Raw genomic sequence first — 144,179 nt, forward strand, 5'->3', positions numbered from 1 at the left:
CTTTCCTCTAGTTCCTAAATGCTTCTTCCCCACCCACTCTCATGATCCCAATTCCACCTTACAAATCTGGCTAGACTAGAGGATGTAAACTGGTACAGACAGGAACTGGAAACACAGGGAATCTAGGACAGATGATCCCTTCAGGATCACTGGTGAGAGTGGCAATACCGGGAGGGTGGAGGGAAGGTGAGGGAGAAAGGGGGAACAGATTACAAGGATCTACATATAACCTTCTCCCTGCGGGATGAACAGCAGAGAAGTGGGTGAAGGGAGACATCGGATGGTGTAAGATATGACAAAATAATAATTTATAAATTATCAAGGGTTCATGAGTGAGGGGGGAGTGGAGAAGGAGGGGGAAAATGAGGAACTGATGCCAGGGATTTACATGGAGAGCAAATGTTTTGAGAATGATGAGGGCAATGAATGTACAAATGTACTTTATACACTTGATGTATGTAGGGATTGTGATAAGAGGTGTATGAGCCCCCAATAACATGATTTAAAAATGTTTTTTCTCATTTGAATATCACAGTATCTATAACCAAAAAAAGAGATTCCTTGCCACTGAGTCAATACTGACTCATAGTGATCCTAAAGGACAGGGTAGAACTGCCCCTATTTGTTTCTGAGGCTGTAACTCTTTATGGGAGTAGAAAGTCCATCTTTCTCCTGTGGCACAACTGGTGGTTTCAGACTGCTGACCCTGCGGTTAGCAGCTCAACTCCTAACCACGGTACCACCAGGACTCCCTGTATCTCTACAGAGTGAATATTTTTGTAGTTGGCATTTACAGATGAGGACAATGAGGCTAGGAGAATTGAGCCAAACACCAAACATTGCTGTCAAGTCAAATCCAATTGCTAAAGATCCTGTAGGGCAGAACAGGACTTCTCTGCAGGGTTTCTTAGGCTAGCTTTTACGGAATTCAACTTAAAAAAAAATCATTTTATTAGGGGCTCATACAACTGCATTGACGGAGTACTTGAGTGGAAGTCCAATGTCCTTCTGCTACCTGGAATTCAACATTTATGGAATCATCCTTCTCTTCTGGAGTGGCTGATGGGTTCAAAGCATCCACTTTTAGGTTTAGTAGCTTCATCCTTAACCAATCTGCTATGACTATGGCCTTATTTGAAAATAGAGGATTTTGGGGGGTGTAATCAAGATAAGAGGAGGCCATACTGGAGTCGGGTGGGCCCTAATTTAACATGGCTGGCGTCCTTATCCACTGCGACCCACTGTCATCAAGTGAATTGTTTCTAAGCCTGGAAATCATAAAGGGAGCAGACAGCCTCACTTTTCTTCCTTGGAAAGACTAGTGGCTTTGAACCGCTGACCTTGAGGTTAACAATCAGCCACTTACTCTACAGAGTCACCAGAGGGAATTTGAAAACACACACACACACACACACACACACACACACACACACACACACACACACACACACACCCCATAGACACCAGAAGCAGAGACTGAAGTAAAGTAGCTGCCAGCCAAGAAACACCCAGAACTGCCAGCAGCCCCCCAAAACTGGGTAAGGGTCATGGGTCATACTTCCCCTCAGAACCTTCTGAGGGAGCATGGCCCGCAGACGCCTGTGTATCAGGTTTCTAGACTCCAGAACTGTGAGAAAAATAAACCTTTGTTGCTTTAAGCCACCTCGTTTATGGCAATCTTGTAAAGCAGCCCGGGAAACCGGAGAGTAGAACTCAAAAGCTGACCTAGTTCTCAGCTCCATGGTCTCAGTTGCTGCCACCTTTCCCTTTTTACTCCCATTGCAATGGTCCCACTTTCCATGAAGGGCTATGTTTGGTTCCTGTGAGACTAACTCCTAAGGAGAACTAAGCCGATCAGTGTGGGGGTCAGAGTTGATTGGCAAGATGCATGTGACTCCAGCCAGTTGAGTCCAGATGGAAGGCAGGACTTTGGGATGAAGGTGCTCTCTTGTCTTTCATCCTTCACACTGAAGGTGAAATCAATCTCCAGGGAGCCCAAAAGAACATTACTGCAGAGCAATGGCAGGGGTGATGGAAGCGTGACCCTTTGTGGCAGACCAGCACTGAAGTCCACCACCCTGAGAACCAGCCAACACCTCCCTGTGTGTGTGGTCAGTCAGGTTGAGGTCAGTTCTCTGTAACTGATAGCCAACAACATTCTAAGGGATGTGTTGATACTGGTCCAAACTTTCTTAATATTCTGCCTGGACCTTCATATAACAAAGCTTCCCCGCGGGACTAGGATTTCCTTCGATAAGATAATAGGTTAAAAAATTATACACCAAGTTGCTGACATTCTCTTCCCAATGTAAAGAAGGGCCTGTGGGCCCCCAAAGGAAAGGATCTCTGGGGTTCTTTGGTTCTGCAGATTTTTCCTTTTCCCAGGGAAACATTTCAGAGAAATCTTTAAATTACTTTATGGTGTTGTGAAAACTCCAGAAATCTCTGTGGGTGAGAAAATGGGAAAAGAATTTAGGATTGCTGGGACATTGTTAGTATCCTCTTGTCACCCCCACCTCCACCCAGCACACCCACAAAAAAACTGGCCTTAGAAACTTGCTTTAGGGTTGCTTGCCCCTCTCCCTTTTAAATGCCCACCCCCTGGCTTCTGGGGCAACAGTTAAACATGGTCTCAGTTACCCTCTCTGCCAGAGGGTTGAATAATGATTTTGACTGTTCTCCAACTATGTCTGTTTGTATTTTAGTCTTGAATATTGAAGCACTTTCTCATTTTGCAAAAGTGAATCTGAGAGTGAAACTTCAGGGCACCAAGGATGTATTTAGGGGCAGAAACACATTCCATTTTCCTCTTAGATCATTTATCTCGTGGCATTATTGTGTACTCAGTCATGGCTAGGTTAATCTTAAATATGGAAATCTATGTTTAACCCAAACCTGTTACATCTGAAACGTTCTCTTGCTCTCTGTGTTTGTTCCCCCTCGCCCCCCCACACACATATTTGCCTATTTCATATACACATTTCAATCATGTTTAAGATAATGGCAGGGGAAAGTGGGGGTGGGGTGGCAGGAAACAAGTGAGCTGATTCCCTATCTTTTTACATGTCCTTGGATGGCAGTGACACCGATTCCAAGGTTATGTACATCACAAGTGGACATTGACTCGTGACCAACCTGATGTGTGTCAGAGTAGAACTGGGCTCCACGGGGCTTTAAATGGCTAGTTTTTTAGAAGTAGATCACCCAGCCTTTCGTCAGAGGCACCTGTGGGTAGATTTGAACATCCAACTGCTCTGTTAGTAGTCAAACATTAACCATTGGAACCAACCAAAGACGCACACAGAGTCTACCCAGGGTTTCAGCTGGCTGCGGAGATATTTATTGAAGAGGGAGGTCTCTGGTTCGAAGGACCAGTGTCTCCACCATCAGGAGGATGAATGGTTAGGCATTTGCTTTGCTGTCTTTGTGTGGGTAACACGATCTTCACCCCGTTGTGTTCTAAGGCATAGCCTAGATTGGCCTCAGCATGACCTTTCTGGCCAGTGTAAAGGAGAGTGTTCTCCGTGTGTCTCCCCATCATTCAGGAAAGCGCAGATCTGGATGGTCATTTTGCAGCCTGCTGTTTGGAGTGGTCAGTGAGTTTCTGGGTGGCACAAATGGTCAGATGCTTAAATGTTAACCAAACACTGCAGTTTGAGCTGCAGAGTCCCAGAGACACCTTGGAAGACAGGGTTAGCCATCTTCTGAGAGGCTACAGCCTTGAACACTCAAGGGGGTGGGTGGTCCACTCTGTGCACACGGGGTCACTATGAGCTGGAATGAACTTGATGGCAATGAGCTGGGTCTCCCCCCCCCCCTTTGTTTTTGTTTTCACAGTAATCAATAGCTGTTTGCATTTTTAAGCTGTTCGTTTTCCTCTTTTGACCTCAAAAGGGGAAATACAAAAGGCATATATAGAAGACCCACATACGTTAAGGTTAACCCAATCACCAGACTCCAGCCCCTTAGCAGGAATAAGAAGGCAGCCATTGGGTCCAGAGATGCTTGCAGGAGGGGTGGGAGGAGGGTACGGAGGTGGTGGGGGCTACAGTGCACACTGTGTGGTCCTGCAGAGTCTCGGAGACGAGTGACAGTGCAGGAGGTGGTAAGGCTTCAGGAATGGCTTTTGGCCGAAGGTCAGTCCCCTGCCAATTACTGAGGACCCTGAAGGTGATGCATCTCTAGGTGAATGAATGTGTCTATTGGTGGGGGTGTCATTTTATTTTAATCTTTCAGGAGATTATAAACTCCACGTAGGCAGGAGTTCTGGCTTGCACACAGTGCTTCCTAGGGTCTGAGCAAGTGCCTGCTGCATTAGTGTGCAGAAATCTTACAGCTAAAAATGAACGAATGAAGGTGAGTCGTTGCATGCTGAGGTCAGCTGTAGTCAGGGTGGGGTATTTGGTCTGAAGGTTTCAAGTGAGATTATGAAGTCCCTATTTGTGATAGTTGATACTATGGACCCATTTGGCTTAACTCTGTTGCCCAGTTATTTGGTCAGGCACTATACTAGATATTGCGGTGATGGTATTTTCTGATGGGATTGATATTTACAGCCATTTGCCTCTGAGTAAAGGAGATTACCCTCAACAATGTGGGCCTGATCCAATCAGTAGAAGGCCTGAAGGGGGAAAACCTGAAGTTCCAAGAGAAGGAATTCTGCTTCAAGAAGTAACATGGAAATTCTGGTGGCGTCTCAAGCTCTCTACCTGCCCTATAGTTTGCAGAAATGCCAGCCCTGCAATTGTATGTATCAGTTCCTAACGGTAAATCTCTTTCTAGACACACACACACACACACACACACACACACACACACACACACACCCTGACTACAATACTATTTGGGGGATTTCATCACATCTCAGTCCTGGTGGCCTGGGGAAGCAACGGGCCCCATTCCCAGACCCCCTCAATTTGCCCTGCTGTCATTGCAGGTCTGCTTGGGTGGTCCAGCAGCAGCCCTTGGTATCTGGAGTGGGGTACATTTGGAGCACAGTATTTTCCTGAGACTTTCAACAAACTCTAGCCAGCAGTGGCGGGCTAGCTTTCTTTATTCCTACCAACAGTGGAGCAGGACTCCTGAGGAGCTGAGAAGCAGGTGTGTGCTGTGAGGTGACCCATGAGAGAGGACCGACTGACACTTGCTACTGCTAGGGAGCAACATGAAATTGAAATCACACCGGTAATTTCCGGGGTTTAATTGTGTCCATAGAATCTGAGGAGGGAGGTTGCATTGGGAGATTTAGATGAGCCCGAGCTCTTTGGAGAATATTCTTTGTGCAGCTTCTTTTTGTCCTTCTCACACAGTTGGCTGAGTTTGAAGAACGTCCGGGTCCACGAGACGGAGTGATGCTGAGCTGTGAGGCGCCATCAGCAGCAAATGACAGTGGCATTGGCACATCCCACAGGAGAGCGGTTTTCATTATACATTTCCACCAAGACTTGGTATTCTCCCTGCCAAGATAGAGGGCGAGCATCAGGCATGTGTCCACTAGACAGTCAAGCATTGGAGACATTTATGGAGCACCTTCTCTGTACAGGAATCCCGGGGTGGCTCAAACAGGTAAGAGTTTGACTACTAACCATAAGGCTGGAGATGACTAAGAAGAAAGACCTGGCAATCTGTTCCCCAAAGGTCACAGTCTTGAAAGCCCTCTGGAGTACAGACGTACTCTGACATGTATGAGCTCTCAATGCATTGGAGACTACAGGCCATAGCCAATGGCTTTTGGCCCTGTGGAGCTCATAGTCTAGCTGGGAGAGACTGGCAACCACATATTACAATCAAGTATCATGGTAGGTAGACGGTGATCATCACTACAGAGGAAATCAAGTAGGAGAGGTGGGCATGGAGTGCCAGGTGCTGCAAGAATAGGGTAAGTTCAGTGCCGGTTGGCAATTTTAGGTACGGAGGTCAACACTGGGGCTACTGAAAGGGTGGTGTTTAGGCAAAGACCTCACAGAGGCTTAAGAGTGGAGGACAGGGCTCTAATACAGGGAACTATATGTCTGCCCCGCCTGAGAAGAGTGAGAAGAGATGAGGCCAGAAACGTGAAGGGCAGCCAAGCTTGTGGGCCACAGGAAAGGTTCTAGCTCACACTCAAGGGGTGTGGTCCTCTAAGAGTTTGGCAGAGGGGTGGCTTGGTTAATGGGTTGCTCTGGCTGCTGGGTTGAAGAGACACGTTCTGGAGACAGAGCAGCAAGACCATGGAGGAGGCTATGGCCACAATCCAGGTGGGGTGGGGGGTGGAGGGGTGACAGGTGGCAGGATTCCAGACTAATTTCAAAAGAGGAGGCAATATTACTGTTGAGGACATTCATGGGGTGGGGGGAGTAGAGTGGTGGCAGGGGTAATGGTATACGAGGACTTTGACCCAAGTTACTGGAAGGGTAGAGTGTCATTTGCTGAGATGGAGAAAGCCATTGGAGGAGCATGTTCTAATGGCGGAAAAGGCTGTATCAGAAACGACATCAGACCCTTTCGAGATGCATTTCTGGTAACGAGCACTTTATGGAGACGGTGCAGTATTGTCTAAGGAATCCCCATGTTTGCAGCTTAAAGTGACTCACAGAGAAGTATTATGACAACCATGAAGTATCAGGAACGGAAGGAAGACTCTAAGCACTGAGTTGAGTCTTTTGTGTCCACTGCGGAAGCCCCAGTGTAAAGCACCCCACAGGCCCATAGGTGTAGAGGTTTGCTGACTCTCCGATCTGGAAGGGAAATGATTCTGCTGGTGGTGGGAACGAGGAGACCTGGGGGCATAGCGGTTGTGCATTGGGTTGCTAAAAACAAGGTGACTAGTTGGAACCCACAAGCCATTCAATGACAAAAAGATGAAAAGACAGACTTTTCTGGTAAGGATCTTCAGCCTCCGATTCCCTATGAGAGCAGCTCTACTCCGCCCTAGAGGGTCAAGTTGGAATCCACTGAATGGCCGTTTGGTTTGGTAGTGGGAGTGGAGAGGTAAGAGGGCAAAAGAATGGAGAGATGGATGGTAGGCTTGGAAGCACAAAGAACTCCTGGCAAAACTTTGAATAACCTGTCACACAAAAGAAGAAAGAGGCTTATTTTGTATATGTGATAGTAAAGGGTTTTTTTGTGCCAACCTGGCCGATAAACACACATGGGATTAATTGAAGGGTGGAGAGCGAAATGGCTTGGTGAGCTTCGCCTTTCTGGTTCTCAGGTCTCTTGCTTTCTGATAGTCGGACTAGGGTGCAGCTTCCTTAGCCAGTTCCCTGCTTCAGCTGGCAAGACTCACTTCCTGTGAGACACCCCTGAGGAGAAGCCATGTGGACCTACCCCGATGCAGCCCTGGGTGCTGGTGAAGCTGTGTGGAGACCCCTGCCAGCGTTCAGATACTTACACATTCACTGATTTGACTCCCCCCCTGCAGTCGGCATCATTTTGTGTGTTTTGTGAGTTTGACGAGGACTTTGTAGATCGAAGTCAGGCATATGGGCTAATGTTGGACTTATGGGCTTGGACTGGACTGGGTTGGGATGCTTAATGTGCAATGACCCTTTATATAAAACTCTCTTATAAAATATGAGTGTTTATGAATTTTGTTTCTCTAATCTACTTGACGAGTGGTTCTCCACCTGTGGGTTGCAACCCTTTCGAATGACCCTTTCACAGGGGTCGCTCCACTCATGACAGTAGCAACACTAGTTATGAAGGAGCAACAAAAATAATTTTATGGTTGGGGGTCACCACAACAGGAGGAACTGTATTAAAGTATTGCGGCATTAAGGTTGAGAACCACTGGCATAGACTGAACAGTATAAAACCGGAGAGCAGGAATAAATTAGACCACTGGATAGAGGTGGCCCAAGAGAGTGCTTTTCTTAGGAAATCACACATTTCTAGCAATTAGCAGAGCTTTGGGACCGTGGATGCTTCAACACTACAAATTGTATTCCAGAGACTCAGGCTTCTCCATCTTGGGTGTGAGAATTGATCAGAACAACCCTAAGGCGCCATTCAATTGGAAGATGTTGTAAATCTATAGGCTCCCATGAGTCTTATTGCTGACATCGAGCAGCTATAATTTCATCAGAAGTGTTAGGGATTTAACCAAACCAATGTCAAAATCAGAGAATTAATTATGGATAGAAGTCAACTCAAAGTTGTATTGACTTCTGTTCAATGACGATCACAATAATACATTAACTTTCTTGTAGTTTTTCATGTGCATTTAAGTGAGTACCCTCTTCACTCATGGAAACCAAATGAATTGTTTTTCTCCTCTCTATCAGTTTAGGAAAAGGTGTAGCATTTGAAGGAAAGAGGACATGGGTCGTAGCTTGCAAATTAGGAAGCAAGCGAACATAGTATGGTTGAAAAGGTAAGAGTATTTAGGGAGCTGGACCCAGGACATGAAGGACGCAAGCAGATCAGTGACAGAGCGGCCGGCTTTCTTTCAGTGACAGTGGTTTGGCAGTTCCCTTCTGGGTAATTTCATTGCTCTATCTGTACTTAAAAGTTCTTATTATGTGTGTTGGGAGCTCAACTCACTCACTCACTCACTCATCCACTCACTCACTCACTCACTCACTCACACACTCACTGCCATTGAGTTGAGATTCCCACTCCGAGTGTGGTGACCCTTTAGGATAGAATAGAGCTGCCCCACTTTGGTTTCCACCAAGGCTGTAATCTTTACAGGAGCAGAAAGTCTCCTCTTTCTCCCACTGAGTGGCTGGTGGTTTCGAACTCCTATCTTAATTGTTAGCAGCCAAATGCATAACCCACCAGGACTCCTAAGGAACCTGAAGGATCTTTAAATTCTAATTCAGAAGACAGTCGGAAGGTAGAGGACTCCAGGCAGGACTTCCATTCTTGGTCAAGGGACTAGGTTTGTTGGAGAGAAGATGGTACCGAGAGACTGAAGACGGAGTGCTAAGTTTTCGGCCAATCTCAGCTCTGGGGGCTTAGTTGAAGAAAGGGATGTGGGAGAGAGCTTTTAAACCCAAAGACTTGGGAGTGTATCTATCTGTCCCATATTAAGGAAGCCAAGTCTCTGTGTGCTAACCAGATAGCAGCCAGGGAGGCCTGGGATGCTTTGGCAGGTATGCAAACAACATGGGCCCCTGTGCTGGGATTCAAAGGCCTCCAGCTGCCTAGGGGTCTGGGTGGTGTGTCCCAACTGGGCAGGCCCAGGGATCAGCAGGCTAGGAGGCAGGTCAGCCCTTGGCAAGGGCCTTCTTGGCTGAGGCCATGGGACAGAAGAGGAGGGAGAATTGGACATCCTACATCAGCCCAGACCCGGAGTCAGCTCATCCACTCTCTGCCCTCACTCTGGGTAATGTCTCCTGGAGCATTAACCCGGTGGTACTGCACTTCCCACAAATGTCGTAGGTGATCACAGTAAAGCTTTTTAGCATTCCTGCTTGTTTGTGTTTTTTTTTTTCAAAAGACATTAAGTTGCTTTCAACTCCTTGCAAATTTTAAATCCGTCTATAACAGGGTGTGGGCCCTACTCTTGTGTCTGTGGGTCATACTGAGGGGGCTTGCATGTTGCCGTGATGATGGTAGAGATGTCACCAGCATGTCAAAGACAGGCAAAGGTACCTGTGCTGCACAGGGTTCAGCAGAACTTCCATATTAAGACTAAGAAGAAAGGCCTGGCGATGTACTTCTGAAACTAGACAAAGAAAGCTTTATTGCCAGCAAAGTGCTTGAGTAGGAGTCCTGTGGATCGGAAGACAGGACGCGGTCAGCACAGCAACAGACTCACACATGGCAAAGATCATGGAAATGGCGCGGGGTGAGGCAACACACTGTGAGCCCCACAGACAGGATGGCATCACCACCACAGCAGGGTGTGCATGATAGCAGGGAAATAGGGGACGAGACATCATTCGAATCACAAAGTTTAAAGGAAACACCAAAAACAATTTGGGAGAACTTCGGCCCCCACACTATAATTTTAGACATGAACGGATCCTGAGTTCTTCCTTACTAAAACTTCCTAGGCTGAGATGCCCAAACGGGAAACTCTGGGGAAGGATGGAGGCGGGAATGCTTGAAGCTCGCAGCCTACTGGGAGTTTGCTGCAGCTGTGCAGGGGGGGAGGGGTGCGCTCCCAGGGCAGGAGCCCAGGGGTTGGGACAGAAAGGAAAGCTGCAGAGGCACTATGCCAAAGAGGTTCTTCATGGAGGACTCACCTTTCTAGAGGGATGCACAGCTTTGGGAGGACTGAAAGGGTGACTTTGGAAGCAAAATGAAACAAAAATTCTCCCTTTCATTTTTGTGATTCTTCTGATGTTGTCCCCGAAGATTCTCTCAGGAGCACCACACTGAAACATCCTTACTTTTGTCACGGCGACTTGGACTCAGCCATCTGATAAAATCACGCTCTTCGCCGTGGGCCTTGCCAACGATTGCTCAGGATGTGGGCATGGATAGTGTGGTCAGACACTTGTGGGGCATTTATGCCAGTGTGGCTTGTGTGTCTTCCTTCCTCAGCATGGCAGGCCTTTCCCAAAGCCCTGCTGATGTCCCAGGGGGCTTCTCTCACAGTTCCCAAGCAGCTTGACTCATGGATTTTCTGAGGACCCAGAATCCTGATGGACAAGGAGTTGGGCTTCCTCTCAGGGGGTTTCTACTCAGGGGACCCTGAAGATCTCCCCTACAGTCCAATGGAGCATCAAATGTTAAATGCCGACTGTCCAAACCAAGGGGTCAAGCGTTTTTAAGTGTCCATTATGTACTAGATACTTATGGGGGTAGCAGCTTCATTAGGAAAGGGTTTTCTTAGTGAAGACATTTAAAATTATTTGATTCTTTTCTTCTCATCTCCCTTCATCCGATTCTCTTCTCCTTCTTCAAGATCCCGTTAATGTAATAATTAAAGAATACAAAACAGACAGAACAACAAAGTCTTACCTCAGGGATGTCAAATCCAATATTATTGACAGGACCAGCATAGTAAAACTTTTCTGAAAAAATATAAAACATAGATAGATAACTCTATTCAATTGTTTAAAGCAAACAGTTGCTTTACTCAAATTACCCGTGGTTACTGGGCAGTGATTGCTCTTACTAGGTAATAGTTGTTATCCATGTAAGCAATTTCCTTTCCTGATTCCAACCACCATGCATTCCTTCATCCAACCAACATTTTCTGAGCATATACCATGGGAATCCCACGATGGAAAAACAGGGAATCCCGAGATGGAAAAACAGAGGGGCTACTTACAAGGGTAAATAAAAACTATAGAAACCTTGCTTCAAACTCATAGCAAAAACATCACATTGTGAAGCTGATTCACAGCACATCTTCCCTGCAGGTCTATAGACTTCTGCAGGCAGTGATTTCATCTCTTTAGCCTTTTCTTAAAAAAAAAAAAAACTTGTGCTTTTTATTTAGATCACATCAAAATAGCAGTTTTGCATCCTCGAGGGACTCAAGTTGTGTTCTTTTTCAATGATCTTTGAGTTTGGAGGACAAAAAGTAGTCTGAAAGGGCAAGATCACAGGAGTAAGATGGACGGATGGGTTATGGTTTCCGAGTGAGACTCTTAGAGGACATTTTTTGCTACCATGGAAGAATATGCAGGTTCTTTGTTGTGATAGAAAATACTCCATAGAGTGTTACAGCTCTTTTAGAATTTGTCTAGCAGGTTTTCTGTTTTTCCGTAACCCCTCCCACCCCGCCAAAAGAAAATACTCCTTAGCACAACTTTCTCATCAATGCCGCTTTAAAATGTATTTCCTAATAAGCCCTGATCATCTTGTGCCCATTGAGAACATCTATTAAGATGTTCCTTTTGGAATCCCCCCATATAGTCACTATAGCCTTCTGAGATGATCTCCATGCCCTTGAATTTAACTGGCCTAGCAGATTTCTTTGTAAATCACTGTTTTTGATGGACACTTTTTTTTTTTTAAAGAGGCGTCTATTATTGAGGGAACGTGTCTGCAGCCCTCCTCTGGTCATGGAGACACAGTTAAATCTGTTTTGTTCGCAATTAAACCCTTGAATGTATGGGCTTGAACATATTGAATGTAACAATACTTTCGAACTTACCGTGGCATTCTAATGGGAAAACTGACCATACTTAATTAAACAAGAAAATTGTAGATTTTAAGCAGTGCTAACAGGAGAGACACAGGCAATGTGAGAGAGGCAGGATCGTGTCATGGATTGGGATTAAATTGTGAAACCACTTCCTACAGACTTTTTTTAAGTAACTATCATTCTTCTTTGGCCTCAATTTCCTATTTTATAAGGTCAGTATGATAATGACATGTTGTCTATTTCATGGTCGTGTGAGGATTTTACAAAGCAAAGCAAAGTAGAGCAGAGACTAATAATCCTGGAAAGCACTCAATGAAGAACTGATAACTTTACCACTTTGAAGACAGGCTGCGTCTTCAGTCATCTCTCAAGAATGATGTAAGCATCAACCATTAAAAGGACCAAGAGTACTTCAGTGAAAGAGACTGAGGAAAGAAAGCTCCATGCTCGAAAAGTTTGGGGAATTTGAAGAAAAGAGGTAAACTGCTGTTCAGAAGCACAGTGAATAAGAGACTGTGTTAAGGTGAGATTGGAAGGATTGGGGGGAGATAGATATTTTGGGACCTTGAGTTTTCCAAAGCTAGTAGAAAAGGTGTTAAAATATCAAGTGAAAACACCTAATGCATCTTTCCAAGTACTCATTCCACCAAGCAGAGAAGGGAGCGTAGAGGACATGGGTAGAGGCATGGGCAGGAGCCGAGGTGAATAACAAATCCGGGAAGCATGGGGAGTGGAAATGAAGAATAACAAATGGAATCATGACGATTCAGGGACCCAGGATGGACTGAGGATTTGGATGTGGAGAATGAGGCAAGGAGAATGCTTTGGTTTGAGCAACTAAAGAGATGGGTGCTATTTCTTGGATTGGGGGCTCCTAGTGAGGAAGAAGTCTCTCCGTGTGGGGTTATGTCTTCAACACCCCTGTTTGGAGGGAGCCCTGGTGGCACTGTTAGATAAGCATTTGACTACTGACAGCAAGGTCAGTGATTCAAACCGGCCTGCCGTTCCGCAGAAGGGTGAGGAGACCACACTGGTAAAGGTTTACAGTCTTAGAACCTTCTGTGACTTAGAATCAACTCAATGTCTGTAGGGCGGTCTTTGGGAATAGGGGGTGCTTATTAAATGCCTTTTATTGTGGCTAGATGGTAACCTCTAGTGTTCTGAGGAAGAGATTAGGAAGCAGGCATGACTACTATGAAGCCATTACCATGTCAGTAGAGCTAAATCCCTGGGCTTGGATGGAGCTCACCTAGAAATAGAGTTCACAGTGAAGGGCACCACTTGCAAGCTCTCTGAGAATCCGGGGCTGGGTAGTGGAGGAGACACTAGCAAAGGACGGTAGGCAGGAATGGCCCATGGAATGAGGGGGGATCAGGGAGTAGAATCGCAGATGCCAGAGGAGATACAGTTTTTAAAAAGGAGGGGATGCTCAATTGTAGTGTATGCTGTTGAGAGTTGAAGGGCAGAAACATGCCGTGGATTTGTGACATGGAAGACATTTATTGATTTTAACGATAGAGAGGTGGGTCTGGTTACCTGAATGGACTAGTTTGAGGTGAAGAAGTCAAAAAGTTTTCTCTAGAGCAGTGGTTCTCAACTTTCCTAATGTCGTGATCCTTTTATACAGTTCCTCATGTTGGGGTGACCCCCCCAACCATACAATTATTTTCGTTGCTACTTCATAGCTGTAATTTTGCTACTATTATGAATTGGGTGGCCCATGTGAAAGGGTCATTCAACCCCTCAACGGGTCATGACCCACAGGTTGAGAAGCGCTGCTCCAGAGGGAAGCAGAACAAATGGAGACTAGCTGGCGGAGAATATGGAGTTGAAGGGTTTCTTTATGGTGGAAGATATTTGCCTTTTGAAGGGAATGATTTTATGTAAAGAAAGATTTTGAAGATGCGGGAGAGAGAAATCAGAAATAATGATTAAGGAGATGGGAGGGCAGGGCTCTGCCTCTGAGAGAGGCACAGTCACCGGTCCCAAGGGTATAGGAAAGAAAGCCGACAGACGGGTTCAGGTGGAGGTAGATAAGGTAGACTGGCTGAGGAGCCAATACCAAAGCTCCTATCTGATTGTTTCTGCTTCTTTAGTGAAGCAACGGCTAGAGGAAAGAAAGGCGGGGTTGTTGGTTAGTATTGGGTGTTATTTTTGCTTTCAGTGTAATGGTCATGAATTTAATGATCTTCTCTCTATCCTGAGGAGCCCTGGTGGCACTGCTGGGCAAGCACTGGACAGATAGCCCCGTGTGGCAGTCCAAACCCACCAGCCACGAGGCAGGTAAACGAAGAGGATAATTGCTCCCGTGAAGATTTATAGACTTGGGAACTTGATTAGGGTTTCTAAGAGTTGGAATTGACTCAATGGCGGTGGTCTCTATTCATCCTAGACTTAGAATTTCTCATCAAAATTCAATCACTCTGATACAGGAATAGAGCAGGCTCATGATGAGGCTGACGTTCTATGGGAGTAAAGCAATAACCAGAGAAAGACAAACCTCTGGGCTATAAGCAAGGGGAAGGTTGTAACAATAGACCGAGGAATCGAACGAGGGTAAGGAAGAAAATAAAGACAGAGGAAACTAAGGAGGGCGAGGAAGAAGGGGCGTTTTGTGGTTAAAACAGTGGTGGGGTCGTTGAACATAGTCTCCATGAACAATAGTGTGGCTGGTTGAAGGATTGAAGAATGGGTAGGAAGAGGTCTTAGGTGAGCAGGAAGGAATTATCAGCAATGACATTCCAGAAATTGTGCGGTTCCTAGTGATGACAATAGCTGGTTTGATATGGGAGGGGAATGGTGCAGGGAAATGGTTGTTGGAAGGAAGGATGTACAGGAGCTGAACAGAATGGGGTTCTTCCTCAGGGTAGACCAGTTGCTATTAGTTCAATTATTACTCACCAGGATGTGCAGCAGGGTGACACAGGGGACACTTGCTTGGTAGATGCTGAGTTACTCAAAGAGACTAGTTGGCAACCTTCTTGCCAAGGCAACGTGCACAATGCTAAGTTCTAGCAGTGTGTTTGTTTTGCGTTTTTAACTTCTGCTTCAAGAGATGGATGGGCGCAGCACTTTGAAGAACACCCTTTGGACAGCTAACATCTCATTATGCTCATTTGATGCTCTAAGATTTGCTAATTTTTTGCTCCTCACTATTAACAAGTTCTTTTCTGGGGTGAGAGATTTTCATTAAATAGGTCTCTTACACTTTACAGTTTCAACGAGAGCTTTTTGGGAGCCCATGAAGTTCCTGAGAATTGCTTCAAGTAACTCAGAAACTGGTGCCCCCCCTCCACCCCCGCACCCTGATGAAACAACACCTAAAATGAAATTCTCACTCCTTCTTTTCTCAGATCCTCTCTGGTTCTGAGATTCCTTTAATTAACATCCTCACACTCCGTGACTATAAAAAGAGGCCCACTACATTTGCACCCACTTCTTTTCTTTCATTTGAAATCTTTATCAGTGGGGTGTGTGTGTGTGTGTGTGTGTGTGTGTGTGTGTGTGTGTGTGTAGCGGGGGGGGGCAGCGATTAAAGACATTTACCTCCCTGGTTCTGAACACATGAAACTGGTCAGCTGACAGTTTGACCCAAACCTTTGTGGGGTTGGCCCGTCATGTCTTTTTAGAGAGGACATTGATTTTAGATGGCCAAAACCAAAGGTCTCGAAGGGTTTAGGATGAGACTGAAGTGAGACCAGCAGACCTGTCCATTTCTATATTGTTTTATTCTCCATGACCAGTGCAGATGCAGGCACGCGTGTCCTTGTTTAATGCATGCATTGTGCTAGTAGTGTGCCTACCGTTCTGTAGTCTTTGCATGTATCTTAGTGGAATTCTCTTTAGTTTCTCAAATTGATCACAAAAAATATAGTTACTACCCATGTGTGAGTTTATGGTACTTTTATGTCTTGTGAATTGTTGTGATGCAGAACAATAAGCCACTAATATTCCAAATACCACCAGGCTCACCCAGGTGGACAGGTTTCAGAGAGCTTCCAGACTATGACAGACTAGGAAGAACAGCTTGGCTATCTAATCCTCCATATTATCCAGTGAAAACTCCATGGATCACAACAGAATGTAGTCTTGTATTATGCTGACAGATGAGCCGTTTAGGTTAGGAAGCAGTACACAACAACTGCAAACAATGAACCCAAACCCAGCAAGATCATACAGATGGCAGAAGACGTGGCAATGCTTCCTTCCATTGTGCATGGGTTTGCCACATGTCAGAGCCAACTAAACCACAATTAACTACACAATTGGTTCTGGGTATTGTAAAACTCTCTGGAATTGGTGATTTGTCATACACAGGTACAAATAGTATATTCAGAAGAAACACTTTTTAAAAGATACTGTTGATGCATTCATCCTGCCTTTGCTGAGCCCTTTGCCTGTGACAGACCTGGGGAGTGGGCTGGGAGACACATTGAACAGGGAGGGTGTGCCCTGACAGTGCCCTCTAGTGAGGAAGTGGGTACTGAGTTAGGGCCAAGTGGAGAGAGGGAGCCTTCACTCATCCTGGGCAGGCAAGTGCCTGCAGCAGACAGGTGGGTGCTGATGCCTGAAGGACAGACTGGCTTTGAGAGCTGGAGATGGGAGAGTATGTCAGGCAGACCCAGAAGAGCAAGTCTCTGGAGTGACAGGGATGGAGTGCCTTCCTTCACTTTGTTGCTGCTGCTGTGCGCTTTTGCGTCTATTCTCACTCCCAAACATAAGCCAAACCCACTGCCATTGAGTTGATTCTGACCTCTTGAGATCCCACATGGTGTTTCTGACACTGTAACATTTCCACAGGGACAGCCAGACTCCAGTTCTAACTCACAGTGACCCTCTATGACAGGGTAGAGGTGCCCCATTGGCTCCCTAGGCTGTCATCTGTATGGAAATAGATCACCAGGTCTTTTCTTCTGGTGGGTTTGAAGCTCAAGTCTGTAGCTGAGCTCATAAACATTGCATCACTAGATCACCTTTCCTTCATTTTATTGAGTCCCTGCCCCTGAGTAATTCCTTAAAGGGATTCACATCTGGCCTATGGCAAAAGCCCCAGTAGCTCCCTCACCTCCACTCAGAGCCCTGGTGGTGCAGTGGCTAAAGCACTCAATTGCTTACTGAGGTTGGCAGTTCAAACCTACCCTGTGGGAGAAAGCTATGACAGTCTGCTCTGTAATGACGGCAGGCCTAGAAGCCCCACGGAACAGCTCTGCGAGGCCCCAGATGGTCAACTATGAGTAGAACTTGACTTCACAGCAACGGCGGGAGTTGGGCTGGCTGACATGAATAGTAATGAACCTTCCCGAAGTGTGTGGACTTAGAAGGTAGTTCTGGTTTGGGCAAGGATTTTGGCTAGAGTCTCCATGGGGCTCTCCTGTCTCAAGGTTTCCATGGATTCTGGACAATGTGGGTAAGGAGTCCCAGACTAGAGCAGGATTAAGTGATTTTATTTTCTATTTTTAGCGTATACCAATTTAGCAGCTCCTCCATTTCCTGGTGCAGTTTGCCTGGTGTGCTCAAGAACTTCTGTGGTCCTCAGCATCCTTCCTGAGGGAGAGTCTTCCTGAGGGGGACGTCGGGTGCAGAGTGTTTGGCTGTGTGTCTCCAAACCTCTGAATCCCTTCCAGTACAGAGGCAACACTGTGCTCACAAGAATGGGTGGAGGGGCAGCAAATTTGGGTTCTGCCCAAACCCTGTAACAGTAAAGTTACTTTATCTCTGACCCCATACATTGCCAAGGCTGGCATCCCTCCACACTCTCCTGCTCTAGAACTTGCTCCCAGCTAATGACCTCACTCATCCTCTGCAGGCACCCAGGAAGTGAGGGAAGTTGTCCCTGGAGGAAAAACCTTCAACTAGGAAGTGGATGGATGCCACAACCTCCTGGCCTTCAGCAAGACAATTCCCAGGCACAAACTACACTTCCCCAGGGTCCTAACATGATTGAGCGTTACTCTTGTCAGTAGTAACCAGCTTCTGGACACATCACTTACGGATTTTCCTCCTGTATGGCTCACCCATCCTCCCTTTTCCTGGCTCTCTATGTTCCTAGTTGCATCGAGTCTATGCTGACCCACGGCCATTCCATGTATCATATGTGGCACACTAAAAAATGCTTGACTTCAACGAGGGTGTTTTGGTTGAAATCATGGAAGAATTTCAGGACTGAATTTCCTTTGGGTGGTATTTCACTATTGACCTTGCCATACAGGTCAGGCAAGATGTGTGTGTGTGTGTGTGTGTGTGTGTGTGTGTCTTTTAACTGGGAATTGGAAGGACAAGTACCCCCCACCCCCTCCTCTCCATTGATACATAGAATCCTAATCATCAGGACCCGTGTCTTAATTTAAATAACAAAAGAGATTCTGTGAGCTGAGAGTTTTGAGGTGGGAAGGTTATTTTGAGTTACCCAGATGAGCTCATCTTATTAACAAAGATCCTTATAAAGGAGCTAGTAGGAAAGAAGGAAGAGAAGGGAATGTGAAGACTGAAGGAGAGATTGGAAGGGTGTAGCTGGGAGCTGAGAAACATGAGCCGGCTCTAGAAAATGAAAAATAGAAAGATTCTTCCATGAAGTCTCCAGAATATTCTCAGGCTTGCTGACACCTAATTTTAGCATAGCGAGGCAGATTTTGGATTTCTGACCTCCCAACTTGTAGAAGAACACAGTTCTGTGTGTTTTAAGCCACCAATTATATGGTGTTTTGCTACAGCAAATAGAGAATTTGGGTTTTAGAAGAGCGGCTCCAGGTGAGCTACCTGAGAAGAGACCAGGAGGGGTGGTTGTTTGGGTCTATGCACTTCACCATCGGCTCTTCAGAACCACGGCACAAGCATATTTAAGACTGAGCCGAAGAGAAGGGCCTACTGCTGGACGGGAGAGTGAAATTGCTCACATCAACTTATTCAAAACAAACTACTGAACATAGGGAAAGTTTTATATTAGCACCATTAAGTATAGTGGCTACTAGTTACACGAGACTACTAAGAGCTTGAAATGTAACTAGTGGGACCGAGGAATGAAAGTTTTAATTCAATTTGATTTAAATTTGAATTATATGAACATCTACATGTAACTAGTGACTACTACCATATTAGAGCAATTCTAGGTTAGCACTGTCCAATGAAATATAATGTGAGCCATATTGGTAATCTAACATTCCCTAATAGCCCAATGAAATGAACTAATTGATCAATAATCCATATTATTATTTTAACACTATACTAAAATATTACCATTTAAACCTGTGATCAAAATAACAGCTATTAATAAACTAATTTTAAATTCTTTTTAATATTTAAAAAATTTACATATACTCTGGCACAGTGGTTATGCTTTGAGCTATGATCTGTGGGGTGGTGGTTCGACACCCCCTGCAGTAGCTGCTCAGAAGATTGACTGGGCTTTCTACTCTCATGAACAGCTACATTCTCAGGAACCCAGAGGGGCGTCAATAGGAGTCAGCATTGACTGGGCAGCAGTGATTTTTTTTTTTGAGAATTTAACCGATGAAGAACTGAGACCTAGAAATTAAATGATTTATTTTAGACTTCTCTTCCCCCAGTGAGGCCCGTGTGTCTTTGCTGACCAGGTGTCCTCAGAAAGATGCATCACTTCTGGTGATAGGAAGGGAGTGTCATTTTAAGTTTTTCTCCACCGACCCGTTTCTGTGGACGAAATCTTAATATAACATGCAAAATGCAACTTGTGAATTGGTGGGCTGATTGAATTCCCAAAAATGGAAATGAAAAAAAAGTTGGTGTTGTGAGGGAAGAGCAGAGAAGAAATTTATTTGGTCTCCCGAAGCCTTGGGTGCAGCTTGGAGAAGGAGCAGGGTGATTGGAACTGTGGAAACACAGATTTTCTGACGTAGCACATCTCCTAGGCTGCTCATATCAGAATTCAAGGGATGTTTGTTAAAACACCAGAGTCTAGTTGGATCAGAGCTTTGAAGTGGGATGGGAGAGTCAAGATTAGATTTTAAATTTAGCCTTTTAGATTTAGATTTCTGCATTAGCTATTTCATGAAAATGTAGAACTCATTGAGCTAAATTTACGAAATCCCACAGCCAGCCGAGACTTTGTAAACAAACAAACAAAAACCCAAACTCACTGCATTGAGTTGATGCCAACTCATAGAAACTTATAGGACAGGGTAAAACTGCACCCATGAGTTTCTGAAACTAACTCTTTCTGGGAGTAGAAAGCCCTATCTTTCTCCTGAAGAAGGGCTGGTGGTTCTGGACTGCTAGCCTTATTGGCTATCAGTTCAACTCATAACCACTGCACCACCAGGCCTCCTACAATTTGTGTAGGAGCTTATAATGTGTCCAAGGTGGACTTTGGGGCCAGGGCTTGGTGCCCCAACAGACTGGACTGGAAAACACTCCTAAAGGTCAACAAACAATCTTTGAACTAACTACAAGTTTTCTTTCTTGTTGTATTTTGGGTTTTTTTGGTCATTGGTTTGTTGTTGTTTTGTTGTATATTGTTGCTTGTTTTTGTGCATGTTATTATTTCTGCAGGTCTGTCGAAATAAGATAGGCTGGATGAACAATCTGGAGGGGAAAACAATGGGACCGACAGTTCCAGGGGGGACATGGGAGAGTGGGAGGTAGAGGGAAAGGAAGTGGTGTTAACAAACCCAGGGCCAAGGGAATAACAAGTGATCCAAAATTGATGGCGAGGAGGGTGTTGGAGGCCTGGTAGGGCCTGATCAATGGTAATGTAACAAAGAGGAATTGCTGAAACCTTGGTGGGGACTGAGCATGATAGTGGGACAGGAGGAAAGTCCAGGGAAATAGAGGAAAGAACTAGGAGGCAAAGGACATTTATAGAGGTCTAAATAAAGACAAGTACATATGTAAATATATTTATATATGAGGATGGGGAAATACATTTATGGGCATATATTTATAGGTTTAGTTTTAAGGTAGCAGATGGACATTGGGCCTCCACTCAAGTACTCCCTCCATGCAAGAATGCTTTGTTCTATTAAATTGGCATTCTAAGATGCTCACCTTCCCAATACAACTGCTGAAGACAAAATGGGTGCATAAGCAAATGTGGTGATGAAAGCTGAAGGTGCCCGGCTATCAAAAGATATAGCATCTGGGGTCTTAAAGGCTTGAGGGTAAACAAGTGGCCATCTAGCTCAGAAGAAAGAAAGCCCACATGGAAGAAGCACACCAGCCTGAGTGATCACGAGGTGACGAAGGTATCAGTTATCAGGCATCAAAGAACAAAAAATCATATCATTGTGTGCTCACCTCCCTGATATGATCGCTGAAGACAAATAGGTGCATAAGCAAATGTGACGAAGAAAGCTGATGGTGTCCAGCTATCAAAAGATATAGCATCTGGGGTCTTAATGGCTTGAAGGTAAACAAACGGGTATCTAGCTCAGAAGCAACAAAGCCCACATGGATGAAGCACACCAGCCTGTGCAATCACGAAGTGTCGAAAGGATCAGATATCAGGCATTATCAGAACAAAAAATCATATCAATGAGGGAGGGAGTATGGAGTGGGGACCAATAGCCCATTTGTAGGCCACTGGACATCCCCTTATAGAAGAAGGATCTTGGAGAGGAGATGAGCCACTCAGGGTGCGATGTATCAATGATGAAACATACAACTTTCCTCTAGTTCTTAAATGCTTCCTCCCCACCCACTATAATGACCCCAATTCCACCTTACAAATCTGGCTAGACAAGAGGATGTACACTGGTACATATAGGAACTGGAAACACAGGGAATCCAGGACAGATGATCCCTTCAGGACCAGTGGTGTGAGTGGTGATACTGGGAGGGTGGAGGGAGGGTGGGTTGGAAAGGGGGAACTGATTACAAGGATCTCCTCCCTGGGGGTTGGACAACAGAAAAGTGGGTGAAGGGAGACGTCAGACGGTGCAAGATATGACAAAATAATAATTTATAAATTATCATGGGTGCATGAGGGAGGAGTGAGCAGGGAGGGAGGGGAAAAGTGAGGAGCTGATGCCAGGGGCTTGGATGGAGAGCAGATGTTTTGAGAATCATGAGGGCAATGAATGTACAAATGTGCTTTCACAATTGATGTATGTATGGATTGTGATAAGTGTTGTAGGAACCCATAATAAAACAATTTTTTAAAAAGAAAATGCAAAGACTTGTCATCTTGGGTCTTCATTAATGCTAAAATGCCAGCCTCCATGAACACTAAAGATGATCTGACTTCAAAGGGTAGGTTCAAAGCATTGTTTGCTCATTTGAAATGGGCTTGGATTTGGGGATGGAGTGAACCAAAGCAAATGAATCAGTCACTGTCAACTCATGGAGAGCCTCGCTATGCAGAGTAGGACTCGGTTCCCTCTAGTTTTGAAGGCTGCAATGTTTTGGGAGAAGACTTCCTGACATTTTTTCTGTGGTGCCTCTGGGTGAGTTCAAACCTCCAACCTTCCAGTTTGCAATAAAGTGCTTAGTTGTTTTACCATCCAATAGTCCTTCCCAGGGATAACATTCATAGGTTTTCTCAGGGCCTTGTAAATCTTTATGGGAGCAGAGAGTCTCATCTTCCTCCAGATGAGCAGCTGGTGGGTTTGAACTTCCCACCTTGCGGTTAGCAGCCACACACTTCCATCACAGCATCTCAGGGTCCCTTTCCCAGAATTATAGGAGCACTTAATGCCCAGCCAAATGTTCCCTTTCATTTGTTTCACAAGAAATTCCTCTCTTGCTTACTTATTACGGGTATTCCTGCTAGGGTGACCATTATTTCTCGTTGTGCTTTATTTTCCAATAATTAAGCCACCATTTCCCTCCCGACTCCCCCTGAATTTGTGGCAGCAGTAGCTCCCTAGCAATCATAAGCTGGAACTCTGCTGTGGCTTGGAGTATGCAGACAAGAATAAAACATGAGCAGAAGAACGGGCCGGGGCCTAGAAGATGGCGTTTCAAATTTCCACTTCCATGAGAAACGCTTGTCGGACTCTCTCCCAAGCGGTACCAGAGGGCCGAGAAGAACCACCGTGTTAGCCACCAGAGGGTCTGCAGCTCAGACCAAAGCCATCTTCCTGGTACCCTTGAGGAAATAAGTTTTCATCTTGGAAGCCTCAAAGGTTTTGCTGCCTCTGCAGGTGCCTTGTTAAAATGCAGACTTCTGCTCTGAGATTGATGACTTCCGGAGCTGAGAGCTCTGGCTTGAGGAATGCCTAATCAGCTGCATGAAGTAGCTACCATTTATCACTTATTGAGGGTTTAGTGTGAGCCAAATACTGTTCTAAAATATTATATATATATGATATAAATATCTTATATATATAAATATCATATATATATTATCTGATTGGACTCATAGCACTCCTGTGAGGATGCTCATTTCCCCCTATTGTACAGATAAGGAAACAGGCTCAAAGACATTAAGCCACATCACTGATAAGTGACAGCAAAGCTTTAGTTCTATACCAATCTGGCTTTGAACGTGATGCTTACCCATTGGGCCTCCAAGTGTGATCCCTGAAGCTGTATCAGTATCCTGGGAACATGGAGGGAATAAAATTCTCAGGCTGCACCTTGGATGTACTGGATCACACACTTGGTGTTAGCTCAGCCAGCTGTGTTTGACAAGTGATCCTGAGGTTCCTTAAGCTTGAGGCCCACTGGAACCTGCTGCTCTTTGTTGCATTGAGGAGGTGGGTAATAGTATTCTTCCAGAATAGTTCTGGATCTAATTGCATGCTGCCTGAAACCATAATTGGAGAATGAGGATGCGGATAGCAGGAGAAGTCCTGAAAACTTCCAGGCAACAGAGAACCATCAGTTCCCTGTGGACCTGCTGGTTCATATCTGGGAAGAGGAGCCAAGAAATGTTAAGTTCATATATCAGCCACTTGGTCATCCTGGCTATTGGATGAATAGCATGATGCATGATCAATGACAGACATAGAAGCTGTCATTGGGAAAGGCAATGAGGCTGATGTGAATGAACTTTGGGCACCAGGGGAGAAGGCATCATGAAAAGAAGAGTTTGCAGAATCGGAGGTCTAAAGTCACTCAGAAATCAGTGGTGAGCAGCGAGAGCCCAGAGGTGGGAGCCCAGAGCAGGTGATGTTTTTAAAACGAGGCCTGGGTATTGTTACCTGGCATCCGGTTGACTCTGCCGGGCACCACGGAAGGAAGTACTGCCCAGTCTGGTGCCATCCTTTCCCACGATCAGTTTTTAGATTGAACTGTTGTGGTCCACAGGGGTTTCACCGAATGACTTTCAGAACCAGATTTCCAGACCTTTTGTCCTAGGGCATCTTAGTTTGGAAGTTCTGTAGAACACGCCCAATGCCATAGCAACCGGTGTGGTGGCTTGTGTATGGGGGCGTTGGCAAGGAATAGAACCTCATGGAGGGGAACATCCACCACTGATTCAACACTGCCGATCCCTGTTCTGGTACAGCAGACTCTACTCTCTATTGAAAGTCATGTAATAAAGATAGAGTTCCCAACTTTGAACAAACAACGAAGTAAGGCATTTCAGAATTACCCAATAGATAAAGCAAGGAGCAATCATTCCTCTGCTAAAGGATTCTTCAGTTTGCAATCTTTCTTTTAATCGCAAGCTCTTTGGGTTCACTTAAAATAAGTCTACCTCTGATTTTTCAATAGCTGGCATAGTTCATTCACCAAGGTGCAACTATGTCTATTGTATGCATTTCATATCAGGTTTGTTTGCACTGGAGAGTGATGAGCCTGTACAGGTATGGATGTGCTGGGAGCCAGCAGTTCTGCCTCCCCATGAGCAGAATCTCCTGAACTTCTCTGGAGTCTTGATATGGCACCACCAAGTCCTCTCATGCTGTCGCAGGTCCATCATATGTTCTCAGAGAAGAGCACTTGGCCTACAGTTCTTAGAATTCACAGTACACCTACGCACACACTTACCTACCTACCTTTAGGAAGTACATTGTATCCCCCAAATATGCATTTGAATCCAAACCCCTATACCTGTGGATATATTTCATTTGGAAATAGAGTTTGAGTTTTCTTTGTTATGTGAATGAGGTCATATCTGTGTAAGGTGTGTCTTAAACCTAATCGCTTCTGAGGTATAAAAAGAGCTGGTGAGACACAGGAGCAAGCGCACACAAGGGAAGGCAGCCCATCTGATTACAACGGAGGCAGATGAATCCCCAAGCCCAGGAGCTCCTATAGGGTCCCTAGGAGTTATGATTGACTTTTCAACAGTCAGTGTTTATTTTTGTTTGTTTGTTTTCTTGAATATTTTCTTTTTTTATTAAATACTTTTATCAGGGACCCTTACATCTCTTATCACAATCCATACATTCATCCATTGTGTCAAGCACATCTGTATATATGTTGCCTTCATAATTTTTTTTCAGTGTTTTTTTTTTCCAGAAGCTGGAATAGACAAGAACCACTCCCTAGGGTCACAGCCTGAATTCAGGCTTCTCGCCTCCTGAACCGTGAGAAAATAAATTCACCCTCGTTGAGTATTTCCGTTACAGCAGTCCTGGGAAACCAAAGCACCTCCCACATCTTTCTGTTCCTGTCCATTGGCTCTGGCTGTAGGTTGAGGACAGTTGCTATCCATGAGTTGATCTATCAGACACCACCAAATCTGCAGTCCCACTGCGTGCTGCTTGCTGAGAAATCAGTGCCCCTTCTCCTGGTGAGTTTACCATGGTCAGAACCTGGTTTGACAGCTGAGGCACCTCATGTCCCCGTGGGTAAGCATCTCATGTCCCCACGGGTAAGCATCATGTGTTCATACTATTCCTTTTGGAGTGTCAGTCTGGGTCTTTGAAGATTCATTGCTGGCTGCAGCTCTTGTTTTCACACATTCTAAATAGTCGATCTCTGAATATTCTACATAGTCGATCTCTGAACCACCTTTGAGGATAGCTCCTTGTTTTTGTGTTTTTTAATCTCAGTGGGGCATGTTGCAGCGGGGCTTGTTTCTACCTCTCTGATTGGCACTACAATTTCAAGTTCAAAAGTGAGCACTACCATTGAGTCCAGCTTTACTTACCTTTTCTCTCTTACAACGCTGAGATGGAATATTCTGGGAAACTCATCTAGCAAAATGAGACCCAGGAGAATGGACATCAGGCCTAAGTGCCCGACTAGATTCCCCTTTCACTACAAATGCAGTTTTATTGGCACACAGCTATGTGTGTTCATTTATATATCGTGCATGACTGCTTTTTGCTCTTTTAACAGCCAAGTCATGTAGTTGTGACCAAAAGCACATGTTCCACAAGAAGAAAATATTTCCTTCCTGTCTCTTTATCTAAAAAGTCCACGTGTCTCTGCTCTGAACTTTTATGGGAGTTAAATTTGTTGTTGGCTTGTTTTTATTTCTTTTGTCAACGGGGTGAAGGTTGATGGGCAGATTGAAATCCACTACTCCATGCAGCCTGCCTCTCCCCTTGTCTCCACAGAACTGATTCCATGCAAGTATTGATGACGCTGTGGAGATGCCCTCTGACAACTCTTCTCACGGTCCTTTGCTTTGTGTATCAGCTCTGTATCCAAAAAGTGGCAAGGATTTTTCGGCCTCCTTCTGAAATGCTTTGATGGGTTATATTTCCTTCTCCAGCATAAAACTCCTTTTCTTTCTTTGAAAGTTTTTGCTAACTTTAAGACAAAGATAAACTTTTGATGTACTGTAATTTGGCTATATCTTTCACATCCTCTTTCCAGTCCTAGAGGAAAGCGGTAATGAGTTATTACATCTCTAACAGACTTTTCTTTATATTCACTGAGGCTGCGTAGTAGAGGGATTCAAGCAAGCCCCTGGGGCCAAACTGCTTGGTTAAAAATTCAATTGCCAGGCAGTGAGTTTTGTGACGTTATGAATAAGTTCATTAACGTCTCTGGGACTCGGTTTCCTTATCTGCGAAAATAAGGCTCATAAAAATAGTTTCTGTAAGAAGCCCTGACGGAGCAGGGCTGCGAACCCAAGAGCCTCTCTGAAGAAGAAAGATGAGGTTATGATTTACAGCCTTGGAAACCCAGGGGCTGATTTTCTTGCTTTCAGGGCCTCTCTGCAAGATGAATTGACAAGGCGGCTGCAACAGTGGGCTCAGGCACAGAAGCAATTGTGAGGATGGGGCAGGACCAGACAGTGTTTGGTTCTGTTGTGCAAAGGGCTGCTACGATTCAAAATTGACTTGATGGCACCTAACAACAACCTAACGTGGGGTCCTTGTGAGTTGGAATGGGTTCAGTAGCAGTGTGCATACTGTTCATATGGTGCCAGGAGTCATGAGAGCCAGCACACTTGGAATAATGCCATGCACACACAAGCACTGTGATCATCCTCCTTAAAAAACGAACTGTTTGCCTTGGATTTAGGGAGGGCGTGGTCCTCAAACCGGGCAGCCAATCACGATCACCCACTTGGAGCCACACCCACTCTGGGGTGTGGCTTGGGTGTTGAGATTTCAAAATGCTAAAAAGCCATTCCAATGCAGTGCTGTTTATTAGGAACATAAAAGCCACAAAAATACTCTAATTTTTTTTCTCATCATATTCTAATGGGTAAAACTAATTTTAAGAATATGTCAATAAAATACCTTATTTGTTATTTATATATAATCAACAAACCCATTGTGATTGAGTTCAATTCATAGTAACTGGATACGACCGAGCAGAAGTGCTTCTGAGCGTTTCCGGAGACCATAAATATTTATGAGAGCAGAAAGCGTCATTCTTCTCCCTCGGAGCAGCTGGGGGTTTTGAACTGCTCACCTGGCTAGCAGCAAGTATGCATAACCGATTTTGCCACCAGGATTCCAATGTAATTAGCATGTAAGTAAAATGATTTAGATCATTGAAACCATTATATTCAAATATTATCCTTTGAGCATAGACCCAATATAATTATAGTATAATTTATATATTTTAATATTTATAATATATTTTAATTTTTTCTTGCTAAGTTTTTGAGATCCAGTGTGTATTTTATGTTTATCAAACACAAAGCAGTAAAATTCACTGCCATCGGGTCCATTCTGATTCATGGCAACACTACAGAACAGGGTAGAACTGTCCCTGTGGGTTCCCGAGACTGTAACTGTGTATGGGAGTAGCAAGCATCATCTTTCTCTCAGATTTTACATTTGAGATATATCTCAGGTTAAAACAGCTGTATTTCAAGTGTTCAGCACCCACATGTGGCTTGCAACCTTCATAAGGACAGCTCAGGTAGAACTATGTGTATAAACCAAGACCTAGAATCACCAGGTTAAAGGCATGGCGATTATAAACCAGACTGAAGCTATGTAACCACCTGGGAGTCTTACTGACATTACCATTTGTATCTTAAATATGAACATTTCCTTCCAGTTACTCTTTAGGACTAGGGTTAATTAGTGGGTATGGTCATACAAGTTGTGCAATTTAATCCCCATTTACCTTGAAAATTAATATTGGGTGATGGAACCAGCTTCTAGGTCAAGTGAAACCGCTGAATCTGTGTGTCATGATTGTACCAGATGAAAAACCATCTCCCCAAATTGCCAACCACTACTTGTAATAAAACTAAGTAGCATCAACTGATCTTCTCATCTGAGAAGCCTTTGTCTTGGAGCTAGCTGCAGACAATGCAAAAGGAAAAGCAAATAATGTTTTATCCACACAGTCTCACTTAGCCGATTCCACGTGTTAGTTTTATCAGTGTAGAAGAGCAGCCGGTGAGGTCTGCATTGCAGAGAAACGCATATGAATGCCCTGAAAATCATACTCAATCAGACTGTAATTGATACTCTCATGTATGGCCCTCAGTGGAAGCCAAGTGTTCTCATTGCTCAGCACCAAGGCCTGTAGGCCCTAAAGGGGCTCACTCGGGGCCTTAAGCTGTAAACGGCAGCTTGTGCTTGCTTTGGATTCACTGTAGCTCATCCTAGTGGCAGTTTTTCCTTCTGGTTGTTCTACTAATCACATCCTTGGGAAAAAAAATTGTCCCTACAGCAGATTTGTGGGTCTTTTTTCTAATTCAAAAAAAGAATAACCCAAGAAACCCCTGAAGTTAAGGCTTTCCTTTTCCTGGGTTATAAAATTCCCACGATCATTTGTTCATGCAATATTTGCCTATCACTTTCCGGATCGTGCTACACTGTATGAAACTTCCTGGCACTTCCCCGGTGTCTGCTTCTCAGCGAGCCTGTGTAGCCACCATGCCCGCAGCAATCAGGCAAAGCATGGGTGCGAGGCTGCCCTGCATTTCCACACCAGTCTCTCAGGCTGCCAGACTGTGTTGGAGAGCTCTCGCAGTGTGGGAGCGATGGAGGTAGGGGGGCTCTCTCTTCTGTTTTATTATTTTTACTGAAACCATACCCAGAGGGAAACTAGGCTTTTGTAGACTTGGAGAAGCGAGAGAGTGATTTTGATGCCAGTGGAACCCTAGTGACACAGAGGTTAAAATGCCCCAAAGGTCACTGAAATGTCAGCAACTTGAACCCACCAACTGCCTGTGGGAATCAAGCGACCATCTGCCCATGTGAGGATTATGGTCCTACTCTGCCCGGGGGTTCTTGTGAGTTGGAATGGACTGACAGCATCAGGTGTTTTTGTTTTGTTCTATTTTGTTCTTGGTTTTCAATGATTTACTGGGATTTGATGTAGACTTTTGTTGTGCCCTGCATAACGGTCGTTCAAAATCGCAGCCCAACCCACAGCATTGACCATGAAGGACCAAATATATGTCTCGTGGGTTGATATCAAGGAGCTCCTATGTGAAGAAAGCTACAGGTCCCTGAAGAGACCGGAGAGAAGGAAAAATCCAAAGTGGACGTCGGAAAGGACTTGGGAGTTTGCTGGTGAGCAGCTAAGACGAATGGAAGAAGTGACAATGCTGAGAAACCGAGTAAGGATCCAGGACTGACGCATTGGCTGCAGCGACGGGCTCAAACATATGAACAATTGTGAGCATGGAGCAGGACTGGACCCTCCATTGGACACAGAGTTGCTTTGAGTCAGAACCGACGCGATCTTACCTGCCAACATTGCCATGGGAGCTGCACTGAGAACAAGTGGACTCTGGGTAAGTTTGCTGCCCAAGCACGCGGAGGTCTGAAGGGGCCCTGGGACTATGCATGCTGAAAGGAAAGTAGGACCTTTCCCCGGGGCTGAGAGAGAAAGGCGCCCCCTGGAGCCTACCCTCTGAATTTAAACTTCTAGTTTCCTAAATGGTTTGTGGAGTTCATGGACTTGTGGTATTTCTAATATTCCAGCACTGGATAGCTAAGAGGGCTGATATAAATGGAATTGGACTTCATAGAAGTGTTTTTACTTTGGGGGCGTTTTCAGCCGCCCCCTATACACGCAGCAGCTGAATCATGAATAAGAAATACCGAAGAATTGACGTGTGTAAATGACAATATTGGAGGAAAACGTTGGGTATGCTACAGACTGCAGAAGAATGAACACCATCGACTCCCAAGAAGCATGGAGGAATACTCCTCAGACACCAGGATGGTAAGCAGTTCACATTCTGTGGACACACTGTCTGGAAGCACCAGTCCTAGGAGAAGAACGTCATACTCGACAAAGTCGTGGTTCAGTGAAAAAGAAAAAAGTCCTCAACAAGCTGGATTGACACAGTGGACTGAAGGGTAAGACCACTTCTGAGGGCGGCATAGATCTGGGCAGTGCTTATCCTGTCGTACATGGGGTTCTCGTGAGCCAGCACTCACTCAGCAGCACGTAACAACCTAACGATTTGAACCCATCCTGTGGAACCAGAGAGGAAGCCCTGGTGATCGTCTTCCGTCAAGATTGGTCAAGAAAACCCTATGGGGCATAGTCTCGCTCTGTAACACAGAGTAGAATGGATTTGGGTTTCATGTATCAGAAACATTCCAAGCACTGGGGGAGGGGCAGCATTATGAAGACAATACTGTGAAATATCAGTCTAGTTGGGATGACAAAAAAGAGCATAAATGAGTGTAGTACAACATGGGCAGTACTATGAATTAGTTACAAGCCTCACACTTAGAATATAAGTAAGGTGAGGAGAGAGAGCTGAGTGGAGGCTGGTCATCTATGAATCACTGCAAGATCACATCTTGAACCCAGAACGCACACTCAAGGAAGTCCCTCCTGCCACCCGGCCTGAATGTGAACATCTGGCTTTGAACTGTGTAGATAACACACTGCTGTCATTTTAACCCTTTTTTTGTGACCTATTGGATATGTAGTTCTCACCTACATTTTCCATCTCTGGGGTTTACTGGGAAGTTCCCATCCCACTTAAGTACATGCTTCCAACTGGTAAGAGCCTGTTTAGCTGTGTGGATCTAAAGGAACACAATTTATCCCACCAGCCCTGGCTCCAGAGTCCGCAGTAAGATTTTATATATATATATAGGTATTCCACTATTGTATGACAAAAATAAGTTTTCATTTCAATCAAAAGACTGAAACACAAAAAAAATTCAAAATTTCCATCTTGAAAGCATGCCGTCACTCCCTTTGCAGTTCAGCAGCCCTGGCAAACTCATGCACTGGATCCTGGTGGATTTTGCGAGTGTTGACCCTTTTTATAAGGTGTTACTGTTCCCCCTGTTCCCCTTCTCAGCTGTATGCTGTAAAGTACCTCAGGGACACCGGTTCAGTCTCTTTTCACAAAAGCCTTGTGAAGCAGATCCTGTGCTATTCAGTGAGGTTACCATCGTCCAAAGCAGAGTTTCAAGCCAGTTAACTGCAGTTCAACTCCGTGCTGAAAATGTATATTTCTACCCTGGATACTGAATCAGAGTCCACATTTTGACAAGATCTCCCTGGCAATTCTTATCGTCTTAGGTTGGGTTCACTAGAGAATCAAAACCAGGGAAGTGTACATGTGTCTATGTTATGGAGTGCTTCACAACAAAAATGTGGTTCGCACATTTGTTAAAGGAAGGCAAATTCTAAGTCTGTGGATCAGCTATTACTATGGAACCTTTTCTTAACTCGTGCGGCTGCAGGGACTGATGGTCTCAAGACTAGAAGCGATTTTCTGGCTGTGAAAGTAAATGAATCCAAAAGCAAATAAATGAATCAGACTGCTAATGATTCCCAAGATCACAGGTTATATGGCAGGCCTCAGATTCAAGTCCAAAGGTCAAACCAGATGCCGGACCCAGACCCAGCAAAAAGCAAGGAAGCTTTTCCATAGCATTCACTTATATTGGAAGCAAGCTACACCCCTACGAAAACTTCATTTCAATTGATTGCATTAGGGCTGTAATGTGTGTCAGGGTGTTGCACCCCACTCTAATCTTCTTGTAACTGCTGTAAGGCTCAGAGCAGATCCCACCATGGAGGTGGTTTCATTGTGTTAGGTCGCATCCTGGAAGATTAAAATAAAAATCAAACTCACTGCCATTGAGTCAGCATTGATTCAGGAGCAGAAAGCTTGATCTTTCTCCCTTAGGGAGTTTGGTGGTTTCCAACTGCCATTGGTTAGCAGCCTAACTCACAGCCCCCTACGTCATCACCTGACCGCCTTCTAGGTCTCAATTGCCAACCTGACCCAGACGCTTTAACGGTCACACTCGTGTATCCCTTATATATCGTTGAATACACCTGTGTGTTCCTTATGGATCAGCAGATGCAGAGTCACATGATCTGTATCTGGGATGAAAATGCAAATTCTTAGCAGGGCATTGAACTGGAATGAAGTGGCTTGAAACCCTGGTGGGAAAGTGAGTGGTAGAACCAGATCCAACCCGTGGTGTCTGATCTCAGCTCTGAACTCTCCCACCCTTCCCCCTCCCTCCCCCTTTTCCTCTCTCTCTCCCCTCTCCCCTTATGTCTCTCCAGTTTTCTCTACCTTAGCAGAGAGTTACCAAGACAGACAGCTTACCCCCTTTCCTTCTTCCACAGAAAGAAAATTTTGGCTGATCCCTTTCACAGACAGGGTAGGAGAAATTAAAGATGGCGGATCCTTTTGTGACAAGAGCAACATCAACAAATAGCTCTTGGATGTCCTCTCCTAGAGGAAAGAGAAGAATATTTTTACTAGATTGTTTGTTTTGTTGTGTACATAAAAGGCAAGCAGAATTTATAACCGATGGACCAACAGACCTATCATTTTCAAAAGACTTCTCTGTGTGGGAAAAGTTTTCTTGGAAAAATAGCACTCAGGTGAGCCCACAGAGGATCATGTAGACAGACCTGGAAGCAATGGCGCTTTCTTGGTCTGTACTTCAATCTGTCCACTCGCATACTCTCGTGCCATGGCTGCTTTATGCAAACCCTGACGATCTGACTTTCAGAACTTCTCGTACAACTACCCAGCACTGTGAGTCCCTCCGCATATTTGGATAGTGTGCGGCATGTGGTCCAGCTTCCCCCCACCCTGCTGTTGCTACAGAGATTCCATCGTGGTTAACCTAGACCGTATCGTGGTGCCTTACAGGCAAGCCTTCCAAATGTCTCCGCTTTTGTTTCAGCTCCTTCTCTTAATCTTACAACCTCCCAGTCGCCTTTCCATTTCTCTTCTCTCCCTTTGTTTCTCAAGCTGTTTCTAGATTCAGATATTGAGCAAGGGACTGGAAATGCATATGAGCATTCTGGGCCTTTGGGAAAATTCCCTGCATTCCCTTGGAATGATTCTACACGAGGACTTAATTAAAATCCTGTCCTCTGATTTAGATCAAACTATTTTAAAAGGGAGATCACCTATTAACTATAGCAAATATATTGCCTCACTCTAATGACACAACCCAATACACAGCAAACAATCAGAAAGTACTGTTGCTCATGGATGTGGGAAGGATATGTCACAGTTTAATCTTAATCATTCATAGTAGTTATTTGGGACAATGAAGACCAAAAAAGAATGAATGCGTTTGAATTATGTTGCCAGCAAAGAATATGAAAAGCTCCATGAACTATCACAAGAACAAATAAATCCGTCTTGGGAGAAGTGCAGTCGAAATGCTCCTTAAATGCTCCTCTCATGCATTTTGGACATGTTATCAGGAGAATGGAACCATAGTTTGTAAAATAACAGAGCAATTAAAAAGATGAATGCCCTCAACAAGATGGATTGACCCAGTGACTGCAAGCAATGGGGTTACACATAAAAACAATTGAGAGGATGGCACAGGACAGGGCCGTCTATTGTACATAAGCTCACTATGAGTCACAGCTGATTCAAGGGCGCCTAACAAAAGCAATGGCAATGTGGGGCTAAAAAACAAAACCCCGCAAAAATGACAAGCCAAGAATGGCTAATTAAACAAAAAACTCAAAATAGTTTCTTTCTTCCTTTTTTCCCCTCCAGCTTACTAATTACAAGTGTTTCTATAATCTAAATGAGTGACTAGCATCTTTTTTCAGTATTCACAGCATTAAATGGGAGGTCTACTCTTTCTAGGGATTACCAGAGAGAGGAGAAAAGGAAGATTAAAGAGAGGTGATTCGAGTGAGTGCTGGAGACAGTGGTTTAACCAGTCACAGTTGTTAACACGGGCCACTGGTGTATGGAGTAGGAAAGGGCTGTGCAATGCTTTCTTTCACACTAATAATTTTTACTTACTCAAAATGATTCCAAATCTAATGCTGAGATTTTTTTTCACATGTTTGGAACACTGGTCAATAGAGAAGCCAAAATCCTGTAATGGATCTATGGAGGAGAAAACAACGGATTAGTTGCAAGAACATTGTATATTCGGCAAAGTCAGTTGCAAAAGTCAGACCAATGGAAGTACTTTTTGTTTTTCATGGACACTTAAATTAATTCAGAATCATATTGCCTCAATAACTTTCTTTTGGTAAGCCCCTGATTATTTCACACACCTTCTCAGTGCCTCCATTTGAGGAATGAAGATGGTGTATTGTTAATGGGTTACATCTTTACTGGTTGCTAAAGTTCTTTTTGCACTTTTGCCTAAAAAAGGCGCAGGCATCAGAAGACCCAAACTAAACAAAAACATATTTTTGAGAATGAGAGGGGTCGAAGCAGAGGCACCAAACCCATCTGTAGACAATAAGACATCCCCTCCACCAAGGCTCAGTATAGCATTGATGAAACACACAATAGTCCTCTGGTTTGTTGAGGCTTCTGCACCCCCACTATCATGACCTCAGTTCTGGCTAGCCCGGAGCATGTACAAATAAGAGTTCACAACACACAGAATCCAGGTCAGATAAACCACTCAGGAACAGAAATGGGAGTAGCTATAACAGAAGGGTAGGGGGATGGTGGGGGGAGGAAGAGGGGAACCAATGGAAATGACCTACATGTACCCACCCATCCTCACCCCTCCCCTGAGGGGTATGAACAACAGAAACATGGGTGAAGGGAGAGGGAGGCAGCAGTCAGTGTAAGATATGAAAATAATAATAATTTATCAAGGAGCCCTGAAGGGTGTGGGGGAGAGGAGCTGATAGCAAAGATGCAAATAGAAAGTAAATGTTTAGAAAATGATGATGACAACACATGCACAAATATGCTTGCTATAATTGGATGTATGGAATGGTATAAGAGCTGAAAGAGCCCCCAGTATAATGATCTTTTTTAAAAACGACTTATTAATTGCACCAAGATCTGCCTTTATGAATCCATGTAAGACAAGCACATATATTATATATTTATAATACATACATAACAATATAGAGAGAATATATATGTGTATATATATACATATATATATAATAAAATCCCATTATATGTAGGGTATTGTGCTAGTTATGATCAGGGTTATCAAGATAAGCAATAGTATATTCAACATAACTTCTCAATCAAAATACTCCAGTGGTCCAGAAATATTCTACTGACCCCCATCTTCTTGACTCCACATCATGAATCCGTCCTCTACTCCTTGACTGGGTGGAGACATGCATACTCAGAAAATCCCCAATATGCTTGATTCGTTTCTCTGTTTTCTTCCAACTCAAATGGCCTTACCCATTTGGGTCATTGTCCAAATATTCAGGCTTTGCTCAGTTTCTATCTTCTTGGTGAAGGCGTCCCTTATAGTCTCAACATATAATTTTGTTTCTCTGAATTATTAAAAGTTATATCTTAAAGAGTTTTTAAAACAGGCAGACATATATGACTTTGCACTTTGGTATTTGGTTTACCCCACCCCCAAACCCAATCTAAACATGAAACTCACAAAGAAAGTTTTTTTTGTATTGATTTGTCTCACTTTTTATTCTGTTTGCCCTGGTGTTTCTCCCAGTGGACCTGAGGGAGAAAAGCTCATTTTAACTGAGACTCTAGTTCCATGTCCCTGACCTGTGCACTTGCTCAGAATTCCCCTTTCATTCCCCAGACTTCCGGTTCCTGGACAGCGCCTCGCAACCTGACTCCCGGCGGTCTACCAGGATACATCTGCGTGCATGAATGGCCAAAAAAGGAAGCTATAATTTCTTGGCTCCACACCAGCCATCTCTACTCTTCTTTGTGGCACTGTGAATCTCTGCCATCACCTTTCTCCGTGCCACCCTCCAGTAGATATTGAACAGGCTATGCACAGTGAAAGCATTATTTTCATGCTGGTCCACCGTTCCTTGAATGTCAACTCCAGGGATGACCAGTCACATGTCAAGCACTTCTGTACATTTGTTTCCCTCATCATTCTCAAAACAGTTGCTTTTGTGCAGCAGAGTTCACAAGAGTAGAGGCTCCAATATGGATGCTAGTTATTTGATTTGTAAGGATTTCTAAAGTATTCCTAGTCTCTGTGAAGTCACAGGGCATCTGGTGGTTCTGTTTCACAAGTGATTTCAATTTTACCTTCACTTTAAACACATGATATTGTTTCAGACAGTTTGATCATCCACATCGCTGACCTGGAAGATATATAATTGTCTCTGGTATTTGCTAAGGAAATGATCACTAGGCTATTTCAACTGTGCAATACAAATGTAGGTGTGCTTCTGTTTGATTGAGAACTCATTGACAGGCCAGTAATTTCCCTGGGAGTTAAGTCATTTTTTTACCTGATGCCTACTTTACTCCATCTTTGTGCAATCCCAATATTCTTCTCTTTTATTCCAGGGTTTCTTTCAGCTTGAGAAGTGGGAGGAGGGAGCAAAACGACAATTACTCCTTCACCACAGACATGGCACAATAGTATTAAAAAAAATAGAGGCCAACAAACAGCTGTTTAAAGATGTGCATCCTCCAAAAAGAATACGTTTATTCCCAAGGACATATACGAAAGAGTACTTTGCTTGGAGTCCCTGAGCATGGAGAAAGGGTTAAAATTCTCTGCTGCTAAGCAAAAGGTTAAGGTTCAAGTCCAGGCAGAGGCACTGCAGAAGAAAGGTCTGGCAATCTACTTACACAATAGCCACCATTGAAGAGCCCGCACAACACAGTTCTGCTCCGAGACACACACTGCCTGTCAGGAGTCCTAATACACCCCACAGCCAGGGAGGGAAGAGGGCGTTGTTGCTTGTTCATTACGTTCATTACCAGTTAAAAAGTATACTGGATATTCAAAGGTATAGGTGGAAAGAAGAAACTAAGGGAGGAACAAGAAAATAAAGAATGAAAAGCATTATCCTGTTAGGGAAATAAGACACACCCAAGGCGGCTTCACAAAGTTCCTGGGAAAATTCCATTTTCTTCCAATTTCATTTTCCACAAAAATATACACACACACATATTGCTATTTTGATAACAAGCTGAATGGACTTGATGGCAGTGAATTTGTTTGTTTGTTTTTTATTTAAACATCCATGGTCAGTATTGGACCCTCAGCTACTTGTGACAACCCAAAATATCTCCAGGCATTGCCAATTGTCCTTGGTAATTTGAGGAGTCACTCTCGATGATAAGGCTTTCCTTCTACTAAAACCACCTGTGAAAGAAAAGAGATGGAATACATCTGGGCTTGCTGGGGGAGTAGCGTGTTACACATTCAGTTGCTAACTCCAAGGTCAACGGTTCAACTGCACCAACCCCTTCTTGGGAGAAAGGTGAAACGTTCTAGTTCCATAAAGAGGTACAGTTTTGGAAACCCAGGGGGCAGTTCTACTCTGCCCTGTGGGGGCATTTTGCCTTGATGGTAGTTGGTTGCATTGCATTTTCTGTGGAGTTCTTTCTCTATAGCATGAGAATGGACCTAGGGGGAGGTGGAAGAACCTTCCTGCAGACTCTTGACTCATATTTTTAATTGTGAATTTCCTAAAACATCAACATTAATGACAGTCAGTGTTCCAAAGCTTCCATGGCAAAGATAAATATTTCCTTCAAATGCTTCCTTGTTTAGAGACAAATGTGTTGAAGAAAGAAAGGAAAGCTTCTTCATGAAGGATGTTCATTTAAAGCATCCTTTTCCTTGTGTGCTTGCTGTTCTGTTCACATCTATTGCTTTAACCCAAGGCAGCATCGTCCCACTTGTGAGTGAACCCCAAATGCCTGGCAGACTTCCCTGGCTTCCCTTCATGCCCAAGGGGGAAATGTATGTGCTATGGACATCAGGCCTTTCTAGACCAGCTGCTGCAAATCCTTCTGTAGGTGAGAAATCAGCTCTGGGAAAGCAGCCAGCAGCATCTGCCTTGCATACCAAGGGCAGCGGCATTCCAATAAGTCTTAGAACTGTACACTTGTGTGGAAACTAGACTTAGATAAACCAGATGGGCTGCAGGTGGGCAGGGTCTTTACTAATCACACTGATTTTGTCTTAAGCGCCGGTAATGGCTCATACTCTCTAGAGCTGGACCTGAGCAGGGTGGTTGCCCAGGAGCCAAGATAAAAGAATGTTTGCCTTAGTGATATCTGGCCAGAGTCTTTCAAATAAAATCAGGGGGAAGGACATTAGGCCAATGACATACCCTCAGAAATTTTACTTCCTCACCAAGGGGCAGTGGTCAGGAACAGGGAGTCATAAACGTGAGGGGCTACAGGAACAAAACTAAAACTTGAGGAATGTTGAAAGAATGGTGTTCTGAATCACAGGACACAGTCTGAAGGGGTGAGAGAAGAAGAAGGAGAAAGAAGGAGATCAAGGACAAGTGAGAGAATGGAAGGGATGGAGAGAGAGACTGCTTTCGTATAGCACAGTGGTTCTCGACCTTCCTAAGGCCGTGACCCTTTAACACAGCTCCTCATGCCCTATGGGAATTCCCAGAATCATCAGAGAGAGCAAGCCTTCTTCTAGAGCTGGTGTGCTGAAGTCAGTCTTCTAGCCTCCCAAGTGGTAAGGGAATACATTTCTCTCTTAAATCTGTCCACTCGTGATATTTTGGTTAGCGCGGCACTGGACAACTAAAACACATGGTTCCAAAGCATTCTTCAAAGCAACGCTTTCCACAGGTGGAAGCAAGTAGAACCCATTGGCACCTGGTTGCTTCCCACTCACAGGGACCCTAAAGGACAGAATAGAACTTCTCAATCAGGAGGCCTGGGTTTATAGTAAATAACCACAGGTGAGCAGTTTGCAACCACCAGCTGCCCCAATGAAGAAAGACTTTCTACTCTCAAGAGGATTGAAAGTCTCAGAAACCCACAGGGGACACGTCGACCCTGTTTGATAAGGTTGCTCATGGTGTCAGTCCGGGTAGACTAGAGAAACAAATCCATGGACACACATGTGTATAAGAAAGAGCTTTATGTACAAGAGGAATTGGATGTTGAGAAAACATCCCCACCCAGTCCAGTCCAAGGCCATAAGTCTGATAGTAGCCCGTATGTCCGATACCAATCTATAAAGTCCTCTTCAGACTCACAAAATACATGCAATAAAGCCAAATGCAGGATGATCACAAGCCAGTGGGTAGAAAGTCTTTGGGTCCAGTGGCATTGTAAGCATCCAAGGTCTGGTTGTATCCATGTGGCCTGTCTTCTGCAAGGTCTCCCAGGGAGTAGCAGAGAGAGGTATCTTCCGCCTCCAAGGAGGAAGTACTAGATTTCCCAGAATTCTCAGGCAAAAGCCATGCCCACACAGAAGTCTCATTGGCTGTCTCCAGCCTAGACTCTACCCCTACACTCTTAATCCTTAGAATTGACACCAGATTAGGTGACTACCACCCTCATCATTAGTATCAAGTTGAGATGCACTAGCAGGACTCTGGCAAGCAGATTTCTACAGAACTGCTCTGTGTTGGTTATTGAATCGACTATCACTGGATGGTGCCTTTTTAATGAATAAAGAGAGTCTTTTGTTAGCATTGGACTGCTAACAGCAAGTTTTCTGGTTCAAACCTACCAGTGGTTCTTTGGGGGAAAGATGAGGCAATCTGTTCCCATAACGATTTATAGTCTCCAAAACCATGAGAGGAGTTGCCACGAGATGGAATCAACTGGGTGGCAGTGGATTTGCCTGTTCGTGTGTCTTTTTGCCTGATTCTCAGCAATAGCCCTTTGAATTTCCTTTTTGGTCTTATATGATCTATAGTTGACTTGGGTTCAGTGCTTCTAAGTGACCTCCTATTTGCAGGATGAATTTCTTGAGCCTGTGGAAGTCATTTTACTGAGTACTTGGGGTACAGAGGTTAGAAAACATCACCTCAGTCCTCAAGTTCATCAAGGATAATAGTGACTTGGTACAATGGAAGCACAAAGGAAGAGTCAGGAACCGTGACTGGGGAGCCATTGTCAATTTTAGAGGGAAAGAGTGACGTGTTCTCATTTTCACACTTATTCCCTGCAAAGCTTTCTTCTCTGTCTGACCTCTCTGGGAAATTTGACCTCTCCATTCCTATGGATTGATGACCTCTGCCAGTTATTAGGAATATGCTATAGGCTATGTTATTTAGTTCACCAATATTGTGTATGTTAATTCCCTGCTCCCAACATGGAGCCTCCTCATGTCTCTTTATACTGCAGCCTCTTCCCATAGTGTCTGACATGAAGTCCCCAATGATGGCCTTGTTTACTGCATGAATGGCTATTGAATTTATTCTCTGCTTTCTGCTCAACATGTTTTTGCTGCCTACAGCATAAAAGCAAAGACAATGCATGCAGTTTTGACTAATTCCCACTAAATGTCATCTGAGAGATCTAAATTTCACTTAGGAAAGCTTGGATTGCCCCTCCCTTGCCTTCGCTCCCTTCAAAACCGAGCTCAAACACACATCTCTCCCAAATGGCATTTTGAACCTGGTCTAGCTGCCGTCCTTTCCTTGGCCTTTAAGTGCATTGTGTCCAAATCTTTGCGATGCCCCCGTCAGCAGGCAATGTGGTAATGATCACCCTTTGCTACTCTCATTTTACAAGCTGCGGGAGGTTGGGAGCTATGCATTATTTACTCATTTCTGTATAATCGGTGTCTGCTCCAGTGGACATGTCCAGTAATGTCCGGTAATGTTAGCTTGTTGGGTAAATAGAAGAAAAGGGGAGAATGCCATGTAACTTAAGGACAACAGAAGGCATTAGAGAACTGAGCTTTTACTTGTAGCGTTGATAGGTGCACACAATTATTTGGGACAAGTTGTGAGGCCAGTGATATTGATCTTGTTCCCACACTCTCAAGAGCCCTCTGGGAAGGTGATAGTATATTAATATTACTAAATGAAATATTATAAACAAAAAACCTACTGGTCAATTCTGATGTATAGTGACTCGATATAAGGTTTCCATGGATCCCTGGTAGTATAGTGGTTAAGCATTGGGTTGAGATCCACATGGTCAGCAGTTCAAAACCACCAGCAGCTCTGAGAGAGAAACACCAGGTCTTTATGGGACCAGATGACCATATCTTTGTAATGGGGAAACTTGCTTTGGCACTTAGGATAGAGTTTCTGAGTATGTTTGAAAATATAGTTCCAAATACAGAGGAGCAGCTTTTGTTTCCCACCATCTTTTGGAAAGCTTTCCCAAATAAGACCAAGTCATGAGCAGAACTTGAGCTTGTTTTCTTCCTTGAGAGTAGATGATTACCAATACCACAAGCTTGTTAGCTATTTGGGACTGGATCTAGGTGTGCATAGGTGTGTACGGTCATGCTTTGGTATGGTTTCTTCATCATGCAGGCAGGGACCGTGACATTTTCTGGTTGGAATTAGTAGGATGACAGACCAGGGTCTTTGTGGATCCCTAAAACTGAAGACGCCTGTGAACTTCTCATTGATAAACCACCACCATGGTTTTGGTTTTGGTGTACTCAAAACTTGTCTGCCCCTGTCCTTGATGTTGGTTAGTGGGCCAGTTCTTTACTGCCTTTCCCTCAGAGCCCCTCCGTGCTCTGTAGACCAGGAAACAAAGTGGGAAGTGTTTTTCCCTCTGTGTTTATCTGTTCTTTCCCAATCTTTTTATTGTTCCACCTCTCAAGACCTAGTTCAACCCAACAGCACGCCCAGCCCCGGGTCATTATTTCAGAGACTTCCATTCTAATCACATTGGTAGGCACTTCGCTAGCTATTTATTTTCACACCCAAGTCAGATATATGACCTCATGCCTTCTTTCTTCTTCTCTGATAGGTACTTATCAGAGTGGTGGGTTCAAAATGCTGAAACACGGTCATTAAAATAAATGAACAAAAACGGAACTGACATCGTCACAATGGAAGGGCAAGCACGTCAACACCCTGCAGCCTTCCGGCAGACCTTGGTGCATACACGGTGTATGTGAAGGTGTAGATGGGCTGTTGATCTCAGCAATCTGACTCTCCCATTTACATGCTTCTAACTGCTTCATCAGGAACAGTCTTTTAATTGAGTAAAAAGGGGTGTAAGCCTTACCAGTTTCTTTAGCCTCTGAATTCTACTTCCATTTCTCCCAAGGGTAGCCTGAGTATGGGGGAGGCGGAAGCTGGCACAGCCTGGGAAGTCACTGTCTGGAGAGGTTGGACATGACTGGTAGTCTTCAGCTCCCTGCAAGACGACCTAGAGCACTGGTTCTCGACCTTCCTAATGCCACGGCCTTTCATACAGTTCCTCATGTTGTGGTGGTTCCCCAACCATAAAATTATTTTGGTTGCTACTTCGTCACTGTAATTTTGCTACTGTGATGAATCGGGCCATCCCTGTGAAAGGGTCGTTCGACCCCCAAAGGGGTCACAACCCACAGGTTGAGAACTGCTGACCTAGAACCTTGGCCTTAGTTGGAAGATCAATCACTGGTGCATAAGGATCCAAAATGGTTCTTAGACTTGACCCAGGCTCATAGTCTGGGAATCGTTCTTCACGTAGCTGTCACTTGGACACCGCGGGTTGTTGTGCGTCTGTCCTACATCTCCATAAAAATTCCATGATCTGAGATGGAATGCCAACTCATCTCTCTTTGTGGAGCATGATTTATTTTCTCATATGCTCCTGGCCACAGTCACAAATCAGGGTACCAAAGAAGGACCATTTCTGTGTCCTTTGAGAGGTAGAAGGTAATCTTTGGGCAATAACTGCTGAAGAATTTGTGAATAACTTTTTTTTAAAGCCCCTTTACTCTTTCTGGCCACACATTGTTTTCCTCATTGCACCACAAGATAAAACTGCCATCATGTCAATTCTGACTCATATACAGAGCTGGACTGCCCTCATGGGTTTTGGAAAGTGTCAATCTCTATGGGAATAAAAAGGCTCATCTTTTCCCCACAGAGATGCTGAGGGTTTGAACTATTGACCTTTTGGTTAACAGCCCAACTCATAACCCATTATGCCATCTATTTTGGGGAGACTCAGAGAAAATTGAGGGGATTTTCTACTCAGTGAGGGTAAAGAAACATGCCCCCTGTGATCTATTGATCCAAATTACAAACAATTTTTGAGCTCCTACTGCAGCAGTTCTCAACCTGTGGGTTGTGACAACTTTGGAGGTCAAACAACCCTTTCACCAGGGTCACCTGATTCATAACAGTAGCAAAAGTACAGTTATGAAGTAGCAACAAAAATAATTTTATGGTTGGGGGGGTCACGACAACATGAGGGACTGTATGAAAGGGCCGTGGCATTAGGAAGGTTGAGAACCACTGCCCTACTGTATGCTGAACACTGGGTTATGTGTGGGGATATGATGATGATTGTTTTATGGTTATAAGCCTTGACTTGTAGGAGCATGTAGTGTAGCAGGGAATAGATGGTTATTATCAAGTGAGCCAGTCACAAGGTCCTACAAGAGTACAAAGGAACCCAAAGTCAATAATCTGGTAGGGCCACACAGAGCTCAGACTTGTAAACTGCAGTATGCTGTCAGGTCATGGGATCATTCTAAACAAAATATGCTTAAATATGTCTCTGTGATCCGTGGATGACTAAAAACAACTTCTTTCTGCAATACATTGTCTTAATCTAACTAGGGTACCTTAAAAAATGGTCCAATCAAAAATAGTGGATAGTGGTTTCTGAGGGATCTGGTGGTCCACTTAAAGCCAAGGCAGAGAGGCCAAAGGTCTCTCTGAAGATTATGGCAACTGGTCATGAGATTTCATAAGTGTATTCTGAGTAGATTTTCTTAAAGGACACAGACCGATCAGAGGAGCTTATGAGAAAGAAGTTTTAAGACAATGGACACTTATATTAATGAGAAAAAAGAACAGAAAATTTGCACTGAAGACTATTTTTCCATTATAATCCCACTTATTCCTTTGTGGGGTTTTTTACTGGCATCTTATCCACATATCATACAAACATACAATTCAATAGTTCAATCAAGCATTCAATCATATTAAGAAGAATTATACAGTCACTACCACAATCAATTTTAGAATACCCCCCTCCCCCCCATGGTTAAATAGCCCATTCATTCTTTGAGGGTCGAAATGGCCGTCACATGGGAATTTCCTTGGGAAACTTTATCCCATCCCATCTACGGACATCCTGTTCTCCCCACTTTATGCTTCATTTAGTTCTACGAACTCAAAGAACAGCAATGGAATTTGGATCCGTCAAGAATGCCGAAATGGCCATTTTGATATGTTGAAAATCTTAGGGCGAAAAATTCTTCAGGGACGGTTCCAAGAGATGGAAACTCCACCTTCCAAAGCACATAGACATAGCTGGTGGGTACACTGAGAAACAATACCTTTACATATGATATTTTTGCTTAATAAATACTGCTATGCTTTTCTATGAATACTTTACTTGTTGTTAGGTGCCATCTTCTTGTTTCTGAGCCATAGGGGGCCAATGTGCCACAGAAGGAAACACTGCTCCATCCTGCACCAGCCTCACCATTCTTCCTGTGCCCGAGCCCATTGTTGCAGCCACTGTGCCATTCCACAGCCACTACTACCCGTTTGTGTTAGTCTGGGTGGACTAGAGAAACAAATCCAGAGACACTCATATGTGTATAAGAAAGACGTTTCTATATAAGCCCTGTCGAAATCAAGCCCATAAGTCTGATATTAGCCCATATGTCGAGACGAGTCTATAAATTCCTTTTCAGACTGATGCAACACATGCAATGATGTTGAATGCAGGAAGATCACAGGCCAGTGGGTGGAAAGTCCTATAAATCCAGTGGTGGTGGAAGCATCTCAGTGCTGGCAGGGGCCTCCATGTGGCTTCTCCATCTCCAGGGATCTGGCTCCATCAACAGAGCTCCATTTGTCTTGTCAGCAGGAAGACGAAGCAGAGAGAGTATGGGGCCCAGCTCCAGGGAGGAAGACAGGAGTTTGCAGAATCCTCAGGAGAAGGCTATGCCCACTTAGAGGCTTCATTGGCTGTGGCCTGATTGACAGGCTAGACTCTACCCCTCCGCTCAAGTTGATGGGAGATTATGTAGCTGCCACATCTTCTATTCCAATGTGGACTTTAGCGCCTCGGCGGCCATTGTGGCCACATTCCATCATGCCCTGGTCTGAACAAGTCTGGATTTCTGAGATGTGCTCCCAAATGCTTTCCAGTATGAGATTAACTTAACATATTTTCCTTCCCCTCAGGCACTGCTCTCTGCACAAATGTGAAGTGGTAATGAATTGTCCACTGCTGCCCTGGATCCCCCAGCAGACTCAAAATAAGGGAAAAACCCATTTACACTGTGTACAGGAAGCAATCCTGCTGCACTCACTGCTGCGTGAAGAGCTCTGTTTTTTCCATTAGCATCTGCACAGAGGGGCCAGAGAGCTAAATGACTTCAAAGATCTGGACACCTCTTATTTTCAAGAGAGCTTCCATGGAGACACAGAAAAGTAAGTGTCTAACGAAGATCACACAACACAGGCTTCAGCAGAGAATAAGAAGCCGAATATCGCCAGTCCTAAATATCTACTATGAAGTGTAATTAAAAAGGCAAGGTGGATACATAGTGGGTGGTTTCCACCAGGATCTCTTGAACTGAAATATGGGAGCCAGAAGTTCTCATTCCCCAAGCCAATTCACCATTTCTTCCTACCTCCTGTGGATCCTAGCTCTGTGGGTCAGAAACACCAAGCTATTTCCAGGAGAAATTCTTCTTGTTTACATTTTATCATTTATGTAATACAAGTTATCGGTATGAGAAATACAGGACTAAAAACACCACTGCTAACCCAAAGACAACTAGTTTAAACCCACCAATCCCATGGCAGTCTGCTTCTATAGAGATTTGAGGCCTTCAGGATCTACTGTGACCTACACATTGCTGGGAGTTGGGTCAACTCAATGGGTTTGGATTTTCATTAAAAAGACAGATCAGTGCTGGAAGAGAAAAGAACTAGCTGCTTCTGTTTTGACCACTTTGTAGCATACGTGTTGAGCTGCTAACTGCAAGGTTGGCAGTTCAAAGCCACTAGATGCTTCATGGGAGAAAGATGAGGCTCTCTGTTCCCATAAAGATTTCCAGTTTTAGAAACGCTTTGTAGGATTCCCGAGTGTTGGAATAGACTCAATGGCAGTGTTGCTGTTATTGTTTGTGGCCAGGATAAAAAATGTCTTAGTGAGAATTTTCTAGTAAATCAATAGAGTCTAGTAATTTTCCTTCAGAGTAGAATATTAAAAATTCTTTTAATAAATAGAAGAAGGATGATGCTGAGAGATGGCAAGCTGACATGAAAAATAAGATGGACAACATCTTCAGATGATTAAATGAGAACAGTGGATGGCTGAGTAATCATAGCCTCCATCCTGTGGCCTCTTCCAACAGACTTCCCACAAGAGCCACCCCACCCATGGCCTATTCCTTTATCTTCAGCTTCACAGGAATCTTCTAGAAGGCCTGACTCAACACTTCATTCTGCTGTAACCATTTGGGTATTGTTCAGCCTTTTCTTGCCATCTGTCTATGTGTTTTCAGAACATAGCATTTAAAAACTGCTAGCATGTATGGAAACGTCAGTCGGACCACCTTGAGAACAATTCCTCTTGAGGAATGAGAAGCAACAAAACTTGAGAAGCAAGAACAATTACCTTCAATAATCTTTGCTGGGGCTGAAACTTCTGAAACGCAGGGAAAGAAAAGCCCTGGTCTGGGAACCCTTTCTGTATTTGTTAAACATCTTCTTGTGGTGAAAACATACATAACAAAATACACACTCTTTCAGCCATTTCTACATGTACATTTCAAGTCTCTCAAAACAAGAACCCCACCCATGTCTATGGAAACCATTCTGCGTCAGAGGGACCCTAGGTGGCGCCGAAAGACCCCGGGTGGTACATTGGTTAACTGGTCAGCTTATGAAAGAAAGGTCAGCCATTGAAGCCTACCAATCTGCTTCCATAAATCCTATACCCTGACGAACCCTGGGGGGCAGTTCTACTCCACCCTACAGGCAGCTAGGAGTCAGAATTGACGTGAAAACAGCAGGCTTGCATTGGAGTTAAGGGCAACAAAGACTTGTGCTCAACCGTCAGCCTAAAGTTTGCTGGTTAGAGCTCACTCGAATGGGACTGCAGAAGAGGAGGCCTGGAAATCTGCTTCTGTGAATATAGCTAAGAAATCCCAGGGGGAAATGAAAATGCCACAATGAGTCAACATTGACTCGATAGCAAGTAATAACAATGCGTTAACATTGATTATATTCTCCACGTTGTACAACCATGCTTACTACCCCTTTCTCCAAAATCACTCCGAGCCTATCGCATCAACTCAATGCCCCCTAACCAAAGCTCACCCTTCTTCTCCGCATCCTTCCCTGCTAATGGGAACTTTTTCTTTTGACACAAACCCAAATCAAAACAAAACCCAATGCCATCCAGGCACTTCTAACTCACAGCATCCCAAATAGGTTTCCCAAGGCTCAAAAGTTTTACAGGAACAAACAGCCTCATCTTTTTCTCAAAGAGCAGCTGGCAGGTTTGAACTACTGACCCTGTGGGCTCCTATCGGAGAAGTGGGTAACAATAACAGATGCTTACAGCAGTTTGTTATTGTAAACCATCGTAAGCACTCTAAGTATCCATCGCATGGAAAATAGATACTATGTTAGGGTTTACCCATAATGCTGTGCTGTATAACAACAGAAATGAATGAGCTAAAGCAAGCTAGCCATCTTCTGGAAAAAATGTATGGAACAGACCTCAAAGTAAATTGTTGCCAAACACCACCCCAATATCCTGATAAGCATTTTTCATGGCTGTGATTTTCATGATGCTTCAACACATGGAATTTGGTTTAAGAGAAATATTTAAGCCAAACAAACAGCTATAAAGAACAAAATAATTATAAGTGACAGAAAGCAACTAGTAGAAGATGATATGCTCGGTAGGAGAAAGATGAGGCTCTCTGCTCCCGTAATGATAGTCTGTCGTCATGTGTATAGATTATAATGGCATCCACTCTTCTCTGGAAGAGTGTTTAGGTTGCTTGTAATAAATCACCGTGAACATCTGTTATCTCTGGCTCCTGTGCATGTGTGAGAATGTCTGGGATCTTTCACTAGAAGTGCTAATATTACTGGGTCAGAGGCATGCTTACCCTGCATTTGACCAGATATTGTCCCATTTCTCTCCCAGGAGGATGTTCACACACTTGCTAGCTGTGCTGCCTCTATTGCTGCTTTACCATATGGTACTGCAGACTGAAATGTTGCCCATCTGATGGCAGTGAGAATGCATCTTACCCCGTTTTGTTTAATTTGCATCTCTAATCAAATAACGCTTCTTCCTGTATGTTTATTGACCGCACAACATTTCTTCTTCTGTAAACTGCTTGTTTATATCTTTGGCCTATTAAAAAACTCGGGATCGCATATACTCAAGTGTAAGTACATTTTTTATGCTGAAAAAGCCCCACAGTTTTTGTGGTAAAATTTGATACCTTAGCTTATACTCGAGTATATACGGTATTTATCTTTTTCTCACATGGTTTTTAAGGTTGCATATTTTGCTAGACAAAATATTTAGCCACTGTAAGTACCTTTGAATCTATCTATCACTTATTTATTATTTTGATAAACAAAGGCATTTAATGTCATAAAATGTATCATCCTTTGGTGTGATTTTTGTGTCCTGTTTACAAACCCTTCTCTATTTCAAGGGCTTGAAGATATTGTCTTATAATTTCTCCAAAGAATATTGTTAATATAATCTAATGTTAAGTGCTTCTTTTCACAGGAGGGGAGACAAAGTCATTCCATTTCCTTCTTTCTTCTGTCCCAGCACAGTTGGGCTCCACTCACCCACAATGCTGTCGGTGTCCCTAGATGGGAGTTTAACTTTGGGTTTATTTTGTTTCATCCATCTATTTGTGTCTTTCTGTGTCAATAGCCTCTCAATGATCCTGATGAAGATTGATGTTTGCTGGCACTTTTCCTCTTCTTTACAAGTACTTTAGGGATGCTTGGGCCTTTGCTCATCTCTCTGTGAGCTTTGGAGTCAGTTCAAGTTCAAAAACGAAATATAAGAATAAAGAGGGCAACATGAAATCCACTTTTCTCATTATTTTTCCACAAAGACACTGGACTTTTGGACCCCTCTCCTACATGTGTAAGATCTAGACAGAGAAATGCAGTTTTTGGAAAAAAGGTAACCGTGGCGTCCTTTGTCTTGCGTGTTCTTGCGTGGATTTCTGAAAATGCGAAGGCCCTGTTCCCGAGAAAGACAGCACTGCTGAGCTCTTGGCTCTCGTCAGGAGCCCATGCTCCCGATTTTGGTGACTGAGTCTAGGACCTCTAACACAATTTTTAGGAAACTTGATACATTTTTGCAAGCCTGCGCTTTCCATTCAACCACTGATTCAAATAGATCATAAACCACTGGCAATTTACTACTCAGATTTCTTTTTATAAAAAAAGAACATATACCCACTTCACTATACACCAAATTTTTCTTTAGTCAAAACCAAAGCCACATGTGAGGTAGAAAAGCAATCTTTCTCCTCTCTTCAGAGCCCTGGTGGTGTAGTGGATTATGAATTGGGTTAATAACTGCAAAGTCAGCAGTTTGAAACCACAAGTCAGTTGCTCCTCAGGAGAAATAAAAAGGCTTTAAAAAAAATCTCTAGGAGGCAAAGGACATTTATAAAGGTCTAAATAAAGGCATGTACATATGTAAATATATTTATATAGGATGGTGGGGAAATACATCTATGTGCATACATTTATAGGTTTAGTACTAAGGCAGTAGATGGACATTGGACCTCCACTCATGTATTTACTCAATGAAAGAACACTTTGTTCTATTAAATTGGCAACCCATGATGCTCACCTTCCTGACACGATCGCTGAAGACAAATGTGTGCATAAGCAAATGCGGTGAAGAAAGCTGATAGTGCCCGGCTATCAAAAGATATAGCGTCTGAGGTTTTAAAGTCTTGAAGGTAAACAAGCGGCCATCTAGCTCAGAAGCAACAAAGCCCACATGGAAGAAGCACACTACCCTGTGTGACCACTAGGTGTTGAAGGGATCAGCTATCAGGCATCAAAGGACAAAAAAATCATAGCATTGTAAATGAGGGGGAGTGCAGAGTGGAGACCCAAAGCCCATCTGTAGGAAACTAGATACCCTCTTACAGAAGGGTCATGGGGAGGAGACAAGTCAGTCAGGGTGCAGTGTAGCAATGATGGAAAATACAACTTTCCTCTAGTTCTCAAATGCTTCCTCCCCCCCCCCCCACTATCATGATACCAATTCTACCTTACAAATCTGGGTAGGCCAGAGGATGTACAAAGGTACAGATAGAAACGGAAACACATGGAATCCAGGACAGATCATTCTTTCATGACCAGTCATGAGAGTGGTGATACCTGGAGGGTGGTGGCAAGGTGAGGTAGAAAGGGGGAACCGATTACAAGGATCTACATCAACCTCCTCCCAGTAGGATGGACAACAGAAAAGTGGGTGAAGGGAGATGTCGCACCGTGTAAGATGTGACAAAATAATAATAATTTATAAATTATCAAGGGTTCATGAGGGAAGGGAAGGGGGAACAGGGAAGGAGGGGGAAAACGAGGAGTTGATACCAAGGGCTCAAGTAGAAAGCAAATGTTTTGAGAATGATGATGGCAACCAATGTACAAATGTGCGTGACACAATGGATGGATGTATGGATTGTGATAAGAATTGTATGAGCCCCCAATAAAATTATTTTCTAAAAAATAAAGACTACAACAGTCTTTCCCCTAGAGTGTAAATTATTAAATAAATTGTTCTTTCCACCCCCCAAAAAATCTATAGCTTAAAAACTCAAAGAGTTCATTATACTCTATGATACAGGGTCGCTATGGATCGGAGTCAACTCCATGGCAGTGGTTATTTGAGTACTCTCTTCATTCTCCTTTGCTATTAAACAGCTCCGTTTAGGCTAGACTGAATTTAGAGTCTCTGGTTACAGGCACTGCCCTCTTGGAATACTCTTTATCAATGTCCCCAGACCCAACAGATCAGGTAAGCGCATCATTGACATGGCAGCTGATGTCTCCAGGTTCCAGATGAAAACCAGGTGCAGACTGCTGACCTGTGCACCTCACTAGCCTACTCTGCAAGGTGGTAAGCTTTTAGCCCAAGTCACCTGTGCCATATTTGACCAGTTCGAATCTGCTCTGGTTATTTTCCTGAAAGATATTGTGAGGACCCTTAATGAAGCTTCTATCCTATAAGCAAATAGCTCTTATTGTAAACAACAAGCTCCTCTTTTCATTGCTCTATGAAGAGATGTCATTTCCATGTAAAGTCTGAAAAACATAATTTTACTCATGTGTGGATCTTCTCCGTGCTTTAAATGAGCACCCATTGATGTCTGAAATGCACGATGGCTCTTGCCTTATTGGGGCTTGGAAGAGAAGGGAAAGGGGAAGACTGCACAGGAAGAGGATGCTTTCATTTTGGGGATGTGAGTGTGAGGGACAGGCCCAGATCTGAGTTTGGGTGGTACCTTTAAGCTGAAGTGGAATCAAGTACACATCGTGGTATTTATGCTTGAGGGTGGAAGCAGAGTTTGTGGAAAGGTTCTTTTGGGTTCTGCCACTGCCTAGTTCTGGGGCTGTGGGTAGGAAACATGGCCTCTTGCTCTCAGAGTTTTCCCTTCTGAATGAGAAGGGGCTTGCACGAGAGTCCTGCAGTTCTGATTAGCTCAGGTATTTCCAAATTCTGCAAAGGGTCCTTGGTCTGCCCTGAACCTGTGGGCAGGACTGGCCCCAGAACTGACCCCTCACTAGCATGCCAGTCATTTGAAAACCCAAGTTCATCTTATTACTTTGGGAGCTAATTAGCACCCATCAATATGCATATAGGAGTCTTGATGGCACCGCGGGTTAAGCCTTGGACAGCTAACCAAAAGGAAGTTGGCAGTTCTACCTTACCAGCCACTCCACGGGAGAACATTGACACAGTCAGTCTGCCCTCACGAAGCCACATAGCCTTAGAATTCCTGGGCAGCCCCTCTGCTCTCTGCTAAAGGGGCACTTTGAGTCAGATTCGACTCAACGGAAGTGGGTGGATTTTAAACTAATGATGGGGAAATGGACTTTCATAAGGAACCACAAGACCGACCGTCAAAAACCGTCATCAACTGTTGGACACCACAAGGATGTCGCCAAAGGGCTGCTCGGAGGACCTCGCCCCGTGTGGACGCCTTCCCTGTCTTCCATCTGAGGGTGTACCACCATAGTGAAGCACAACGGAAACCATCAAGGATCCCACAACGGCAGTGGCCACTGGATTGTGAGCAGATGCAAAGCCTCTTCTCGAGTGACATGCTGTGCTCATCACGTTGGCGGAGAGGGCAGAGTATGAGCAAGAGGAGCTCGCTCAGGAGTTTCCTCTCTTTTGCTCTTGGGTGAGACGCATTAATGATGCTAGACAGTTGCCATCTGAAGCTCTTTAAGACCTCATCTCTCATGGTTCTCTTTTTAGAAATCACTTCTTGGGGCATGTCTGGTTTGATTCAGGGTTGAAAAGGAGAGAAGGAAATTGGGTCATGTCTCAAGCACTAAGTGCACAGGAAGTCTCAATTTTAGTTATTTGGAGAGCTAGTATTTCCACCCACAGAGATAGACCAGGGAGGATTTTTATATATTTATCCTTCTAAGGAGGTAGGGTAGGTTCAAGGTGCTGTGACCAAGCCAGATATCCCTGGATAAACTAAAACAGAAGGACTGATCAGTGCTAGACAGAAAGCTAGGTAGAAAGTCAAACAACAGTTAAATTAGCACCAGCAATCGCACAGAATAAACAAGTAAAACAATAGCTAAGTGCCAGATTCCAAAATGAATTAGCTTAATGTCACAAACACAGGCCTTACCTATGCAGACAAACCCATCATCCTCTGGGAGATGATCTTTCTAATGATATGTTGTCATTAGAAAGGCAGGTATAAATTTCTAGCAACGCTTACCAAATCCAACCCAATGCCATCGAGTCAATTCCAACACATAGTGACCATATAGGGTAGAGAAGAACTGCTCCCTGGGATTTCCAAGGCTGTAACCCTTTATGGGACGAGAAAGTCTCATCTTTTCCCCAAGGACCAGCTGGTGATTTCAATCTGTTGAAGTTATGGGTTGCAGCCCAAATGCCACCTAATCTTCTTGACAATGCTTAACAGATAAGGGCAATGCACAACAGTGGTAGAACAATAGGCTACATGATAATAATCAAGCAAAATTTGAACACCATAGAGTGTGAAGAAAAAATACCAGGCTACAAGGATTCATACCTTACCCTATGTACAAAAATTATTTCAAGATGAATCAAAGACCTAAATATAAATCCCAGAGCTATAAAGATCAGCAGTGAGGAAATAGGGACAAATTTAAAGGCTCCATTGCAGGGCATAAACATACTATCAAATATAACAAAGGAAAAACTCCCAGAAGGTCAAATCGATCACTAGAACCTACTGAAAATAGGACACTCAGATGCATCAAAAAGTAATCAAAAGAGTAAGAAAGAGTCCACAATCTGCAGGGGCGGGGAGGGGAATAATCTTTAGTAATAAACAACAGACAAAAGACTAATCTCTAAAATCTATAGAATACTGCAATATCTCAATGAGAATAAAAACTAATAATTCAATTAAAAAGTGGGCTAACAGCATAAACAACTTGCTCACCAAAAATTACATTCAAATGGCTATTAAGTACATGAAAAATGCTCACAGTCACTAACCATCTGAGAGATGCAAATCAAAACAGCAATGAGATACTATTACACCCCATTATAGCTGTTTTTTTAAAGAGTGTGGTAGTCACATAATCTGGCGTCAACTTGAGACTCTAAGAGTGAATGAGGTGGAGTGTAGCCTGTCAGTCAGGTTGCAGCTTGATGAGCTCATTTGGAGATAAATAGTTCCCTAGAGACCAGTTACATCCTCTTTCTGTGTCGTCTTTCTGCTGACAAGACACATGGAGCTATGCTGAGGGAACCAGAGCCCTGAAGCTGGAGGAGCCACATGGAGACCCACACCAGTGCTGAGATACTTCCACCACCACTGGATCCACAAGACTTTCCTCCCACTGGCCTGTAATCTTCCTGCATCTGGTGTCATTGCATGTGTTGCATCAGTCTGAAGAGGAATTTATAGACTGGTATCGGACATATGGACTAATATCAGACTTATGGACTTGATCTGGCCTAGGGTGGGATGTTTTCATAATACACAATTACTCAATATAAAGCTCTTTCTTATACACCTATGAATGTCTAATAGTTTGTTTCTCTAGTCTACCCAGACTAACTCAAAGAGAGAAACCAGCAAATGTAGCAGAGGGTATAAAGAGATTAGAACTCTCATACACATTTTCAACAAACATTGTTGAAAGCCATATGGTGCTATCTGACACAGCATGGAATGGAAATCCTATACAGTCCAGTAATCCTTCTGGTGGGTGTCTATCCCAATGAAGTAAGAGACACACACAGACAGATGTACGCAGTTCCTTACTCATAGCAGCAATGGGCAAAAGAGTAAGAAGTTAGAAACAACCTCAAACCCAGCTGTTGACTGACTAAAGAAACTTTAATACATACACACAACGGAATACGATAGATTATTAAAAACATTGATGAAACTGCGAGGACCTCACAATATAGATGGAACTGGAGAACATTATGTTGACTGAAGTCAGTCAATCAAAAAAGGATGAATACTGTGTAAGGCCATTACTCTAAAGACAAAGAAGACAGAGACAGGCATTTACTCTCGGGCCATGTAATCCGGCCTCCCAAGCAATGTGGTGGTTTGTCTGTCTAATGCCTACCATCCATTCATCACTGTCTTATTTGGTCATCTTAAAAATCACTTCTTCAGAGGAGAGCTCATCTCAACAAGGATCAGTTTTTTTATTTAAGGGGTAGGACCAAATAGATCTTGTCATATAGAATTGCTTCTGGTCACTTCAAATCTTTTTTAAAAAATTAATAAATTATTTTATTGGGAGCGCTTATAGCTCTTATAACAATCCATATATCAATGATGTCAAGCACATTTGTGCATATGCTGCCATCATCATTTCGAAAACATTTTCCTTCTACTTGAGCCCTTGATATCAGCTCCTCATTTTGCCTCTCCTTCCCCCACCCGCCCACCTTCGCGAATCCTTGATGATTTATAAATTATTTTTATTTTCATATTTCACATCATCTGCTGTCTCCCTTCACTCATGTTTCTGTTGTTTGTCCCCCTGGGTGGGGGGCAGTGGGGGTGTTGTACATAGATCATTGCAATTGGTTCCCCCTTTCTCTCCCTTCTCCCTCCACCTTTCCCCTACTCTCATGGTTTCACTACTGTTATTCTTGGTCCTGAGGGATTCATCTGTCCTGGATTCCCTGTATTTCCAGTTCTTATCTGTACCAGTGTACATGCTCTGGTCTAGGCAGATTTGTAAGGTAGAACTGGGGTCGTGATAGTGGAGGGGAGGAAACATTAAAGAACTAGACTCTAGTTCTTTCACAGGGGTGGCCCGATGCATAACAGTAGCAAAATTAGTTATGAAGTAGCAATGAAAATTATTTTATGGTTGGGGGGTCACCACAACATGAGGAACTGTATTAAAGGGTCACGGCATTAGGAAGATTGAGAACCACTGAACTAGAGGAATGCTGTGTGTTTCATCGGTATTGTATTGCACCCTGGCTGGCTTGTTCCCCCCTTGCGGTCACTTCAAATTAATAGATGCATCTATAATGATGATCAGTGAATTTCAGTGGGAATCCATGACCAGAGGAAATCTGCCTCTGAGAATGTGATTTCGCTTTTGTTAGTGGATAAACCCATTTCCCCCAAGGGAAAGTGCTTAACATGACTTATTCAGACTCCCAGTGTTAGAAGCCACTCACCATTATCTTGTTAATCACGCACCTTTGACAGTTTCTTTTCTTCTTTCAATGACCCTGGTTCCATGCTACCCTTCACCTGAATTTCAGATTTTGTCTATTTGAGGTGCATCACATTCCTGGTAGACCATATCTGATTTATATGATTTGGCAACCCCACTAAAGGACCCAGACTTCACCTCAAACAGATCTGCTGCAGATGGAAGGAAACGAAATATTCCTGTAGAGTTAAAGCTGAAGCACCCACACTGAGAAGAAATGGCAGCTGCTAGCCCAAGAAATGGAAGTCAGTGGATTTTGTTCAAATCTCTCGCTTTTGAGGTTGCCCAATAATTGGTGAATTTAAAACTACCATCTGCTTGCTATTTACATACTTTCTTTTCCTTTTGTAACCTGTCTTAATCTTACAGACATGTTTTTGGTCCTAGTGAATGAGCATTATTGAGAAGTTTGCCTGTGTCTAACTCTGATTACTTTCTTGAGCAGTGTTCGGTACTTAAAATTTTAACCTGTATAAGTGAGCATCCCATGTATTTTAATCTAAAAGACCTTCCTATATACACGTATATTTCCATTTTTCAATAGTACTTTAAAATCTCTACCCTTGCTAAATTAATGATGCTATTTTAGAATTGCCAGATGTATCATGAAGGTTACTTAAATTATTTGTCAACAAGCTGGTAATGTTGCCTCTAAAGTATACCAGGGATATATTTAAACTCTAGATATATGAGTGGATTGTGTACTCACACTTTATCTTGAAGCCTAATCTAAGAAGAATTGGTGTTTATGATGTAACTTGCTCAATACTTGCCCATAAGAAGTAATCACTGAAAATATGAGTGCTATCACAAAGTATGGTGCAGAAGTCAGATGGTACCTGGTTCTCAGAAAGAATAGCATCTGGCAATCTGAAAGATTGATTATTTTTAAAACAAACAACCATCTAAACTAGGTGTCAGAGAAATCTACATACCACTGTGTGATCCAAGGATTCTAAATTATACAATCCAAGATCAGAGGAAGCAACTATAGGAGATCTTAAATTCTGAACACTCAGATTACAAAAGGCTATGATGACTGTGAAAACCCAATATCTATTTGTAAAGTCCCTGTGCAGATGAAGCCTCCATGGAACTCCCTTGGATCATTGACCAGCCATGTGAATAGTCCTGCCCTCAGTGTGCATTGGAGAGTGGGATACCACAGAGACAGGTAGGCTAAATTTTAACATATTATCATAGTCTTCCATTTTGAACCATTTTAAATTTGTTCTAGTTTTAATTATCTTCTCTTTTGGATTGAGGTTTTTCTGTGTTTTATTTTATTTTTTGTTGCTGTTGCTGTTTCTTGTATGATTTTCCTTGTATGAAATGCAGGATAAGTAACTCATAGAGCCATCAAATAGATTCATAACGGAAACTAATAATGAGTATCGGGATGAACAAAAATGTTCTCAAGTGACTGCGGTGATGATTGCACAGCTCTTTTAAATGTACCACTTAATTGTATGGTATATGCAATATCTGCTGATGTAACTTTTACAAATAAAGAGGGAGACTTTGGGAGTAAATTGCCAGGCCTTTTTTCCTAGTCTGTTTTAGTCTAGAAGCTCTGCTGAACCACCACGGGTGATCTTGCTAGTACTTGAAATACTAATGGTATCACTTCCAGCATCACTGCAAGACAAAAGGCATGACAAATTCACATAGGGGTGCTGCGTAAGCATATTTATAATTTAAGTACAACCCACGAAGAAATAAGAATACAGATAAGAAGTATTAGTCCAAAGATGATAGCGTAATAGACTCCAACCCATAATATCAATGTGTTGTCACAAGTTTAAGCAACATGGGAATAATTAAAGATGACTTGTTGCACTCTCTCTGCTTTTAATAGTTTCCCAGGCAGCTCAACCAGTTTGCACTTGCCTATTTACCTAAAGGTAGGAGGTTCAAACCCACCCAGAAGTGCCGTGAAAGAAAGGCCTGACAATCCTTTTCCAGGAAGGTTACTTTCAAGAAAACCATATCAAGCAGTTCTATTTTCTGTTACACATGGGGTCCCCGGAATTAGAATGGACTCAATGACAGTGGACAATTCTATGAACATTAGCTTTATGAAGTCTTGCTTTACTGGCTGTACAAGGAATAGGTTTAATGGAGTACAAGAATGCCAAGTTGAGCACCCAGAGACATCGTTTGCTTAGGAATGCCCTCAGCTGCGGGAAAGGGTCCCCGAGGTTGCCAGGCAAAGGGAGACCTTGTCGTTCTATTCTGGGTTCTTACTGGCATTGGCAGGAGTGCGCATATGGCCAGAGGATGGCCATCAAGCTTCAAAGAAGGGAGCTCACTGAGAACACACTCTAGGAATCAGACTAGAACTTGTGCAGGGACGGGCACCAGGATTTCTGGGCTGGAATGACTTTTCTTTTCCCTTCCAGCCACTGCGTTGGTTAAATTTACTTCTGTTCTGTTGGTTAAATTTACTTCTGAAGGCAGAGCGGTATTAGAGGGACAATTGGCTTGGAATTCCAACACTGGACACACAATGAGACTTTCTTGAAGCCCATACAAGGCTACCAGATGCTCAGCACACTGCCCCCCAACATCCAAAAGCAAAGCCACTGCCGTCAAGTCCGTTCTGATTCATAGTGACCCTGTGAGACAGAGTAGACCTGTCCCCGTGGCAGGCTGCTGGTGTCTTCAGCTCATTAAGTGGCTGGACTGCCAACCTTCTGTTTTGCAGCTGAGTACTTTACCCACCTTGCCGCCAAGGGCCTATCTCCCTGTTCAGACCTAGAGCAAGCCATGTGCTGCCCAGCGTTTTTGCCTTTAGAATCCCAGAACAAAGCTACTGGATCCTGCAATATGGCTTTACAAGGTTTCCCAGGAAAGGAACAAATGTAGGCCTGAGTGGACGGAGCGCTAGTCCTGGTAGGTGACCTGTCTCCCAGTGGAATCCAAATCCCCTGCCTCGTCACACAGAGCTCACTGCTGTGGACAGTGTGAAGGGTTTTCTGAGGCCATCCATCTTTACGAGGATTGGTATTTTCACCTTTCTCCTTCCCAACAGCTGACGGGTTTGATCGGCTGACATGACAACCCTGCCCTACCGTTCCAGCTTTGGGGCAGAACCCCTGCCTCCGATGTGTATTATCAGCACACTTATGGATGTAGTCTTCAGTATCGATGACGGCCCTGTCCCCAGGGTGCTTGCTGGCGGACCTGGATCTGCAGGGTGTTGCCAGGGGCTCCTGCAGTGAGAGCTGAGCTGCACCCGGCCGCTTCCATCTCTTCGTTCCTTGGCAGCTGGAGGCAGAACGCTGTTTGGCTCTGCTCCTTCACTCAGCCGCCTGCTGGTCTTTGAGCCTGAAGCCTTGCCCAGGGCAGCAGTTTCCTCCGCTGAACACAGCGGACTCAGACTCTTGCTATTATAGGGCCTATGTGACCAGCTCTCATTTTAAAAATAATTTTATTAGGGGCTCATACAACCCCTATCACAATCCATACACACATCAACTGTGTAAAGCACATTTGTACATTCATTGCCCTCACCATTCTCAAAACATTTGCTCTCCACTTAAGCCCCTGGCATCAGCTCCTCATTTTCTCAACTCCCTCCCCGTTCCCCCCTCCCTCGTGAACCCTTGATAATTTATAAATTATTATTTTGTCATACCTTGCACTGTCTGATGTCACCCTTCACCCACTTTTCGATTGTCCATCCCCCAGGGAGGAGGTTATGTAGATTCTTATAATTGGTTCCCTCTTTCCACCCTACCCTCCCTTCACCCTTGCGGTATCGTCACTCTCACCACTGGTCCTGAAGGGATCATCTGTCCTGGATTCCGTGTTTCCAGTTCCTATCTGTATCAGTGTACATCCTCTGGTCTAGCCAGATTTGTAAGGTAGAATTGGGATCATGATAGTGGGTGGGGAGGAAGCATTTAGGAACAAGAGGAAAGTTGTATGTTTCATTGGTGCTATAATGCACCCTGATTAGCTCATCTCCTCCCTGCAACCCTTCCACAGGGGATGTCCAATTGCCTACAGATGGACCTTGGGTCTCCACCCTGCACTCCTCCTCATTCACAATGATATGATTTTTTTGTTCTGATGATGTATGATACCTGATCCCTTTGATACCACGTGATCTCGCAGATTCGGCGCTTCTTCCATGTGGGCTTTGTTGCTTCTGAGCTAGATGGCCACTTGTTTACCTTCAAGCCTTTAAGACTCCAGATGCTATATCTTTTGATAGCCAGGCATCATCAGCTTTCTTCATTACATTTGCTTATGCACCAGCTTTTGTAATCTCTGCAAACCTAGCACTGAGCAGGAAGACAACACTCCCCCATGTGGACCCTTCTCCAGACTCCTCCCAGAACCAGAGCAAAGTTGCTCAATGTGATTTGTGTGAACTGGAAAGAAGTAGCACCTGGGAAGGTGCCTTGTCTTGCACTGAACCACAAACTGGCTTCTTTCCCTTCTTAGGTCCCTATCCACTAGCTTATTTAGCATCTTACTTTAAAAAGTGCTATGTAGAATCCATATTCCTGTGGAGGTTTCATTGTAAAATGGGAACAACCCACTGGAAACTGGTTTGATAGCATAGAACATGTCTAAGTGGCTGTTTCCTCCCTCCTTACCCACCTGCCCCTCGATCCTCCAGCTCCTGATCATCTTCATGTCCCATTTTTATCATCTACCCTCAGGGTTGACCTTCTAGTATATCTTGATCAGCTTCCAATTGTTAAGCTTTGTTTGTGCAGAAAAGTCCCCACTCTGATGCCAAACCCAAAACACAGATGCTGTGGAGTCGATTCTGACTCCTGGTGACCCCACGTGTGCAGAGTAGAACTATGCGCTAATGCATTTTTGTGACTGTGATCTTTTGAGATAAATCTCCAGACCTTTCTTGTGAGGTGCACCTTGGTGGAGTGAGGCCTTCCGTCTTTGCATTTGCTGAATGTTTAATGCTGACACCACGCAGGGACTCCACCCTGCTTAATCTCTTGAAACGGATTCTTTGTCTCTCATGCTAGTGGTTTCTTTTCATTTAGTGTACAGTATATTAATTTAGATCCCTGTGAATCTGGGTGGGGTGAGGGGGAGAAGTCAATGAGAAACTGCTTTCTGTGAAAGTATTGTTAAATAACAACATGACTGTGATTTGTGTGTGTGTATGTTGTTTCTTTTATGCTCCATTTACTACAGACTTACTAGGTTCTGAAGAAAGTAACGCTTCTTGGGAGCACATTATTACCAACACTTTTTCCATTTGTCATGTACCTAAGTCATTTGCAGCTGTCATGGATTTGGGGGACATTTTGCTTGCAGTATTTTACATTCTTAAGCCTGATTAATTGTCCTGCTTGATCAGCCCTGATCCATTATTTAGACTTTATAATTAAGGGACATTTTGGAGGTCAAAGGAAGTATCTGAAAAACCTGCTCAGGCCAATGGCCTCCATGGGAGGCAAGAGCAGGTGTGTAATGGGAGGTTTCACACTGAAAGCATGCAAGCCACTCAATGACCCCCTAAGCCCAGAAGCTCCGAAGGGATTTCTGATGATCTGTGATCTCCAAATACTGCTAGAGAGGGAGCCTTTGCACACACTGCTTCACCCCACTACCCCATGGAAGACACTTCTAACAGGAATGGGCAGTAAGGTTTCTCTATGAAATACATGTGTCCACTCATCAAGACGAAATCCAATGCTTTTGCTACTGATAAGAGAAAGCCAGGAAAGCCTACTGCCATCAGATCGATTCCAACTGACAGAAGCCTTTGGAACAGAGAGGAGCTGATCCGTTGTCCATCTGAGACAGTAATTCTTTCCAGGTGCAGACGGCCTCATCCCCCACCCCCAACCCCGCCCCGCCTACCGACCTTGTGGTTAGCAGCCCGTGCCTCCCCCAGCACCCACAGCGAGCGAGCTTGCAAACCCAAGCAGTTTTCACAAAAGGGGAACCTGCTACCCACGGCCATAGAAAAGAGGATATGGGTACTCCTATGGCTACTGCAAAGTCTGATGGGTACTTTGGAATGCGAGCATGTGGGAGGAAGTTGGTAGAGCAGCAGAAAGAACTTGGTCAGGCAAGAGGACAAAACAATCTTTCAATGAGGAGTCGCGTCTATCTCTTCTGCACCCACACTTTCCTGGTTTTGCTGCTCCATAGAATTCTGGGAGCTTTCCACCTGAGGATGACTGTTTGGAGCTGCCCCTGTCCCCATCCTATAGTTTTGGGATCCAATGATACAGATTTATCCAGATTAGAATTTCCAAGGACTAAAGTCGCCGGGATGGAGTCAGAACCCTGGGATTACTTCGTGCCTTGGCTCAGGATTATGACTTTCCTAAGAGATTCTTAGTAAACAAGAAAAGTGGAGATCCACACATCACCTACTACACGGGGTTGTGCGGAAGGGGTCCTGAGTTCATAGGAATGGAAGGACTTTACTCAGCTAGTGTGGCAATGTGATGCGCCAGCCCAGTGTGAACTCAAACTTGAAAACATCGCCCTCTCCCCAGCACCACGCAGCTGTTTGCTCACCTTGGGCTGACACTCCCACTACTCCGGATGGGACAGTCATTGTTCTCATTCCCTTAGTCCCAGTGCCTGGCTGATAATGCCTGGTTCTCCTGACATCCTCATCACTCGGTGCTTTGGGAGCTGCTTGAAAGGCTTTGTCAGGCTGGGCTGCTGGCTGAAGGGTGACAGGCATTCTCAAACTAAGGCCTGTGGGCCACATGTGGCCCGCTGAGGACATTTATCCAGCCCTTCGGGTTATTTTACCCCATTTGTTTTTTCACTTCAAAATAAGATATGTGCAGTGTGCATAGGAATTTGTTCATGATTTTTTTTTTTAGACGATAGTCCAACCCTCCAATAGGTCTCAGGGTCAGTGAACTGGCCCCGTTTAAAAAGTTTGAGGACCCCTAGTCTAGGAGATGCAGCCTTTCTGTGAGGATGGATTGAACGTCCTGGCCTGGTCTTTCATCTCCTGGCTGCCTTTTCTTCAAACACCTGGGTTCAATGGCTGGACTCAGGCCAGAGCTCTGCTCCCACAAACGTGCCAGGGTGATGGAATCAGTAACTTCAGCATCCAGCCATTTATTTTCTCTTATTTAATTTTTATCTTTTTCTGAGTATGTTTGTGAGCTTCCGTAGTTCTTTGTAAAGCAGTCAGTGAAAGTCAGACAGCGCCCTCTTTGTGGTAGGCTCCTGGTCAGTAGTTGGAGAGATCAACTCTCTGCTCCATTGGGACATCTTCAGACACTCCCCAGCTTCGAGAGGGGCCAGCCCGGCTGCTTAAACTGCACCTCCTCCCTACCCTCCTCCTCCATGCATCCAAAACATGTTATGTTCCACGTCTGCCTCCAAGGTACCGGCCTTCGCTGTATGGTGCCTCTCAGTGGCAGCCCTCTGCTCCTCATTAAAGGTGGGGTCTTTCTCCTCCCCCTAAGACTACCTTAGCTTCTCCCCATGCGGGCAGCCCACGTGGTTACTGCAGTTAACCACAGCTTGTTCTTTGGACTGAAATCCACCTATTGCATGTTTGTTAGCCCCATTGGGGCCATGACCATGGCACACTCAGTTTTGTTTCTTCAGTACTTGAGAAAAACGCAGTGCTGGTTTAAAGAAAAAAGTCATTGGGTCGATGCCAACTCATAGCAACTCCATAGGACAGAGTAGGACCTCCACTGGTTTTCCAAGGCTGTACCTCATCATACAAGCAGACTCACATCGTTCTCCCGTCGAGAAAGGCTTGAACCATTGCCATGCAGTGAATGACTCAATATGACTCTTCTCATCACAGTCTTTGTAATGCCCACCCCACGACTGGGTAGTCTTTGGAAAATCACCAAAGAATTAGACAGCTTTCTAGTAATGCAAGGAAGGTACATGGGATAGTTGTGGGGTGGGATCATGCATATAAGGTTTATGGTAAGATTGTTCAGGCTCATCCTCCTGCTAGGCTTAAAATGAACCACCCAGAGATGGAAAGGGGGGGGGAACCTCACTATCACCAAGAAGAAGAGTTGGGAGCAGAGCTTTTCCTTAGATCTAGTCCCCCTGCACTGGGAACCTTATGGATCCAAGAGACAGGGAGAGCACTAGAGACAGTGAGGAACAGCAGAAGTGGCAACCACAGAGATAGTAGCACCAGGAAAACAGCAGGAAACAGCATAGTGAGCTTTCCTGCCCATGGACTGAGAGAGCTGGACACTGTGGGGCAGGAGTTTTACTGCTGGAGTGGGGGCCTCCAGGCACTATTGGCAGGGCTTAAGCAAAACCAGCTTTGTCACACTCACCCGAGTAGGGCCGAGGTCTATGAGGTCCAGAGAGAAGCGAGCCTGTGCACACAGCCGAGAAAATACAGTCCTAACCAAAGAACTGTATCCCGAGTCATTTCTGATCCTCCACTGTAATCTGCTACTCCCTTAATAAATCCAACAACTATGATTGCGCATTGTCTGTGAGTTATCTGTGTCCATTGGAACACACTATTGAGTCCAGTAGAGGAGTCGAAAATACTGTGGGAGAGACCGCTGCTGTCAGGACTGGGGAAAAAATTGGAGGGCAGAGGCAGGTCTGACCCCCACATCTTAAGAATCACTCTTGGGCTGTTAATCCTGATTGTCCCTCCCACCCAGTAAAATGAAAGGAGGTCACACCCTGCTCTCATACCATTTTTGTAACTGCTGGTCTTCCGGTAGCAGCGAGTGCTCAGTCACTGGGTCACCAGTGCTCCTCCTGGCACTGATAGCAACCAACGGTTGCTGAGTTGACAAGGGAGCCGATTGCAGTTTAATGCAGAATTGTCTCCTCCCACACAGCAGAGCCAGGTTCAATTCCCAGCTAATGCACTTCGTGCTCAGTACCCTCTGTCAATGGAGCCTTGTGCATTGCTGTGATGTTGAACAGGTAAGAGCTGAGAGGAAGTTGGAATAGAAAGAATGGCTTGGCGATCTCTTTCTGAAGCTCGGGCACAACAATCTGCATCACAGAGATGGTGCAGGACCAAGGAACCCTGTGTTCTGATCAAGCAGCCTGGGCCGGGGGTTGCCAGGAGCGAAGGCCAACAAGACAGTCCCTCAGAACAATGATTGCTGCAGTTAAGGCTCTAGAAGTGTCTGCAGAAGAAAGGGACCAGGGTCGTCTCTTGTGGCACGAATGATCTTTACACACAACTTGAAACAAAGGGAAGTTAAAGGAAAAAGCCCAGGTGTCCCATGTGGGTTGCTACTTTGACCTTTGAGAGACATGCTGTCTTTACTTTGAACCTGGGAGAGGTCATGAGTAGATAATCTCCCCAGTCACTGGGAAGAGTGCTGTAAAAGAGCTCTGGGGGAGCTGCGGGGTTAACGTCAGCGCCTAACTGCAGGATCTGCAGTTTAAGCCCTACCAGCCTCTACTCAGGGGAAAGGTGTCCCTTTCTGCTCTTGGGAAGATTCCATCCTGGAAAGCCCAGACAGGGTCACTCTGAGCTGGGATCTCCTTGATGGCCGTGGCGGAGTGGCTGGGCTCAATGATGTTCATGGACTGTTCTCTGTGGATGCTTCTTTTCTTTTTCTGTGTTGATGCCTCTCTGGTCGCATTCTCTCCCACTTCCCACCCTTCCTCCCAAGGCTCTCAGTGGCCTGTGCAGTCCTGTTGCAGGGAGAAAACACTCACCCAGCACCCCCTACCCCCGCGCCCCTGCTGCTAAGCTTTTCAGCAGGCCCTGTGTGGAGCCTTAGTTCCCCATAAACACAAATGGATGCGTTAGAGGTCTTACCACAGCTCTGGTAGAGTACTTCCAAGCCGCCGTCCCTGCAGGCTGTGTGGGTGGGCCAGCCCTGGCCACCGCCGGGCCGAAGCAGAGCCCAGATCAGGAGGGTGGCCCTGAGACCTTCCATGGCAACGCAGAGAAAATAACAGGCCCAGTTAAAGCAGGCTTGTTCTTCCTTCCTTGCTCTGAAAGGGTGACTTGTTGGGTTTCACTTCTCATATTTTAAGCTCAGGGGAACCACAGTAAGAAGCAACAGGCAATTCACAGCAGCATTTGGCGCTGGTCTCCAGAGAAATGTTAGTGTCGAGTCTGTAGGGTGACGTTGGTCTGCGCTAGGCTGGCAGAGGCTGGCTGGCCCCCTTCACGGTGACAGAGGGAGACATGACCTGGCGCCCGGGCCCCAAAGCAGCCCTGCAGTGTACCTCAGGTGGAGCGGTAGTCAGATGAGACAAAGCACAGGCCAGTGTATTCTTTCCAGGGAGCAGCCCCTGTCTGTGTCTCTATAGATTCTGGCTTTGGACCTGGGTCTGGCCTGACAGTATTTAAAAATGTTGTTTAGGCTGAAAACAATATTTATCATCTGGAATCAGGTTTAGGTTTTGTGTGTGTGTGTGTGTGTGTGTGTGTGTGTGTGTGTGTGTGTGTGTGTGTGTGCTAGGCTGGGTTCTCCATTGTTTCTGATGCTAGGTGCCATAGCAACCCTGTGCACAACAGAACAGAACAGCGCCTGTTCCTGCACCATCCTCACCACCGTTGCTGTGTTGGAGTACATTGTTGCAGCCACAGGGTCAATCCACCTGGTCAAAGCCTTCGTTCTTTTCTTGACAAAGGCCCCTTGACTTGACCAAGCATGATGTCCTTCTTCAGGAACTGGTTTTTCTTGACAACAATTCTAAAGGTATGCCAGATGAAACCTTGTTATCCTTGCTTCTAAGTAGGAAGCATTCTGACTTCGCTTGAGAAGCCAACTCTGCGACACTTGTACGTGTTGCTTATAGAAAGAGATTTGCATCAAGAAATGAGTCGTGCACAGTTGTAGAAACCGCTCAGTCTGGTCTGGTCTGAGTCAGGCCTCTCCTAATATGTGGAAGCTGGTGGACAGGGAACAGGATGGTGAAGCAGAGACAGCAGGAAACACGGGCTGGTGGATACAGAAGTGTGAAGTGGGCTGAATGAACCATCAGCAGTCTGCCGATAGCTCCTGAGATCGGCAGTCAACACAATAGGAAATGGAGGAACCAGGAGCAAGATGTAGTTCTGGCAGAAGTTGAAGGGCCAAAGAGGATTCAACTCTGCTCAGTCTTTCTCTCATCTAAAAGTCTCGTGACACCACGGGGGTGTCATCAGGCTAGGGCCCAATTGAAAGGGTGAGCTCTGTCCCTACCCATGAATGTCTAGTTGACAGTCCCTAACCATCATAGATCACTCCTTGTCAACTTGTCCCTAATTCACCACACCAGTGATGCTTACATGTGTACATCCACAAAAATGTGTATCCAGAAATTGGTTCACACAGTTGTAGAACCAGGTCAATTCATCCTGGTTCAAATCCATGGATGAGATGCTAATCTGGAGGCTTTTCCCGACCCACATAGTGATAGGTTCTGGCAAACCAGGAAGCAGGGAGATGGACCCAGAAGCAGCAAGGTCACAGATAGATGCAGGCATGGTGAACATAATGTCAGTAGGTCATATGGCATTCTACTGGTAACTCTCAGAGCCAGCAACCAACATGGTGGCTTGTTGTCTCAAGTCCAAAGAACCAGAGGTTGATGAGACAAATACAGCATTCACACTGGCCAACAGAGGAGAGCCTTCCTACAGAGTCTGCTTGAATAAGAGTAGGCCACACCGGTGATGCTGGAAGGGTGGAGGGAGGGCGGGTTGGAAAGGGGGAACCGATTACAAGGATCTACATGTGACCTCCTCCCTGGGGAATGGACAACAGAAAACTGGGTGAAAGGAGACATCAGACCGGGCAAGATATGATCAAATAATAATTTATAAATTATCAAGGATTCATGAGGAAGGGGGAGTGGAGAGGGAGGGGAAAAATGAGGACCTGATGCCAGGGGCTTAAGTGGAGAGCATATGTTTTGAGAATGTTGAGGGCAATGAATGTACAAATGTGCTTGATACAATGGATGTATGTATGGATTGTGAGAAGAGTTGTATGAGCCCCTAATAAAATGATTTTTTTAAATGTTAAAAAAAAAAGAAAGAAAAGAGTAGGCCGCACCTAGGGGATCTTCCTGTCAATTGCATCAGGGCTATGACTTGATAAAAGGGCAGCATTCCACCCTAATCTTCCCATAACTGTTTGATCAAAGCAAGTTTTAAAGTTGATGACAATATTTTATATCACATCGTGGGGAAGGCTTCAACTGCTAAACTACTGAGAATCCTGCCCCAGCCAAACTGATACAACCCTACCCACCCCAGCATCTCCCTCTGTTCTGGCTCCTGCTCCACATTCATATTAGGTTTTCAGCAGTAGATTGTCTGGGTGTAAGAATGGAACCTCGCTTTGCACACAAAAGATCATGGGGCTGAGGTGGGGGCGGGGGTTAACCTCAGGACTGAGCATCATCTATTTCTGGATTTGTCTTGGAGGAAAAGATAAAGAAGGAGGTTCTTTTTTAGACTGGGAGTTTCATAGTGTGAGCTATTGGTGGGCTTATTAATGTCACATCCGACTTGGTTTGTCCCTGTTCAATTGCTTCACAAGGATTCTCAGTCCAGATCTCCAGCCCCATCCCACCTTCACATGATTGGATCAGAACTAGAGGCAGACTCAAGGCTAGCAGATCTTAGGAGCAACAGAGTGTATCATTTCCCTTGGGGCAGAAAGCATTTCTCTACTGGGTAATTTGTCTACTACTGCTGATGGCTAAATAAGAACGGAAGTCACCTTGAAGTACATAGACTATAATTACCAATAACGATTAGCAAGTGAATTGAATTGATTGATGGGAAATGTGGCTTTCTGGCTTGTCTGAGACATCCGGGATTGGTCATTTCTGGAAAGGATGGGAAATATCAGGTCTGGACTGACTTTCGAAGATGTGCATGTATGAAAACGGCAATGAGGTTGATTGTCAGCAGCAGTTCTCCAAGTGTAGTCCACAGACATGCAGTGTCAGCATCCGGCAGGAAGGAGCTTTCAGAGAAGGATGTGCCTTCACATTAGCTCTCATTCGCAGTGTCCTTTGTTGACGAAGAGCTCTGAGGAATAAAAGGTGGGAATCTGAGGCAGGAGTCAGCCATAACTAAGCATTGCTGTTCCACAAAAGAAGATCAGGGGACGCACGTTCTACCCCAGGGTCCAGGGAAGAGAAGGGAAAGGAGCAAAGAGAAGGCAGGAGGAGAGGCAGCTGGGGGCAGTCTGGCGTTGCAGTTAGGCTTGATGTCAACCTTGGTGGGTCATGATTCGCCCGGGATATGATCATACATGATGTGGCCCACTCCATGATGGGATCTTCTGTGAAGCAGCCAAGCGGTTAATCCGATCGCAGTCTTGATACAATGAAAGAAGACAGCCTTTGACGTGTGGCTTACTCTTAGTATCCAAGAGGGTACTCCCTCCTCCCCCCCCAATGAAATCTTTTGTTTCAAAGCTATGCATTTACATTCTTTTCACAAAACAACCTTATCGCCTTCAAGTAATCTCCATTACACTTAATACATTTGTCAAATCTGTGGTTCTGTTCTTGGAAACATTTTTCCAACTCAGTTTGGATGGCTGACAGCGCCTCCCTTGTTTTTTTTCTTCACCTCATCTCTGTCATCAAATCCCTGTACTTTCATTTGCAGAAATAAAAAGAAGTCAAATGGAGTGAGGTCAGGTGAGTCAGGTGTGGGGGGCAAGAGAGACATGCTGTTTTGTTTTTTTTCCCCAAAACTGGCACGCTGGGGTGGCTGAGTGAGCAGGTGCATTGTCATGGTGGCAAAACTGTCCCCCGTCTGCCACAAAATGGCACACTGTTTTGTAACACAGTGTTACAAAATCTTTTCAGAACCTCTAATAGAAAGCTTGATCAACAGTCTGACCTGGCAGAACGAACTCCAAAAGTACTCCGAGTCAACCTTTTCGTCTGTTCAGGAGGTTGATGGACATCCAGAATGAGGTTTGTCAACAATCAGCATTTCATCTCTTTTGAAATGAGAAAACCACTCGAACACTTGAGTCTTTCCCATACCGCTGTCCTTGTAAGCTGTGTTCAACAGTATCACAACCGTTTCTGCAGCATTTCTCCCCAGCAGGAAACAACATTTCACAGCTGCACGCTGTTGTCTGCTGTCACACAAAATAAGGTTCAAGCAAAACTGCTTTCGCAAAAAAAAAAAAAAAATTCACTGTGAACAGAGACCTTTGCCAGGTGACAACATTGGGTGCACTAACTCAGAGCAAGTTGTTCAAGGCTCACCTAGTGGGAAAAATGTGTACTTTGAAAGCTCTGCTCTGCTCAACGCAATTCCATTTTTTTTTTTTGGCGGGGGGAACCTCCTCATAGACTGACGGTGTTCTGAAACTAGCTTACCTATAACTGTCGGATTTGGATCCTGCATCTGGTTCATCGACCTCCAGGTGTGATCAGCAGACTGCCAACCTTGGATTCATTCTGTCCATCTTGGATTTATTCATTTTGGCATCTGCCAGCCTGTGGTCTTGCTATTTTCTTTTTCTGCTTCCTGTTCACCGGAGCATGCAGCAGCAGGAGTAGGACAATTGCAAAGCTTACATCTGTTCCGCGGACGGAATCAACCCAGACTCACTTCCGCAGCAGCGTGAGCCATTTCTTGATATAAATCTCTTTCTCGAGACGCGTGCACACAAACATCACTAGTTTGCTTCTCTAGAGAACCCAGCCTAACACATACCAGGAGGGTTTCCCAGTAGAGGGAAGATGTGCAAAGATGGAAAGAGCTTTAAAAAACAGATTCAAAATTCTTTTCTGTGTAGCATGCAATGGGACCTGCCTCCCCTAATATGACACCCCCCACCCCCAAAGTTCCATAGAGCCTTAGACACTCAGGAATTCTTTGCGGGGGGTAGTTTTGAAGGGCAGGACTTCACGTCTGCATCCACATGGTGTGCCACACTGTGACATTGACAGGTCACTGGATTAGGGATAAGGGGGGTTGTGTCCACTGACTGCCTACGCTTTACGTAAAGGGGGTGGGAAGAAATCACTAATTAGACAACTATGGGAAATTCCAAGCGGAGTATGCTCAACCCCACGTCACCTAGGCCCAGGTGAGAAGTCCGCCTGGGCTCACAGACTAGGCACCAGCTACATGCCACCACACAGGTACCCCTAAACTCAGTCAGTAAGGTCGGCCAATCCCCTCAACAACGCCTCCTCAGCCAGCGGAGTTGGGGAGGGGGGAGGATTATTAAGGGCAGGTCAGCACGATCTTTTCACTCTCTCGTCCGGTGAGCAGTGCAACCAGAGGGTACGATTCCTGCTGACGGGGGGGAGGGGGCACGCCTACATGCCCGCTTGCACACCCCTCCCTCACGCCCTTGGGATTGCCTGCTCTGGGCTCTGCACTCTGGATTCCTTTCTGGTCCGCCTTCCACGTGTTTGTCTGTCTGCGCTCCCCTTAAGTGGCTGGAGTGGCCATTCTCAGTCGTGAACTTTTCCATGGCCCCGCTTGGGGGCCTGCTTCCGAGAGACTGTCTGCTGGGTCTTTACTGGTGAACGTTTATTTATACCTACAGTTCACCCTGGCAAGGGGCCCTGGTGGTGTAACGGGTGATGAACTGGGCTGCTAAGTGCAAGGCGGGTCCTTTGAAACCACCAGCCCACTCCTTGGGAGAAAAAGGAGGCTTTGTACTCCCATACAAATGTGCAGTCGCAGAAACCCACGGGGGGGTGACTCTGAGTCAGCACTGACCCGATGACAATTAGTCTGGGGGTTCTTTGTTCACCCTGGGGGTACTGTCAGGGAGGCACTGCAATGGAGGCAGTGCAAACCCCACGGCCACTCCGAGGGACAAAGATGCAGCTATTGGTTCCTATAAAGACTGACAGCCTCAGGAGCACATAAGGACTGTTCTAGTCTGCCCTACCATGTCACTGAGTCGTTATCAACTCTGTTACTAAATGCGACTTTTGTTTCCTTTCTGAGTTAGAATCAAGTCAATGGCAGTCGGTTTTCAGTCTCGGTCACCTTGCAGAGTTGGGACCAACCAGCACACTGAACTTTCTGACCATCTCTCTCACAATCGCCCAGCCTTCCCCAAGGAAGATGGGAGAGCCCTACAAAGTCTCTTGGGTTCTTGATCTTTTATGTTATATGTCTATAGCTGATAGAAAGGGACAGAAATCAGCAGTCTCCTTTCTGCAGCAAGAGGAGACCATCGTCTATTTGTCTACCTGGTTCGCATTCATTTTTTCCTTCAAGAAAGATTTATTGAGCACCTCCAGCATGCCAGCTCCAGCTCCACACTCTGGGAATACAGAAAACAAAGTTCTCATGGGACTTACTTTCTAATGAGAAGGGAGACTCCAAACATTTTATCTTATTTTTCTTGTTGTCACTGAGAATTTACAAAGTAGAACGTATACCAATTCAGTAATTTCTACATGTAAAATGATCAGTGACTTTGACAGCTTTTTGTGTGACCATTCTCATGCTGTTTTCCCAAGTTGCTCTCCATTAACATAGACGCACAGGCCCCGAAATTCCCTGTGCAAGCATTTAACTGGTGGTTGTCAACTTGATTTCACATGGATGAACCTTAAAAGAGCAGAGTGCTGAAGGAAAAGATTATTTACTAGTTGAGCTAAAATTTTGTTTGCTTTTAAGAAGACATTGGGGGACATTTTTGGTTTGAAAATTTAAAATTAGAGTAAGGCCCAAAAAACCACACAAAATGTGTGTCGTATAATTGTTTATAAAAGAAACATGGCTTTGCTTTTGGGAAGCCTGCTTGGATTTCGCATAGAAAGATGGACTGCATTTTCTGAACTATTTTCAGCTGACTGTTGGCTATACATACTAGTTCCTTTCTAAAATTGATCTCAGACCGATAGCTTATCAAGACTTTAAAACACTGGTCCATTGGACAAACTGAAGCAGGTCTGTCTTAAATACACTTTCCCCCCATCCATCTTTTTTTTTCTCCCCCCATCCATCTTTTTTTTTCTCCCCCCATCCATCTTGTTACACTGTCTGTTATCATGATTGATGTTTAGTTATTCTGGGGGCACCATATGCAAAGTATTGGGTTGCTAAGTGGATGTATAACTTCTTTTTTTGGGTATAACTTCTTTGACAAACTACAAACAGAGATGATTTTTGCTCATCTGCAGGACACATAGCCCGCATCAAGAAAGAAGGAGGCTTTCTAGATCAGTTGGAGCAGTTTCCTAATTATGAAAAGGTAAACAAATTGCGGTCTCTGAATAAAGCAGAAGAAATTTCTGCAGGATTCAGAAGACAGACCTAGTCTGAAAGGACCATTGCATACTGTATACACACTCTCTGCAGAATGGGAATGAGTGCCTCTTGACTGAGCCTCCCCTCCTCAACTGAGACTGTTTTAGAGACGTCAGCCTGATGTGCTGGAAGCTCTGACGAAAGGGAAGCTGAAGAAAATCACATAAGTGAGGAAACCAGGGTCTGGGAAGGAATGAAATGAATGAGTTGGCATGGGACGGAAAACCAACTCAGCCGTGGTCGAATCAATACTGAGTTACGGTGACCCAAAGGCATCAGAGTAGAAATGTGCTCTGCAGGATTTTCGATGGTTAATTTTTAGAAGCCCTTTTCCAGGCCTTTTTTCCCTGAGTTTACTGAAACCTCTAACCTTTTGATCAACAGCCAAGCGAGCTAATTGTTTGTCCCACCCCGGGGCCCCTGATGTGTTATCAAGGAAGTACTAGTTTAATGTGGTATCTTGACCCCTAGATGCAGATGTCAGTGAATATTTCCACCTCACGTTGGCACCAGAAGTTGCAGCTGATCATTATAAGCCTTTCACTGGCCACATATAAATCAAATTATGTAAGTGCCTGTTTTGTTGAACTAGCAGATGGTCGTAGGAGTAAAATAATTTATCCATTCTTTGGAGCAAGCCCCTAGTGATTATTTTTTTAACTCTCAGGGGAGGCCTGTGGAGAGTTCAAAATGAGTAGAGAATGTTCTACTTCCTGAGGTAGGAAACTAACCCCAAAGTAAATTTGACGTATAAGTGATATTCTTCAAAGTAGCCTACACAGAGGTTCTCTTCTGATATTGTCTCAAGTGTCGTTTTGATGGACCTGCTTAAGTTTATCAGTAGGAGCAAGGAGTAGGGTTGACTTGGGCTTTTCTGTCTACCCAAAAGGAATGGAAACAAAAACAACCAGAAAACAGAGGGCAAATTATAGTACACCTACTGGTCACTTAGTAACATGGTTAAGTCCCAAAGATGGTCATTTTGTGTAAATATGTGTTCTGCAAAAATGGAGTGTGAGCACATCAAATCACAGGACAGAGGTAGACTACACCATCACTCAAATTCACTATCAAGTCGTTTCTAACTCTTATAACTGTCAAGTTACATCACAACTCCCAAACCACTGAGATTTCGGACCCTGCCAAGTAGCACATCATCTTAATCGTCACGGGCAGTGTTACTCTCGCCTCACACCATGGTGTTTCTTACTGCCTGACATGCATCAACTGTGAAAGAGATTATTGATAAATCGGGAGTAGGTGGACTTAGTACTCAAATAGGCTTGGTTGAAACAAACGATCACACATTGTGATAGCTAAGATATTGTATCGATGCTGCAGGGCCATCATTTCCAGGGCTTTGGCAGTTAAAACTTAGCAATCTCCCAGAATGAGATCTAACATACAGTGCAATTACATCCATGACGAGATCCAATCGATTGAAAGGAAGTTTCCTTAGGGGAGTGGCTGGCTTCCAATATAAGTGGATGCTGTGGAAAAACTAGCTTGTTTTTTTGCTGGGTCTGAAGCCTCCCCCATATGGCTCATCCTGTGACCTCTGCTTCTTTGGACTTGAAGCAGCACATTGCCATTGTCAGCAGCCTGGGAGGCCAGCAGTCTACTATCTTAGTGTTCATTGACCTCTGCATCCAGAGTCCACTGTCTGACCAGCTGATTTGCAGTGATCAGTCCCTCCTGTGACATGAATTAAAAGAAGCCTCCAGCATATATGTGACCCACAGACCACTACAACTATGTGAGGAAACTCTTTAGCATAAGTATCTCTAGAGAACCCAGCCTAAGACAGACACACACACACGTAAGCCAGAGAGTTTCTCAATAACTTACATTGCAAACTCTGTTCTGGTTCTCACAGTAAGCGACTGAATGCATGGACTTAGGTGGGACACAAATACCTCCCCATTAGGAATGTACAGTGAAAACAGAAACAGGGCCTTGAAAGTTCAGAAGAAAGAGGCCGTTTTGTTAGGGCGCAAGTTTGAATGATGAGGCTCTTGAAGCTATCTCCACTGAACAGAGGTAACGTGAAGGGTCAAGAGATTTCATGGAAAGTTGTTTAATATTCAGAAATAGAGCTCTTTGCTATTCCTTTGAAGCTTGGATATGTCACCTTTAATTGCAAGGTTATTGAAGAATAAAGCAGGAAATGAAAGTGCTTTGTACTTTTCAAGCAAAATGGTGCTTTCCATGGCTGCGGCCTCTGCCCACCTGGAGTTTAATCGTGTTAAAAGCCCGCAGACCTGCGTTATCACTTTTTGCCAAAACCCCAAACCTGGTCTACTTCCCTTTATGCTGGTGTTTCAACTGCAAGACTGGAGACTCTGTCAGGGCAAAGAAGTTACTCCGAGCTCTTCTGTGCCTCCCACGGTGCTTTCCAACTGACAGAGCGAGGGGGTCTTCCAATGGTGTCTGCCATCCTAAGGCCAAGAGCTCTCAACTCTTCTTGACATTCTGCCCCGGCCCCTCTCAAGTCCAGTCTACACCCAGAGTCATCCTGTGGAATGCCAATCTACGAGGGGCCCTGCAGTGAGATTCTCTTAATGTACGTGTGTGGCCTGGTTTAAAGTGATCTCTGCCCACTCTGCCTCCTTGGCTCTCAGCCTTCTTTTAGTTCCTGTAGTGCACCTAGTGCCCCGACCCCAGCACTGCTGGTGCCTTGCTTTGGAATGTTCTTACCTCTTCCCATCCCTTAAAGTCTACTCTTCCTTCAGAGTCCAATTTCACAACAGATGTCCTTGGAGAAAGTTGATTGACCCAAAGTGAGTCACCTAACTAAAGTAGGCTGTCATTGTATTTGGCCAAAGTTGACCATTCCATTAAGGTTCGTCCCCCTCACGATATGTCAGGGAATCTGTCCTTCCCATCTCCCTCCTTTTCTTCATGCTTTTTCTTTTCCTTCTTGATTATGCATTTAGAGAATCTAGCATATGATGAGTACTTAATAAAATATTGATTAAGAAGGTAATCATCTCAGTAGATTGAGATTGAATGGATGAAATTCAGAGAATGGGTATGATTCAATAAGTCTGTCTTTTTTGGCTTAGGTCACTGGGCTTCTGGATTAGTGGACATCACAGGTAAGAAAGCCAATGAGCCATAGTCAATAAAGTGCAATTTTATATTTCCCAGCTGTTATGGATTAAAATATGTTCCCTTAAAATATGTGTTGGAACCCTAACCCCCATATCTGTGCATGCAATCTCATTTTGAAATAGGATTTTCTTTGTTATATTAATTAGATCACCTCTCAGTAGGGTGGGTGGGTGATAAATCTAATCACTTCAGAGTTATAAAAAGAGCAGATGACACACAGAGGTGTTCACATGATGGACAATCGATACTATGTGAGGCTCATCTGCAAGTCAAGGAACTAGGGAATGCCCAGCACCACCTACAAGGGAAGAATTAAGATCTTGATTTTTGAATTTTGGGCTCCAAACTATGGAAAATAAATTCCATTTCTTAAAGACACTCATTTGTGGTATTTCTGTTACAGTAGCAATAGAAACTGAGACATAGAAGTAGATCAATTCTCCTCCTTCTTAAATTAATATATTCTAATTTAAGGAATTTGGAATACACAAACCAACCCTTTCCTGGGATGGGGATAGGAGGAGATGGGGCAGAAATAAGCACCAGAAACCTCATGTACTTTAGACAAGTTATCAGGAGAGACAAGTCCTTTACCATCATGCTTGGTAAAATACAGGGTCAGTGACAAAAGAGGAAGACCACTGATGATGGACTGACACAATGGCTTGCACCATGAGCACAAGCATAGCAATGGCTGTGAGGTGCAATGTCAAGCAGGGCTTCATTCTGTGACGCATAGCACCACTAGGAGTCAGCTGAGCTCATCTCCAGTGATCACTTCCTGCAGGTGAGGACTGAGTAGGGTCACGTTATCAGAACGAAGTACTCTGATTGGATTGGGGACAGAGTTAAGTAGGAGTTCAGAATCTGTGTGCATGTCCATGGGATATGGATGAGTCAGGTTTACTTTAGAAGCCATCAGTTCTTTAACTGGACTACTTCCAGTTTCTTAGCTGAGTAATATTTTCATATTACTTGTATTGGTCATTTAAGTTTCTTCCTTCACAAATGCCTATACATGACTTTTCCTTTTATATTTTGCTCTCATGAGATCAAGTTTGGAAAAAAAAGGAAAAGAAGGCCAGAGCCTGCTGAAATAGAACTTCATGAAAATTCAGTGAAACGATCTATTACTGTTATTTCCTCTCTGTTCCGTGTTCAGTGCCCTGAAATAAACCTTTTTATGATCCATGGAGAGTAAAGAAAATCCTGCCAAGGGATTTGTTTGAGGCTTGGTTTACTCTGAGGATGATGCAGATGATTAATAATAACATATACAGAGCCTATGCTAGGGAGAGAAAAATAGGAAACAAATGAATTCTTGACATAACATATTATATATAGTTGCTTCTGTGATTTATTTCCATTTGCAGATAATTAGCCTAGGAGTCATGTGGGAAAAGGGAAATGCTTCAGGTGGGTTGCTCTGGCTGTCACCCTTGGCAGTGAGTATGATTCTGGATTGCAATTGTCGTCTGCATCTCTGACTTGGTATACAAAATTTTCTTATTGCGCCTCCGGAGGCTTGGTAAGAGCTGCTAAAGATATGAGGCCAATGCTGGTTCTCTATAATTTCAACAAATTGGAAACATTATTGCCCAACAATCACTCTCTTCTGATGCTGTGAGCTGGGCATTGGGCTTCCAACTGCAAGTAGAAGTAGTTCAAACCTACAAGCTGCTCCTCAGGAGAAAGATGGATTGAGCAGTGGTTCTCAACCTGTGGGTCGCGACCCCTTTGGGGGATCAGACGATCCTTTTACAGGGGTCGCCCAATTCATAACAGTAGCAACATTACAGTTATAAGGTATCAATGAAAATAATTATATGGTTGGGGGGGGGCTCACTATATGAAAGGGTCGTGGCCTGAGGCAGGTGGAGAACCACTGGTGTGTAGGGTCCCTAGGAATTCAAAAGGTCTCAATAACCGTGAGTTTGCTTGTGGTGTCAGCACCCACCGGAAGAGGAAACTTCCTAATGGGCAGAGTACAGGAAATGGTTGCCAGACTGAGCCGCCATGACAGTCTGGTGGCACCCTGCATCAGTGTGTGGCCTTGGAGAGTCCCAGACGTTCTTACCTGTAAAGTAGAGCTTATTCAACCTCTGTTTCAGGTTGGAAGTCAGAATGGGGTTAGATATAGAAAGTGATTTATTTACATTTGGCACTTGGTTGCTCTCATTCTCGCTCTGAGCATTAGGAGCTGGATCACAAATACTTTTAATTTTTGTTTTTTTGAGGATTTAAAAAAATCATTTTATTAGGGGCTGATACAACTCTTTTCACAATCTGTGCATACATCATTTGTGTCCAGCATGGTCGTACATAGTTGCCATCATCATTCTCAAAACACCTGCTTTCTACTTGAGCCCTTGGTATCAGCTCCTCATTTCCCCCCTCCTTCCCCCTCCCCCCGATCCCTTGATAATTTATAAAATATTATTTTATCATATCTTACACCATCCAACATCTCCCTCACCCACTTCTTCACTGTCTGTCCCCCAGGGAGGAGGTTATATGTAGACCTTGTCATCTGTTCCCCCTTTCTCCCTCACCTTCCCTCCACCCTCCCGATATCACCACTCTCACCACTGATCCTGAGGGGTTCATCCGTCCTGGATTCCCTGTATTTCCAGTTCCTATCTGTGCCAGTACACATCCTTCGGTCCAGCTGGATATGTAAAGGTAGAATTTGTATCATGATAGTCGGGGAGGCGGGGGGAGCATTTAAGAACTAGAGGAAAATTGTATATTTCATCATTACTACACTGCACTCTGACTGGCTCGTCACCTCCCCACAGCCCTTCTGCTAGGGATGTCCAATTTCCTCCAGATGGGCCCTGGGACCCCACTCTGCACTCCCCCTCATTCACAATGCTATGATTTTTTTTTTTGTCTTTGATGCCTGATACCTGATCCCTTCAATGCCTTGTCATCTCACAGGCTGGTGTGCATCTTCCATGTGGGCTTTGTTGACAGTTGGGCATCATCAGCTTTCTTCACCGCATTTGCCTGTGCACCCGCTTTGTCCTCAGCATTCGTGTCGGGGCAGGCTGGTGTGCTTCTTCCGTGTGGGCTTTGTTGTTTCTTAGCTAGATGACCGCCTGATTGTCTTCAAGCCTTTAAGACCCCAGATGCTATATCATTTGATAACCAGGCACCATCAGCTTTCTTCACAACTTTTGCCTATGCACCCACTTTGTCCTCAGTGACCGAGTCGGGACAGGCCAGTGTGCTTCTTCTATGTGGGTTTTGTTGTCTCTCAGTTAGATGGCTGCTTTTTAAAAGGATACTAAAATTCAAATCCAAACCCACTGTCATCAAGTTTTGACCCTTCATAATGGTATGAGATGGAGTAGAGCTACTTCTTAGGGTTTCTGAGACTAATCTTTATGGAAACACACAGCCTTTCCTTTGTCCCAAAGAGCATCCGGTAGGTTTGAGTTCCCGATCTTGTGGTTAGCAGCCCAACCCTTAACCCACTGTGCCACCAGGGCTCCTTAGCAGGATGCTAGTGAGCACTGCTATTAAGGTCCTAACAGCTCCTAACAGCTTTGAATGGAATTCAAAGGACATGAAATTTGGGGAGAATCAGTAGAAAACTACTTTTTAAAATAAATGAGATTGCATTTCCTACTCAGTGGTAGAATTTTTGAGAATAACTCTTTCAGAGTCATATTTTTTACTTTTCCATGTTGTTTGATTTGCTGTGTTCTTTTGCCTGCCCAAAGATTACAAATTATAATATCATTACTTACAAGGCAATATTTATATAATCCCCCAATGCTTCCCTATACTTTCTTACTTCAACCTTTTTAATCGCCCCTTAAGTAGGCAGTCACATAGATTCATTTCCATTTTATGTGTCTAGCTTCTCTGTTGAGGAAAATAACTTTGGCATTCATTCTTGAATGTCTACTGCTCTGAACAGTGTCTGGCTGGTCAGACTCCAATGTCTCTTCAGTCTTGTACAGCCCCATGACCTACATCATTTTCGAACTCCCCGTGAACTGTTCTTTGCCAGGCTTTGCGTCCTCCATCCCCATTTTTCCCAAGGTTGTGCTCAGTTTGGGGTGCTGCTTTCTTGTGCTATTATTTGGAAGGTACCTCCAGCAGAAATCTAGGGTGATAGGGATCTCACTGAATGCTTCTCTCCTGTCAAATGTAACAACCTCGTACTCACTGTTGCCTAGTTCCTAAAATATCTATTTACTATACATACCTCTATTTCATAGTTGTTTACGGCAAGTGGGTATATCCATTCATCCAACATGGTCCAATGTTACTACAAAATTTTGAAGAAAAGGGCTTCATTAGCTCCTGAATCTTTGTGACCCCCAACCTGATATTCTTTCTCTATAACAAACAATAAGGTAGATTTGTCCCAAAGAATGTATCTAGTACAAGATGCTCTGAAGGCATTAGCCAAAAACAGGATCCAGGAAATGAAAGAATGCCAATTGAAATGTTTCAACAAACCGATGAAGCACTGGAAGCACTCACTAGTCTCTACCAAAAAATTTGGAAGACAGCTACAAGGCCAACTCCCTAGAAGAGATGCATATTTATGTCCATTCCAAAGAAAGGTGATTCAGCAGAATGCAGAAATTGTTGAACAGTATTGTTAATTTCATATTCAAGTAACATTTGCTGAAGTCATTAAAATACTTCTGCAGCAGTACCTTGATTAGGAGCTACCAAAAATTCAAGTTGAATTCAGAGGAAGATGTAGTTTAGAGCCATAGATGACATCAGATTGGATCTTGATTACAAACAGAGGCTGCCAGAAAGATTATTACTTATGCTTCATCAACGATTCAAAGGGATTCACCTATGTGTATCATAGCAAACCATAGATAACATTGCAAGGAAGTCTAGGACATTTCATTGTGTTCAGGAAGAATCTGTGCATGTACCAAGAAGTATTTGCTCAAATAGAACAAAGGAATATTGTGTGGTTTAAAAGTAGGGAGATTTTCATCAGGGCTGAATCCTTTCACCGTTCTTATTCAATCTATATGCCAAGCAAATAATCTGAGAAGCTGGATAGCATGAAGAACTTGCTAGCAGGTTTGGAGGAAGGCTTATTGACCTTTGATACAAGCGTATATGCTGAAATCAAGGAGAACTTGGAGCACTTGCTGATCAAAGTCAAAGTATGGATGGCAACTACATGTAAAGAATAAAAATCCTCACAATGAAACCAATAGACAACATCATGATAAGCAAAAAAAACCAAAAAACAAAAAAACGACTGAAGTGGTCAAAGATGTATTTTGCTTGAATGCACAGTCAACACTCATGGAAGCAGCAGTTAAGAAAACAGAGGTCATATTGTATTGGACAAATCTGCTCAGGCCTCCCCAGACTCACCTTGATGACAGTCATAGTAAGTGGTTGGTGTAGTGGGCTACATGTCGGGCTTATATAATTGAGTTATATGTTGCTATTCTTTTAAATTTTGGATCAAACTAAGGTTGACAACTTTTTATTTTGTAAGACGTATAATTAGAAAAGAAATTCTAAATAAAGAGGAAAGACATACTCCTAAAGGAGAATTTTTTTCACTACAAAGGCAACTTGCAACCTAATGTTGATATATTTATTTTTCTTGAATCTAGTGAAATACTATAGAAAAAAAGTCTCATTGCCATCAAGTTGATTCTGACTCAGAGCAACCCTCTAAGAGAGTGGAACTGCACTTGGTGGGTTTTCAAGGTGGTAAGCCTTGAGGGGAGCAGCAAGCTTCATCTTTCTCCTCAGAGTAGCTAGTGGGTGCCAACGATTCACCCTGTGCTTGAAGCCCCACACATAACCCATGACACCACCAGGCTCCATAACAAGTATCTTATAGAGCTCTCTATGTCAATGGGAAGATATTTAGAACCTTTATAAAACCTATTTTGAACTGAGTCAGTGATGCAAAGTCTGTAGTGATATAGAGCCATGCATGCTTTAAAATGTTTAGTCTAAATTCTTACCACTACCTAGAAAATATACACGAGGACTTAAAACATTCCCTTGCCTGTTAATTCCTCCCCCTGCCCCATCCCCATGAACTTTTCGAAGTCCCCTCTGCCAAGCCAGCCCCTGATTTGTGGTGACTCAGGTACAACAGAATGAGATGCTGAATTGGAACATTGTCAATGAGGGGTTTCATGGGCTGACTTTCTTTCTTTTTAAAAAATAATTAAATCCTCTTATTGGGGGCTTGTACAACTCATCACAATCCACACACACATCCATTGTGTCAAGCACTTTTGTACATTTGTTTCCCTCATCATTCTCAAAACATTTGCTTTCTACTTGAGCCCTTGGTATCAGCTCCTCATTTTCCCCCTCCTTCCCCCCTCCCCCTCCCCCATGAACCCTTGATAATTTATGAATTATTATTTTGTCATATCTTTACACCATCCGATGTCTCCCTTCACCCACTTCTCTGCTGTCCGTCCCCCATGGAGGAGGTTATATGTAGATCCTTGTCATCTGTTTCCCCTTTCCCCCTCACCTTCCCTTTACCCTTCCGGTATTGCCACTCTCACCACTGGTCCTGAGGGGTTCATCTGTCCTGGCCTTCCTGTGTTTCCAGTTCCTATCTGTTCCAGTGTACATCCTCCAGCCCAGCCAGATTTGTAAGGTAGAAGTGGGATCATGATAGTGGGGGGGGGGGGGGGAAGCATTCAAAAACTAGTGAAAATAGATCTCCAGGCCTTTCTTCCTAGCTTTTAACCTAGAAGCTCCACTGGAGCCTGTTTAGCATCCTCGCAACGCACCAGCCTCCATTGGCAGATGAGTGGTGTCTGTGCATGAGAACAATTGACCAAGAAATATTCTGGGCCTTTCACATGCAAGCGGGAATCCTACCACTGAATCATCACTGGTCCCAGGAGCAAATAAACTGAAAATGACAACAACAAAACTCACTGCCATCAAATAGATGCTGACTCATAGCAACCCTACAAGAGAGAGTAGGAATGCCCAGTGAGTTTCCACCATGGTAACTCTGTAGGAATAGATAGCCCCTTCTTTCTCCCACAGAGCTGCTGCTGGTTTCTAACTGCTGCCTTTTCAGATTGCCTCCCAATGTTAACCACTATGTCACCAGGCCTCCTCTTTATGAGCATATAGCACAGTGTAATTAAAAAAATTGAAACAGTGTCCAAGTAGCTAGTGCAAACACAGATCACCACTTTTCATTCTGAATGTAATTCCTCAAACCTTCGAGAATATAGAACATTCAAAGTCAGCCTAGTGATATAACATTATCATTTTAATGTATTTTGCATGCTCTCCATAGTAAAAGGAAATTTTTAAGTAATTACCTTGTTTATTTTTACTTTTTGAAAAAGGGGATGCTTTTCCGATGTGATCAATTATCTTCACAGAATTATCTGAAGTTAAAATGAACCTGTTGGGAAGATTTAATCAAATTAACATATATACGTTAAATTGTATTAAACATTTGAGTAAATCAACATGTCATTTGTTGGGATGTAAATTCTGGAAACGTGTAAACAGCTCCTCTTTTACTGGAAGGGTAAAGTTTATCTCCATTATGATACTGTAGTGCTTGCACAGTCTGTGTATAAATGAATAAATGGCTCAAAGACCACATCTGACCTCTGGCTGCAGAAGGGAAAAGAAAAATCCAACTGCGCACAAACTCAAGGTTAATTGCTGCAGGAACGAGGTCATACCTCCCTCTACCCTTCACCTTTCTTGACACTGTTCCTCCCACAGTACTCTACCTATGTGCTGGTTTATAATCCAGTGCAGTGGCCGCACAGAATTCATAAACAATGAGCACAATTATGAAGGCTGATTAGGAAATTAAGGGTCCCGGTCGTATAACGGGTTGCAAATTGGACAACTCACCACAAGGTCAACCATTTTAATCCATCAGCTGCTCCACAGAAAGATTGATAAGTGTCTACTTCTATAAAGATTCAAAGTCTCAGAAACCCATAGGGGTAGATCTACCCTGTCCAATAGAGTCACTATGAGTCAGAATCAACTCAAAGGCAGTGAGTTATTAAGGAAGTTACCATGTTACCACAAGTCAGGATCAGAAAAAAATGAAGGATACAGTCTTCTCGTCCTGAGCTCCTTGGTCACATGGTCCCTTAGCTTCTGCCTCTGTAGGCCAGGAAGCCTTTCTGCTGCTCTGCCTCTCAGTGTTGGTTCTTTTTTCTCCCTGTTTCAGAGATGGCTCGTATACATAGAGGAATGGCCTTGACAACAGACCAGGCCACCAGGGAAACAAAGGTTGTGATTTTATTCACACCTTCTAGAAGAGTCACACCTTCTAGTCAGAATATATCCCACCTTAATCAGGTAACAGAATTTTCTCCAAAATGGGATTATAACCACAGAAATGTAGGCTAGAATTGAGAATGCATTCCATAAGGGATTATGGCTAAAAGTACCATATTAAATAACTACTGATATCTCAATGATGTTTCAGATTTTTAGAAAAATGAAGGACAAACACTTGACAAAGTTCTTACATTTTATTAATGTTCACCCTCAAGTGAGATCAGGGTTGAGTTCTTTGGAAATAAAGGCAGGGTGAATCCTTTCTTAGAGTTCTATATGTACTAAAAACAAGCACACAAGCAAACCAAAAACCAAACAATCCCACTCATTGTCATCTAATCGATTCTGACTGATAACAGCTCTACATAAAGACACTAAATTTTTAAAAATACTTTTATTGGGGGCTTTTACATCTCTTATCACAATCCATACATCCCTCCAATGTGACAAGCACATTGGCACATATGCCGCCATCATCATTGTCAAAGCATTCTCTTCCCACTTGAGCTCCTGATATCAGCTCTCCATTTCTCCCCACCCCGCTTGCCTGCCCTCCCTCAGGAATTCATGATAAGTTATAGATTATTTTTTCCATATCTTACATCATCCTCCGTCACCCCTCACCCACTTTTCTGTTATTCGTCTCCTGGGAAGGGGCTTCTAGATTGATCCTTGTGATCAATTGATCCTTGTGATCGATTGCCCGTTTCTCCCCACACCCTCCCCTAATCCTCCTGGGATCGCTACTCTCCTTGTTGGCCCTGAGAGATTTCTCTATCCTGGATTCCCTGTGTTGCAGGCTCTTATCTGTAGCAGTGTGCATGCTCTGGTCTCACCTGATTTGTAAGGTAGAATTGAGGTCATGATAATGAGGTGAAGGAAGCACCAAAGAACTAGAGGAAAGTTGTGTGTTTCATCGGTGTTATACTGCACCCTGACTGGCTCATCTCTTCCCTGTGACCCCTCTGTGAGAGGATGTCCAATTGTCTACAGATGGGCAGTGGGTCTCCACTCCATGTCCCCCCACCTCATTCACATGGGGTATGGTTTTATTCTGGGTCTTAGATGCCTGATACTTGATGCCATCAACACCTCATGATCACACAGGTGGGTGTGCTTCTTCCATGTGGGCTTTGTTGCTTTTGAGCTAGATGGCCACTTGCTTACCTTCAAGCCTTTAAAACCCCAAATGCTATATCCTTTGATAGCTGGGCACCATCAGCTTTTCTCACCACATTTGCTTATGCACACATTTGTCTTCAGCGATCCTATTGGGAAGGTGAGCATCACAGAATGCCAGATTGTTAGAATGAAGTGTTCTTAGGTAAAGGGGGTACTTGAGCTGAGGCCCAATAGGACACTAAAAGTTTGATGGTTCTCCATTCTGTGTCTCATAGCCTTTCCCTCGCTGGATACTGGGAAGCTTGTTTATATCGCACAATTTGTTTTAGGAGGTCAGTTGCACCAGGCAGGAAAGGCCAAAATAAACTGCTCTCTACGAGCTTTTAACCATAATATTAATACCCAAGACTGAAGATTACTTAATTCAAATAGAGAACAGGTTTTTTAATGTCACCGGTAGCTGGGGAGTGATTCCCTCAAAAATCCCAGGCTTCAAAATACTTGTCAGGCTGGAAGAACAAGGAAAGCAGCTGTACTCCTGCTGTTCAAACAGACCTCTTTTCCTCCCAGAGATTTCCCTTTCAAAAGGCCATTCCACTTTGACCTCTCCAACCAACTCTCTGGCCAACTTTCCTATCTCCAATTTCACTTCGGCATTCCATGTTGCAAACTTAAAATCTGTTAGATACTTCTCCCTTGCTCCTTCTCCATGTAGTTGGCTTGAAAGGAATATGCCCCAGGAGAACTGTGGTTAGAATTCAGGATGTCTGGATGTGAGTTTGTTCATTCACTGAGCCTCGGTTGTCTTACATGCATCGTGAGAGTAAGAAGCCCTATTTTCCTAGTGTTATTTGAAGACAAAGTGAAGAAAGTCATTAAAAAAAGCATCTGGAAACAAACACACAAACACATCTGGTACATACTAAGCAAAGGAAGCCTGGTGGCTCAGTAGGTAAACTCCCCAGCTGTTAACTGAAAGGGTAATGGTTTGAACTCCACAGCAGCTCCATGGGAGAAAATGTGATAGTCCATTTCTTTAATGATTTAAACACTTGGAATGCACTGAGTTCACTTCAGAGCCTCTGGTTCAGTTATGGCTAATGAAGCCAGACCAGAACAAACTCCAGTTTACACAATGTCAGTGTACAGAAATGATAACAGAGATGGGAACATTTACAGGCTTATGCGCTACCAGCAACTTAATTTCCCTCCAGAAAACAAGGGCAATGTGTGCATAGCGACCCAATCTCTTACCTAACAGAGTCAGAAACAAAGATGGCAATCTACCTCATGACTTTTAATGTATGTCACTTCAGAATCCTGCAAATAATCCAATCTCCTATATTAAGCTCCTGAGAGCTTTCTATACCTCTTCAGAGTTTTCCATTCCAGGATCTTGACCTGCAATTTTCCCATTCTGGTTATTGTTCCAGGATAGCCACATTTTATAAATTCGGGTCTCTTCTTATTTTTCCTGTTGCAGCCAAGAGTAAACTAGCTTAAAGCCTTTTGAAGCCCTGGTTTATTTGGGAATATATTCTGCTGTGATCCACGGATCACATAGGGTTTGGTAAAGTAGGAAGCCAATGGAAGTGAAGCCACTCTCACTGAGATAAATGAGTTGTATTGACACAAAAACCACTATAATGATATCAAACATATCCATGATCCAGAGGTGGCCAAGGACCAGACACTCTTTTGTTCTTTTATCCAAACATCTGCCAAGAGTTGAACCTGACTCAATGGCAATTAACAACAGCATCTACGGTGGAGTGCTGTATAGGCTTTCAATAAATGCTGAAAACAAATTCCTCCTTGATACTATTTTCCAGTTCCATATCGTTGCTGTTATCAATGCTTCCTCCCTGGAGATCTGATTTTTACATCTGCAGGTTCAACTACAGGAGCAGCCTCTGGCCTGGTCTCCCCGACTTTGATTTCTCTTTCCAAGCCCTCCACCAATTCTTGTCAGAGTTACAAAGTACTCTCAACCCCACTGGACGTAAGTCTCTTCATGCATACAGCTGTTTACTTGATTGGTTACTACCTTTAAGATAGTGTCCAAACTCCTTGGTCTAGTATTCTTGGCTTTCATGGGTGATTTCCAAAAGTCGTTCCAATATTACTTCTTAGCATGTTTCTATCTGACTTCTCAATTCATACCATGTGACCAAATCTCTGTCTATGGAGCACATGATGCGGGATCCCATGTCTATCACTTTATCTTTCAGTTTAAGTGCCTGTTATGGTTTGTGTCCCCCAGAAAAAGTTTTTAATTCTTAATCCCCTGTACTGGTGTACATGATCATATTTGGAAATAAGGTCATTATAGACATAATTATAGAAAGTCACCAACTTATTATGGAGTTTCATTCCAATTATTGTCATGAATCAAATACCTAATTTGTGGTTTGAATTGGGGTGCCAGCCCCCCACCACTAATGACGGGTTCAGTAAGCACAATTGTATGGTTGTTTTATATATATATAACACTATATATATAACTATATATAATATAGTTATAGAGAGCATGAGAAATAAAAGAGAGAGTCAAATAATGGAGTCAGACATATTTCATAGTTACATGCTCACCTCCTGGATGGCCATGATCTTACCGGCCAGGTCCACGCACAGCATGGGCCAAGTTTAGGTGGGGCGTAGACCGGCAGGAGGCTCGAGGACCGGGCAGGAGGCTGGAGGGCCCCGTTTATTGCTAACCAAGGGTTATAGCTCCTTCAGGGGGTGTGATTGCAGGTAACCACACAGTCACAGGAAGGGGCAGTACAATAGGCATACACATTATAGGAAAGGGATGTACAATGGGCATAGGCGTAACAGGAAGGGGATGAGCTAGGACTTTACACATGATAGGAAGGGGAGGGACTAGAGGTATACATGTGACAAGAAGGGCGGACCCTAGATTCATGATGGTGGCCTAACCTTGGTCACCCTTGGGTGGGCTTGACCGCTCTGGGGTCTCCTACAAGGAAACAGTCAACTACTATCCTTATCAGAAGGGAGTGGGCTCTACTTGTTATGGTATAAACAGTGGTGACTGCTTGTTCTAGATGGTTGATAACCCTCAGGGAGAATGACCCCTGACCTACTTCTGATGACCGCCAAGTGTACAGTCATTCACAAGCAGCTAAGTTTGGCATATATTTGGGGGAGACAACTTGGGAGAAACCCTTCTGTTTCCCATACTAATTTTTTGTTTATATTATTATTGCCTTTTATTATAAGTATCTTTATAAAGTTGATCCTCATTGCATATTCCACATGCATATGGCTAACAATAAGATATGAACCATGGTCAGATGTGTGCTCATAATAACTTAAATATGAGTTAAGGACTCCTCATAGTTAAGATGAATTCATTAGAGTGGACCTTGATATCTTTATGATAGGTGCCCTTAAATAATAGGAGCAGAGACACAGAAAGTTATGACAATCACGGGAAAGTGGAGACAGACTGAACTGAGGCTGAAACAAGTCAAGACCACTAAAAGCTGGAAAAGATAAAGAATTATCTTCACTTGGCCTAGAACCCTTAGACATAGAGTGGTCCTGCCAATGCCCTGAATCCCGACTTCTAACATTCAGAGAAATTTGAGAAATTTCTGTTATTTGTTATCATTGGTTGTAGCAGCCCTAGTAAATAAAGACATTGCTTTTCCCTGATGTCCTGATAGAGACTTTTTCCCAATGGCATAGTGGTTACACCTTGGATGGCAACTGCAAGGTCAGCAGTTCACAACCACGAGCTGCTCCAAAGGTGAGAGATGAGGGTTTCTACTCCCATAAAGAGTTAGTCTCAGAAACTCACAGGGACAGTTTAATCCCGTCCTTTTGGATCACTATGAATTGGCATCCACTGGGTGGCAATGAGTGAGTTTTACACCAGTCCTGAGTGATTGCTCTCTTCTGATCCCCACTGCATTTCTCTTATCATATCAATGGCTTGGCATGTTATCATGGGCTCTACTCTATGTCATATATATGTGCGTCACCTCACTTGGATTTAGAGTTCCTTGCAGGACTGTCATACACGATTCTAGGATTTGGGAATCTAATACAGTGCTCTGCAGAGGACCAATAATTTTGGAGTAATGAAGATAAACAAAATGGAGTGTGTAAAGGAGAAGGGCCTCCGATCAGCTCCATGGCGCCCACCCAGTATTTGAAGCTCTATACTAGTCATTGTCCACTGCCATTTGAATAGATAATTCACTATTGTTTTAATCCTTACCAATTTTTATTAAGCACCTACTATGTGCGAGACACTATTGATCCAATTGTGGAAAAAGTACTCCCTGAGCCCATTTTACACTACCCACCTGTCATTTTGTTGTACTGTGGGGACTTGCATGTTTCCTGGAAGCTATGCCACAGGTATTGACCACCAGCAGAGTCATTCATGGTGGACAGGTTTCAGAGGCGCTTTCAGATTACGATAGTCTAGGAAGAAAGACATGGTGATCCACTTCTGACAATTAGCCAATGAAAACCCTACGGATAGCCATAGAAAATTGTCTAATTCACGTACTTCGACCACAGACATCATGTCTGGTGACGTAGAGACACCTCTTGGTGAGGTGGATGATTGCTGTTTCTGCAGTTATGGACTTGCACAATGCAGTGAGGCCAAGGATGGACCGGGCATTTTGCTCTGTTGTAAATGAGGTTTCAGTGAGGTGGGTTTGATCCAGTAACAGGCAATGAGTCCATTTTGCTCACAGAATCCTTAGACTAACTCACTCGGTCATGAGTCATACAGTAACGAGTGTGACCAGTGGGTCCCAGACCCAATCCGGTAAGCTCCTCTGGAATAGTGTACTTATTCCAGTCATGGTTCCTTTACTGCGACCATGGCTCTCCTTATGACAGACCTACTGTCAGCTATGGTTTTGTGACGAGTTCCTTGGTTTTCCATGTTCTGTAGTTAGTCATGTGACTTGTCGACAAATCTTCTGGACACCAGGAAGATGGTCTCCCTCATCTGGATGACTTGCCTTTTCTTCTCTTGGTCCTATTCATGGATTAGTAAAGGGGTCTTCAGGAAATGGATGTGGAGTTGGGACTTCTCCCCATAGGACATGGTTCAGGCTGCAGCCTCACTACCAGAGGGGTTGCACAATATAGAGAGGTAAACTCTCCTACTGTGTGTATTAGAGATTCCATTCTGAGGACTACGTTTACAGAAGGCTATGGATTATAGAGAAAACCCTAAATCCATTTTTGAGTCTCCAGTTAGATTCAACCTCCATTGAATTATATTTGGACCTTCTTTGGCAATGTCATATCAACGTTGTCTTCAAGCGGAATACATTAGAAAGTGGATTACTCCCATTGCCCTAACCAGTTGGGAGAGGGATAGTCTAGGTCTTAGGGACTGGCTTGGGAGTGCCCACAAGGGATTTGGGGATGCCAGAGCCACAGAGTTATGAGTTATGCTCGACTGCCTTCGTGGGAGGGTCCTGGACCAATCTGTAAACTATTTTCTCTGGCATAATGTTTGTGCCCCAATTTTGGTTCCACTTCTGCTTCTATAGTGCTGCTTGCAACGGTGGCGGACTGCTGTACCACCAATCATGCTTTGATGACAGTTTCCCCTGTACTCTCATGTCCTATGTGAGTGACCAGCTTTCTGTAAATTCTTGGATGCAATTATGACCTCATGGCAACATTCTCCCTCATCTGGATGAATTCTCTTTGACTTTGTCTTGTCTTTGTCCTGTTAAAGACCTATCTATGTGTCGCTATAAATTATATTTAGAGCCAAGAACCCAAACACTGCACTGCATTGGGGAAGTCTGCTGTGTAAGCTCCCTTTTAAAGTGTTGAAGAGCCAGGAGGTTACTTTAAGGACAAGGTGTGCCTGCCTCAAACCTTAGTATTTTCTTTCTTTTTTATGGAAAGATCGTTTTATTGAGGGCTCTTACAGCTCTTATGACAATCCATATATGAATTGTATCAAGCATATTTGTACATATGTTGCCATCATTATTTTCTAAATATTTACTTTCTATTGAGCCCTTAGTATCTGCTCCTCTTTTTACCCTCCCCCCACCCTTCTAACCCCTTGATAAATTATAAATTATTATATTTTCATATCTTACACTAACTGCTGTCTCCCTTCCCCCATATGCATGAAAAGTTGGACATGGAATAAGGAAGACTGAGGAAGAATCAATGCACTTGAATCATGGAGTGGGTAAAGAATACCGGTTCTTGCTTCTCAGCATGAAGAGAATTCACACAGCAGATGCATGAAAGTAAGCTTTTATGAGTGAAATCAAAGATTTTGCTAGTACGTTCTCACAAACAAGAATGGGCTATCTTCAGAGAGGGAGGGCAGGAGAGGTTGTGTGGTCCCACTCCTTGATCTTTTATCCTCTTCCTTCCGGACTGGTCTCCTCCCACCTCCATTTGGTTGGTGAGCTCTTTCTTTGTGGATGTACTCCAGTGTGTGTGTGATGTGTACATGTAACATAATTGGTTCCTACCACATATGTTTGAGCTTTCAGTGGGTCTGTATAAGTATGCATGTGATGTTACTGGTTTCTAACACACATATTATTCCTATAAACTTCTCACTCACTACTCACGCACTCACTCACTCACTGACCCACCCATTCACTCACCAACACTCCCATCCACTCACTCACCCTCTAACCCATTCACTCACCACCATACCCATTCATTCATTCACCAACCTACTCACTCACTCACTCACTCACTCACTCACTCACTCACTCAATGCCATTGAGTTGATTCTAACTGATAACAACCCTTTAGGACAGGGTAAATCTGCCCCTGTGAGTTTCCAAAACTTTAACTCTTTATAGGAGCAGAAAGACCAATCTTTCTCCATGGGAATAGCTGGTAGCTTTGCACAGCTGAACTTTCTGATTGCAGCCTAATATGTAACCACGAAGCCACTAGGGCTCCTTATTCATAACCTTCTAGGCATGCAGATCTCTAAGGAAATTCCCTTTCGTTATGTACTTGGCTTGCTATTTTGCTAGGGGAAGGCCCCCTTTACCCTCAGTACACCCATTAAGAGCTAATCAGGATACATTCTGCCTATCTGTACCATGGACTGCCAAAAGAACAAATAGATGTGTCTTGGAAGAAGTACATCAAGAGCTCTTTAGAAGTGAGAATGGTGAAACTTTGTCTCATGTACTTTGGACATGTTATCAGGAGAGAACACTAGTCCCTGAAAAAAAGGCCATCATGCTTGTTAAAGTAGAAGGGAAGCAAAAAAGAGGTAGACCCACGACAAGATGAATGGATGCAGTGGCTGCAACAAAGGGCTCCAACATCACAACGATGTGAAGGGTGCCACAGGGCAAGGCCATGTTCTGTTCTGCTTTCCACAGGGTCTCTATGAGTCAGAACCAACTTGACAGCACCCAACAACAACACCAACAACATACATTATATTGAACTTGGGGTCTTTTGTCCCCTACCCAGGAGTCATTGTGATGTAGTGGAATATAAATTGGACTGTTGACCTCAAGGTCAGCAGTTTGAACCCACCAGCTGCTCTGTGGGAGAAAAAGGAGGCTTTCTGTTTCTATAAAGAGTTGGAGCTTCAAAAATCCACAGAGGCATTTCTCCTCTCTCCTACGGTTGCTATGAGCCAGAATGGAATTGATGGTAGTGAGCTTGTCTTCTGTTTGGTATTTGTTCCCTATAGTACCTGCTTGCTGGTTTGTGCTTCCTTTTGCTTTCATCCAGGTATCTTGGTGCTCAGGCTGGTTTTCACAGCTCAGAATCTGTCCATTTCATCACAATATTTGTTCTATTTTGATGGTTTTTTCAGTTGTCAGGGGATGGAAGCATTCAACTGCCTGCGTCACCTCCCTTAATGTTGTTCATTGAGTTTTGTTTGTTTTTTTGTGTGATAGATTAGAGAATGAGTTTCCATTTGTTTTCATAATTTCTTACTGTTAAATTTTTAGTACTGTTGTCTATTTGGGTAAAATTTGTCATTTCCCTTATAGAATACTCATAAGACTTTGAAAGGGGAAGGGGAAGGTGTGGGGAGAAAGGGGGAATTGATCACAAAGATCGACATATAACCCCCTCCCAAGGGGACAAATAACAGAAAGGAGGTTGAAGAGAGACAACAGACTATGTAAGATATGAAAATAAAAATTTATAATTCATCATGGGTTCATGAAGGAAAGAGGATGGGGGAGGGATGGGAAAAAATGAGGAGCTGATACCAAGGGCTCAAGCAGAAAGAAAACGCTTTGAAAACAATGATGGCTACATATGTACAAATGTGCTTGACACAATGGATGAATGTATGGATTGTGATAAGAGCTTTAAGAGTCCTCAATAAAAGTATTTAATTTTTTAAAAGTTGGTAAAGTTACTTTATGAAGCCTGAAGTATTACTGAATATAATGAAACTGTGGTCTAGATTGAGATAGGATTTATATCATTGGAGGTCACCCTAGTGAAGTTGAGCTATATGTTTTTCTGTGCTTCTGTATATGAAACCCAGTTCTGATGAACCGAAGGGGAAGCACATAGAATAAGGGTTTCTGGACGGGGCTTAGGGGGTTGGGGGGAGGGGGGGTGGAAACAGGGGATGGGGTGGGGATAAGGTAAAAGGGAGACAATGTCAAGGAATTCAGGAAGAAAAAGAATGTCTAGAAGCTGATTGTGATAGCAATTGTACAATTCTGCTTGATGTGATTGAACTATGAAATGATATATGTATTAACTCCAAATTAATAAGATAAATTAAAAAATAACAAACAGAAAAAAATTCCATAACTAAGTCTTCCATTTTGACACCCTCTTCATCATTCTTTCTCCCTTACAGGTAGGATAAAGTGGTCACCCAAAATAGCATTTTTGCGTTGGTGCTAAGGAAAAATTGAATTGGGTACATATTCAGTAGGTTAAATGGGATATTTTTTGTGTCCCTGTTATTTCTGCATATAAAGTTGTTGATAGTTGCTCTGATATAGAAATTGCTTTCAGGGATACTATATTCACCCACTCTGCTGACTCTGAGATACACCCAAATATGAACAAATCAAAACAAAAATACAGAAGTGTTGAAATCCAGTTAGGTCCAGCATGCATCAGAAGGGGTAAATTACTGACAAAGGTTTAACTGTTCAAGCCAGATTTATGCCTTTGATCTTCTATACTCATCTCTTCGATGCACTCTGTTTAGTACCCACTTTCCTCCCATCCTTCAGTTGTGGATAGAGGTAGTTCACCGGAGACTCATTTCCTACGTAGTTCCACAAACGAATCTTGGGTTCCCATTGTCATCTATAGCTTTCTGCACACTGGATTCTCACAATTTAGGTACTGATTCTAGTCCCTCCTTCGACTTTGAATTATATGACTTACAATGTTTGGTGACTGATATGGGGTCTTTCTTCCATGTGGACTTAGTTGACAATACATTTAGATGGCTACATGTTTTTAGACAAACTGTAAGACTCCAGATGCTATTTTATCAGCTAGCTAGGCACTATCTAATTTCTTCACCATATTTTCATATAGCATCCATATCTATGGTGTTCCCTTTCTGAGGATAAGTATCAAGCAGGGCCAATCATGGGACTTCTAAACCCTATGTGAGGAATCCTTCAGTGCACAAGTGGTTAAACTCTTAATTACTAGCTACAAGGTTGGCAGCCTGAATACACCCAGAGACACTGGGAAAACAGACTTAGCTATATCACAAGATCACTGCCGTGAAAACATTATGAAACATTTACATGCCTCACAGATTAAGCCATCATGAGTTATAATGGGCTAAACAACAACTAATTACACCATGACTGTGTGTTCTACCTGTTTGTCAATTTATCATATTATACATACTATGAGTTATGTTATCTCTGGGGGCTTAGTGGTTACATGTTGGGTTGCAATCCAAATGGTCAACATTTCGAAACCAGCAGCTTCACGGGAGAAATATTAGGATTTCTACTCATCTAAACAGTTTTCATCTCGGAAACCCAAAGTAGGGGGGTGTGGGGTGGTCAGCATTGATTCCACGGCAGTGGGTTTGTGTGTGTGTGTGTGTGTGTGTGGTGTGTGTGTGTGTGTGTGTGTTGGGGGTGGGGTGGGTGTTATGCTAGAGTGGGAATCAATTTGATAGTAGGGGGTTTGATTTGGAATTAGGTGAGGTAGGTATTGGGCTGCTAACCACAGACTGGCAGTTCAAACCAGCCAGCCACTGCTCAGAAGGATGAGGCGGTCAGCTCCTGTAAAGACTTACAGACTCAGAAACCCGATATAGGATGCTAAGAGTCAGAATAGACTTCGTGGTCATGGCTTTGGGTGCTAGCTTGTATTTTGCCATGATGCTGGAAGTTGTGCCACCAATATTTCTAATACTCATAGTGGACAGTTCAGAGGACATTCAGACAGACAGACAAAGAAGGAAGGTCTGGTGTTCGACTTCTGAGAATTAGCCAATGAAAACCCTCAGGATCATAAGAGACTCTTGTCCAATATAGTAACGGAAGATGCGCCCCCCTCGGTTGGAAGGGACTCAAAATGCAGTGACGGCAACAGTGGACAATTCTCCCTATGTCTCAAGAGCAGGCAACATGTCATTATATTATACAAGCACATGACATCGCCATGAGTCAGAGCCAACTCAGTGACCACTAACGACAGCAGCAATGGTCACCCCTCTCCCTTGAAGGGCCCCATGGGAGAAAAAAACCCTGGAGCATAGATGGCATTGGCCTCAAAGTCAATCATGCATAGAAAAGGGTATACGTCATCCCTACAGTGTCCACTGAGTACCCAAGTTCCTTGATCAGTGCCTCTCAAAGTGAGATCTGTGTAGCTTCAGTTAGTGTCAGTTACTTGCGAGCTTGTACGAAATGCAAATTCTTGAACCCTAACCAAGACCTAAATGTCAGAACTCAGACACTTCCGGGAAGATGGCACCGATGTGGGATCACATGCTTTGAGTTCCCATTGTGGGATCACCAGATCTATGAGTAACTGGGTCTCACGTACTTTTTTCATAGTTCAATCACATCAAGCAGAATTGTACAATTGCTATCACAATCAGTTTCTAGTGCAGCTTGAACCTGCAGTGCAGCAGACTACCAAAGGTTGTTAGATTTGCTCCTATTTTCTTTTTAAAAAATCATTTTATTGGGGGCTCATCACAATCCATACATCCTTATCACAATCCATACATCTCTTATCAGCTCTTATCACAATCCATACATCTATCCATTGTGTCAATCATTGTTTTCAAAACATTTTCTTTCTGCTTGAGCCTTTGGTATTAACTTCTCATTTTTCCCCTCCCCTTCCTCATGAACCTTTGATAATTTATAAATTATTATTTTTTTCATGTCTTACACTGACCAATGTCTCCTTCACCTACTTTTCTGTTGTCTGTCCCCCTGGGAGAGCGGGTATATGTACATCATTGTGATTGGTTCCTCCTTTCATCCCCCACCTTCCCTTTACCCTCCTGGCATCACTACTCTCATTATTGCTCCTCAGGGATTTACCTTTCGTCGATTCCCTGTGTTTCCAGCTCTGATCTGTACCTGTGTACATGCTCTGGTCTAGCTGGATTTGTAAGGTAGAATTGGGGCCATGATAATAGGGGATGGGGGTGGGAAGCATTAAAGAACAAGAGAAAAGTTATATGTTGCATTGGTGCTATACTACACCCTATCTGGCTCATCTCTTCTTCTTTTTTTTGGCTCATCTCTTCTTGGTGACCTTTCTTTAAGAAGATGTCCAGTTATCTACAGATGGGCTTTGTGTCTCACTTCATACTCCCTCTCATTCACATTGATATGATTTTTTTGTTATGAGTCTTTGATGTCTGATACTTCATCCCATCGACACCTCATGATCACACAGGATGGTGTGCTTCCTCCATGTGGACTTTGTTGCTTCTGAGCTAGATGGCTGTTTGTTTATCTTCAAGCCTTTAAGACCCAAGATGCTATATCTTTTGATAGGCAGGCACTATCAGCTTTCTTCATCACATCTGCTTAAGCACCCATTTTTTCTTCAGTGATCATTCCAGGAAGGTGAGCATCATGGAAAGTCAGGTTATTAGAACAAAGTGTTCTTGTTTGAGGGAGTACTTGAGTAGAGACCCAATGCCCATCTGCTACCCTAATACTTAACATATAAATATATGTACATAGATATATTTTCTATCCTTATATATAAATATATTCACACATATATATGCCTATTTTTAGATTGCTGTAAATGTCATTTGCGCTCTAGTTCTTGCCTCTATTTCCTTTTACTTTCCTCTTGTCCCACTATCATGTGTGGCCTTAATTTGGGTTTCAGTAATTTCTCTCGGTTACATCCTATTTTCTTTTGAGAAAGGAAACACAAAACTTCCTTCCCCACCAGAGGAAACGTTAACCTGTTAGTTTCAGGTTTCTCTGACTTTCCCCACCCCTGGCTCGGTAACCTGTGCACACAGGGAACCACTATCCCTAGCCAGATTGCTAGAAGCCCCTTCTCCCTGGGGCATGCACTGAAATAGCCTATGTCCACCCTGAAACCATATGTAAGGAGCAGATAGCTCCAAGCTGTGCAGGAATCTACTATAAAGGGGCTCTGTTATAAACACACTAACAGGAGGACTGCACTCTCCCTATTACATATAGAGGGTCTATAAATGACTCACTCTGATAGATTTAATGTACACCTCATTTACCACAACAACCATAATTTCTAGACCCTGCTTCTTCCACCTCAGTAACACACATTCTCACATAACCCTCTTCTCTAACTCATTAAAAATTACTATACTTCAGGAAGACTTCCTAGTATTAATACCACCATTTTCCAGAACATAGAAAGGGATCACAACCTCCCAGACTCATTCATGAAGCCAGCATAACCCTAATACCAAGACTGGAAACAACCCACAAGAATAGAGAATTACAGACCAATTACCGACCATGAACATAAATGAAAAAATCCTCAACAAATCCTTGGCCAATTGAATCCAAACATACAAAAAAAAATACACCATGATCAAGTGGTATTCATACCAGGGATGCAGGGATGGTTTAACATTAAAAAAATTAACACAATCCACCGCATTAACAAGGAAATGGATTAAAAAACCAAAATGAATAAGAACAATATGATCATATCAATTGATGCAGAAAAAGCATTTGACAATATCATTGCCACATTATCCACAATATCTAGGAACACCCATTTCTAATAAAAGCTCTTGAAGATAGGATTAGAAGGGAAGATGCTCAAGACAAAAGAGGCCACATACCAAACTACCATGATCCGAATTCTACCTTGCAGGACTGGATAGGGCAGAGGTTGTACACTGGTGCATATGGGAGCTGGAGGCACAGGGAACCCAGGGTAGACGATACCTTCAGGACCAGGGGTGTAAGGGGCGATGCTGGGAGAGTGGAGGGTGAGTGGGTTGGAAAGGGGGAACTGATTACAAGGATCCACATGTGACCTCCTCCCTGGGAGATGGATGGCAGAGAAGGGGGGGGGGGGGGGAAGGGAGACTCTGGATAGGGCAAGATACGACAAAATAACAATCTATAAATTATCAAGGGCTCATGAGGGAGGGGGGAGCGGGGAGGGAGGGGAAAAAAAGAGGACCTGATGCAAAGGGCTTAAGTGGAGAGCAAGTGCTTTGAAAATGATTAGGGCAAAGAATGTACAGATTTGCTTTATACAACTGATGTATGTATATGTATGGATTGTGATCAGAGTTGTATGAGCCCCTAATAAAATGTAAAAAAAAAACCCAAACAAACCACCTCTTCACAATAAAAAGAGATGGCAAGAAAGAGGTCGGACAGGGCAAGATTTGACAAAATAATAATTTATAAATTATCTAGGGTTCATAAGGGAAGGGGGAGTGGGAAGGGAGGGCGAAAAATTAGAAGCTGATGCCAGGGGCTTAGGTGGAGAGCAAATGTTTTGAGAATGATGACGGCAATGAAGGTACAGATGTGCTTTACACAATTGATGTAGGTATGGATTGTGATAAGCGTTGTATGAGCCCCTAATAAAACGATTTAAAAAAACAATAACAAAGAGGCCATATATGAAAAACCAATAGTCAATATTAAACTCACTAGAGAAGAGCCGACAACATTTCCACTTAATAAGGAAACCCGACAAGGATGTCCACCATAGGATTGCTGCAAAGAGTAAAAGAGTTTAGTAGAGTAGCAGGATACATGATTAAAAAGTAGAAATCAATTTAATTCCTATCACAGTGATGAGAATACTGAACAAGACATTAAGGAAATACTATCATTCTCAAGAGCCACATAAAAGCTAAAGTACCTAGGGATAAACCAACACCCTCCCCCCTCCCAAAAATAAATTGACCTGTACAAAGAAAACTACAGGACATTACTATAAGAAGCCCAAAGGAATCTACACAACTGTAAGAATATTCTATATTTGTGGATTAGGCAACGCAATATTGTGAAAATGTCAATATTACCCAAGTTAATCTACAAATTCAGTGCAATCCTGATCCAAATTCCAGCATCATTCTTCAAAGAAATGGAAAAACTGATTGCCGACTTCACATGGAGGGGGAAGAAGCGCAGAATAGGCAAAGACCTCCTCAAAAAGAAGGACAAAGTAGGAGGTCTTGCACTACCTGACCTCCAAACCTATTCTATAGCCACAACTGTCAAAGCCTGGTAGTGGTATAATAATAGATACTCGGACCAAGGGATCAGGGCAGAAACCCCAGAAATAAAAATATCCACATACAGACAACGGATTTTTTTTTTTTACAAAGGCCCCTAAACCATTATATGGGAAGCAGATTCCCTCTTCAATAAATGGTGTTGGAAACACTGAAATCCACCTGAAGAAGACCCAAATCTTACACAATGCACAAAAACAAACTCAAGGTGGCTCAAAGACCTAAATGTAAAAACCAAAGCTATCAGGATCATCAATGAGAAAATTGGGAAAAAACTGGGAGTCCTATAGCAGGGAATACACTGACTATCAGAAATAAGAAAGGAAACACACTCCGTGGTAGATAAAATAGATGAGTGGGACCTATTAAAAGTAAACCATTTTTACTTGCATACATCGAAACATTTCATTAAAAGAGTAAAGAGAGCCCTCAGACTTGGAAAAGCTATTTCGTAACCACATAACAGACAAAGTATTAATTACTAAAACCACAATATTTTAAAAGCCTACAAAAAAGAAAAAAATCAAATTATAATCCTCTGAGAAGGTACGCAAAAGACCAAAACCTGATTCACGAAGAAGGACACTTGAGTGGCTAATAAACCTATGAGGAAATGGTCCTGGTCACTATCCATATGGGAAATGCAAATCCAAACCATGAGATCCCACCGAGCACCCATAACTGTACTCCAGTTTTTAAAAACTAAGAGCAACACATGTAGGAAAGGGTGTGGTGAGATAGGAACGCTTATCCACTGCTGGCGGACTTTTAAATACGTACAACCACTGTGGAAGGCGATATAGCAATATACATAAACCAGATGGCAATCGAAATACTTTATGATCTAGCAATACCATTACTGGACATCTACCCCAAAGAAATAGGAAACAGATCATGAACACATGTTTGCTCCTCCCTCATGTTCACCACAGCACAGTTCACAATAGGGAGAAGCTGGAAACAGCCTAAATTCCTTTCAGTAGGAGAGTATATAAAAATGGTATAGACACACAATGGAATATCACGCATCCTTAAAAACAGATGAAACCATGAGGTACCTCATGCTGTAGGGGGATCTGGGAGAGATTGTGCTGAAGGAAGTTTGTCAAGCACAAATACTGCGTGAGCCCACTGGGGTAGGAACACGCAGCAGAACAGCACAAGCTCAGGTTTGTAGGGTATCCAGTCTTCTGGCTGGGGGGCCAATCAGCCTGGTAGAGAGCCTGTCTGGGCTCAATGAACCATACATCATCTCCTCTAGGTAAGTGTAGTGTAGGTCACTTGGCTGGAGGGTGCCTCGTTTCACCTGGAATCAAATGGTTGGGGAGAGGGAGTGGAGATGTTGTCTGCTGAGTGGTTGCCATGTGGCTCTGTGGTGAGGTTCCCCCCCCCCCCCCCCGCCCCATCCAGAGAGAGAGACAGCTCCATCAGAGGGATGAGGCTTACTGATGGGAAGGGCAATGCAGGAAAGCAGAGAGGGAATGGTCACGTTGGTGTGTCACTGTTGGTGGGAGGGGAGGAAGGGCTGACTTCCAGGTGGGGGAAGGAGTGACTGGGGATGTTTTCAGAGACACTAGGTGGGCAGTGTCTTTGGTGGTGTGCAGCGGGTGGGCAACATTGAACTTTGACCTCTGGGAGCAGCGGATGGGCAACATTGAACTTGGACCTCTGGGAGTATCCTAGGAACCCAGGCTGAGCGCCATGGAACACTGGATGATGAATCCTGGATATTTAGGGTGCATGGCATGCTCCAGAGGCTGTATTTGTGAGACTACATGTAAGGACTCCACTCAGTTAACTGGACTCAACCTCAGACACACTTTTGACCTCAGGACTTAAGTCAGAAAATACATGGTATCCGAGAAAGCAGAAGACAGCTGTACCAGGAATGGTGTACTGTTGGTTGGTGGACAAACAAGGTCTTGCTACATCAATGCCCTGTATGCTGTATGAAGATATGTATTATTCTTTCAATTCTGTGATGGATATTCTATTTTATTTTGTTTATGCTTGTTCATATCAGAGTGTATCTCAGAAGCGCTCTGCCATTGGGGTCACCCGCTTGAAGTTGTGTTGTTTTTCTGTTTGGGGGTAAGTGAAACCCAGGATTGATAAGCCAATTAGGAAAACAGAGAACAAGAATTTGGGGGTAGGGGACAGTACAGAGGGGTGGGGGTGGGGAAATAAAAGAGAGACAGTGTCAAGGGGTCCAGGAAGGAAAAATATGTTTGGAGATTGATTATGGAAGCAATCTTATAATTCTGTTTGATGTGACTGAACTATGGAATGATATGACATAGTGTACCCCTCCCCCAACAGAAAAAAAGATCTGCTGAGCAGAACTTTCTTATTACACCCCCCCCCAAAAACAAACAAACAACTTTATGAGCATTGAGCAACTCTCTCTGAGTTCGTGCGTTCCACCAAGCAAGACTGTTAATTAAAGTCTATTAAAAGTTTCTGAAGAGATTGTCTCATAGTGTGCCACAAAAAAGACCTGATTTGTGACAGAGGGGACTGGTTTTGCCACCATGACAATGTACCTGCTCACACTGCCATCTCTGTGTGTCAGTTTTTGGCAAAAAATAGCATGCCTTTCTTGCCCCACATGCTTTACTCACCTGACCTCACTCTATCCGATTTCTTTTTGTTTCTGTAAATGAAGAGGGGCATGAAGGGACAGTGCTTTGAGGATGTAGAAGAGGTGAAGAGAAAACGAGGAAGGTAATGTCAGCCATCCAAAGATAGTGTCTGGGGTCTTAAAGGCTTGAAGATAAACAAGCGGCCATCTAGCTCAGAAGCAACAAAGCCCACATGGAAGAATACACCAGCCTGTGTGATCACGTGGTCCCAAAGGGATCAGTTACCAGGCATCAAAGAACAAAAAATCATATCATTGACTGCACACCTCCATGATAGGATCGCTGAAGACAAATGGGTGCATAAGCAAATGTGGTGAAGAAAGCTGATGGTGCCCGGCGATCAAAAGAGATAGTGTCTGGGGTCTTAAAGGCTTGAAGATAAACAAGCGGCCATCTAGTTCAGAAGCAAAAAAGCCCACATGGAAGAAGCACACCAGCCTGTGCGATCACGAGGTGCCCAAGGGACCAGGTATAAGGCATCATGTAAAAAAATAAAAAAGAATATGTGTATGTATATATATATATATATATATATATATATATATATATATACCATATTGAATGAAGGGGGAAGTGCAGAGTGGAGACCCAGGGCCCAAGTGTCGGCCACTGGAGATCCCCTCATAGAAGGGTTTAGGAGAGGAGATGGGTCAGTCAGGGTGCGAGGTAGTACTGATGAAGAACACAGCTTTCCCCCACATCCTGGATGCTTCCTCCCCCCAACTACCATGATCCGAATTCTACCTTGCAGGGCTGGATAGGGCAGAGGTTGTACACTGGTACATATGAGGGCTGGAGGCATAGGGAATCCAGGGTGGATGATACCTTCAGGACAAGGGTGTGAGGGGCGATGCTGGGAGAGTGGAGGATGAGTGGGTTGGAAAGGGGGAACTGATTACAGGGATCCACATGTGACCTCCTCCCTGGGAGAGTGACGGCAGAGAAAGGGGTGAAGGGAGACTCCGGATAGAGCAAGATATTACAAAATAACGATGTATAAATTACAAAGGGCACATGAGGGAGGGGGCAGCGGGGAGGGAGGGGAAAAAAAAGAGGATCTGATGCAAAGGGCTTAAGTGGAGAGCAAATGCTTTGAGAATGATTGGGGCGGGGAATGCATGGATGTGCTTTATACAATTGATGTATGTATATGTATGGATTGTGATAAGAGTTGTATGAGCCCCTAATAAAATGTAAAAAAAAATGGAATCTCAGATTTGACAGAGGTATAATGCATAATGGAGAGTGCTTTGAAGGTGATAGGTTGCTTTGTAAAAAAAAAATTAAATACATAGCTTTGAAAAAAATTCATATTTTTTTAGGGTACCACCTTGTATGTATTAACTCCCAAGTAACAACAAATTAGAAACAAATAAACAAAATAAAGCATAGATCTAAGATCTAGAAATGGGTTTGGAGCTGACACTAAATCCTAGTTCCAATTTAAGAACAATTAAGTTGTCCTTAATCTTACATCATGGCCCTGCTTGATAGTCACCCTCAGAAGAGAAACACAGAAAAACATTTGTTATAGGAAAATATGGCAAAGAAATTAGATAGTGCCCATTTATCAGATAAAATGGCATCTATGATCTTAAAGGTTTATCTCCAAACAAGCAGCCATCTAAGTGAAATGTCAACTAAATCCATATGGAAGAAGCACATCATCGTCAATCACTCAGGACTGTAATCTATTTAATCCAAAGTCGAAATAGGGATTAGTATGAGAGCCTAAATTGTGAGAATCCAGTGTGCAGAAGGCTATGGATGACAGTGGGAGCGCAAGATTCATTTGTGGTACTACATCGAAATAAGCCTCCAGACAACTCCCCCTATCTAAAGCTGAGGGCTGGGAGGAACATGGCCACTAAACAGAATGCTTGGAAAGGGGAGCATAGAAGATCAAAGGCAAAAATCTGACTTGAGCAGTTAAAACTTTGTCAGTAAATTCCTCCCTCTGATCATGACCCCAATCCTGCCATTCACTGTGGGTTAAACCGAACATGTGCACAGGTACAGATAAGAGATAAGAGCTCAGGACACACCAAATCCAGGAATTGGAATGGGAGTAGTGATTCCTGAAGGGTAGCGAGAATGTGGGGAGGGGAGGGGAGGAAGGGGGAACCGATGGCAATGATTGACACATAACCACACACACACACACACACACACACACACACACACACACACTCCCCCCTCTAGGGGGGCAAACAACAGAAACCATGGGGGAAGGGAGACAGAGGTCAGTGTAAGATATGAAAATAATCATTTACAATTTATCAAGGGGTCACAAGGGTTGGGGCAGGGAGGAAAATAATCATTTATAATTTATCAAGGGATCACAAGGGTTGGGGGTGGGAGGGGAAAAAGAGAGGAGCTGATGCCAAAGGCACAATAGAAAGTGTCTAGAAAACAATGATGGCAACGTATGTACAATTATGCTCGATACAATTGCTGAATGAATTGTTATAAGAGCTGTAAGAGCCCCCCAATAAATAGATCTTTTAATGAAAAAAGAGAAATAATAATGGACGCAGGCTTAGGAACAATTGTGAGGATGGCACCGAGTCAGGCAGTGGTTCCTTCTGTTGTGCATAAGGTCACAATGGGGTCAGAACTGATGGCACCTGACAATAACATAGTAAATGCTTGTAAACAAAAAAAGCAATTTACTGAAGGACAGGCGCCCTGTGTTCTCAAGGAGATTCATTCCTAAAGGTGTTTAAGTTGAATTTCTAAGTACGTCACTTAGATGACGGTGAGGTTTTTTTGTCTTTCTTTTTTTCATTTAGTACAAGAAGTGCCTTCATGGTACTGTTGGGTAAACACTGAACTGCTAACTGCAAGGTCAGCAGTTCAAATCACCTATCAGCATCTCTGAAGGAGAGACAGGCTATCTGCTCTCATAAAAATGCATGGCCTCTGAAACATTGTACAGTTATGATGAGTTCAGATAGACATAATGGCAGTAGATGAGTTAGTGCAAAAAAAACCCCTTGACCTCTTTTCTATGATTTCGAACTGCAAATAAAGGTGATTCGGATGAAAGACGTGTTGTCTGGGTTGGTTCAATTGTCTAAAGTGAGGGAAAATTTACATAACATTAAAAAGCAATTGTGAGTTGTTCATTAGTAGGAAGTTCATAATCCGGAGGCTTACTGTGTACTAAGATAAACAATTCTGAACAGGTGATGATGCTGTTGTCAGTTGCAGTTTAATCAAGTCTGCTTCAATAATTCTAAACTGTAAGTTTATCTAGTTTTATGTAAGACACAGTTATTTTTAATGCTGCACTTTGGAGAAGGCTAAACTCCACTTCATTTGAGAAAGAACAGGACTTCAAGTTCATACTCCAAAGGGGAATTTAAAGACCAGCCTAGTCACCGAGTGTGGCTATTTTAGAAACATAGTAATGAAATAATCTTGTTGAAATAACAGTGAAACAATTTCCTTGCAGAGACTCAGGTTGCCCTTGAAATAAATAACACCAGAAGATGATAATAGTATTCAGTAAATAAGACCAAGAGCAAAATTATGCCACCTACTTAAATCATTTTTATCTAGCTCATGAAGAGAGGCTAATTTAACCTCAGGGGACTGGAAGAATTGATTGAGCTGTCAATGAGAAGTAAATGCATTTTTGAATCTTTGATTTCTATGAGATTTGTAGCCAAAATTAGAGAACTGATGTGTTAGAGTTAACAACGCCCCCCTTCCACCCCCACAAAGTTGGCATCCACAAAACATTTGGATAACGACGAGCCAAAGGAACTGACAAGGGCAGGGCCTCCCACTGTAGTCCTAGGGTGTGGGGCTGGGTCATTGCCTCTTTTACCTGTACTCTTTTTTTCTGAGGGCCGAGCTGTAAAGCCAAAGAAGAGCTTGATGTCTACTACATTTCAAAGCTCACAGACTGTAGCTGGTTAATTTTAGTCATTCTCTAATTGCAGAGTAGAGCAGAGCTTCCTGAAAGTCAATGAATTTGTCTCAAACCACTGGGATGGTTCAGGGACCGGGAGAAACTCCAGAGGCTTTTCTTGCACGGCTCCCGGACCTTTATTGGGTATATGCCCATTTCACCCCACCCCCTGAACATGCTAGTGCACTGCATGTGGTATTTGTCACCCACGCTGCCCCCGACATAGGAAGAAAGCTGCAGAAACTAGACAGGTTTGTGGGTATGAACACAGCTCAGTTATTAAAATGGGCACAGAGGGTTTATAACAACAGGGATGCTGAAAAAGTAATGGAAGAAGAAAAACACACAAAGAAGCAGATGAAGGTTTTGGCCACGGCCTTGCATGAGCCCTATTTGAACTCCCCTAGGGAAGAAAAGACAGGCCTGGAAGGGCAGGGCAGGGCAGGGCAGGGCAGGGCAGGGGGGGAAGGGAAGGGAAGGGAAGGGTAGAAGACCCCCACAGTGTAGTGAGATCAGTGTGTGTGAGAAAGACTGGATGTGGGAATGCCCTCCTCAGGGAGAAAGAAGGGAGGGGAAGCGAAAGGATAGGAAAAATAATAATTTAGTCTTTAGAGGAAGAGGATTGAAGGGGCCAGAGCTCCTTGATTTGGGGATCCACGGGTGCATGCCTGAATCGAAGGCCAACGTGTCACCTTTTTGTAGATAACAAAATGGAGAAATCAATTCTAACTAGCCCGTTGGGGCCAATAACAAAGTCCACCATCAAAATCCCAGATCCCTCCATCCTGAAGAACAGACAAGGCACAAAAGGGGGTAGAGGAAAGACCACACGTCAGTTGACTATAACTCTCCCCATGGCCGGAACGTACATACTTCATGAATCAATGGCCCCTACAACATGCCCATTATTAGATTCCTTAATGACAGACTTCCCCTTAAGTTTTTGGTAAATTGAATGCTCCTGGTTTGACAATGCACAGACACCTTCAGCGGACAAGTAAAGAACTGGACTAATAAAATGCAGGAAAGCCTTGTGGCGACACACGCTTTGCCCTCACTGGCTATCTGCAGACCCTTGCAACTATTGGTGCATGAGAGCTGCAGTGTGGCCAAAGGGGTGCTTGCTCAGCAGTTGGGCCCATGAAAGTTGGGCCCAGTTGCTTACCTGTCTAAACGACTGGGCTGCTTGTGGACCACAACAGCCATGGTGATCGTGGTCAAGGTGGCTGATGAGCTCAAAGTGGGATGGGACTTGTTCATCACCCCACCTCATGCCACTGAAACATGTTGAGGGATGGCAGCCTCTGGAGAATGTCAAAGAACCATGTGATCTTGGACCAGAGCTTGCCATTGGACTCATTTTGGCTGCACAGCAAAATGTGAACGCTGCCACTTTACTCCCGGATGATGACCGGAGTGGGGACCCCCTTCACCAGTGAGAGGATGTAGTGAGGTTGACCCAGAGACTCAGGCCTGACCTACTTCACAAACTCATCTGAAGCTGATGTGACCCTCTTGACAGATGGCAGCAGTTTTGTGATGAATGGAACCAGAAGGGCTGGGCCTGCAGTTACCACCAACAAGGAAGTACAAAACTGCTAGAGAGGAGACTTTGGGATCAGTCCATCCTTCTAGCAATGATATTTCCCCACCCTTCAATTATGGGACAGAAGAAGAAGAAGAAAGGGCACATCATCTCAGGGAAGCCATAAAGGGCTCCTCTGGAGGGTGGACACGCTACCAGATGAACGGCTGTCAGTGCCCAGTGCCCTAGGGTGGACTTTTCTGAAAAACCTCCACTCAGGTGCACATCTGGGAGAGACGAAGATGAAGGCCTTTTTATCGCCCAGGTTTGCCATGTCTGACCTGATTGATTTCACTTAGGTAAGTCCTCCCGCACAGGGCAATAGGAATTTATCGGTGTTTGTAGACACATCTCAGGATGGAGAGAAGCATTTGGTACTCATCAGGAAAGGCCCTAGTGATAACAAAAAGGTTGTTCCGTGAAATCATCCCGAGGTGGGCTGCCATTGACTATCGGATCAGACAATATTCTAGCCTCAATTGTCCCAGGTTGTTGTAGCCCAAGTCCTGGGCATAAAGTGGACATTGCACTGTGCCTATAGACTTCAAAGTTGTGGCCAGTTGAAGAGGATGACTAGGATCTTGAAAACAACCCTAACAACGCTTATTTTGGAAACTGTGGGAAAAGTGGCCTGACTTATTGCCATTGGCCTTCTACGGGCAAGGTGTACCCCTTACCAGAAAGGGTTTCCTTCCTATGAAATCACGCTTGGGAGACCTCCGTTGCTTTTACCTCGGATATGAGACCCACAGCTGGCAGAGATCCAGACTCATTCAGTTGTAAAATGTCTGCAATCTCTTCAAGCCATTTACACCTGCATACACGACTCCTTTGTGTCCTCTTTCCTCTCCTCCATTCATAACTTTTTCCCAGGAGACTGCGTTTATAGACGTACTGGGTGAAAGAAGGACTTGCCCCAGTTAGCATGGCCCTTTGACGACCGTCTCGACAACCCCGATGGCTCTCAAAGTAGCTGGAGTGTCCACCTGGATCCATCCCTCTCCAGCGAAGGCAGCACAGGAGAGGTGGGAAGTGACCCAGAAAGACCAGCCCCTCAAACTAAGTAGTTTTGCTAGGACCAGAGGGAAAGGGGGTTTCGGGATCAGGGTATTCAGTGTTCAGATCTAAGCACCATAAGAAATTGTTCACATGGGGTAGTTACTTACTTCACTCATCTTGTTACATAGGCGAGACCCCTGAGGTATCAATGTGCTGTGGGAAGACTGCTTGGAAATGATCCACATTTGTTCCCTGCATAAATCAATGATTTGATTCCACAAAAGAAGAGGAAGGATTGAAGCACCCCAGGGCTCATTTGCTAACCTGCTGACTCTTGCTTCATTTTTCATTGCTTAGGCTTGCTGCTTCTACAGTCATTTGCCTCCCAGAGTCATTGGATTTACAATTTTGGGTGGGCTGCTGCCCATGCCCATAAAGCATACCAGAGAGAAGCTTCCTAGCTGTTCATCCTCCTAGTCTGCATGAGCAGCTGTGATTGGACGTGAAAAGTTACCCCACCCACTCGTGGTTTGTTGCTCTATAAACCTGAGTTTGAGCAGGGCTCTGGCCTGAGAGACCTTGAGCCTAGTTGACTCCCGGTCCGAACTCCTATGATGTTTCCCATTCGACCAGTATGGTGTCATCCTGATTGCTTTGGAAACCAGGAACAACAAAATACATTCCATTTTTCTCTATGTCTTCTGTCGTACTGGGAGTAGGCTATTTGGACTACGGGGGCTGGATGGTTGCTTCCGAGATTGGGAACAGTGAGGCCTTCTACACTTTTTGTTTCCTTCAGCAGTGTTTTCTTATCTGGCGTCTCTTTCCTTACTACATAAAGTTGATCATTAGTTTTTCCATAACTCTAACTAATGATGATGGAATTTTAATTGGGATTTGCATTCTATCCATGGATCTCTTTAGGTAGTGATGACATTTTCACAGTGAGGTCTTTTTATTCAGGAGAATGCTATGTTGTTTCATTTACATTGGTTTCTAACAATAGTGTTTTCTAATTTTCTTTTGCTTCCTTGGTTAGGTTTATTCCTAAATCTGTTGTCTTTTGGATGGCTAGTTTAAATCGTATTGTCTCCCTAATTTCCTTTTCAGAATTTTCTTTGCTCGTGTAGAAGAATTCAACTGAATTTTGCATGTTGATTTTGAATCCTTCCACTTCCCTGAACCCTTTTGTCAGTTCCAGAAGTGTCTGGTGTCTTGACCTCCTGTTGTGTGGCCTTCCAATGCCCGGAGCAGATTTATTCCACCCACTTTGGACCTCTGCACCCACTAGCCTGTGGCCCCCCCACAGTCCCTGCTTTGTCATCCTGGTTCCTGTTCATCAGCTTCCACATGTTAGGAAAAGCCTGACTTGAATTGAACTGAATTTACCTATTTCTACAACTGTAAAGCCAAATCTGGATATAAATCTCATTCTATATATAACACACATATGTCACTGGTTTGGCTTCCTAGAGAGCTCACCTAACACAGTAAGGTCTGTTGAAATCATTCTTAAAAATCTGAAGATCCATATCCTCTGGTCCTGATAGAAGCTTGTAGGGAATAGTTAGGACGGTGATTCTCAACTTTCCTAATGCCATGACCCTTTAATACACCTCCTCATGTTGTGGTGACTCCCAACCCTAAAATTACTTTCGTTGTTACTTCATAACTGTCATTTTGCTACTGTTACGAATCAAAATGTAAATATCTGATATGCCAGATATTTTCATTGTTACAAATTGAACATAATTAAAGGATAGTGATTAATCACAAAACAATATGTAATTATGTTGCTAAAGTATAATTATTTTATATTTTTATTTTCTATTTACCTCCCAAGGGGTCGTGACACACAGTTTGAGAACCGCTGGTTTATTGGCTTTGGGACTTGTCTGTAGCTTTCCAGAAAGACTACAGGGATTGATGCAACCTACTGGAGGGCAAGCTTATGACAGAAACCTTTTCAATACAAGCCTGACTTGAATTAAATGAGAACTAGTAGGACGGGTAGGGGTATTAGAGGCTGAGTGGTAGAAGTTTTGCATTCCATGTGGGAGATCTGGGTTCCAATCCTGGTCAGTGAACCTCATACACAGCCATCTCCCATCTCTCAGTGCAGGTTTGCATGTTGTTATGATGCTGAACAAGTTTCACCAGAGCTTCCTGATGGAAATATCTAGTGGTCTACATCTGAACATTAGCTAGTGGAAACCCTATTGGTTACAATGGTCTGTTCAACACCAATTATAGGAATTACCTAAATCTAGGCAGAATTTTGTACCATTCTGCACAGTCCCCCCTAGTAGTAGCTAGCAGAAGTAACTAATAAAAACATAGGGTATATGGGGCAATCAGGGATAGTTAAGGCTACATGCTATTGGTTTATTTTGCCCATTCCAGATGTTGTTAGACAGAAGCCAACTGTTCTTAGTGCCTGGTCTTTGTACACTGATGCAATAGTTTTCCAACCTGGATCAGCACATTCAGGCCTTTGCGATGTCTTTCATTAGTCAGGCAACAAGGGGAGATATTAGAACCAATGAAGCTGATTGCACAGATAATCAGCAGCATCTACTGAGTCAGGCTGCACCATCACAATCTATTCAGCCTTGAAGAGGATCATTCTAAGCGAATGTGTTACACTGAGTTTTCTAGAGAAACAAAAATTTACAAGAAAGAAATGTATATCCCAGGGGCTTAAGTGGAGAGCAGATGTTTTGAGAATGATGAGGGCAATGAATGTACAAATGTGCTTTACACAATTGATGTATGTATGGATTGTGATGAGCTGCATGAGCCCCTAATAAAATGATTTTTAAAAAGGAAGAAATGTATATCAAGAAGGCAGCTTCCCATGGTGGCCACTGGCCTACATCCTAAGGAACTAGATGCAGGATCCAGGCCAGCAGGAGGATGAAATGTGTCACATGTGAATACTCACCAAATGGTTACTTCTGCAGAGGATGTTTTTTTCAATCAACATAGGATGATATGTCCTGTGGAAACCCCTCATCTTCACCTGCCATTCCTCAATGTGCCCATGAAAAAAAGCAACTGAAGTGGCAGGAGGGGAGGTTATGCATGGCTCAACAACAAGAACTCCCCCTCACCATGGCCAACATGTCTACTTCCCAATCTGCCAGCTGCAGGGACCCAAAATATATGGTGGCAGGTTGATTACATAGGACCACTTCCATTATGAAAATGACAGCATTTACTCTGGATACAGATTTGCCTTCCCTAAATTCAAAACTTCTGCCCAAACTCCCATCAGACGACTTATAAGATGCCTTATCCATAGGCATGATATCTCAGATAAAGGGACTCACTTCACAGAAAATGAAGTGCAGCAATGGCCCCATGTGCATGGACTTCACCGGTCTTTCCATGTCCCCTATCCTCCTGAAGCAGGTGGCTTGATAGAATGGCTTTCTAAAGAGCATATAGAGGCTATATATGTTCTAAACTAGCACCCAACATATGGTGCTATTTCTCTAATAACCAAGATTCACTGTTCCAGGATCCAAGGGATGGAAATGCGAGTGGCGCCACTCATTCTTACTCCCTAGTGACTCACTCACAGCATTTTTGCTTCTGATCCTTGCGACCTATGCTGTTCAGATATGGAGATCCTAGATTAGTGTGCTATCCTTTGGACACATGTTAGTTGGACCAGGTTACACACAGCATGATTTTATTGTGGTCATTGTTTGGAGATTATGTGTATAGATGTCAAGGTGACAAAGGGTGGATGATGATGGTTGGTTTGTTTTGCTTTGTCAAGTTGGCTGCACCTTTAAGAAGATATGGGTGAAGTGCTACCTCTCACTCAGGTGGGAGTCTGATGTTGTCTCTTTGTGGGTGTGATATAGTTGGTATCCATAAAATGAGATGCTTCAAAGAACTCTTCCTCCTTTCTTGCTTGAACTTGCATCTGTTATATCTGCCTTTGGGTCATTGAACTTGGGCTTTCCCAAGCTGATACAGGGAGTTATCAGCAGTCTCCTACAATGTGTAATCTGCCTCCACGAACGGGTGATTTTCTGGATTCCTCATATCCCAGCTATCCAACACCAAGAAATCACATGAGTCAGGGAGTCTTCAGCTTAATATCTGACACACAGACTTGAACCAACCTGAACTTAATCTTGCCTACAACCGTGTAATCCGTTTTTTACTACCTTCTCTGTCTCTATTAATCTATCCATCTATACACAAGGGGTACACCCCCATCCCACCCCCAAAAAACTGGGGAAAGCTCTGCTGGGCGGAGCTTGTGCAGTATGCATTTTTCCAGCTATGCGAGTACCCAGCGACTTGCTCTATGTGCACCCAGTGACTTCACCTGGGAAGGTTCTCTCTGAGCACAGTGAATATTTTTGTAAAAGCAGTTTCACATGAACCTCTTTTTTTGTGATAGCCAACTTAAGAGAACAGTGTGCAGCTGTGGAATTTTGTTTCCTGCTCAGGAAAAATGCTGCAGAAACCATTGTGATGTTGAACACAGCTTACAAGGACAGCACCATGGGGAAACCTCAAGAGTATGAGTGGTTTTCTCATTTTCAGAAAGGTTAAATGACAATTGATGACACACCTCATTCTCACCCACTTCCAAAACGGATGAAAATGTCGACAAAATTTGTGCACCCATGCTCAGAGTCCGACCATGTACCACTGAAGAGATGGGGAAGTTATCTAGACTATCTGGGAGCTCAGTTCAGCTAAATATAACAGGAGATTTGGGAAAGAGAAGGGTCACTGAAAAATGTGTGCCTCGGGTTCTGAGTGACCAGGAAAAAAACAGTTGAGGGGAAACATTCTGTGCTTTGAAAGAACAACTCCATAGCACCCCGACTTTTTTTTTGCAAAGGTCATTAGTGGGGATGAGACATGGTGCTATTCTTATGACCCTGATATCACACCTGAATCAAGCCAATGGAAGACACCATCATCATCTCGACCCCCCTAAGCTCGTGAATTGAAATAGAAAGTCAATATGACGCTCATTTGTGTTTTCCCATGTGAGGAGGATAGTGCATTTGGACTTCATTCCACCCGGTCAGACTGTTAATCAAGTTTTCTATTTAGAGGTTCTGAAAAGATTGTGTAATAGCGTGTGACAGAAAAGGCCTGACTTGTGGCAGACAGGGGACTGGTTCTGCCACCACAACAACACACCCATCCACACAGCCATCTCAGTGTACCAGTTTTAGGCAAAAACCAGCATACCTATCTTGCCCTACACACCTTATTTACTTCTTTTTGTTTCTTCAAATGAAGAGGAACATGTGCCTTCTTTTTGTTTCTTCAAATGAAGAGGGACATGAAAGGACAACGATTTGATGACATAGAAGAGGCGAAGAAAAAACCGAGAGAGGTGCCGTCAGCCATCCAAACATGAGTTTGAAAAAATATTTCCAAGAATGGAATCACAGATTTGACAAATGTATTAAGTGGAATGGAGAGCACTTTGAAGGTGATAAGATTGTTTTGTAAAAAAAATTAAATACATAGCTTTGAAAAAAATCCGTTTTGGGGGAGTATTCCCTCGTGTGTGTGTTTGTGTGTGTGTGCGTGTGTGTGTGTGCGCAGTTCTTGAGCATTTCATTCATATGGACATACGGCAGAGATTACTGTTGCTGGCAAGAAAGGAATCGGGAAAGACTCGGTAATGGTCAGATGTTGGAGCAAGGGATGAATGTACCCATAGTACAAGGGCAAGCAACGGTTTCTCATCCAGAACTGAATTGGTCTGATTTTCAGAAAATCTTCTGAGTTCCACCAAAGCTTTCTGCCTCACCCTGCCTATCCATTGTGTCCGCCCCCCCCCCGCACGCGCAACAGAAGGCCATGTGGGAAACGGGAAGATAGATGGACCTGGGCAAAGGACAGACCGTTTGAGGTGTGATGGGGAGTCTGATGAGTCACTCAGAGCTTCCTCAGGAAAAAATAAGAGAGCTCAAATGAAGGAGTTTCCAGAACTGATATTTTCTAGTAGCTTTCGGAGCATGTGTGTGGGCTAGAATCTGCATTTATTATGCTGAATGGGTTTTTACTAGTGTGCTAAGTTAGAATTTGAGACCAAAACATTCAAAAACTAAGGCAAAAGTCTTCTGTAATTACATTTTAAAGGATTTTTAAAGCAGCTTCCACTCCCAACCTCACTCTCCAACTACTTCAAGGATAAAATTGACATTCTAATCCAGCATTCCATAAGGGAAGCACACAGTAAACCATTTCTCCCAAGTGCAAGAAGTTTGTGAAAGTTAACTCAAACTATTATCTCACTCAATACCTGTTCTCAACTTGGATCCAAACGCTTCACATTGTACTAGCCACACAAAAGGGATATTAAACCAAAATTTGATTATTCACCTCCAAAACTAACAAATTAAAATACTCCCTCCTATTTTCCAGCTCTTTCAGGGGGTTGATTTCTTCTTTTATTTTTCTGAGATTAAAGAGAAATACCAGTGTTATATTTATTGCTCATTTCCTTCAAATAGATACACTTCCATTTTCCAAGTTTGAAAAATTGGAGTCTATCATCTCCTTTCTAATCCTTCTGGATTTTCTCCTCTTTCAAGCAATAAACTAGCCCAATTCATTATTTCATAGTTGAATTTTTACACCAAATTCTAGTTTGGATTTCCCCCCACACCTATAATCTACAACTTCTCCTCAAATTTTTTATCATTGATTTTAAAGCCCCTCATTAATTGCTCCCTATCCAAATATTACCTTTTTCACTATTTATGGAAGTCAACTGGATCAATAATAACATCATTATGGACAGAGAAAAGATTTAACTTGCCAGGCATTTCATTTTACTTGTTTCAAAAGTCAGTACTCAAGAAAACAGTACTTAAGAAATTAAATGGCATATTGCATTGGGCAAATCAGCTGCAAAAAACCTATATAAAGTGTTAAAGAGCAGAGAAATCACTGATGACTAAGGTGTGTCTGACCAAAACCATGGTACTTTGAATTGTTTCATAAGCAGGAGAAACCTGGACTGTGACTAAGGAAGGCAGACTGGAGAAGTGATGTATTTAACTTGTTATTGGTAAAGGAGATTGAGTATACCATCGACTGCTAGAAGAAGGAATACCCATATCTTAGAAGAAGTACAATTAGAATGCTTCTTAGAGGCAAGAATGGTGAGAGGTTGCCTCGCGTAATTTGGACAGAAAAGAGTTTATCCTTGAAATGTTTTCAGAAGGGACCAGTTTCTGGAGAAGGACATCGTGCTTGGTAACAGAGGACCAGTGCAAAGGAAGAAGGCCTTCAGTGAGATGAACTGACTCCAGCAATGACCCAAACCTAAGGATGGTACAGAAGCGGGGAATGCTTTGTTCTGTCAGACACGGGATCTCCATGGGTTGGAAACAATTTGACAGCACATTTTAACAACTCAAGAGCATCTAACAACAACAACAGCAGCAGCAGCAGCAACAACTACATAGGAAGGCTTCAGTCCATCAAACCCATATGCCTCTCTTCTATGTACTACTTGCTCTCTTCTGATGCTACATCTATGACAACATTTTATTTGGCATACATTCTTTTTGCTTTTTGGTCAATGCTTATCCTTTGCACCCTACAGAGTCCAGCTTGAAAACATCAGGCTGTAGAACCATCCGCTGAGTGAGTTCTGTAGTATCCTCTATTCCTTGCACGCAACAAAATATAGTATTTAAATCAGGTTATTTTACACTCATTGAAATATTGTTTCCAGGGTCAACTTTGGTTTCCCATGTCTGACCTCCCCCATTTGCCCCTTTCCCATGGGGGAAGAAGAAAAAAATCTCTCCTTCACTTTCATCTTCAGGTTATAATTGCCTCAGCACTCTGAGCCCAGCAGATTTCAAATTAGTGCTATTGATTGGTTGATTGAGATGCTTAACTTAGTCTAAACATTTAACCTATTGCTTTGTGTTTCCTTGGTGAGTTAGAACACAGCTGCTGGGCTGTCATTTCAGTGGCCTCAAAGCACACAGAGAAAGGATCTCTTATGTGGCTTCCTGCTGCGTCTCCTTTTCCGAACAATTGCCGTAGTCATAAGATTCTAGTGTAACTGGAGTATGTGCGTCCCAGCATAAACCCATCGCTCTTATAGAAATAGGGTTTAAACACATCCCGTTAAGCATTTGTGATGGTGGATTATTAAAGTGGTTTCTATAAATAACTTTACAATTATATGGTAAGTATACTAGTAAAAAGAATGGCGGGGTATGCTTAGCAAACCAATATATGACACGATTTTAGTTGCTTAACACAATAAAATCTCATTTCTCCACTATTCAAAGTCCTTTGAATAATAGGAAACATAATATGGTGACTCAGTAACCCAAAATATTACAGCGATCCGTGGCTTTCTTTGCATCACAATGTGAACCACTGTATTACATATGGCTTCCAGAGTACTGCGAACCGAGAGGAGAGGACTGAAAAAACTGAGCACTGTCTTCTATCTGCTGTGGCTGAGAAGAGACACCAATCAGTTCCAGTCACATTCAATTGGCTAGAATAAGTCACGCGGCTCTCCCTGACCACAAGCACATGAGTAATTGGTGAGCAGGGACTATTTCTATCTACATAGTTTAGCTTTGTAGAGTTAATATAGATTTCAAAATTATATTACTAAGAAGAGGGTGTTGGAGGTCTGGTAGGGTGTGATCAAGGGCAATGTAATCGAGAAGAATTACTGAAGCCCACATGAAGGCTGACCATGATAGTGGGACAAGAGGAAAGTAAAAGGAAATAGAGGAACGAACTAGCAGGTAAATGGCATTTATAGAGGTCTAAATACAGGCATGTACATATGTAAATATATTTATATATGATGATGGAGAAATAGATCTATGTGCATATATTTATAGGTTTAGTATTAAGGTACCAGGCGGACATTGGGCTTCAACTCAAGTACTTCTTCAACACGAGAACACTTTGTTCAAATAACCTGGCATTCCATGATGTTCACCTACCCGACAGGATCGCTGAAGACAAATGTGTGCATAAGGAAATGTGGTGAAGAAAGCTGATGGTGCCTGGCTATCAAAAGATACAGCATCTGGGGTCTTAAAGGCTTCTAGATAAACAAGCAGCCATCTAGCTGAGAAGCAACAAAACCCACATGGAAGAAGCACACCAGCCTGTGTGATCATGAGGTATTGATAGGATCAGGTGTCAGGCATCAAAGAACTAAAAATCCTATCATTGTGAATGAATGGGAGTGCAGAGTGGAGACCCAAAGCCCATCTGTAGGCAACTGGACACCCCCTTATAGAAGGGTCATGGGGAAGAGATGAGTCAGTGAGGGTGCAGTATAGCAACAATGAAACATACTATTTTCCTCAGTTCTTTAATGCTTCCTCCCCCCTACCCCCACTATCATGATTCCAATTCTATCTTACAAATCCAGCCAGACCAGGGGATGTACACTGGTACAGACAAGAGCTGGAAACACAGGATCCAGGGAAGATAAACCCCTCAGGACCAATAATAAGAGTAGCTATACCAGGAGGGTAAGGGTAAGATGGGGGAGAAAGAGGGAACTGATCACAATGACCTACATTGTCCCTGGGGGGCAGACAACCGAAAAGTGCATGAAGGAAGACATTGGGCAGCGTAAGACATGACAAAATGATAATAATTTATAAACCATCAAGGGTTCGTGAGGGAGGGAGGACAAAAGTGAGGAGCTGCTACCAAGGGTTCAAGTAGAAAGCAAATGTTTTGAGAATGATGATGGCAACAAATGTACAAATGGGCTTGACACAATGGATGTGTGTGTGGATTGTGACTAGAGTTGTACGAGCTCCCAATAAAATGATTAATTAAAAAATAAAAAAGAATTGCAGCATGGCTATAGGCTGGAACAACATGCTCTACATATCCTCCCAGAGTAGTGTTTGGTACCACAATTGCTCATTGAAAGAGTAACGATACTTGGATGATTTTATGGATAAAGAATATTGGTTGAAGATAGTCATTGGTGCTTGATGTTGTTCATCAATGTTTTATTTCATAAATAAATCATGCCACGCAGTGCTGGCACTCATTGCCTTCATCTGACAAATTGCTATTTCTTTTCATCATTATCATTAACTTGTGTGCACAATTAACACTTTATGAGAAGTCAAGGGTTGGGGGAAGTGTTTTCCTATGGAATTAAAATTATTATTGAATTTAATTTTTTCAAATGATACATGTACATCACTAAAACAAACAAAATTCTCTGAGGTTTATAGCCCCAAACTATAGTGCACTGCCCCACCCCTCCCCATTCCTGATACCCACTCCCTGCTTCAATGATTGCAGCCATTTCTTGGGGGACAGACCCTCAAATATGCCAAACACCCATCTTTTACTGTTTTTTCTCACCTTTTCTCAACTCTTTATAGGGATTAAAAGTCCTGTCTTTCTCCCAAACAGCAGGCTAGTAGTTTCAAACTACTGACTTTAAGGACTACATCACAACGAGTAACCACTGTACGACAACTCTGGAAACACTGGAGCAGTTCAGCTCTGACCTATAGGGAAGCTATGAGCTGACTTCAACTCAATGGTAATGAGCGTTTTCTTGGTTTTAGTTTACTTATATTATTATGACCACATAAACATTGTTCACAATCAAACCAAGTAATGCATTAGGGTGATCGTACCTTTATTTATAATTTTTTGTTTTTCCTGGAATTTATTGTTAACTTTAAAATTTTTTATTGTTCTTCAATTTTGTGCATCACTATGAAGCATTCATTTCCAGACCTTCTTCCAGCGACGTCCCTCCAGTGCCTTGAATTACCTTTATTTGTTTTATCTTCTAGGAGACTCTCTGTGGAAGGTCGTTATGCTAGATACTGCCTCACTCATCTATATTCCTCACTGAGAGGGCTGGGAAGCTTGTAAACTACATGTCAAAAAGGAAATCTGTGAACTTGATTTATTGCCTCAAGTCACATAATAACTTCGAAAAATCCTCTGTAAATTTGTGGGGATGTAGTCAGACAGCGAGCATCTCGATCATGCTGAGATTGTGACTGATTTTATTATTATAATCTTTCCAGAGTCAATTTATGATTCAAATTTAGATAATACTGGCTACCTTAAATGACTTAGCTTATGGAGTATAATGCTTACATAATTTGTGTCAACTCAGACTCATATGCTTGCAGATGTCGCCTTTCTACCTACCGTTTTGTGCTGAAAACTGGGGTTTGGCTTATACACGGGTCAGTGGCATGAATGGATGTCATCTGGTCAAGCCCGACTAACAAAAGGAGCAAATCTCATGAAGCCTGACCTAGAGTTAATAGCAATATGGGTTCAAGATGCATGGGAAGACATTCCAGAAGACATGGTGCGACGTGCCTTCCAGAAATGTAGTATTAGTAATGCTATGGACGGCAGTGAAGACTGCGCTTTGTATGAAAACGACAGCAGTGATGGTGATGACGGCGATCTCAGTGAGGACAGCGTCTATGATGACCTCACACCAGCTGAAGCTCTGCATTGGGATATGGATGATGATGAGGAATCCAGTTTTGAAGGATTTTAACTCTTTACATTTTAGCTTGGTTGCTGATTGAGCTCAGGGAATAGTACTCTTTTTTTTTTTATAAACATTTTACTAGGGACTCATATAACTCTTCTCACAATCCATACATACATCAGTTGTACAAAGCACATCTGGGGAATAGTACTCTTAAGGTATCATTGTTGATACCTTATTGTTTTTGTTGAACCTATTTTCCACTTACTGTGCTGGTTTACTAATGTTAAATGACTTTTCCTTTTATTTATGTTTTTTATTTAAAATAAATATTTAAACACATTACCCCACCGATGTCTCAATTTTTAGTAATCTTATTTTCATTTGTTTTGATAACTGAAACTCACCAATAGCTTCTGCATTTTCCATGCTAAGCTTATACTTGAGTCATTCAGTTTTTCTGGTTTCCCAGGTAATAATTAGGTACCTCGGCTTATATTCAAGTATATACAGTATTTCTCTCAGAAGTTATCAGCAGCATCAACAACTGACCATCTTGAACCATGAGAAAAGCACTCTTGACTGCGTGCTCCAACTGTGAGCAGCCTGGGTCTGAGATCCTGCCTCCGGGCTCTGAGGGTCTGGTTCTGTTGCCTGCTGGTTGGATGGCACTAAAGAGTTTTTGCTGGGAGAGACCAGGTTGATTTGAGAAATTCTAAGTTTATCTCTGCAAGCACTTGACAGAAGGAAATAGTGGGGTTTGCTACCTGGGGACTGCTGCAAGGATTCAGTGAAAACAAAAGTTCTATCCCCTTAAGGAGGTGATGAGTTAGAGGGGTTGATGAACGGGTTTGTTAGAATAAACCCAGGATCTCAGCAATGGGACAAAGGAGGCAGGGCTCACAGGAAACGGGAAGCATCCTTGAGCCTCTGTCATGTGATTTCCTGTGCTGATTGAGTTTAAAAGAAAATTTTACTGTAACAGAGGGGGCTGGTCTTGGGTCCCTTTCAACACACTAAATCTCAATAGAGCAAATCCCAACTGGTGTTGCACTTCAGCATTTTGATTCACAGTGGGCTCTCTCACGCCCTCTGTCAAAGTTACTAACGCCCTCTGCTTCTGCAAAGTGTTTGCAGATTCCTTTGGCAGCAAAAGATTAGAAGGTGTTGCAGAGATGGATGCAACGCTAGGTGAGCGAGGCCCCGTGCCTGGGATGCGTGCCTGGGATGCGGAGCTCCGGGGCTACTGTCTCACCCTGCAGGCCCCAGTACTGCCGGCTGAAAGGAACCCTTGCTCCTGTCGGTACGGTCCCAGCTGCCTGTGGCTCAGTTGCCAGCAACGCTCCTCTCCCCTTTTTTGCTCCTCCAGCATTTATGAAAACTTGGTAACCTAATTTCCTATAGTAAAGAACCTTCGTTTTGAACTAACTAGAGTCCTTTCGGTTTTCTTGCTTGGAAACTGACAGATACACCCATGGCCCAACCTGCTACTGTGATATCTCTTGAAAATAGTACAGGAAATAAACTATCGAGGTAACAAGGTTAGTGGCTGGTGCTTCCTAGTAAACCCTGTAGGAGTCAGCCCTGACCAATAGAAGTATAACACAAGCCACATCTTTGGAATATTCCAGTTAGCCATTAAAAAAAAGATTTTTAAGCTGATTCATTTTAACAGTACATTTTATCTAACCCAATACATCTAAAATATTCAATAATTATTTGTGAAATATGTTATCTTTAGGCTAAATCTTTGATATCTGCTATAGTTATGTTGCACCTATACATCCATCAAACTGCATGAAAATCTCTCAGTAGTCGTGTGTTAAACCCTAAAAGGACGCCCAGTGGCGCAGTGCAGCGGGTTAAGCATGAAGATGCTAACAGCAGGGTTGGGTAGTTCATCCATGAGCCCCTCTGAGGGCGAATGAGGCAGACTGCTTGCTAACACATTTACAGGCTTAGAAGCCCTCTGGAAGCCGTTCCACTCTGTTGTGCCTGGCCGCAGTGAGTTGGAATCTGGTCCATGGCAATAGGTTAGACTCAAGGTGTTGGCATGTCTCCCTGGCCTTTCCTTAACCCCGAAGCAGTCTGAAGGCGGTGACACACTATTGCGAGACTTTTAAGAATGGGTTGCTGGGGTCACTGACTTGTGAGAAATGAGGGAGCCACAGAGAGTTCAGCCGTTATCATCTGAAAATTCTAATACTTCGTAAACGGGGTCCTCACATTGTAATTTTAAACTGATCCCTCAGATTTTATAGTTGTGTATTTGTCTCTTAGACTGATCTTATAGTTTGGGGTTTTTTTAAATTAGTATTTTGGTTTTTGGTTCTTTTTTCTGAGAGGTTTCTTTCATTCTACGTTTTGTGATCCTATTTTTATTGTCCAAGAGTTATCTTTCACTTTATGAATATTCCTTTACATGGGGTATTTTTCCTTATGGGTGCAATGTTTTTTCCTCACTATTCTCAGAATGACAACTTACTGAAGTTTCCTTCTGTTCCTGCATTTTCTCTTTGGAGTTCCTTTCCCCCCATTTTGTTTGGGCTCAAGATTTTTATGTCACAAATAAAAGTCCAGGTGCTTGTTTGCGGGGGAAGGACACGGCATGCCTTCCACCTGAAGGAAGATGCAATGAAAGGATACAAAATTTTTGTGCTTTCTGGGAGGTGACTTCTCTGGAAACTAGGAAAGTGGGAACATTTTTCTCTCCGAATGGGAGATATTCTAAAGGTACTAGCCCAAGGTCTAGTGCAGAAGGAAAGCCATGGACTATCTGCAATGAAGGATTCAAAAAAATGATGGAGAGAGAGAGAGAGAGAGAGAGAAAACAACTGAACTGCAGTCACGGCTTGGATGAAGTCCAATAACCGGGATTTGCTGTTGCCCCACAAGATCCTCTGGTGACCTTCCCAAATTAGTCGTGGCTGGTTGGGAGCTGCAGAAGGTTAGCCAGGGTAAAACAAGGGTGGGGGCAAAGAGGGAAAGGGCTGTTGATGCAATGGAGAGAGACAGACCCCCTGATGAAACTGCTGAGCTCAAGCTCCAACACCGAAAGTGAATCACAAAAGGAGTCTGGGGCTCCCAGGGAGAGCCAGTGTCCCCAGTGTGTTTTAGGAGCTTGTCCTTGAGGACTGAGGGAATGGAAGAGCTGGCTCCGGTTGAGCGGCCATTAGAAAGTAAAACAGATCCGCTGGAGGGACTCTAGAAACCTGGATTCATGGGCTGGTTCCTTAACTAGCCAGGCTCCTGTTTGTAAATCAAGGAGGCTGAATGTGATCCTTCTGTCTCTCTTCTCTCCAAATTCAGTAGCTTTAGCATACAGGGCAGGGGGATTTCAGTTACAATGTTTAAAGGTTTCCTACGAAGAAATCCCTTTGTCGAATGACTCAGCAGAGAAACTATAAAACAAAATAGCAGGTACCTCTGGGCTTGCTGCAGAGTCCTCCGCGCAGACAGGTGGGGAGCATGACATCACCCCTCTAGACGCGAACGTTCGCACTGCCACCGCCAGACGGCGCTGTCGGTCTGCGCTCCAGCTGGGCTACTGCTTGAGGATTCGGGGAAGCTCCAACCAGAGTCCCAAACAGCCAGAATCTCCGCGCTGGGCCCGCGGTCAGAACCTAAGCAGCACTGTGTGCGCCCCGAGGAGGCCACGATCCAGCTGCTCGTGGTTGTGCGTGGGACACCGGGGGCTGTTGAACTTCTGATTTCAGTAAACGGCAGCCAATGCAGGGAATCTGGGCACCTGCGCCAGGAAGGGCGTTGGGGGGGGGGGTGGCACCCCTGGGACGCGCGCCTGGGAGGAGAGGTGAGGGGAGGAGGGGAGACCGGAGAAGGGGGCGGGGAAGCCCCTGCGCCTCCTGCTCCAGCTGCAGCCCCGCGCTGCTCGCTCCCCCCCCCCACCCTGCCCTCTGCACGCCCAGGCTGTGCGGGGACCGCGGGGCTGCGGCAGAGCGACTCGGGGTCTCCTTGGTCAGCGCCAGGAGCCCCGAAGGTGACTCCCCCCGTTGGTATTTGAGAATGACCAGCGCTCACAGCGGAACCCCTTCCCTCACCTTTGCCTGGGGGGGGGGGGGCGCCGGAGGCCTTTGGTCCCACCTCCGTGGCCAAGGGCACGGTCAGCTTACCCTGGCTGGGCGTGGGACCAGCCCAGCCTCCCCCGGGGCCGCTGCGGCAAATTTAATGGGGGCTGTTCCTGCTGAAGTCACCTGCTCAGGGACTTGTGGGGGCGCGCTGGAGTGCAAGCTGATGAATCTTTGATGGAGATTCCCTAGGCAGCCAGCGCCTGCCTCCCTCCAGCTGCGCTCCTCACTGCCCAGAAGGGGGTTCGGTGCCTCTCCACCCCGGGAGCCACCATTTCCCTTCCTGTCATCCTTTGTGACTTCCCTAGGGGCCTGGGGTTAAGGAGGAGTGGGCTTGGGGGGCGTGGGCGGGCGGGACTGGCTGTGGGAGCCTGGGCAAACAGGCGGCCAGTTTGTTGGATCGGATCAGATCAGGTGGATACGAAGCCCCAGGTGTGTTAGCCTGGGGCGAGGCGCTCCTGGGAAACCCAGGGGAGAGGAGCATTGGAAGGTCGCCTTAGGCCCGTTAAGTGAAGCAGACTTTTAGCTCCACAGGATTCAGAGGAGGGAGAATGCAGAGGGTGGGAGAAGTAGTGAAAGGAACATCCAGGCAGAATTCGGATCCATTTGGGCTTTGAATCCGGGGCTGGGGGAGGACATTAGACTCCAAGTTATCTTTCAATTCCGTCCCCCCTCCCCCCCCCCATCAACGTTTTGAAGCTTCCTGGTACATTCTGTTGGCCTAACATTAATTCCAACACACAGCGACCCTACAGGGCATGGTAGAACTTCCATGTAGGATTTCCCAAACTAAATTGTATAGACCCAAACTAACACATCTTTCTGCCATGGAGGGAACTGCTGACCTTAGGGGTTAGCAGCCTAGACTTTAACCACTTTCTATTCAGTTCGTTTGACATATGCATACACATATATTTGCATAGATGTGATGGCAGATGTTAAAGATTGTGTCTTCTGAAGCAGTTTTTCACTATTGAAAGTGATGCAGGCCTTTGTAACTTTGGGGAAAGTAAGAGATGATATGAAGGCTACAATCATGAAGCCACCCAGATGTCAAGTGCATTGTAATTCTTTTGGTGGGTTTCCTTGAAATACTCTTTTGGAGCACGATTAATTTAATCGAGGCTATGCTGCATTTTGAATTATTTAACGTGGTTAGTATAAACATTGATAGCCAGAAAGCTATGTGAAAGAGGTTTCCTAATCTCAAAGGGGAAGCATCTCCAAGCTCTCTAAGTGTAGGGAACTGAGTGTCCCCCCCACCCTGGATTTGAGCCATGTACGACCTTTGTGAATTTACTCTCAGTTTCCTGCCATACAAACTGCCCTGTGATTTTCCTGCCCTTTGTTTCTTTCCCGCCAGAGGGTGGCTGCCTTGACCCTTGCTAGGATTGGTGCTCTTTCACTAGCAGCTGCTATGTTCATTGGTCAATACATGACTGGTGGCATCTCCCCCCAGGCGCCAGGCCTGCTTCATTAGCATACTTACCTGTTTGATCAGTTGCCCGCCATTTCTTCCTTATTTGGAGATGCACGACTATTGGCTACCTCAGCTGTACCTTATTTTACATGTGACGTAATGGTGCCCACCCTTCGCTGGCTATTTAAATCTCTGCTCTCAGTTCAATAAATGAGGCTTGATCAGATTCCTGTCTTGCCTCCATTTCTTGCACCCTTGCCCATCTTCATTCCCAGTCCCTCTTTCAGGTACCCATGTTGTTGATGCCCCGCGGGATGGGACATCTAAGTGCTCCTTCAGTACTGCCCCCCGCCCCACCCCCAATGAGTCGTAAGACTCACAACACTCCATAGGCACTCCCCAAATTCCTCCCCACAAAATTACACCTGTTTTATAACTATTCATCCCTCATCCCTTCCAGTGTAGGAAAGTCTGGAGAGTGATGCAATCCCATCTAAATGACTTACTCTGAAAATATTGCTGTGTAAATGATCTTCTCTTTTGGGTCTTCTCTGAAGCATCCATTTTAATACCAGTTGCAAAGAGTGACAATATGGCAGAATAAGAATTTTTCCAAAAAAAAAAAGATATAAGTGTGTGTATGTATGTGTATTTATGTGTATATGTATATATGTATGTGTATATATATTATATTAAATGAAGGGGGAAGTGCAGAGTGGAGACCCAAGGCCCAAGTGTCGGCCAATGGAGATCCCCTCATAGAGGGGCTTAGGAGAGGAGATGGGTTAATTAGGGTGTGAGGTAGTATCGATGAAGAACACAGCTTTCCCCCAGATCCTGGATGCTTCCTCCCCCCAACTACCATGATCCGAATTCTACCTTGCAGGGCTGGATAGGACAGAGGCTGTACACTGGTACATATGAGGGTTGGAGATACAGGGAATCCAGGGTGGATGATACCTCCAGGACCAAGGGCGTGAGGGACGATGCTGGGAGAGTGGAGGGTGAGTGGGTTGGAAAGGGGGAACTGATTACAAGGATCCACATGTGACCTCTTCCCTGGGAGAGGGACAGCAGAGAAGGGGGGAAGGGAGACCCCGAATAGGGCAAGATATGACAAAATAACGAGGTATAAATTACCAAGGGCATATGAGGGAGGGGGGAAAAGGGAGGGAGGGGGGGGAAAAAGAGGACCTGATGCAAGGGGCTTAAGTGGAGAGCAAATGCCTTGAGAATGATTGGGACAGGGAATGTATGGGTGTGCTTTATACAATTGATGTATGTATATGTATGGATTGTGGTAAGAGTTGTTGGAGTCCCTAATAAAATGTAAAAGAAGAAAAGAGAAAAAAATGATTAGGGCAAAGACTGTACAGATGTGCTTTATACAATTGATGTATGTATATGTATGAACTGTGAAAAGAATTGTATCAGCCCCAATAAATTGTTAATAAAAAAAAAAGAATTTTTCCATGAATCATTAAACATGAAAGGAATATGAACACCAAAGAAGCCAGCAAACTTAAGACGAAATGCTGGGTATCATTAACCATTCATTCGATAGAAATCAAAATATTGAGATACCACCTCATTAATAGCAACGTCCAGAAAACAATTAATGGTGCTGGTGGGGCTGCAAAATGCTACAACTATGGGAAGTGATGTGACCCTTCCTCAGGAAGAGAAATGCCATAGGTTCCAGCAATTGCTCTACTTGAGCTGGGGGAGGAAAAATGAGGAGCTGATGCCAGACTTAGGTGGAGAGCAAATGTTTTGAGAATGGTGAGGGCAATGAATGTACAAATGTGCTTTACACTATTGATGTTTGTATGGATTGCAGTAAGAGTTGTATGAGCCCCTAATAAAATGATTTTTAAAAAGCGAATGAGGACTATAGCCTAATCAACTTGTGACATAAAATTTACCACTACAGTTCCCTCACACGGGTCACCTTACACCATAGTTACTTTAAAATAAAGACAAAAGATTGCAAAGCCATACTTCTGCCTAATATAAACTCTCCTCTGTACAACTGAATATGCACCAACTTATTCCCCATCAAAGAAATACAAAGTCCGTGTGTGCAATGCTCACTTCTCCTTGGTAGCTTATTACTTAAATACTGTAATATAAATTTCATGATAAGTAATGCATCTTATGTGAGATGAGAAGAGAAAGAAGGAAACAACATTTGCTACAAACACTTATAGCAGAAAAAGGAGCGCCAATAACAAAAATAAACATGTAAAACAGAAAAAAAATAAGAGCTGTGGAACAAATAGGTATATGCAGCCCGTGTTCATCATTTTGCTGTCATTCACAATAGAAAAAAGATGGGGGAGAAACGAAATACCAATCAATGGAAGAACGACTAAATAAAACTTGATACAAACACACAATGGAATACTAGACAATGTTAATGAATAACGATGGCTCTGTGAAATAGTGCATACCATGGATGAACTTGAAGGACATTATGCTGAGTTAAATTAACCAATCATAAAAGTGAAGAGATATCATGAGTCTGCTACTATAAACAAGTTAGCAAAACAAAGGGTTTTACACGAACAGAAATATACTTTGATAATTGCCAGAGATATAAGAGGAGAGAGGATGGAAAGGTCACAGGCTAAAGGACAGATAGAGGTTAACTTGGGTGAAGGAAAAAACAATACACAACAAGAGGGAGGTAGATAAAATGATTAAGGCAATGCAAAAATCCAGAGGTTTGCAAGAGCGAAAGGCAATAGAGGTAAATACTAACACATACACAATCCTAATAATGTTGTTTATCTACAAGTAGATGCTTGGCGAATCTGCCTTGGAAGAAGTACAGGCAGAATGCTCCTCAGAGGCAAGGCAGGTGAGACGCCATGCAATATACTTTGGACATGTTGCCAGGAGAAACCATGCCTGGAAAAGGCCATCATGCTTGGTTAAGCAGCAGGGCAGGGAAAAAGAGAACGGCCTTGACAGGATGGATCGGCACAGTGGCTGCAGCAATAGGCTCAAACATAAGAATAATTGCGAGTGTGGCTAGGGACGGGGCAGGGTTTTCTTCTGTGGTAGATAGGGTTGCTTTGAGTTGGAACTGACTCAGCAGCACCTTACAACAACATGTACTGTCAATGCTTAGATAGACAGGGAGGCTGAAAAAATGTGGGAGGGAGAGTGGGCTTATACCCATGGCTAATATACAAATTGGACAGTGGATTTTTGTACATGTGTTTGTATCTTTGCTGCAAATATATCCATGACTATGGTGGGACATACGGGTAGCAACATCATGAATATTTCTTAGATATAAGCTAGCTCCATAAGGGAATGAGTCATGAGACCCGGAAGACCGGGACCTTAGTCTCAGGTGACACCAAAGTCTATTGGCATAACATAGTTCACAAAGACAATATTCTTTTTTTTTTTCAGTTGGAATCATTTTTAATATTTAAATACAAAAAGTGATTGCTGACATTTTTTATACACACATTACAGGGTTATCGGCTAAAAGGCAGAGGAACCAGCTCTTCCCAATACATGGGCACACAGTGGGGGGGGGGGGGTTGAGCCATGCCCCTGTAATGCACTGTGCTGTTGCACATCGTGTGTCCCTCCCCCACCTCTCCACTCTGAACCAGCCGAGCCTCCCACAGTCGGGGACATTCCTCCAGGGTTTCAGAAGAGAGAGGGTAATTATTCAGGACAACTTGGGGGCCATTTAGCGAGGGGTGGGTGGTGGGTAACCGTCTGCACTGCTGCACTCGGGTCGGCGTGCAGACGGACGAGCGATTCTGGCGGAGTGGCAGGCACAGGTTTATCTGTAGGGCAGACTCCCACCTGTTTCACACAGATCAATGTGCCCAAGTTTGACCAAAAAAAAACCAAAACAAAAAACTCCCCAAATCAGCAGTTCTAACAATTGAAATTCAAACTTCTCCCACTAAGCTCAATACAGGCTAAAGCTCTAGATCTTCCCAGGCAGTGACGGTAGAGGCCCTGGCATTCCTCCCGACAGTCCTGTGCTGGCCCTAGGAGCACCTGCGGCTGCTGGAGCCGCTGCTGTTGCTCCATTTGCAACTTCTCCGTCGCGAAGACCACAGGGAGAACCAGAATCATAAAGGAAGGGGTCCCAATCCATAAGGCTTCCCGGGAAAACCTGTACATCTTTTGAGCCACATAAAGGAGAGGTCAAAAGTGGCTCCGGCCGAGGACCGGACTTTCTCCGGGAACATCTCCGTCGGACCCCAGATTCTCTCCGACAGGGTCTCATCTGGCTCCTCGTCATCGTCCTCCTCTAGCTCCTCCTCAGTCTTCTCCGCGTCGCCGCGCCTTTCGGGAGCAACTCATCCGGGGACGCTGGCGCCCCAGGCCAAAGACAATATTCTAATCCTACTTGGGTGAGGAGCTACTAGAACCTTACAGGCTCATGCGTAATCGTCTAAGGTGCCTCAATCATTAGAGTCTCCCCATCTGGAATAAAGAAGAGTGATGAAAATTAAATGACATATGGGAATAATTAGCCCAATAGAATAATGTACAACACGAACAGCAGCCTCCGCAACCCTGAGATCAGAGAACTAGATGATGTCCCGCTAGGGTTACAAACTTCTCTGAAAAGGATCACGATGTAAAATCCGCCCGGAGAAAAATGTGGAACGAAACTCAAAGTCATGAAGGAGACAAGGATTTCTGGTCAGAAAGAGAAAGGTGGAACCCTGGAGACTGTGGCCCTTGGTCTCTCTTGAAGTCTGGAACCGAACCTTACTCCTGTGGCCAAAGCAAAACAACAACAATAATAAATCACTTGAGATAAAAAAGCAGCATTTATTCAATGTCAAAATTCATAGGTTTGTAAAAGAAGTATAAGGAGAAAGTAGAATGGATGATGGTACATTAAGAGGATTGCAATGTATGAGCTGAAACAAAATGTATATGAATTATTGAACGTAAAAGAGGTTACCTTCACCTAATCTACAATAAAAAGCTGAAAGATAAATGGAGCAACAGCCACAGGTTTCTGAGGAAAAGGTGTTCATGAATTTGAAAATTTTTTATTTCGTATCAAGTTATATCTTTCATATTTAAAGCCAATAGAAATTTTCATTACACAAGAAAATATACCACTTAAAATATTTCTGGGAAATAATGTTTAAAACCGTGAATTGGATTTCCATTTTCTTTTGGAAGAAGTAGTCTGTGCTTAAATAACAAATACTCTTGCTAAAGAAGAACTCTGAACGCTGAATGAAATAAAAGTTAAAAATAATTAGTCGGATGGCATCAAAGGTCAATCAAGGCTAGAAGAGCCAAGATGCTGTTAAAAGAGAAAAACACATGTACTGGGCTTTTATTTACAATATTTGCAGATTCGGATCCTGTCATAGGAAGTAGAACCCACACAGCGGGAGCTTATAGCTTGCCACAGTCAAAAACTCGTCGTTCGGAAGCCAGCATTGTTTAGGACTTGATGAGTCAAGAATATGGAAAAAAGGGAACTAAAGAAAATTGAGCCTTTATGACCTTTCTCCTCAAGAGTTTCCTGATGCCAAGAAGTACTTGTAAGGAGGAAGAGACCAAGGCACCAGATAAAAATTAGTTGCTGAGGGATGTTGAAATGAAGCAGATCCTGACGCTTTGCTTCTGGTGCTGGATGGCTAGTTCTTGGAGTTCAGGGTCCACCAAGGAGAAGGAGAAGTTTGGGCAACAACTCAGGCTATTAATTGGGTGCCTGAAGGCTGGGCCACGAACGTAAGTGCAAACTATGGCATACAGCTCATCACACAGGTTCACATGCCCTGGTTCCTGACTGATTCCTATATTATCTTTGCTATCCAGAAGGAAAGAGTGATCTTGGAGGGAAGATAATATATTCCATTATACTAAGTATTTTATAGCCAATATGTATCTATTTCTAAACAAACATAGAAACACTTGCTGTAGAGTTTACTCTGACTCATGATAACCACGTGCATGATAGAGTAGAACTGTATTTCATGGGTTTTTCAAGATTATGAGTTTTTGAAAGTGAACCACCAGGTCTTTCTTTAAAGGGTGTCTCTGGGCAGATTAAAAAAAAATTTTTTAATGAGCAGAAATGTCATGGATTCTGAAAAGTGTTCATTGAGGACCCAAGCCCCTTGTAAATAAAGACGCAAATTGTCTCTTGAAGAAGGTGTTATTTCTAGTCCTTTTTGAATCCCCATGGTTTAAATCTGACAACACGTGGGCTCAAAAAAAAGTATATAAACACTAATGAAAGCAAGTCCCAAGTAGTGAGTGTTTGCAAAACAATAAATAACATATTTAGACAATGAAAGGTACTTAGACTTCTGAAGTACAAAATATAACCACATATTGTTTTCTTGAATGAATTTTAAAAAATGGAGTCACCAAAACAAGCTTTAAAAAAGCAACTATCAACTATCACTGGGGACATTTGAAATTAGCAACCCGAAGTTCGAGAAATGAAAATAATAGTGAAATTAGAAATGAATAGGGGGCTTAAGTATTATTTCATATATTAATTATAAAGCGATCTCATGAACTATGAGACATTTTCTAAAGATGTTACTAACAGAGAACAGAGAGGGAAAAATTTGAAGAGAGGCATATGGCCATAGAGATTTAAATGAACAACTCTAACTTATATCTTATCAAAGGTCAAATGAGAAAATAGATGAATGGGTGTTGGGGTTGTGCTAGTATCTGAGAACTTTTCCATAATAATAAAAGATATTCTTCAATGAATTGAGGGTGATAATAACAAACACAATATGATAAATAAAATATATTAAATAAAATATATTATAGTGTAGATTTCCATCAATAGATTTTAGGGTAAGAGACGAAGAGAAGCTCTCAGAAGAATCCAGAAATAAAAGATCACCTACAAATGAAAGAAATTATTTATGACAAAAGTCTCACCCACCCATAAAAATGAAAGCTAACAGTAAAAAAAAAAAACAACTAATGAAAATTACATACATATGGGGATGGAGGGGGGGAAAATGAGGACCTGATACCAAGGGCTTAAGTGGAGAACAAATGCTTTGAAAATGATGAGGGCAATGAATGTACAGATGTGCTTTACACAATTAATGTATGTATGGATTGTGATAAGAGTTGTATGAACCCCTAATAAAACGTTAAAAAAAAAGAAAATTACATACATAAATAACCGCTTACAATAATTCTAGTCCCAAGAAAACTGAAAAAGGGTAATATTATATTATTTTTAGACAAATTAGTTTGAGAGTTACACTATGTGAAACAGCAGGAGACTTGCACTTAAGTGAACTTCTGAAGGATTTACTTTAGAAAAAAGGAAAATGATGGCAGAAGAGTAACAGTCATCAATTATTTAATAATTTTGCAAGGTGATCTGATTAAAATTGCTGATAAGTTGGCACCTCCACGATGCCACTACAATGATTTAAGAAATCAAGTGAAGTAGAAACGCACAACTACCTCAGATACTGGAACCTCAAAGGGAAAATTGAAGAATTGGATTGAGCACCAACTAGAAAGAGATTTAGAATAAAATCAGCAGGAACATGGAGATACTCAGAGTTCGTTCTTGGCTGGCTGGTCTGGCATAGCATGGTCAAGTCCCATTAAAGCAAAGTGAGGCTGACCATCTAGAATAAGAGTTTCATGACCTTAAGACAAAGCGTGTGCTCTTCTGTGGAGGAACATAGGTAAGTGTGGAAGGTGAATTAGACCTTCAGAGACCCCAATAAGTGAGAAGGAAGGAGGAAAAGGAAGGTGGGAGTAGGGCATAAGTAATGATTGTGGGGGGAGGTCAGATGCTCACAGACATCTTCCCTGCCAGACTGCTGTCTCCCCACACCACAGGGGTGGGACTGCTCCCTGCTACTGGAGACAATGGATTACTTCTCCCTGAAGCTTGCAACCATTAGCTTGGTTCCTGTAGGTGGGGTTTACACCCTATTGCTAATGGTTCTTATGGAGATCCAGCTGCCATCCTGATTCTAGGATCCGCCTATCTTGCCACATGTGTACCCCCAATCCTTCCTCTTCCTATTGCGTGGATACCCCTAGACCACCCCTTTCCATTACTGTATTACCTATAGCACAACCCTTTCCTGTAATGTAAGTCTTCACCTGTAATTAGGGGGCTTGCATGTCCCCAGAGACTATAAAAGCCTTGGTGAACATTAAAGATTCTCTCTCTCCCTCCACATGGACCACCAAGCGGGACTGAGGTGAGCATGCTACCGTGAATTGTGTCTGACTCCACTTATTTCAATATTTCTCTTCTATCTCTTATGCTCTCTATAATCTTTATTTATTACTGCTGTACAATTGCGCCTACCGGACTCATAATGATATGTTAGATCTGGCTTCCCCTGGCAATGATTCCTGTCCATTTGAGCAGGAGACATTCACTGAGTAGTAAAATCACAGACTAGTGATTAGAAGATTTCCCTGTAAACAGTCTTGTGACAATTCCCCTCCCTTTTTCCTTGGAGCATTCCCATCCCATCATCTCCCCTGAGGCACTTCTCTCCACGTCTCTGAGCCTGAAAGATCAAGCCTCTGCTTTCCAGAGGCTACCCTAATCGTATGTTCCTATACAGAAGACCACATGTCCTTAACATTTTTGGAAGCCCCTCATATGTCAAAGATCATTTTAAAGAGCAAATATACACACAGGAAATAAATATACAAACGAATGAAGTAGAACATTAATGTCTTGAAGACCCCAGTCAACCTATAACCATAGAAGAAACAGGAAAATAAGAGCAAAGAACAAGAATAAGGGATAGAAAACATTTCTGAGGACCTACCGAAAATAGAACCACCTGGCAAGGAATTCAAAAGACTGGGATTTAGGCTCCTCAAAGAGATTAAGGAAAACAAGGAGAAATGACTAAAAGAATTGAATAAAATTATGCAACAGCAGAACAGCAAATGCAATACAGAAATAGAAACCATATAAAAACGATAAATAGAAGCTCAAAGGCTAACAATAAGATATCAAAAATGAACAGATCATTCGAAGGGTACAGAAGTAGAATGGAAAAAATTACAAGTAAGAATCAACAAATTCGAGTACAAATCCCTTGATATGAAGGTGTTTGGGCAACACCCAGAAACTTGAGTGAAGAAAAGGAAGAAAGTATAGGAATTGTGTGAGATACCACAAGGAGAAGATTTTGAAAGTACGGAGAGAATTATATATATCAAACAGGAGAAAACTTCCCAAACTTCACGAAAAAAAAAAATTTCCATTCAGATCCAAAGATTTCCTTTCAAGTGAAAAAAAAAACACAAACCCACAAGGGTATACCCCAAAGAATGTCACCAAGACATATCATAATTTAACTTTCTAGATCCAAAGTCAAAGAAATTTGAGTGAACTATAACTTACAAAATATCACTTAAAAGGGGTCCTCAATAAGATTGAGTGCTCATTTCTCACCAGAAACAATGTAGGCAAGGAGGCAACTAAAGGTCTATAGGAAATCATGAACAAAAAGAACTGCCAATCAAGAGTTATATACCTAGCAAAATTGCCTTTCAGAAATTAGGGTGAAATTAGAATGTTCCTGGATAATTAGAGATTAATGGAATTTGAAACTAACTGATCAGTCCTACATAAATATCAAGAGAGGAATATGGCTACCAGGCAACAAGCATGGAAAGATCTCCCATGGATCTACCAAACAGATCCCATGGGTCTACCAAAGAGGTCCCATCACGAAGGAAGTCCTGGGCTCCCTGTGGAATGCAACAATACTAATAGAAGACTCACACACAGCTTTTGGGGAAAGATAAATTGTCAGGGAAAAAAACTCAATGAAGAAGCAGAAGAACTAAGCAACACAGTCAGTCACCTCAACCTTACATACGTGTCCATCTACAGACAACACCACCTAATAACAGCACCGTATACATTTTTTCTCTAGTGTCCACACTACATGTTCAGGAATAGACTATATATTAGGCCACAAATATAGCCTTAATAAATTAAATAAGCTAACACATGATGGCCAAACAACATATTACCTAAAACGACTGGACAATAAATCAAATAAGGGATACAATTAAGAAATTGCTGGAAACAAATGAGAACAATAACCCAACTTATCAAAATATTTGGGACACAGCAACTGCAGTTATCATAGGGCAACTTATAGCACTCAATGCACACATGGAAAAAGAAGAAAAATCCATAATTACCATTTTAGCACAACACTTAAAATAACCAGAACAAGAGTCTCAACAAAAACCCTACAACAACAGGACAAAAGACATCCTAAAGATTAGAGAACAACAAATTAATTGGAAAACAAAACAATGGAAAACATCAACAAGAAGATAAATTGGTTTTTTGAAAAGGAGAGAAAAACGGATAAATCTCTAGCAAACTTAAAGAAAAAGAAAGAGAAGATACAATTATCTAGACTAAGCAATGAAAGGGGGGAACATTACAATCGATGGAAATGATGTAATGTATTGACTAAAGGGTTGCTACAGCATTTGCAAAAACAGAAACATTGCAATTGCAGAACCTCAAATTTATAAAAACAAACTTGAATATAACTTTAAAAAGACAGATATGCAATAATAGTAGGATCTTTTAACACACTACTTTGAATGATGGATAGAGGAACTGTAAAGACAATAAATATTTAGAAGACCTAAATAGCACCATTAGTCAACCAGACCTTACCGAACTATAAGGACCATATCACCTTCCCGCACAGCTGTATGCTTCACCAACACACATGGAACATTCCTAGAAGAGATTGTATTTTAGGTATGCACCTCAACAAATTGAAAAACGTCAAAATGGTACTAATTATTTTTATGAAGATACCGTTCAAACTGGAAAACAATAACAGAAAGGATAAATGAAAATTTACATCCATGTATAGAAACAATATCTTACTTTAAAGCAGAATTTACATACACAAATGGAAACAATAGTATCATACTTTAAAGCAGCTGAGTAGTAGAAAAATTAAAAAATTCTTAGACTCATGAAAATAAAAGCAGTACCGAGAGGAGCTTGTATAGAAATAAATGCACCCATCAAAAGATGAAAGATCTAAAATTAATAAATTAACAATTTGAACAAATAGAAAAGGAACTCTAAAAGGCCACCACAGTTCTCAGATAAAAAGAAAAGGTCAGAGCAGAAAATCAGAAAAAGAATTTTAAAAACCCACAAGACTAGAAGTTGGCCCTTTGATAAGATAAAATTGATAAATCATTGTCCAAGTTGGTAATCTTTTTTAAAAGAAAATCATTTTATTAGGGGCTCATACAACTCTTATCACAATTCATGCATACATCAGTTGTGTCCAGCACATTCGTACATATGTTGCCATCATCATTCTCAAAACACCTGCTTTTGACTTGAGCCCTTGGCATCCGCTCCTCATTTTTCCCCTCCCTCCCCGTTCCCTCTCCCCCCTTGAACCCTTGATAATTTATAAATTATTATTATTCTGTCATATCTCACACCATCCGACGTCTCCCTCATCCATTCCTCTGTTCTCTGTCACCCAGGGAGGAGGTTATATGTCCACCTTGTAATCTGCTCCCCCTTTCTCCCTTACCTTCCCTCCACCCTTCCGATATTGCCACTCTCTCCACTGGTCCTGTGAGGTTCATCTGTCCTGGATTCCTGTATTTCCAGTTTCTATCTGTGCCACTGAACATCTTCTGGTCCAGTCCGATATATAAGGTAGAATTGGGATCATGATAGTGGGGGGGAGGAAGCATTCAAGATCTATAGGGAAATTGCATATTTCACCATTGCTACACTGTACCCTGACTGGCTTGTCTCCCTCCCGCAGCCCTTCTGCAAGGGGATGTCCAATTTCCCACAGATGGGTCCTGGGTCCCCACTCTGCACTCCCCCTCATTCACAATGCTATGATTTTTGGGGGTCTTTGATGCCTGATACCTGATCCTTTCGATGCCTTGTCATCTCACAGGCTGGTGAGCTTTGATGTTTCTCAGTTAGATGGCCCCTTGTTTATCTTCCAGCCTATAGGACCCCAGATTCTATATATTTTGACAGCTGAGCACAGTCAGCTTTCTTCACCGCATTTGCCTATTGCACCTGCTTTGTCTTCAGCATTCCTGTCGGGGTAGGCTGGTGTGCTTCTTCCATGTGGGCTTTGTTGTTTCTTAACTAGATGACTGCATGTTTATCTTCAAGCCTTTAAGACCACAGACGCTATATCATTTGATAGCCGGGTACCATCAGCTTTCTTCACCACTTTTGCTTATGCACCCTGTCTGTCCTCAATGATCGAGTAGCGACAGACTGGTGTACTTCTTCCATGTGGGTTTTGTTGTCTCTCAGCTAGATGGCTGCTTGTTTACCTTCAGGTCTTTAAGACTTCAGGTGCTATATCTTTTGATAGCCAGGCACCCTCAGCTTTCTTCACCCCCTTTTCTTGTGCACCCATTGTCTTCAGTGACTTCGGGTGCTATATCTTTTGGTAGCCGGGCACAAGTTGGTAATCTTGATTGTCATCAAGTCACTATTGATTCATAGTGACCTTACAGAACAAGATAGAACTACCTCGTGTGTTTACAGGAGTAGAAAGCCTGCCTTTCTCCTGAGGAGCAACTGGTAGTTTCGAACTGATACCCTTTCACATTGTGACTTTTGACATTACAGCTCCACTTGTAACCACTCCACTAACAGGGCTATCAAGATGGTAATGAGGGGTTGGGGGTGGAGGGACAGGAAGGAGAAAACATACATAGCCAAAATTTAAAAAATGCAAGGGGAGCTTTTAGACATATTCTGCTGAGATGATGACAGAATATTAGGAAAACTATACTCCAGTAATCTAGAGCAATGAACATGTTTCTAGAAACACACTGTAAACTACATGGAGGACCTTCTTCTGGCTTCTCCATTGCTGTGAGACAGGGGCCAAATATGCCTTCACCTTCCATCTTTCTTTACCTATTCTGACACTGATCATTCCTTCCAGGACACTCTACTTCTGCGCTGGGTTTGATAATTAGTTATAATGACCACACAGAACTCACAAACAATATGCTTAATGAAGAGGGTTTATTAAGGGAGTTAATATATTGCCACAAGTCCACAGCAACACCTCTTCTTAGCAAGCCACCAAGTCTCTCTCAGGTCCTTCATCTCTCAACCATGTATTCCCTTGGCTTTTGCTTCCATAGATTAGGAAGTCCCCCGGTCTCTGTGTCTCACAGTCTCACAGTGTCAGGTCAGATGAAGATAAAGTATGCTATAGTCTTGACATTGCTCCTCCACGTCTCTGGGCCACAGTCTCTGACACCTCTAGTACTGGCCTCCACCACTTTAGACAGATCTCAAACATGTGTTCCAATGCTCTTGCGGATTCTCTTTCTCTCTGAGATGATTCATATACACAAAGGAATGGCCTTGGTGGGAGTTTGAGTTTCTCTTTTAACAGATCATGCCCTCAAGGAAACAAAGGGTATGACTTGGTTCACATCCTCTAATAAGGTTAGGACTTAATTCCCCCCTTAATCTTGTCCATTAGTATAGCAGAAAACTCCTTCCAAAATGGAATTATAGACACAGGCATAGAGAACAATTTTAACACGTCACATTAGGAATTGTGGCTAGGAGAGCCATATTAATTGACTACATCTCACACCCTACCTACCTAAAGTAACTCAAGTAGAAGTAGCAAAATCTAGACAGATACATAACCAAAAAAAAGACACGGAAGATGTCATCAATAACAGAATTGTGAGTGAAGGGAGACAAGGGATAGTGTAAGATGTGAAATAATAATAACAATATATAATTGATCAAAGATTGATGAAAGTGGGAAGGCGGGACGGGAGGGGAAAAAAGAGGAGTTTATACCAAGGGTTTTGGACATGATGATGGCAACATATGTACAAATATGCTTGATACAATTGATGTATGGAAAGTTATAAGAATTGTAAAAGCCCCCCAATAAAATTATTTAAAAAGCCAAAATCCTAAAACACCAACAAAAAAAATCCTCCAGCCCCAATGGATGCATGCATCAATTGTATAAAGCACATCTGTACATTCTTTGCCCTCATCATTTTCAAAGTGAAATTTTGTTTTCTTTCTGTTAAATTATAATTCATACTGAAGACTGTAGTTTTTGATTTTTTCTGTAAGTTTTTCAAGTCCTTTTGAGTTTTATCAAGCTAGGTTACATCATTTGGATATCACAAGTTCTTAATGAATCTTCCTCTGATCCTATTGTGGAGTTCTTCTGCACATAATCCATTTTCTTAGATTATTTTCTCAGCATACAGATTAAATACATATGGTGGAAGGATATAATCCTGGCACATGTATTCCTTAATTTTAAGCCATACAATACAACCTTGGTCTGATTAAATAACCCCCTCTTGTTTTATACATAGGTTCCTCTTCAGCACAATGAATTCATCTATGATTTGCATTCTTGACAATGTTATTCATATTTTGTTATGATTCATACAGTGAAATGCTTTTGCAGAGTCAGTAAAACACAAGGAAAATTCTTTCTTTTTACCTGTGTCGAATTTTACTTTCTAGTATTATCTGTCAAGATGCACCTGATGCCAACAACAAAAGCCTTTGTCTACATCCACTTCTGAATATAGCTTGAATTTCTGGCAGCTCTCGGTTGCTACACTACTGGGACCATTTTAAAATTATCTTCAGTAAAATTTTACTTCCATGAGATACTAATGATAGTGTTCAATACTGTCCACATTCTGTTGAGTCTGAAAGGGCAGAAATCTAGATCTCTTCCAGTCTGTTGCCCAACTTTCCAAATTTCTTGGCATAGACTAGTGAGTGCTTCCAATGTTGCATCCGTTTGTTGACACAAACTGAGTACTTGGCATTGCATCGACTTCTGGAGCCTTGTTTTCCATCACTGCCCTCAGTCCAGCTTAGATTTCTTCCTTCATTCCTGTTGGCTCTTGACCATATGACACTCCTTGAAAAGGTTGGATGTTGACCCATCATTTTGTTCTTTCCATCTTCTTTTGACGCTCCCTGAATCATTCTTCATCTTACTCATTATAAATATTACAAAGATTTGAAATTTTTCTTCATTTCTTTCAACTTGAGAAATGATTAGCATTCTAGTTTTCTAACTCTAGGTTTTTGCACATTTCATTCTAATATTCAACTTTTTTCATCTCAGGCTGCCTTTTAAAATCTGTTCAATTATTTTACTACATTTTTTCTTCCTTTATTTTATCTTTTCTATGTCTTAGAACAAATCTCGGAGTTTCTTCTAACATTAATTTCAACATTTTCTTTTCTTTTTAATGACCTTTTGGTTTCTCCATGTATGATGTTCTTGATGCCATTCCACAACTTGTCTGATCTTTGATCATTTGACTTCAATGCATCAAATCCATTCACGAGATAACCTCCAAATTCATGTGAATTTTGTAAAGGTTGTAGTTTGGTTGTTGTGGACTTCTTTTCGTTTTGTTTTTTAATTGTCAATTTGAACATGTATAGGCGCAATTGATGGCGTTGTGCAGTCAACCGCTGGCCTTGTTTTTGGCTGATCATATTGAGCTTCTCTATTGTCTCCTTCATTAAATGTAGTCTGCTTAATTGCTGTGTCCTCATTCTGTTGAGGTCTGTGTATGTAGTCACTGTTTATTTTTAAGAAGTATTTGCAAAGGACAATTCATTGGTCTGTAAAATTCTGTTATCGGATCCGTGGCCATTCTATCTCTAGAAATTCTATCACCAGGACCTTATTTTCCAACTACCAATCCTTCTTCCTTGTTTCCAACTTTTATAGTCTAATCACTAGGAATTATCAATACATATTGATTGCCTACTCGATCAACTTTAGACTGCAGAAGTTGCTAAAACTCTTTAATTTCCTCATCTTTGGCATGAATTAGTATAAAAATGTTAATAATATTCATATCGACTGATCTCCTTTGTTTGTTGTTATGTGTCCTCAAGTTGGCTTTGACTGATAGCATGGGGTTACAATGTGTTGAGTTGACTTGATGGAAACTGGTGAAGGGTTGACAACATGTACAACATGTTGCCATGTGTTAGTCCATTGTTAGTCCATGTGTTAGTACATTGTTGCAGCTACTGTGTCAGTGCATCTTACTGAGGATCTTCCTCATTTCCACTGACCCTCTGCTTGACCATGCACATGTCCTTTTGCCTGGCCTGGGTCCTCCTGATAGCATGGGGTTACAATGTGTTGAGTTGACTTGATGTAAACTGATGAAAGGTTGACAGAGGAGCCAGAAGAGGAGTGTGAAGCCCACAAAACCCCGAGGGATCTTCATTCGTATTGATGCAGTTAGCAAACAATCCCTACAAGCTGGGTGGCCCCAAACGATTTCAGAACAGGACTGTACTATGTTTAACATTCAATTGTAACTGCCTTTGATCTTTTTCATCTTCAAGGGAAGTCTGCTATACAAAACATTGGCCTGAGTATGGGTTCTGCTTTGTTTGTATTTGTGAAAATCAAAGAAAAGAATGGTTCTATATTGGGTACAGATTTGATTTGGTACATAAATAGCATACAGGGAACCAGGTTTACAATGAATTCCATGAAAATAAAGGCTTTCAGGCAGGAATAAGGCATCTCTAGGAAGTCATAAATATTTGGCAGGGCACTGACTATTCATAAATCTTGGTATCTGGTGTTCAAGACAAACAAATGAATAGATTAGGTTTATTTCATGCATAAAACTTGTAGATTTTGAAGGAATACTAAGTATGCAGTTTTTGATATAATCTTATGCTGCTATGGTTCTTTTCTTTGTAGTATTTGAGGCATTTCTACCTAATTTTACTACTTTTCATTACTGCTAATAAACATATTTAAAAATATTCATCTGGTTATTTATATTTTATCTAGATTTAAATGGAAGATGCGAAGAAAAATAATTTGGATTTAAAATATGTGCTTGTGTTCATAAGTAACTCAAAAGCTAAAACAATAGTTTCCAATATAGAAGCAGTAGTTGTGCTTG

General features: G+C 43.3%; 1 protein-coding gene and 1 non-coding gene across 2 annotated transcripts; one reads left to right on the forward strand and one right to left on the reverse strand.

The window, feature by feature from the left end:
• Positions 1-5,372: 5,372 nt before the first annotated feature.
• LY86 (lymphocyte antigen 86) lies at positions 5,373-66,441 on the reverse strand. Its single transcript, XM_075553818.1, has 5 exons — positions 66,321-66,441; positions 34,551-34,637; positions 32,871-32,999; positions 10,897-10,949; positions 5,373-5,456 (listed from the first exon to the last, which is right to left on the reverse strand). Exons 1-5 carry the CDS (start codon positions 66,439-66,441, stop codon positions 5,373-5,375), a joined length of 474 nt encoding a protein of 157 aa, XP_075409933.1.
• Positions 11,600-11,657, forward strand: LOC142453981 (U7 small nuclear RNA). Its single transcript, XR_012785525.1, has one exon. It is a non-coding gene; the product is annotated as a U7 small nuclear RNA (small nuclear RNA).
• Positions 66,442-144,179: the final 77,738 nt, after the last annotated feature.

This window comes from Tenrec ecaudatus, chromosome 7 (genome assembly GCF_050624435.1).
Source record: "Tenrec ecaudatus isolate mTenEca1 chromosome 7, mTenEca1.hap1, whole genome shotgun sequence".
Classification (NCBI taxonomy): Eukaryota; Metazoa; Chordata; class Mammalia; order Afrosoricida; family Tenrecidae; genus Tenrec; species Tenrec ecaudatus.

Bases quoted from the DNA above. Each gene is read 5' to 3' on its own strand.
- LY86 (XM_075553818.1), bottom strand. From the start codon at position 66,441: ATGGAAGGTCTCAGGGCCACCCTCCTGATCTGGGCTCTGCTTCGGCCC. The intron at 33,000-34,550 runs GTAAGTAAAAAT...TCTTTCCTCTAG, and splicing joins TAGATTTGGAATCATTTTGA to GAGAGGACATCCAAGAGCTA. The intron at 10,950-32,870 runs GTAAGCTGTCTG...ATATTTTTTCAG, and splicing joins CTGTGGAAGAAGGAAAGGGG to AAAAGTTTTACTATGCTGGT.